General features: G+C 37.7%; 1 pseudogene; it reads right to left on the reverse strand.

Moving 5' to 3' along the window:
- Positions 1-8,983: 8,983 nt before the first annotated feature.
- On the reverse strand, positions 8,984-108,580 carry LOC121970277 (annotated as a pseudogene).
- Between the last annotated feature and the right edge of the window lie 35,599 nt (positions 108,581-144,179).

Here is a 144,179-nt window from a genome sequence, read left to right on the forward strand (position 1 = left end):
AGTTTAAGTTTTGTATAAAATTCTAAGTAATCAAATTCCAAAAAAAAAAATCATAAGTAAAATTTTCTAAGGCAAATTGCAATAATTTTTAAGTTTTAAACCTAATTTTCAATTTAAGTTTCAAACATAATTCAAAATTTTCTTTAAAAGGAAAAAAAAATTTAAAGCAATTAATTTTTTTTTAAATTTGCAACCGAAACTTTTTCTAAGTTAAACAAAATTTTCAAAACAAATGTTTAAAATTTTTTAAGCATTATTGAATTCTAACTTTAATATTTTTTCCAGAAAGTTAATTAAACATTTGATTTCAATATTTTGGCTTCCAAGTAGTGGCGAGGCACTAGACCTTCTTGGTTATTGGAGCAACAACCACTTCCTTAGACAAAGCCTCATAATGAAACTATCTGTTTAATTTTCTCACTGAAAATGTTACGTTTAATTTTAAATTCAAGTTAAACATGTTTTCGGAACCCAATAGAGGTTCCTTCCTATAGGGTTAATCAAGAATTTTCTAGGTACATAGGCTTTTGATATTTTTCTGATTTGACTATAGTGAAACCTATAGTACCAGTTTAATCTCCTATAATTTTTAAAAGCATAAATTTTTGAACAGTTAGACTTTTTCAAATTCTCTATTTCTTCATTTAATTATTATTTTCTAGTTTTATTTTTTCAAAGTCTTCTATTAAACATGATTTTGCTAAAGTTCTTTTTATTTCTAAAATTTTATTTTTTTAATTTGTTATTTTTATTTTCTAATTTAAACATAGACTTTGTCATATCCTTAATGCCAAAGTAAAGCTGATCAGGAGGTAAGAGACATACCTCATTTACTATATCGGACTTGAAGCCTGAATCTCCCCCTGCTTCGCTGCATTCATCTGAGGTCTCTCCCCCTTCATCGATGCTGGGTTCTGATGTACTTTGCCCTTCATAGCTTGCCCTCAGTGCTATCCCGACATATTCTTGAATCTCGAACTCAGATGATGAAGTGTCGTCCCAAGTGGCTTTTAGAGTCTTGTGCTTCTTGGCCATCTTGACTTTGCCCTTCTTGAGTTATGGGCAATCCTCCTTTAAGTGTCATTCCTTTTGACACTCGTAGCAACGGACCTTTCTTCTATTTCTTGGATTCTTCTTATTTTGCAGCTCTTTAAATTTATTAGATCTAAAAAACTTTCTAAAATTTCTTACCATATATGCTTCTTGGTCTTCTTCTGAGTCTGACTCGGATTCATCCTTTTTGGTTGCGTTCAGTGCCATAATCTGGCTTGATTCCTTTGTTGTCCCTGCACATCTAGTTTCATGTAATTCAAGAGTAGAAAACAATTATTCTAGAGTACTTACCTCCAGGTCCTTTGAAATATAGTAGGCGTCGATGATTGACGTCCAGTTTGGAGTTCTGGGAAACGCGTTGAGTGCGTAGCGTATAATGTCCCGATTTGTTACCGTTTCACCGAGGTTCTCGAGACTGATAATTAATTCCTTTTCCTTCGCGTGTAGATCGGCTACCTTCTCACCTTTTTCAAGATGAATGTTCGTCAGTTTGTTCCGGAGGATATCTTTTCTTGCTAGTTTTGCTTCGGATGTCCCTTCGTGGAGTTCCAGGAACTTCTCCCAGAGTTCTTTGGCAGACGAGTAGCTTCCGATACGGTTGACTTCCTGAGGCGACAGCACGCTCAGCAGGAGATATTCCGCTCGGTTGTTCGCTACGGAATCATTCTACTCCTTTGTCTACTGGCTATCTTCTTTTTCTTCTCCATTGTGATTCGTCGGAGTTACAAAGTCATACTTTATAATTAACTGAATTTCGAAATCAGTCTTCAGGAATACCTCCATACGACGCTTCCAGTGTGCAAAGTCCCCCTCGAATTTTGGTGGAACAATGCTTGGTCTGGCCATCTCGTTGCTTCGATCGGCGGTTAGTCCTCCTGAAGCGCCTTGCTCTGATACTACTTGCTGGTCCCTTTGGAGGTCGGCAAGAGGGGAGGGTGTAATTGCCCTACAAAAATAAATTACACCTTTCTCGGATTTTCAACTTAATAATAAAACTAATAACTTTAAATAAAAGAGACTAATTAAATAAAATCAGACACGGAGGGTTACTTGGTTTGCAATCAGAGGATTGCTAATCCAACGAAAAGACGGCACACTATGTAACGCCCGCCCTTCCAGGTAGCACTAAGGCCACCCCAGAGGGACGGACGTCACTAAAACATAGACATCAATTATACTAATGCATATGGATTCATGGCAGCGGAAGACATATATAATTAATTGTTTTTTTTTCATATCATAACATATACCATATGCATCTAGTTCTCATAACATGGCATGTGAAGTCAAACGTACCAACATAACATGAGTAGGATATCATACTAGCTGAACATTATCATAAGCATAGGTCCAACATTGTTCACATGCATAACTTAGATAATTCAAAAACTTAAATAGATCTATCCACCAGCACTTCCACACACATCCTTATTGCCTTTCCTACTCTGCTCCCCTTAAACAATCCATTCCTTGTCTTTATCTGCAGTACAAGGAAAACGTGTAGCTATAAGCCAAAGGCTTAGTGAGATCCTTGCCTACCCATAAATTCGAAAAACACATAACATAACATAACATGTAGAAACCATAGCATAGCATAACATAGCATGGAGAATCATAACATAGAACATATCTTATCATGTAAAAACCATAACATCTCATAACATAACATGAGGGAAAACAGAACATAATATATCATATCACATAAGGAGCATAACATATCAGAGTATAGCATGTGAGTGTATATCATGATTCATATCATATTCTGTAAGCACATATCATGAAGCCTATCATATCATGTAAACATGTATCATAACTCATACCTGTTCATAAGGGTGCATAAACATAATTTCATAAATATGTGCATGTAGATGTAATATGTATATTTTTAAAACATGTATCATGGAATGCACATATGCATCATGCTTCTTTCAAAACATATAGTATACATACTTGAATATCATATCATCATCATGAGAAGGGCCCCGGCTTGTACCATATGTAAACATAAATGCGCGTAATCCCTAGGACAGGGTAGCTAGCCCCGAACCTACTAGGGATCTAGGTCCGTTCATAGTCCGTCGACCTAGGGGCGTACTGAGGAGCCCATCCCTTAACGAGGTCCGTTCATAGTCCGTCGACCCCGGGGCGCTTATGGAGCCCACCCTTGGTACAAGCCATACAAAGTAAAATATCATGCATATCATATCTCATCATATCATACATGTCATAATTCTTGTCATATCATGAAGAGAGCTCTTGATCCCCAACTTAAGGGAAGCATCTCTTTACCATAGCATGAAGAGTGCTCTTGATCCCAACTTAAGGGAAGCAACTCTTTTTCATAACATGAAGAGTGCTCTTGGTCCCAACTTAAGGGAAGCAACTCTTTTTCATAACATGAAGAATGCTCTTGGTCCCAACTTAAGGGAAGCAACTCTTTAGGCTTTTCTTCTTACATAAGCCATTCACATATGCATTATATAACATGTTCTTATCATAACATAAAGTATAACATGTTATTTTCTTATCATCAAACTTGGCATATCATTTCATGAACTTAGCATAACATATCATGAACATGGCATATCATATCATGAGTCTAGCATATCATATCATGACCATAGCCTATCATGTCATAAGTCTATCATATCATATCATAAACATGGCACATCTTATTGTAAGACATAGAAATGCAACATATCGTAAAGCATATTTTCATCACATCATAAAGCATGAAAGCTTAATCTACTTATATATCAAAGGCTACATATCATGAAAATGCATAAGCATGTTTGGTTAGGTTTAAACTCTTTCCTAACCCAATTAATCCATCTTGGCCGAACCATATCAATAGGTTTCAACCTCATTTCATTCCATATGAAGCATAGAACTTATCCACATAACATGTAAACTTGATCTAAGCACATACAAGGCATTATACTTCATGAATAAGCATGTTTGAGTTCAAAACTCTAACCTTAACCCATTTATCTCAATTTGGCCGAAACATATCAGTAGGGTTCTTACATCATTTGGTTCCATATGAAGCATAGAACTTATCCACATAACATGTAAACTTGATCTAAGCACATACAAGGCATTATACTTCATGAATAAGCATGTTTGAGTTCAAAACTCTAACCCTAATCCATTTATTTCAATTTGGCCGAAACATATCAGTAGGGTTCTTATATCATTTGGTTCCATATGAAGCATAGAACTTATCCACATAACATGTAAACTTGATCTAAGCACATACAAGGCATTATACTTCATGAATAAGCATGTTTGAGTTCAAAACTCTAACCCTAACCCATTTATTTCAATTTGGCTGAAACATATCAGTAGGGTTTCATATCATTTTATTCCATAAGAAGCATAAGACTTAAACATGTAACATGCACATTTAGTCTAAGTACCTATAGAGCATTGTACAAGTACCTACAAGGCACTATACTTCATGAATAAGCCTATTTGAGTTCAAAACTCTAACCCTAACCCATTTATTTTCATTTGGCCGAAACATATCAGTAGGGTTTCATGTCTTTTTATTCCATAAGAAGCATAAGACTTAAACATGTAACATGCACATTTAATCTAAGTACCTATAGAGCATTGTACAAGTACCTACAAGGCACTATATTTCATGAATAAGCCTATTTGAGTTCAAAACTCTAACCCTAACCCATTTATTTCCATTTGGCCGAAACATATCAGTAGGGTTTCATATCATTTTATTCCATAAGGAGCATAAAACTTAAACATATAACAAGCCCATTTAATCTAAGTGCATACAAGGTATTGTACTTCATGATCTAAGCATATTTGAGTTCAAAACTTTAACCCTAACCCATTTATTTCAATTTGGCCAAACATATCAGTAGGGTTTCATACCATTTTATTCCATAAGAAGCATAAAAACCTTGGTTATAAATATGTAAAAATTCATACATCACAAAGAGGTACAACTAGTATGGTTTCTATCTAAAATTCTTGACCTAAGGCCTTATAATCAATTTTGGCCGAACCATATAGATAGGTATCTCTTTTTTTTTCACAACATGAAGAATGAAGACTTAACTAACAACATGTGAAATTCATATATCATAGAGTAGAAAAATTAAGCATGTGATCAAAGAAAACTTGTTCTAGGTCCTCTCTTCCATCCTTGGCCGAAACATGCAATAAGGCTCTAAATTTCTCTTTTTCTTTTTCTATAACATGAAGCATCTCTTATCACTTGTTAACCCTAAGTGACTACCTATTCTTTATCTTGACCACATTCTTGCAAGAAAAATTTTAGAGTTTCAAAAAACATTTTAAACCGAAGCTACTTGTACTGCAGTGAGGGGATACTCACATCCTTGCGCTTGTTTTCCTTAGAGATTTAACCTTTGTTGTGGATCCTTCCTAGAGAGGGGAAGCTTCCTTGCTCCTTGGTCTCGGCAAGAAGAGGAAATGGTGAAGAAGAGGTCACGGTGGAGGAGGAGGGAGTAGGAAGGTGAATGAGGAAAAATGCCAACTCATTTTAATTTCCTCCTTTTATTCATCATGAGAGGAGGAAGGAAAAATATATTTTTCTTCCTCCTTTCTTTTACTCTCTTCATAATTAAGAGAAAAGTCTAGATACATCCCTTCTTGGTGAGTAAGAAAAGAATATTCTAGAGCATCTCTTCATTAGAGAGGAAGAAGACAACTCTCACTTCTCCTTCTAAGAGAAGAGTCTTTTCTTCTTATATTTAATTATGGTTTCCCTATCTTTTCTAACAATAATTTCTCTTGGTCTAGTGGTTATCTTATTCAGGCATCTAATGAGAGATCTAGAGTTCAAGTCCTAGACCTTATATATTTTTATTTCTATTTTATTTGTTTAAGTGTTCGGCTAGGAGCAAAATTTAACTAAAGCATATATATTTTTTTTTCTTTATTCATGATAAAATATTCTAGAATTTTGCTAAGGACCCTATGGGTGTTACACACTATTTGATGATCTCCTCTCGGCGGAGTAGCCTATTACAGTGTTGAGAACACAAAAGAATAGTAAAGCACAGAGAAAATGGATTACAAGTTGATTAATGAATCTATGCAAATCAGTGCTATATTTATAGCACTGTTCGGGGCGACCTGAAGGGTCCGGGCGCCCTGGGGGGGGGGGGGATAAAATTGTATCCCCCAATGTTCAGATCGAGTCAAAACTCGATCTGGTCAAAATCTTCGGTCCGGGCGCCCAGAGCCCTAAAGTTAACAGAAGTTGACTTTCTTCGTCCTGAACCGCTGCTCCGGTTCAGCTCGTCTCGTTTCGGATCTTTCGCTCCGGCTCCGCTAGCTTGGGTGATCTCGGTCATCCGGAATAGGACTCACCCGAACCCAAGTTCCGGCGTTCTCCTCGAGCAGCCTTCCTTCCCGGTTTCTCGTCCCTCGAACGTCACGTACGTTCTTCTCGTCCATCGGTGCATTCGGCTAGGAGCAAAATTTAACTAAAGCATATATATTTTTTTTCTTTATTTATGATAAAATATTCTAGAATTTTGCTAAGGACCCTATGGGTGTTACACACTATTTGATGATCTCCTCTCGGCGGAGTAGCCTATTACAGTGTTGAGAACACAAAAGAATAGTAAAGCACAGAGAAAATGGATTACAAGTTGATTAATGAATCTATGCAAATCAGTGCTATATTTATAGCACTGTTCGGGGCGACCTGAGGGGGATAAAATTGTATCCCCCAATGTTCAGATCGAGTCAAAACTCGATCTGGTCAAAATCTTCGGTCCGGGCACCCGGAGCCCTAAAGTCAACAGAAGTTGACTTTCTTCGTCCTGAACCGCTGCTCCGGTTCAGCTCGTCTCATTTCGGATCTTTCGCTCCGGCTCCACTAGCTTGGGTGATCTCGGTCATCCGGAATAGGACTCACCCGAACCCAAGTTCCGGCGTTCTCCTCGAGCAGCCTTCCTTCCCGGTTTCTCGTCCCTCGAACGTCACGTACGTTCTTCTCGTCCATCGGTGCACTCTTCCGCGGTCACCTCGTCCCTCGGACGCACCGAGCTCATCAGCTCTCTCCCCGTACCGTCCTTCTCGCTAGCCGCGTCTTCCGCTTGACTTCCTATGTTCCTAAGCTCCTACTCACTTAGACACAAGGGTTAGACAAAACAGGACCTAGCTTAACATGTTTGATCACATCAAAACGCCCTGAGTTTCTAACAATCTCCCCCTTTTTGATGTGAGCAACCCAAATTAAGGTAGAGTAAACAAATGCAATGAAAATAATTGATTTTGCAAATAAGTCCGAAAAGATTTTTAGTTTCATTTCATACCACCTCCCTCTAGACTTATCATACTTCTTCCCCTTTGATCACATAAAATAATAGGATTCTTTTTAATAAGTCTAAGGTAAATTCTAATTTAAAAAAATAAAATTTGAGAATTTTTCAAAATTTCAAGTTTTGTAAAAAATTCTAAGTAATCAAATTCCAAAAAAAAATCATAAGTAAAATTTTCTAAAGGCAAATTGCAATAATTTTTAAGTTTTAAACCTAATTTTCAATTTAAGTTTCAAACATAATTCAAAATTTTCTTTAAAAGGAAAATTTTTTTAAAGCAATTAATTTTTTTTTAATTTGCAACAAAAACATTTTCTAAGTTAAATAAAATTTTCTAAACAAATATTTAAAAATTTTTAAGCATTATTTAATTCTAACTTTAATGTTTTTTCTAGAAAGTTAATTAAACATTTGATTTCAATATTTTGACTTATAGGTAGTTACGAGATGCTAGACATTCTTGGTTATTGGAGTAACAACCACTTTCTTAGACAAAATCTCATATTGAAACTATCTGTTTAAATTTCTCGTTGAAAATGCTACGTTTAATTTTAAATTCAAGTTAAAGATGTTTTCGGAACCCAATAGAGGTTCCTTCCTACAGGATTAATAAAGAATTTTCTAGTAGTGTCAAATTAAATAGCCATTACCAACCATGATCCCAAAAGGTAAACTAATAGAACTATAGATTTTGATCCAAGAGGTAAATAAGTAGGCCTTAAGAATTTTGAAACATCAATATTATTACTGCACTCAATTTGATATATTTTAATTATGCTAATTGCAAATTGAATATAAAATGTACTAATAGAGAATGCTAATTTATTATATCTTCCCTAGTTAGTTAGAATAAGCAAAAATAATATTGTTTTACATTATCATCTACTGAGGTAAAATATATAATCATGGATGAAAAATATATAATCATGGATGAATGTGACAATTATTTCAGATGATATTGATTATAGATTTAACTACAAAAATGTCCTAATTTTATGTAACAATGTGAACAGCGTTAATGTGATTAAAAAATAAATTGATACATCACACTGTAAGAATTTTTTTTAAAAAAAAAATGAAGCATCTCTACATCAAGAACTGTGATTAATGTGATAAAAGATGACAACTATGTAAAACTAATCCTTTTCCTAAAACTGAATTTAATACACTTCAAAAAGTTATAGATTAGAATAATCATTCTACACTTGCATGATTACTTAGGTAGACCTATACCTATATACTTGATATATTAGATCATTCATATTTATTAAATGAATATGTTCATCCTAGCTATGAAATGGATTTAGCAGCCAACCTTACATAGAAACCAGAACCAGTGAGATAGGAGCATAAATTTTGTTACACAGCTTGGCAAGCAATGGGAAGATGACTATCATGAGTTATAAAAAGTTCTACAAGGCCATTCCTTTGCGCAGGAGCCAGCAAAAAATATACAAGCAAAATGATATTGATTTCTTTCATTTCAGAGAATGATGCAAAAGCAGCAACTGTTGTTCGCATGGGAAGAAAACTGCTGCCGTCGAGAAGACTGAATGCATCTCTCAAACCTTGGTATCTGGGATTTGAATATTTTAATCTTATGTGTTGACATAGATTTAAATGGTGGAAGCAGCAGGATGCAAGCAAGGATGACATGAAAGAATCAGTGGACAATCAATCGACCATGGAGTTGTCGTTGTGAGAGGGCCTGGAGTAGTCTGAGCCTCTGGAGTCTTCAGTTCTTGATTTAGAACCTCTGTGTCTCAAGGCATTTCTACAGAACCTGCCACATATCATCAAGAACTTGCAAACTTAGCAGATGAACTATGTGGAAACTTGTGAGATTTGTAATTTTAAAAGAACAAAAATGGAAACAGATTAAAAGAGCAGTGGTACATGTCCAAGGCTTCCCTCATCTTCAAAATTTCATGCGACCATAATACTGGATCTGTGTTCTTAGGTAAGGAATCCTGTTGTTGAGACATCTCCTGCAGCTACTGCTCAGCTTTAATACATTCGTTCATGACCTGAACAAAAGATTGTTGTTAATATCTGGGTGCAGTGCGAACGTGGAGCTATATAAGGCCTAAAACATGAAAAGTTTGAAACTTACAGCATCTCGTTCAGAGGTTGATGACGAAGATACAGCCATTCTATAGTCAACAATGCACTTCAAAAGTTCTCTTGTAGCTTGAGCTCTAGCTTCATTATCCTTGTATCTGTTTTCAATGGGGTCTACCAGCTATCGGGTACCAGGAAACAATATAGCAAATGCAAGAGTGAAACTCTTGAAATAGGAGATTCTCATATTAAATGTTCATACAAAGACATATCAGTTCAACATCACAATGTGGAGAAAATATGATTACAAGCACCACATGATAAAAAAAATTCAGTATACAGTAGGCACCAGCACATCCTAGAGATCGGGATTTACCTAGTTATATTTGATATCTGCACAAATGGCCACATGCAATTAGGGGTGTAAATGAGCCAAGCCGCTCGTGAGCTATTCGAAGCTCGATTCAATAAAAGCTCGTTTGAGCTCGTTTAATGAGGCTCGTTAAGATAAACAAACCAAGCTCAAGCTTCACAATATTCGACTCGTTAGCTCGTGAACATGTTCGTTAAGTTTATAAATCAACTTTTAAATAAAAAAATAATAGTTTTGATATTGAATTTATAGATTTTACACTCTACTTATGAAAAACATAGACAAATATATTAAATTTATTTATTAAAATAAAATTATAAATTTTAACAAAATATTATAATTTTTTAAAAATATATAATTTAGTTTTTAATGAATATTTAAATTTATAATTTATAATTTATATTTATTAAGCTCGTTTAGGCTCGATAAAAGCTCGAATAAGCTCGTGAGCCATGAATATATTCGTTAAATAAAGTTTGAGCTCGGCTCAATTATAAACGAGTCAAACTCAAACATCCAAGAGTTCGGCTCGGCTCGATTACACCTCTACATGCAATAATGGAAAATGACTACCAAGGTGCACCTTCCTTTTCGAAAGCCCAAACTTAAGAACTGCAAAGTTAAGCGTGCTTGGCTTGGAGAAATCTGAGGATGGGTGACTTCCTGGGAAGTTTTCCATGGTGCATGCGAATGAGGACAAAGCACGTTGAAAGGACCTCCGGTGGTCTGTGGAGCTAGTCGTCAACCTAATGGGCAATTCTGGTGGCGTTCCCAGTTCGGTCCGGGTGGGGCCCGCCCGAGTCGGGGCGTTACAGATGATATCAGAGCAACCTTGCGACCGTGAGTGCGCCTGTGGCAGGAGCACCCAGGGCACCACCTAGCGAAGGAGATTCTAGGATTTGTCTGTGGTGCGACTCGTGGTTACACAACGAGGATGTTATGTCTTTAAGTGAGGGTGATTGTAATACCCCGGTTCTGAGATTCTGGTTAAGTATGGGCTTAAAAGGTTAGATGGTACTATCCATATCACCAAGGTGCACTTTCCTTTTCGGAAGCCCAAACTTAAGAACTCCAAAGTTAAGCGTGCTTGGCTTGGAGTAATCTGAAGATAGGTAACCTCCTGGAAAGTTTTTCAGGGTGCGTGCGAGTGAGGACAAAGCACGTTGAAAGAACCTTCGATGGTTTGTGGAGCTAGTCGTCAATGGCCGTTGGGCCTGCCTTTTCAGTAGTGTGTGGGGCTCGCCAGATAATCACTCAATTTGTCTGCACTCACTTGCATCACTCCCGACAGTCCAATCAGTCACTCCATTTACTTGACTATGAGCTTGACTTCTCTTCTTGCTTCTCTTTCTCCCCACCTAGCTGCCAGCACTCCTCTCTGCTCAGCTAGAGTTAAGTGAGAAAAGCAGTCTTCTTTCTAAGTGATACAAGTTGTAATGAGCGGGCCAGAAGATGATGTGACAATCAAAGTCAAGACAACGTGATAGTCAAAGTCAAGACAACGTGGCGGTCAAAGTCAAGTGATGTGAGAAGGCCGACCGACCCTTACGCCGGTGGGTTTAGTGCTTCACTCTTAAACTGAAAAGACAACGTGCTCGATCGGATTTAAAGAGGGCTGGCCTTATGGGCCGGCTCGAATGTATGACCCACCTTGCAATACATCAGTCGTGGGTCTAATCAAAATAATGGTCAGTCTTCCCAATTCTCACAAATCTCTCCATGCATGCCCGGTCAAATAAATGCTAGTCGAGCTTAAGGCACTTAGCCTCATAAATATCTCTATGCATGCCCAGCCAAAATAAGGGCCGCACGGACTTAAGGCACACAGCTTCATATTGATTCCCTAAATGGATTTTTGGCATGAACAGTTCATCTTGTGGCTCCTTGAATGGACTTTTAGCACGCTCAATGCATCATATTATTTTCCGAACGGGTCGCTAATATTATGCAGAACGTAATTGAATAGCTTAATGCAAGGATAGATATAAAGGTGGCCGACCATATAGGCCGACCGAGATATACCCAACAACATAAGCAGAGAATCCTAACAACCTGTCAGAATAGCAACCACCTATCAAAGAATATTTTACTGGAACCTTCTTCAAGGATTATCGTGTATCTCATCAACAGACCACTATAACAGTATATTCCTTCAGTGACCTCAACGACATAAACTATAAACGATAAAAGAGGTATTCATATAAGTAAATGGAAGATTCCTTGAACAATTATTGCACATTGGCTAGGTTGTACTTTCTCCATTACCCCAATAAACTCTACCAGACACCTCATGATTACGGAGGTTATAAAAGGTAGTATATAAAGGGAGTCCTCTCCGTGAGCAAGGTACGTTTTTTGAACATCTACACATACTCTCACGCACGTTCTTTACTGTTCTTCATTCACCCGTCTGGACTTGTATTGACTTCAACATCGGAGGGCCTTCGCCAGGGACTCCTCCCTAGTTTCTAGACGCTGACATTTTGTTGGCTCATCTCAATGTGTGCAGGACCGAAAGGAAGCTTCTCCGTGGAGCCAAAAGTCTTCTCTCAGTCAACCACCGATCCACCGTGCCCACCGCATCATCTCTGCTATTTTTAGACAGGATCACTACCCATCTTCTCTCTATCTACAAACTCTGGTACGCAAGCGAGTAGTAGGTCTGCGATCCATCTCTCCGACCCAAGAGCTCAAAGATTGACAGTGTATATAGATAATTGTTTTAACATCATGCCACTGGAAAAAGCCACTTGGATATCAAATTGCGAAAGGTGAAATGGTCTACCTTAGCCCTAGGAGATGGGAACGTTGAAATTACAAAGTACAATCAAGAAGGAAGTTCATCTAATCTTGAGATATCAATACTGATGCAGGGTGACTCTACCACCGTGACTGAGAGCCAATTAGGGGCTAGACACATATCCCACCATGCAATCTTGATAGTGGCTCAACATTCTTGAGGGAACAAACCAATCACCCCAGCATGTCATTATTTGCAGCCTCAATGTGACTTCATGATTGGTACAAGCAACTTAGAGCTGGTGTTATAACCTGGACACATGGCAACATCCGTGGACACAAATCTCAATGCCCATAAGTAGCTCCTGGGAGCAGAAAAGAGGCCTTTCCAATAGAGCAAGAGAGAGACAACTTTCCCAGTAGAGCTATAAACCTAACTTGGGAGGTTAGGAGTCTAACTTGGAACCATTAAGACGCATCAACATGACCCATGAAACCAATATTAGCTTGGCCCTAAACCACTTCAAGATAATTTCGGGTATGGTAGTGACCTTCCTTGGCCTAGTCCTCGGTTGATGTCTCATTGACCAGACTTTAACAGATTGGTGCACCAGATAGGCGCTAAGCAGGGCATGGAATCTCAAAGGACAACAAGCATATGAGATTGAGGTCACCTGGGTTTCTGACCTGAAGGACCCAGTGGACAACACTGAGATTTAATGGGGGATTGAATTCAGCCTCTCTGATCTTGTAGAGAAAGTTATTTGACCATTGGAGTTGCTCACAAGTGGTTTGCGTGAATGCCTGCCTGTGGGACAGATCATTAGCTTCAAGGTGTTGATTCATAGTTTTGAGGCATACTTCACCATCATCTACCAAATAGCCCAGAGTGCTAGTGTTAATAACTTAATGTCTCTAAAGGAGACATTGATGAAATTTTGACAAGGTCTGTAAGAAGATTCATTATGCGACCTGACAAATAGACAATTCAAATTTTGAGTTGTTGATAACAGCCTTCAAGTTTACCTTACAACCATCTCAGCTCTTGCACTCACTTTATGAGAGGCCTCTGGGAGACAACACTGGAATGTTCGAAAGCAAAGCTTCAGCTCAAGAGCAAGCCGATACAACATGGTGGATGACGTCCTAAAGCTACGACAATAGAAGTGAGGTATCTCAAACAGAGAGAAGAGCCAAAGAAATAGGAGGTAGTTTGGAAGTGTGCAAAAAGGGATTGATTTGATTATTAGGGGCATGACAACAAGTGGGTTGAGAAGCAAGAAAGCCAAGGCTTATGCATAGAAAACACCAACCTGTTTTTCCTTGCATGTGACTGACACCCGAATAAAGAAACTCACTTTCTTGGAAGAGAACACAGTGTCAAACAACATATCACCATGATGCCTGTGTTGGTACTCCAGATAGTTTTGATGTGATCAAACAAATTAAGTTAGTTTCTATTATGTTTAATCCTATGTCTAAGTGTGCAGGAACTTAGGAGCACAGGAAGTCGAGCAAAAAACACAGCTAGCGAGAATGACGGCACGGGAGAGAGCCGACGGGCTTGGTGCGTCTGAGAAATAAGGTGCTGCGGAAGAGTACACGGGCGGACGAGAAGGAGGCGCATGACATTTCCGAGAGACGAGAAGCCGAAGCGGAAGCTTGCTGAGAAGGCCGGAAGTTGGGTTCCGGTGAGCTCTATTCCGGATGGCCGAAATCACCCAAGCGAGCGGAGCCGAAGCGGAAGATCCTGACCAATGCGAGCGGAACCGAAGCCGGAGGTCGGGATCGAAAAAATCAGCAAGGGGCTGATTTTTCTGGCCGGGGCGCCAGGACCTGGTCGGGGCGCACGGACTCCGGGCGCCCGGAACCCAAATTTCATCCATATCAACGTGGCATTTGAACGTTGCGCTGGGGATAGATTTCTATCCCATTCCAGGCGTCTGGAACGCTTCCAGGCTCCCCGAACAGGGCTATATAAGTAGCTCTGCTCCCAGAAGCTAAGAACAACGAGAAATTGTGAAACAACTCTTATACGCTTTTTCTATTTAACTTTCTGATTCTGTGTGTTCATTGTTGTAAGAGGCTTCTCCGTCCAGAGGAAATTTTAGTGCGCTTTTTCATCTGTCTTGGATTAACAACCTCCCCAGTTGTAACCAAGTAAATCTGCTAAGCCTCGTCGTTTTAATTTATTATTATTTCTATGTTTATGCAAGTGTTTTAATTAAGTTATAAGTCTGAGAAAGATTCTTTTTGTTTTATTTTTGTGCAGGGGCTATTCATCCCCCCTCTAGTCAACCGCCAAGGATCCTAACAAGTGGTATAAGAGCCAGTACATTTCAGGAGGACTAACCGCCAAACAAAGCACACGAGATGGCCGGACCAAGCATCTATCTACCAAAGTTCGAGGGGGAGTTCACAAGCTAGAAAAAGAGAATGGAGGTATTTTTTAAAATAAACTTCAATTTATTATTAATAATGGAATTTAGTTTTGAAACACCCGAGGGCAAGGAAAAGTATCAATGGATGAAGAAAGAACAAGTCGACTTCATGGCAAATGGCAAAATAGAATTTCATCTGCTGAGCGTCCTACCGCCACAAGAAGTCAATCGGATCGGAGCTTACGAGTCCGCCAAGGAACTCTAGGAAAAATTCCTGGAACTTCACGAAGGAACCTCGGAGACGAAACTTGCGAGACGGGACTTACTTCGCAACCAGATCAACAACGTCCGATTAGAAGAAGACGAAACTATAGCACATCTTCACTCGAGGATCAAGGAGCTCATCACCAGACTTTCGAATCTCGGAGAAAAAGTAAGCAACCGAGATTCGCTAAGGTACGCTGCATTCCCTACAAATACAAAATGGGCATCGTTAGTAGATGCCTACTATATCTCTAAGGACTTGGAATCTGTTACCTTAGAAGAGTTATTTTCAACTTTTGAAATCCATAAAACAAGATGTGCATATTCGAAGGAGCCGAAGCACAACGTTGCCTTTAAGGTAAGGGTAGATGAACAAAATTCAGAATCCTCTCTCGATGACAACGAAACAGCGTTGATGGTAAAACAATTTAAAAAATTATTTAAAACTAGAAAATCTAACCATCTGCAGGGTAGAAAGAAACGAACAATCAGATGTTACCACTATACCGAAGAAGGGCATGTTAAAGACAACTGCCCTAAGTTAAAGATCAAGGACAAGGACAAAGGAAAGCACCAAAAGTCTGTCCAATCTAACAAGTATAAGACGTTAAAGGCAACATAGGACGAATCATCGTCCGAATCAGAGATTGAGACTTTCTCCGGACTTATGTTAATGGCAAGCCATCAAGAAAATGAACACAAAGCAAGCTCGTCCGAAATGAGCATCGAGAGCATCGATGGAGGGGAAGCTACATCGGAAGAAAGCAGCAGTTCAGGTGGAGCTACGGATAATGGGATCGACAAGGTAAGCCAGGTACGATCTCTGCCTCACGATAAATTATTCAAGTTTGTTAAATTATTGTCAAAGGATTGTTGTCAGATAGAAAAAGAAAACCAAGGGTTAAAATTAATTCTAGCCAAATCTTGTCCATTAGAAGAATTTGACAAAAATAAAATTGAAAAATGATATTTTGCAAAAAGAAATAAAGAACTTGAAAAATCATACATGCTCATATAATACAAGTATTAGAAAATTTAATGGTCTAAATTGATACATTAATTACCACAAGTAACAAATTAGGAATATTTCTCAGAAATATATTCTTAAAAGATTTTTAATCAACCCAGTTGGAAGGAACCTACATTGGGTTCCAAAATCATTCTTGGATTAAAACTTTAAAGTTAGGGCTTTCAGAGAGTAGATTAAATGTTTGATTTCCTTAAAAGGATTTGTTTAGAAGGTGGTTATTGCTCTAATAACCAAGAAGGCTTACTACCTTGTCACAACCTGAAAATCAATTAATGAAATAAAATATTTAATTACTAACTGATAAAACATTTAATTGTAATTAATGTTTTAAATAGTTACTCAAATATTTTTTTTACTTAGAAATTTTTTTTATAAAACTTAATGTTTCTTATTTACAGAAAAGGGAAGATTAAATCTAGAGGTAGGTAGTTTAAACTTTTTTAAAAATTTTGCACTTTATTGCAAAATTTATTTCTTTTACTTTATGTTGGTTTACCCTAACTTAACTTGGGTTGCTCACATCAAAAAGGGGGAGATTGTTGATACCCCAAGGTAGTTTTGATGTGATCAAACAAATTAAGTCCTGTTGTGTTTAACCCTATGTCTAAGTGTGCAGGAACTTAGGAGTACAGGAAGTCGAGCAAAAGATGCAGCTAGCGAGAAGGGCGACACGGGAGAGAGCCGACGGGCTCGGTGCGTCTGAGGGACAAGATGCTGCGGAAGAGTACACGGGCGGACGAGAAGGAGGCGCGTCACGTTTATGAGGGACGAGAAGCCGGAGCGGAATCTTGCTCGAGAAGGTCGATAGTTGGGTTCGGGTGAGCCCTATTCCGGATGGCCGAAATCACCCAAGCGAGCGGAGCCGGAACCGGAGCGGAAGATCCTGACCAATGCGAGCGGAACCGAAGCAGGAGGTCGGGACCGAAAAAATCAACAAGGGGCTGATTTTTCTGGGCCTGGTCGGGGCGCCCGGACTCCGGGCGCCCGGAACCCAAATTTCATCCATATCAACGTGGCATTTGAACGTTGCGTTGGCCATCGATTTCTATCCCATTCCAGGCGCCTTGAACGGTTCCAAGCGCCCCAAGCAAGGCTATATAAGCAGCCCTGCTCCCAGAAGCTAAGAATAACGAGAAATTGTGTTTCTGTTTAGCTTTTTGATTTTGTGTGTTCATTGCTATATGAGGTTTCTCCGTCCAGAGGAGACTTTTAGTGCATTTTTTCATCTATCTTGGATTAATAACCTCCCCGATTGTAACCAAGTAAATTTGCTGAGCCTCGTCGTTTTAGTTTATTATTATTTCTATGTTTATGCAAATGTTTTAATTAAGTTATAAGTCCGAGAAAGGTTCTTTTGTTTTGTTTTTGTGCAGAGACTATTCACCCCCTTCTAGCCGGCCACCAAGGGTCCTAACAACCTGATCAGACAACTAATTGCTTAGGGAAGAGATTGCTCATTGACACAAGCATCTTGGACAATATGCTTTAATATAACACCTTCATGAAGATAGGACACACTAAAATAGACCTCCATGGGTAGAGCAAGATCATCACTAGTTTTGCAAAGAATGTCATACAAGCCTAGCAACAATTACCTTGTCAGATGGGGACAATTACCTTGTCATAAAATTCTTAGTAGTCTATTTTCCTTCAACTTATAAAGTGATCATGACCAGATCATCCTTTAACGAACTCAAGACAGTCGTATCTATCTACTGTTAAGTGATCACTGCAGTGAGCAGTACTTTAGCGCAACCAAATTATCTTTTTGAATTTTTAATGTGCTTTCCTGCAATGTTATGGACTGAAGAGGGAAGGTTAGGTGGGTGGGTGGGTGGGGTGGGGGAATGAGGGGGAATGACCTTTTCTTAATCTCAGACAGATATTAGTTCACAACAAGAACAAAGTATAAGCAAGATAACAGTAAACAAACAAAACAAAACAATACAGCTGTTAAAGAATTAAAAAAATATAGCAATGCAAACTCCCAGACAACTGCACAGCTAATGCCTTTTCATCAGGTCACTCCTTGAATGGTGCTAATTTTCTCCTTCTTGGAATCTTTCAGGTGGAGAAATTTCTTGCAAAGCTTGGTTTACAAGAAGCTAAATATAAAGAAAGTACAATGAGAGAAAAGAACTTGATTTTGGAAGCATAACAATGTTGTCAATTGATTTATAGCTTCTTAGCCTACCCTACATATTCTAGATAGGCTAGCCCCAGGAAGAGATCCAGCTCTGATCTAGCGTGTCAAAGACGTGGAAATGCAGCGGAAAAATTACTAGATCCTCTTATCCAACAAATCCATACGAAGGGAAGAAATAATTTCTTAAAACTATACTAAGTTATATGATAGGTTTATACCTTTGTTGTGTGCCCTTCGCAATCCCGACAGCAACCTTTTCTTTGGATCCAGATCTCAGCGCGTTCAAGCGTCCGCGCCTCTATGGTATCCACACGAACATATCCTTCGTTCGTCGCACGAACGAAGCCTTCGGAGAAGAACCATCTTCTTGTGCTAGCAAGAAGTATGGTTCGGCCAAGCTTGAAGATTCGGCCAAGGAGGAAGGAGGAGGAAGAAGAGAGAAGCTCAAGAGACATCTTTTCTCATCTCATGAAAAATAAAATCCAAAAATCTATTTATATTCATCTAATGAATACCAAGGGTTTTTGCTCTTTGTATTCCTCTTAATGGGTTGAGCTTATTATATTGGATTAATCATTAATCCAATAAGTCTAACCCATTGAGTTTAACCCATTAATCCAATGTGTCTAATTCGGATTGGACTCAATCCAATGAGTGAGTTCATTTGAGTCTAACTCAATTAGTAACCAACAGGCCTAATCATCTCATAATTGGCTCTTAGGGCTAATTACTAACAATCTCCCACTAGCACTAGTGTCAATCACCACTAAGATGACACCAACACTTTGGATTTACCCATTATTCTTAATATCCTTAGTATTTTAATCAAACTAAAATACTCATCTCCAAACCAATATGTTCTTTTGTGTGTGACCCTATAGGCTCTCGTAACGTTGGCAATGTATCCAAATCAACATTTGCGATACATAAACAATGAGTGGCATCTAGCAATGCATCATTGCTACCCAAGTGACGAGAAAGTCGAGATCCGACCTAACCTGTCCGTGGCTATTATCTTGTATGACTCAGTCCCTCTATCCTTGATATCTAGATTGATCAATGAGGCATAGACTGTGTCATCCTCTTTCAATCTTTGTGTTTCTTGATCTCCAAGTAGACACACTTATCAAATAAGCTCAATATCTCATATTGACTCATTTACGCATGACCATGCTTTCTTGTGTCCTACTAATCAAGGGGCCCACAGATATCGCTTCCGTCATATGGAAGGGATAAATCTCATCTACATCACTCACATCGCTCCGCATAATTCATTGCATATCCAGTGATCGACTTTATAGTCCATCCTGTTACGGGTGACGTTTGACGATACCAAAGTATACAACTCCTTATGTAGGGAACCGTAGTGACTTCAAGTCTAAGGACTATTCATACTAATAGTCACATGAGAATGTCTAGACACTCATACGACGATCCATGAAACATTCTCATAGCGGGTCATTCAGTATATATTCTCTAATATATACACCCATGTGTCAACCTGATATCTCATATCCATGACTTATGAGATCAAGTCATCCGTTGACCTACATACTAGTCTCAACGCATTAATATTGTCCTTGTATATTAATGCTCGACTAGGAATAGTTAAAAGTAGTGTTCTCTACAATATCTCACTATCAATTCAACCTACTACCCAAGGACATTAAATTTATTCATTCGGCACTGAACTGAAGTAAATATAATAATCATAACCTTTGCCTTCTAATGAAATAATGAAATATGATACAAAATGTCCTAAGTCAATCAACTCTTGATTGCCTCTTAGGGCTTACACTAACAATCTCCTTATGTCACTAGTGTCAATCACTAAGATATCTAATATCCATTGACCTAGTGTGACCTTCATGCTTTCTTAGTGCCAAAACCTTGGTCAAAGAATTTGTAATGTTAGCATTGTTTAGTTCTCTGCATATCCTCATATCTCATATATCGATGATCTCTCGAATGAGATGGAATCGTTGTAGTATCCAATACCTAAGACCACCATTTAAGTACAATACATGCCCTAACTATGATCTAGAATCGTCCTTGTCAATTTGGAAGCTTGCACCACTGTAACCCTTTACAGCAACAGTTGTAACCCTTTACAGCAACAGCTGTAACCCGTTACAACAAGCTCTTCATTGCCTCCAAATATTAAGAAATAATCTTGAGTCCTTCTCAAGTACTTAAGAATATTCTTGACTGCTATCCAGTGACTTTCACCTGGATCTGACTGGTATCTGCTCATCATGCTTAACGCATACGAGACATCTGGGCGAGTACAAATCATGGCGTACATGATCGACCCTATAGCAGATGCATAAGGGATCTGATCCATGCGGTCCCTTTCTACCTTAGAAGAAGGACATTGAGTCTTCGAAAGACTCAATGCATGTGACATGCAGGAATCCCTTCTTGGAATTCTCCATGGCAAAACGTTTAAGCACCTTGTCAATGTACGTACTTTGGCTTAGGCCAAGCAATCTATTAGATCTATCTCTATAGATCTTAAGTCCTAAAATATAGGCTGTTTCACCTAAGTCTTTCATTGAAAATAATTCCCAAGTCAAGTCTTCACTAACTAAAGAGTAGGGATATCATTTCTAATGAGAAGTATGTCATCTACATACAATATAAGAAAGATGACTATACTCCACTAACCTTCTTGTAGACACAAGGTTCATCTTCATTCTTAATGAAACCAAAATCGAATCGAAGATTCCAGCTTCTAGAAGCTTGTTTCAATCCATAAATGGATCTTTGCAACTTACAAACCTTTCCAGCATGCTCTGGATCTACAAAACCCTCAAGTTGTGTCATGTACACATCCTCGAGTAGATTTCCATTAAGAAATGTGGTTTTGACATCCATCTGCCAGATCTCATAATCATAGTAAGCAACAACAGCAAACATGATCCAAATGGACTTGAGCATCGCAACTGGCAAAAAGGTTTCATCATAGTCTATACCATGAATCTGCTTGAATCCTTTAGCCACCAATCTACCTTTATAGGTATGCATATTTCTATCCATGTCAGTCTTTACCTTGAAGACCCACTTACACCCAATGGGTTTGATCCCTTCAGGTGGATCAACCAAAGTCCATACTTGGTTAGTGTACATGGATTCCATCTCGGATCTCATGACCTCTAGTCATTTCTCAGAATCTGGGCCCTGTACAGCTTCCTGATAAGATGTAGGCTCATTGAGACCAATAAACTCTACATCACCGTGGTCAGACAAGAGAAATGAATATCTCTCACGTTGACGACGAATCCTATCAGATCTGCGTAGAGCATGTGCTACTTGAACAGGTTGTGGAACGTTGTTGTTCCACAACATCTTGTGGTGTAACAAGATCCCGATCCACAACATCTTGTGGTACCTATTCAATTTCTATCACGGTGTCAGTGCTAGTATCTTGAACTTCTTCAAGATCGATTTCACTCCCACTAGTTTTTCTAGAAATCAATTCCCTTTCTAGAAATATACCAGTTCTGGCAACAAACACCTTGCCATGTGTGGGATTATAGAAGTAATATCCCTTTATTTCCTTGGGATATCCAACAAAGTAGCACTTATTCGATTTGGGTCCTAGTTTATCTGAGACTTGTCGTCGAACGTAAGCCTCACAACTCCAAATATTCATAAAAGACATATTGGAGCTCTTCCCTGTCCATATCGTATATGGTGTCTTTATGATGGCCTTGGATGGAACTCGGTTAAGTGAGAAAGCGGTTGTCTCTAGAGCATGTCCCCAGAAGGAAGTAGAAAGATTTGTATGACTCATCATCGATCGTACCATATCTAATAAGGTACGGTTCCTCCTTTCTGATACACCATTCCATTGTGGTGTTCCAGGTGGAGTGAGTTGAGATATTATCCCACACTCAACGAGATGGTCATGAAACTCTTGGCTAAGGTATTCCCCACCTCGATCTGATCGAAGCATCTTAATACTCTTACCAAGTTGGTTTTATACTTCATTCTTGAATTGTTTGAACTTTTCAAAGGATTCTGACTTATGTCTCATCAGATACACATAGTCGTATCTACTGAAATCATCAGTGAAGGTAATGAAGTAATTATAGCCTCCTCTAGCTGTTATTCTGAAAAGCCACATACATCAGTATGTATAAGTTCTAACAGATCATTAGCCCTTTTGTCATGTCCACTAAATGGAGTCTTTGTCATCTTGCCTCGAAGACAAGATTCACATACCTCATATGATTCAAAATCAAATGAGTCCAAAAGTCCATCCTTATGGAGTTAGGATATGCGACTCTCATTTATGTGACCTAAGCGACAATGCCAGAGATATGTTTGATTCAGATCATTAGATTTGAACCGCTTGATATTTATGTTATAGATTGGGTTTTCAAAGTCTAGAACATAGAGTCCATTTATCAGAGGTGCACTACAATAAAACATGTCATTTTAATAAATAGAACAACATTTGTCCTTTATTATAAATGAGAACTCTTTCTTGTCTAAACAAGAAACAGAGATTATGTTTTTGGTTAAAGCAGGCACATAACAACACTCTTCAAGTTCTAAAACAAGCCCAGTAGGCAAAGATAAGGAATAGGTCCCTACAGCGACGACAGCAACTCTTGCACCATTGCCTACTCGTAGGCCCACTTCGCCCTTTGTCAATAATCTACTATTTCTCAGCGCCTGCACATTAGTACAAATGTGAGATGCACATCCGATATCTAATACCCATGAAGAAGAAATAGATAGATTGACTTCTATAACATATATACCTGAGGCAGAAGTCTCACTTCTCTTCCTTTTCAATTCCTCTAGATACACCCTGAAGTTCCTCTTCCAGTGGTCGGTCTCACCGCATTGGAAGCAAGTTCCTTCCTTAGCAACCCCACCTCTGGGTTTCAGTGCATGAGCTTTGCCCTTGCCTTTGGCTTGAGTCCTACCCTTATCTTTAGGCTTCCACTTGCCTTTGCCCTTAGACACCATCAAAATGGAACCAGGCTTTGCCTTCTTAAGGTTAAGTTCAGCAATTATCAACATGCTCAACATCTCAGGCAGTGGTTTGTCAATTTCATTCATGTTGTAGTTCACGACAAATTGACTATAACTATCAAGCAATGACTGCAAGATAAGATCAGTGACCAATTCTTGGCCAAGTGGAAATCCCAACCTTTGTAGATTCTCCACATTCCCGATCATTTTGAGCACATAAGGCCTAACGGGACTTCCTTCTTGCATTCTGCTTTGAAACAGTGCTTTGGAGATCTCAAATCTCTCATGCCTTGTTTGTCCTTGATACAGTTGTCTGAGATGTTCAACCATATCATAAGCATCCATGTTCTCATATTGCTTCTGAAGCTCAGGGTTCATGGTGGCGAGCATTAGGCATGACACATCTAATGCATCATCTTGATGCTTCTTATAAGCATCCCTATCAGCTCTAGTGGCAGTAGCAAGGGGTGCTTCAGGAATAGGCTGCTCTAGGACGTACAGTTTCCGTTCTTGTTTGAGGACTATTCTCAAGTTCCTATACCAGTCCAAGAAATTAGCTCCATTGAGCTTGTCCTTATCAAGGACAGATCGTAGAAATAGTGTCTTCTACTTACTAGACGACATGGTGGTCTACAACAATAAAATGCAGAGAAGTATCATACTCAGATCATTTAATTAGGCCTTTAATTAAATGATTCTCCCACTGAATTCTAAAGCTTGTTAGAAGCAAGTCACTACTAGCTCTAAGCTCAAAAGCAAAGATATTCTAGTGAGACAAGATCCACATTATACCTCATCTTGAGTTAGCTTTGGCTTGTCCCCAGGGCGTAGCACAGATGGGGAGTGCATGGTTCTGTGGCTGAAAGGTCCAGGGGTCGATCCCCGAGGTGTCACTGCCTGGGGTTAACGTCTCCGCTATGTACTTTCCACCTGTGTACCTGCATTTACCTCCCTCCATATCCGTGGGACCGGCTCTAGGGGGGCCGCTGATGTGGCGGTTCCACATTTTTTGAGTTAGCTTTGGCTAATCGCCCAAGACTTATATAAATTATGTAGGCAATGTGTACCAATTGGACAAGATCCATATTATACCTTATCTTGAGTTAGTTTTGGCTAATCGTCAAGACTTAGTATAACTTAGGTAGACAACGTTTACCAATTATATCCTATGCAACTCTTGTATCCTTAGGTGAACAACACTGTTTGTTCGTTTTCCCATCTTGTGAAATTCATATTATAATTCATCTTGAGTTAGCTTTGGCTAATCGCCCAAGATTAGTATAATATGATTTACATCTTATGAGATATACCTTTAAGTTCTCAATCCAATTGAGGTAACTTAATTAAGTCATACCCAAAGGTCAATAGTCGGGCACCACAATTGTCCTGTCGCACTCTACCAAGATAAAACGAGTCACTTTGCTTTGGCAAATCTGACTACAGATGATCGAGGTAGTAGTGAGTACTAAGCTTTGGTAGACATATGTAAATGACCTAATTACGATAGCTACACATGCATCACATACATCATGGTATATCATGGCATATATCGACATATACACAAGTTTAAACGTGACATGGTTATAGCCCCCATAAACTACGATCTTCTCAAGCCAATGAGAAGAGCGATAAGTCAACCTAGGTCTAAGCCGCTTCTCCAAGCACTTCCTTGGTTGTCGTGTGTTGTTGTCCTTCCTTTTCACCCGTCTTCCAGAAGACTAACTCTTTCTAATTTTGTACATTACAAAATCTAAAGAAACTCGAGTTTCATTCGAGTGTAATCTAATTACAACAAGAATAAAAAGGATGAAGGCACGACACGCAAGCCCTACTATCCACAATACCAACTATATTTCATTCTAAACAAAACATCTCTAGCCGAGACCTTATTGGTCACACACCAACTTCGTTTTGTTCCAAACAAAATAACTCTAGCCGAGACCTTGTTGGTCACACACCAACTTTCGGTCAAGAGTCAAGATTTGGCCGAGTTGGTCACACACCAACTTTCGGTCATGACTCAAGATTTGGCCGAAACTCAGAATCTACCCAAGACTCATAGTCTGGCCGAGACCCATAATCTGGCCGAGAGTCTTGTGTGGCCGAAACTCATAATTTTCCAATCATAGAAAACCCTATCATGCAATTTCTATATCATATATAAAAATTCTAATAACTTAGCATAGCCCTGATACCACTGTTGGGATTTAGCGCGCCAAAGACGCGAAAACACAGCGGAAAAATTACTAAATCCTCTTATCCAGCAGATCCATGCGAAGGGAAGAAACAATTTCTGAAAACTATACTAAGCTACATGATAGGTTTATACCTTTGTTGTGTGCCCTTCGCAATCCCGACAGCAACCTTTTCTTTGGATCCAGATCTCAGCGCGTTCAAGCGTTCGCGCCTCTATGGTAGCCACACGAACATATCCTTCGTTCGTCGCACGAACAAAGCCTTCAGAGAAGAACCATCTTTTTGTGCTAGCAAGAAGTATGGTTCGGCCAAGCTTGAAGATTCGGCCAAGAAGGAAGGAGGAAAAAGAGAGAAGCTCAAGAGACACCTTTTCTCATCTCATGAAAAATAAAATCCAAAAACCTATTTATATTCATCTAATGAATACCAAGGGTTTTTGTCTCTTTGTATTCTTCTTAATGGGTTGAGTTTATTATATTGGATTAACCATTAATCCAATAACCCAATAAGTCTAACCCATTAATCCAATGTGTCTAATTCGGATTGGACTCAATCCAATGAGTGGGTTCATTTGAGTCTAACTCAATTAGTAACCAACAGGCCTAATCATCTCATGATTGGCTCTTAGGGCTAATTACTAACACTATTTTGGTTCAACTACTTAGCATCAATCGACTAATCGCCCGCGCGCAACCACTTTACCCATTACTTGAGTCAATTTTTCTCCACTACAGCTTCTAGAAATAATCATTATAACAACTAATTGTTCCATATTAACCATTCAACTATTTCAATAGTTGACTTATGAGACAATGAGTCACCTGCTCAGCAGATTAATCGTTTTTGTTATGATAACAATAAATCTAGGCAACGCAAGAACCACCAATTGACTATTTAATAGAGACAATCAAAAATAACCTTTTGTTTCTTTAGTTGAGTTGACTCCTCACTCGACTCAATAATCAGTCAACTTGACAATGTTCAGTCGATTGACACAATATTGTCAACTGCGCTGACACATAAGTAAAACCAAACCTTTCTATTCCTGTGTCATTTGCTCAATTGAATCAATTATATCGATCAATTATGATGTTTTAAAACCATTTAAAGATTCTTATTATGATCCTGCTTTTGTTGTATAAACTATAGAGTACTAGAATCAATTTATATGATATTTACAAAGATTAAAGTTTAAATATGGATCAGACAGTAATAATGTAATTGAAATAAAAAGTACTAGTACATAAACAACTTTTATTATGAGAACAAATTAAACGTGGATTATAGTTTCAATGAAACAACAAATAGCAAGCCAATTTTAATGATTTATGATGGTGGTCATAGAAGATCTAAAATTATCTTTTCATCTCTATCATAGCAAAGAAGATCCTAACTTATCCGATGTCATCCATTGTTGTTAAACAAATATTTAGATCCAAAGGCGATATATTAGATAAAAGATGATCTACTTTGGCTCCTAACTCTTTGGAAGCTCAAGCGCTCCTTGATGAAAGGACAACAGACGCAAATAGAATACACAAAATGCAATTTTTAGAGAACGGGGCAGAAAATTTTGCTGAAGAAATTACCACTACAGGAACAAAAACTAAAAGTGAGTGAACAACACTACCAAAAGTAATAAGGGTAAACAAGTAAACAAACTAGTAGGCTTTGATTCCCCTCTACTCTAAGGAAAATGTTGGTGCTGGGAGCACAACATTTAATCCAGGAACTAGTGTGACTAAGTTTAAAATTAGGTGTGTTATGATATAACAAATTGTATTAAGTGTGCAGAGCAGGTTACTTGACAAATGGTGAAATCTAAGTCCTAGTGGAGCTAGTGATTGGGAATCAGGCATGAGCTATATCTTGGTTAGGAACCAAATAAGAAAAGTACTAACTGGGAGATAGGTGAACAAAGTCCAAGTGGAGCCAGCTGTGAGCTGAAGGCTTGGCAGACAAGACCAAGTAGAGTAAGTTGGGGGCTAAAGCTTGGCAGACCAATCCAAGTGAAGTAAGCTAGGAGCTAAACAAACAAATCTAAGTAGAATCAGTTCGGAGTTGTAGCTTGGCACCTTAGTCTAGATGAGTCAGCTAGGGGCTGAATGTCTAGACCCAAAGTAAGTGTTGATAAATTTATATTTTCTATCATACTCATTACGTGTAACCACTATAGGGAAGCAAGGTTCGACGGTTCCAAACGAACGAAGGGAGTCTAGGCGACTGGCTAGTGATAACTTTTGAAGAGGGAAATCAAAGATTCCAAGCGACCATATCAGGTCAGGGCGATTTAAGCAGCTTCCAGGCAATTGGAAGATGATGTTATCTAGCAATTGAGTCAAGTCAATCAGATTCGACCCCTCTCCTAGCGAACTAACATGGGTGAATTTGTGTTTTGAGACGAAACAAATCAATTAACACAATCCAAACCTAGCTCGAACACAATCCAAACCCTAACTACAACCATACCAAATTCATATCCTATCTCATACCTTAATACAACTTGAACAAATTCGTGTGATATATTATTGTGGTAATAACCCAAAGTTTGCAAGAATCATGGAAAAATGTCTCTACATGAAGATTCCAACTTAGCCCATCCTCCTCTCTTCAATGGCAAAAATTTTGCAAAATGGAGGAGACGGATGGAAGAGATGCTAAAAACTAACTTAGAATGCTAGAAAAGTATCCAAAATGAACCAACTTTCCAAGAGACAAAAGGTGATCTGTGTCAACTGAACTCATGGACAAGTAGTATGAAGCAAGCAACTCAGTCAAATACAAAAGAAACAACCAAATTCTTTGTGATTTGACTCGATCTCAAGTTGAGAAAGCCGGATCATTTAAAGATGTGAAAGAGCTCTAGGAAAAACTAATTGCAAAAAATGAAGAACCTAAGTCAAAGCAAATATGTTGCACCACACTCAACGCCAAGTCAGACTTAGAAAACTTGGCAAGTCAAATCCAGCACAAATGGATGTTGGAGAGCAGGTGCTCTAGACACATGATCAGAAACTAGAAAATGTTTACCTCACTCAAGCTAAGGAAATGGGAACAGTGTGCTTTGGAAACAACGAAAAGCTAAAGGTACTCGAGTCCGATAACATAGTATTAAATTCAAAGTAATTCATTAAGAAAGGTTTATTTGTAGAAAACCTAAGTTTCACTTTACTTAGCATAAGCCAGCTTTGTGACACGGAATATAAAGTAGAATTTTTATCTAACAAATGTATTGTTAAATCTACTGAAGAACCTAAATTGATTTTGTTAGTAACAAGGAAATATAATATTTATACTATAAGTTTACCTTCTTCCTCACATACATGCTTTATTTCACAATAAGAAATAGGAGACTAGCTCACACTCATGCAAGACACTTGTTAAAAATAAGCAGAAATGAATTAGTTAAAGGTTTACCAACCTTAACCAAATCAAATGACTTAAATTATGATGCATGTAAAACGGGTAAACAAACAAGATCAACTCATAAATCAACCAACTCAATTCAAACAACAACCATCTTAGAAAGGATTTATATGGATTTATTTGAGAGTAACAAAATTAAATTATTAAATGGAAGTCAATATTGTTTAGTGATTATTGATGAATTTTCAAAATTTACTTGAACCTATTTTCTAAAACACAAAGAGGAAACCATAAATAAATTAATTCAATTTATTAAACAAACAGAAAATGAAATGAATATTAAAATTAAAAAAATTAGGAGTGATTATGGAGGGGAATTTGATAATCAACTGTTTAAAAAATTTTATTTAGAAAATGGTTACAAACATGAATTCTCGTGTCCAGGACCCCAAAATAAAATGGTTTATTTGAAAGGAAGAACCGAACTCTAATAGATGCAGCTAGGATAATGTTAAATGAGTTTAATTTACCGAGTTATTTATGGGCAAAAGTAATAAAACATCCTCAATTAAATACTTTAAAAATTTTGAATGCAAAACGTATATCTTAAACACTAAAGATATCCTACCAAAATTTACATGTAAAATTGATGAAGAAATCTTTGTAGGGTATGCAACAAATAGTAGAGGATATAGAATTTATAATAAGAAAACCCTTGAAATTGAAGAAACCTCAAATGTAACCTTTAATGAAGAAAACTCAACCCAAACAGACCAATCTATGCAATTAGAAATTGATAAAGCAGTTAACAATAACTTAGAGAAATTAGACATGAATCAGACAAAGATTAACCTCGAACTCAAGTTGAAGATCAAACTATAAGGACATCTAGAACCAAGACTAATCATTCAGTTGAATAAATTATAGGAGATCCAAACTTAGGAGTCCGAACTAAGTGTACCTATCGAAATTTAAGTCATATAGCATTAATATCCAAAATAGAACCAAAGAACATAGATGAAGCCTACGTGACCCAGATTGGATCATAGCAATGCAAGAAGAGTTGGCCCAGTTTGATCGAAACTAAGTTTGGGACTTAGTACAGAAACCAAGTGATAAAATTGTTATAGGAACACGATGGGTATTTAGAAACAAACTAAATGAGAAAAGAGAAATTACCAGGAATAAAGTTCGGCTTGTAGCCCAAGGGTTTAGTCAAGTAGAAGAATTAGGCTACGACGAAACGTATACTCTAGTAGCCAGATTTGAGTCAATTAGAATGTTATTAGCCTTTGCCACTCATAAAGGTTTTAAACTATTTCAAATAGATGTAAATCAGCATTCTTAAATGGTTTTATTAAAAAAGAAGTTTACATAGCTCAACCACCAAAATTTGAAAACCTAGATAACCCTAATCATGTACCAAAACTTAAAAATACACTTTATGAACTGAAACTAACTCCTAGGGTCTAATATGAAAGATTGTCTACTTAATTTATAAGGGATTTAGGCAAAGTAAAGTTCATACAACTTTGTTTATCAAAACTCATGCTAAGGACATTTTTATTACTCAAGTTTATGTTGATGATATTATTTTGGGTCAACTAACAATTCATTTATAAAAGATTTTAAGTCCACTATGAAAGGTGAATTTCAAATGAACCCAGTAGGTGAACTCAATTATTTTCTAGGGTTACAAGTCAAATAAACCAAGCAAGGTATTTATGTTTATCATACTAAGTATGCTACCAAACTAATTAAAAGATTTGGAATGAAAAATTCTAAAGACTTAGGAACCCTAATGCCCTAAATGTCAAATTAGATAATGACCTAAGTGGAAAAAGTGTAGATGTCAAATAATACAAACATACTATAGGTGAACTTTTGTACCTCACTACTAGTTGACCATATATACTTTTTTTCAGTAGATATGTGTGCAAAATTTCAATGTTGTGCTAAAGAGTCACATATAACAGCAATTAAAAGAATTTTAAGGTATCTAAAAGAAACTCATAATGTAGGACTATGATATTCATGAACAAGTAACTTTGATTTAGTAGGATTTACTTATTCGAGTGAAAGTTGTCAATTGCTAGGACAATCGCTAATTAGTTGTAGTAGAAAACAACATAGTGTGGCCTTATCCACCACTGAAGCTAAGTATGTGGCTATGGATGAATGTGTAGCTCAATGGTTATCGATGATGAACACACTTAGAGATTATGAACTTAATTATAAAAAGGTTTAAGTTATGATTGATAACATCTACTCCATTAATCTAACTAAAAATCCAATATATCATTCTAAAACCAAACATATAGAAGTTCAACATCATTTTTTCACTAAATTATATGGCTTGGTTTATTTTTATTATCTCTTCTTTACAAATTAACTCATTTTTATGTATGAAAAAGAGGGAGAGAGATAAAAACAACGGTTAATATCAAGAAAATTTTATAAAATTTTTCAATGTCTTTTAACTTCCCAATTTAAACAAATATTATATGATTAAGGGGAGCAAAAATTAATGGAGAGTTATTTCTTAAATAAATATCATATATTGAATATAAATTCCAAACTTATTTTTAATGAGGAGATTGTTAGTACTGGAGCACACCATTTAATCCAGAATTTTGATATATGACTAAGATTCAAGTTAGGTGTGTTATTATTTAACAAATTGTATAAAGTGTGGTTACTTGACAAATGGTGGAGTCCTAGTTATGAACCAGGCAGTAACTAAATCCTAGTGGAGCTAAGCATCTAAAGACTTGATTGGGAGTCATGCATGAGCTAAGTCTTAGTTGGGAACCAAGCAAGAGCTAGGTGAACCAAGTCTCAGTGGAGCTAAATGGGAGTTGAAGGCTTAGCAGACAAGATCAAGTGAAGTAAGCTGGGAGCTGAAGCTTGGCAAACAAATCCAAATGGAATCAGTTGGGAGTTGTAGCTTGGCTAGATGAGTTGGGGGTTGAACATATAGACCTAAAATAAGTGCTAGCAACTTTACATTTTCTATCATACTCATTTCGTATAACCACTGCACGACAACAAGGTTCAACGATCGAGGCGAACTGAGGGAGTCCAAGCGACCTAGCTGGTGATGACTCTCGATGAGGAAAATCGAAGAGTCTAGGCGACCGCATGGGCAACTAGAGCATACAGGCAACTGTATCAGGGCGATCAGAGTAGCTCCCAGATGACCGAGAGATGGTGTTATCCAACAATCCGAGTGAATCAGGTCAACATCAGTTTTGACTCCTCTCTAGGCAACCAAAGGGCTTCCAATCGACCGGAGAGCTCCATGTTATCTATCGGATAGCCATTGTAGCTATGTCAGCACCTTACAGGCAACCGGGGAGGCTACAGTTGACCGGAGAAGGGCTATTCAAAGGCCTCAAGGCAGAGCTATCAAATCACTGATTAACTCATTCACTCGTAGAATTCATTCTTGTGCTCGTGTTGTAGAGTTCAAGTCTTCTGTGTGTGACGATGACACGCTGCAATTCGCGCTTCATTTTGTATATGCAACACCTAGAGTAACATTTTATTATTTTTGTATTGTCATATTTATTGTATTTGTGCTTAAATTTTTAGATTCTTTTTCTGTAAGATTTTCCCACCTCTAGAGACTTTTCAAAAGAGGAAATTAGAAATAAGAATCATATTTTTATAATTCTTGCGCGTGTCCTTTGCATGCTCACATTGTTAAGTCCTTTGCATGCTTACATTGTTTTACTATACTTGATTGAATTAGTCTAAGTAATTTTTACTTCCACCATGCTACTCAATTGATTCAATTGTTTCAGTTATTATTTTCTCATAAAATTCTCAACGTTATACACTCTTTCTCTAGCATCGAGTCCGATCCTACAGAAAATACATAGACAACTTAAATAAGTTTAATCTTTTTTTTTTAATTTATAAATTTATAAATTACTTTTTATAAAACTTAAAATATAAATAATAACCACAAACTGCCAATGAACCGTGACCCGAACCATGAATCGCAAGGAGCTTTGAACGTTAAGGTTATGGGTTTTGAACAATCGAATCAGCAGTTCTAGACTATCAATCAGTGGATTTCGAACTGTGGATTCCAAACCCTTGGTTGGGTCTGCAATGCAATATAAGAAATGGTGTTTGGTGGCTGAGCAAATAAAAATTTACCTTCTTTAATTCCTCCATTTTGCTAGTGTAAACCTTTTCAGTTTCATCATTTCCATCCTCATAAAGCCAATCTTCAGTCTGCTGTAGACTAGCAGAAATCCCCTCCCTTTCAAAATCACTAGCAAAACTTCGATATCTCTCAAAAAGCTGTTAATAAGTAAGATTACACCGATAAAGAAGGAAGTCGATAAATATTCTGACCACAACACGGATAAAGAGATATTACAATTGAATTTGACATTACCTTGTTCCGAACTTCATACACATAAGCTTCCAGTGCATTCTTTTTGTCTTTTGTTTGCTCCATTTGTTTGTCCTGATAACCAAGCAACTTTTCTTGTTCTTGGGCTTCTAGCAGCCATTCTTTTGTGGTTCCATTATATACTGTCTCTATGATTAGCAATTCATGCCTTCTAGGCAGTCTTTCCACTTTTGATGTATCAACCTGATTAGAGTATTTGTTAGCTGAATGAAAACAATATCTAGGTTCAAAATGGAAAAAATAATAGCACGATGATCCAGGAAATGGCGATATGCCAATCAGTATCATTTGGATAGCTCACATTCACTCATCCAAAATCAAATGTGCAGTTTAATCAAATGACAAATCAAATAATGATGTGTGCAGTGCATACTCAAAAAAGTTTCATAAGGTGTAGAACATGTTTTTCGAGGAGAAAGCCTCAATTCTTATATACTTGGCTGTGTCCTTGTCAGTTTAATGTTATTTAACTTGTGAAGTTTAGACTCCTAGTGAAACTTAAAAGACACTGTCTACCAAGGAGTTTTAGTAACAAGAAACTCCAAAAGAAAAGAAGAAAAAAGGTCATTTGTGGAAGAGAATTAGCAGATTACAGATATATGCAGAACAGCTACAGAAGGTAACATTTTAATGTCACATTGTTTCTGAGGACTAGTAAAATCAAAATAATGAAATCATATATTCACTAGTTCTCTAAAAAGAACTGGCATTTTAATAATAGTATTATTTTAAAATTTTGCATCACAAACCACCATTCAAGTATGAAGCCAAGATGTTTGTGTATCTACATGACATATCTCAGATAGAAGCAAAAGATCCCCAACCATACAACTTAAGGTCAAATTCAATCGATATGTGATCATAATTGGGCAAAAATAAAAAAGGTGCCTTAATTATTAGAATCATTAAAAGATCACTCCTTTTTCAAAAAAAAATCAATAGGGTACCCTACCATATTTTTCGTACCAAAGGTAGCCTTATTCCAGTATTATTATAGCAATCATTGAGTAGCAAATACAAACATGTAGTAGCTACACCGTAGCCACTAAATGTTATATTATATTTATATATAAAAAAACTCATTATAAATTTGGCTAATTTTGCTTAAACTTATTAAAATCGCTTTAAATATTCAAAATCAATGTAAAATTATTGTAGCAACCATTAATAGTTGCTACAGTCATGTAGCAGCCATTTAATGGCTGCTACAATAATTTTACAATAACTTTGAACATTTTAAAGCGATTTTTGTCAAATTTAAGCAATTTTGACCAATTTGGGAGAGATTTTTATATAAAAGTGTTTCATATATAGTATTTTTGACCAAATTGAATAGATTTTATTTTAACACGTTATAGTAACTTCTTCATAGCTACTACAACAACGATGGAATAAGAGTATTTTCAAAATGAGAAATATACTGGGGTGCTATTTTAATTTTTAATTTTTTTTAATATTCTTTTGACTATTCTGATCATTAGGGATGCCCTTTTGCTTTTTACCCATTATAATTTCCTAGTCACCGCCTAATTACCATGAGTAGGGAATACTTAACGGTGGATTAAGAACTTGTGCATAGGTAACCAACAACTCCAACCATACTAAAACCTGAAATATGCAGAGGAGAAATGGCCCACCAAAGCATGAGTTGTATGAAAAAAGGGCATGGAGGGATGAAAGGACATTCAATAACATCTAGACACCCAGGAAATAGAGTCAAGCCTGCTGTCCATGGAACAAATCAATCACTACAAAACTCATACAGAAAGCACACATACATGTTTTAACCATGCTAGATACTATATATACCATACAGGGACCAGAATGTTATACATGCTTATGTTTGAAGACTCCATGTAAGTATCATGGGTCAGTACAGAAAAGAATTTTGGACCACTAACAACATGAAGTTTGTTGTTTATTTTTTTTTTGGTGTATCTTAACCGAAGGATGACAATGAAGAATCTGTTTGAACATCCCTTGCCAATATTGATCATTAGAAAGGATTCCTAATCGAGCGCATAGGAAATGGGAATTTCAGATATCCGATACCACTATTTACTTCTATTGGAAGTCATGTCTATCAATATATTCTTCTTTCCTTTTGTTATAGATATATATCCCTTGATTACCTCTAAGATTTCCATTACTATTGTATATATCCCTCGTAATTATTGTTGTATTTCTTCCTATATTACACCCTAGGATTAAGGGATTTGATAAGCTGCTATTACTCTTCCTATGTTAGACCCTAGGATTAAGGAATTTGATAATTCTTGACATCTATATATTGTAATCCTCTTACTGAAATGAGATAGAAACATTTTCAGAAATTCTCATTTATTTCTTTGTCAAATGATCATAGCCAAAACTCCAAGATCATATCATTTTGTGTTCGGTTCCTTGTCTATCTCCAAGATCTTAGTGTTTTGTTCTTTCTCATATTCTTCTAGCCTGTTTTCTTAGAGCTGATCTCTAAGTACTTGTTTATGGTTGAATCATGTCTTTGAAACGATCTAAACATTTTCTTGTTCGATTTAATGGCAAAAACTATTCTGCCTGAGCATTCCAAAAGGAATTATGGGATCATATTGATGGGACGAATCATGCACCTAACAGTGAGAAGCAGAAGGAGAAATATGTGAAATGAGAGGTGAAGGATGCTCAAATAATATCTTAAGGTTTCAATTGGAATTCAAGTTGGGTTAGCTCAGTCAAGAGAGTATGTCAATCCAAAGAGTTTTATTCTTCCTTTGGAAATCTTTGAGCTGAGTACACAGATATTGTGTATGCAAGTGTACCTCCTGAAGGACTCATTGCTATCCAAAGTGTGCATGAGACTAGTAAACGTGACTAGTTTTTAATGAAGTTAAAGGGGAGTTTGAAGCAATCGGTAGAGAACTAGTTCCTTTATTGGATATTAGTGTAGGATAGCTTCTCAGGGAAGAACAATGGCTCATTACACAGCCAGTTTTGGAGCAAAAAACTCAACATTCTACTCCAATTCCTATTGAATACGTTGCTCAAGGGAGGTTTAAACGAGGCAGAGATATAACTAATGTCCAATGCTATAGTTGCAAAGGATTCGGGCACATTATCAAAGATTGTTCTACTCAACCTCCAAAGAAATATGAAACTACCTACAATGTCTTGGTTGTTTCCTCAAATGCCCCTAGTCATAGTCAGTCTTCTATTACTCCCAAAATGGTCCAACAAATGATAGTTTCAACCCTTTCTTCTTTAGGCCTTTCAGATAATAAAAATTTTAATCTTAAGCCTCGGTATTTCGATTATGGTGCTTCCAATTACATGACCAATATTGCCTTACCTTTAAATAATATTAAAAAAATATAAAGGAGATCTTCAGATTCATACTGTCAATGGTAATTCCTTACCTATCATAGTTATTGGTGATATTTCAGCCTTTTTAAATACTGTTTTTTTTGTGTCTTCTAAGTTGTCCACTAATTTTATATTTGTTGGTCAATTAGTTAACAATTGTAATGTTCAATTTTCAAATTCTGATTGTCTTGAGCAGGATCAAGTGCCCGAGAAGATGATCGCAAAGGGACCTAAAGTGGGACGCCTCTTTCCTTTGTTTCTATCTCCCTCTTCGGTGTCAAACTATGTTGCTTGTAATGTTGTTCAATGTGATAATCAGATGTGGTGTTTAGGACACCCTAATTCTCATGTACTTCGAGTTTTGGTTAAATCTAATTTACTTGAAAATAAAAATTTGACTTCTTTTAATAATGATTTTGTTGATTTTGCATCTTGCAAACTTGGTAAAAGCAAAACACTTCCTTTTTCATTGCATAAAAACTGCACCACCAAACCTTTTGAACTCATACATATTGATGTAGGGCCCCTGTAATCTCTTATGAACATTACAAATAGTTTATTACATTTATCGATGATTTCACTCACTTTACTTGGGTATACTTTCTTCGATCTAAAAGTGAGACTTTGTCTGTGTTTAAAGTCTTTCATTCTTTAGTCGAAACACAATTTTATGTCAAAATCAAACCCTCACAATCAAATTTAGGTGATGAATATATGTCGAATGAATTTCAATTTTTTTCTTCGATCATGGGATCATATCACAAAGTTCTTGTCCTTTCACTTCACAACAAAATGGTGGTTGAAAGAAAGAATCATCATCTTCTTGATGTTGTTCGCACTCTTCTAATTGAGTCTTGTGTTCCTTCTCATTTTTAGAGTGAAGCTTTGTTTACTGTTGTTTATTTGTTTAATAGATTACCATCTCCCAACTTGAACAATGATTCTCCTTACTTTCGTTTGCTTGGACATGCACCAAATTATTCCAATCTTTATATTTTTGGATGTGTTTATTTTGTCCACCTTGTGCATATTTTTGGATGTGTTTATTTTGTTCACCTTCTTGCACATGAAAGAAATAAACTTAGGATATGTTGGAACCCAAAAAGGATTTCTCTGTTATGATCCTCATGTCTGTTGAACTCATGTCTCAAGGAATGTTATTTTTTTTTAAAAAAATGGCCCTTCTTTAGCACACAACAGACCTCAAAATTCCTTTTTCTATCTACTTAACCGCATTTTCCCAAGTCACCAACACTTGTTCCAAGGTTTAAACCTAGTTATGTTTATCATAGATGCACTCCTGCATCTAATCATCCTACAAGTCTCACTGAGGTTCCTCCAAATCTTCCTGTGCCATCTGATCTGGTTTCCAATGATCCACCTCCTCTTCAAAGAAGCTCTAGACCTCACAAACCTCCTAAAAGGTACCATTCCCACTTGTTATAAACAAGCTATGGAACCTGAGTATTGGCAACAAGCAATGGAAACAAAACTTCAAGCACTTGAGGAAAACCATACTTGGACATTGTTTCTTGTCCTCCAAATGTTAAGCCCATTAGTAGTAAGTGGGTTTGTGAAACTCAAGTCTAATGGGTCTTTAGATAGATACAAAGCTCAATTGGTTGCTCTTGGCAATAAACAAAAATATGTCCTCGACTAAGAAGAAAAGATGACCAGAGAATCATTCTTGCTATTGCATCCTCTAAATCTTGGCCTTAACATTAGATGGATATAAAAAATACCTTCTTGGATGGGGATCTTAAGGAAGAGGTTTCGTGAAACTTCCACATGGTATATCAATGACAGCTTCTCATGAAATTTGCAAGCTAAGACGCTCTTTGTATGGCTTGAAGCAAGCACTAGAGCCTAGTCTGAGAAGTTTCACAGCACTCTTCTTACCTTCTCTTTTACACAAAGTCAATATGATTCATCACCTTTTTTTTCACAAGACAACCACTTGTATGGTCTTTTTCTCAATCTATGTTGATGACATTATCAACACTAGTAATGATAATGGGTTGATCACTAAGCTTCAAAATATATTGCATAGTACATTTTAAAGAAAGATCTTAGGCATCTCAAGTATTTTAAGTTGAAGTTTAGCTTATTCTTGATCAACTTTAATATATAATCAACTTATTGGTTAAGTCTTATTGTCTAACAATACAAGGTTGATATGTGATATGTTGTCCAAATATTTATGCAAATTTATGCAATCACCTCGACATCTTCATCTTGTTACAGTTCGTCGCATTATTCGATACTTAATTGGGTAATCTACTCGTGGGTTGTTTTTTCCTACCAAATCTGCTCTTTATTTGATTGTGTATAGTGATGTAGATTGGGTTGGTTGGCCAGATATTAGGAAGTCTACAATAGGCTAGTGCATTTTTCTTGAAGATACATTGATTTCTTAGAAGTGTAAGAACCTGTATTGGCTTTAAATCTTCTACGGAAGCTGAGTATAGAGCTATATATACAGCTTGTTTTGAAATTGTATGGTTAGAGCATCCACATCAGCTTCTCTAAACACAAAATTTATCTTAAATTTTACATTTTATATAAAAAATTATTTGCATCAGATACTCTATCCATTCCTTAAATTTAGATTTCATAAATAGTACTTATTTAAATTAAGGAATGAAATCCATTCCCTAAACATTAAAATATCATTTAATTTGGGAGAGAGAAAAAATAAAGAGAATTGATTGGATAATGAAAAGTAGATTACATAGGAAAAGAGAAAAATAATAAAAAAAAATTGGAAGAGAGAGAAGAAAATAATAAAAAAATGAACATAATGAAAATTTTAGGATAGCGTAGTGTGTAGTGAAAAGTGATTGTCTAAATTTAATAAAGTAGATAGTTTACCCCAAATTTTAGAGATATTATAGAGAAATTTGTGTGGATGTTCTTACGTGGTCTTTCCAAACTTGGATTCCCTCCACCTAAGCCTACTCCACTTCATGTTGTGTCATTCAAATAGCTGCAAATCCAGTATATCATAAATGCACAAAGTACATAGAGGTGGACTATCATTACATTAGGGAGGACTTTATTCGAGGTGTTATCACTCTTCCTCATCTTACTATTGATCTTCAAATAACTAATGTCTTTACGAAAGCTTTGAAAAAGTGACGACACAAGTTTCTCAGTAGCATATTGATACTGATAGACTTACCCGCGTCAATTTGAGAGGAGGGTGGGTGTCAATATATTCTTCTTTCCTTTTGTTATGGTTGTATATCCCTTGATTACCTCTCTAAGATTTCCAGTATTGTTGTATATATCACTTGTAATTAGTGTTGTATTTCTTCCTATATTTCCTAGGATTAAGGAATTTGATAAGTCAGGATTAAGAGATTTGATAAGCTATAATTATGGTTGTATCTCTTCCTATATTAGACCCTAGAATTAAGGGATTTGAGAATTCTTGATGTTTATATATTGTAATCCTCTTACTGAAATGAGAGAAAACATTTTCAGAAATTCTCATTTATTGCTTTTAGGACATTAACATTTGTATAATTGGAACGTGTAATCAAGGATGCTAAGATAGTTGTCATGTCATCGTCAGTAAACATTCTTCCATGCAAATTCACAGTTATCTAGCGGAATGTTAATAGAAAAATCCTACACCTTTTTAATTCTAATTAGCTCACAACTTTGCATGGGAGACCAAATCAACGTTTAACAGACCCAATGTTGATCCATTGAAAGTTATAGTGAATACTGATTGTACCAACCCATTTGATGGTGTGGAAAAACTTGAGGTTGCAGGGAACATTTATGGACAATAGGAAAATGCCAAATAAGAAATGAAAGATACATAGTGCAAGCACCTCTCCACCATAAAAATAGGGGGTATACAAACAGCTTGTTAAAATCGGTGGGTAGACAATGGAACGCAAAAGTCCATGGTCCAAAGATCTACAGACCACAGAAAAAAAAGGCTGCATTGATCACTTTGTATAGGGAGATCACATAATGCAGATGACTAACTCTTTTGTGAAGTTCATTATGTTGGCTGGCTGGTATAATGAAAAAAGAGATTCGCGAAGATGTGGAGCATAATGATGAAGCCATATTGTTCGCAATAGAATAGTACCTATAAACCCTATTTTAGATGGTCTATGAATTATTAGAATTGTCAGTAGAGCTATAATTATACATTGGATATTTAATGACAGGGTATGTTTAAGTCTTATATATGATGTTATAGTTCTTTATAAAAAATATACAATAATTCATTTATCCAAGTTGGTACTAGAGTGGGATCCCCTAAGTTAAGTTTTTCTTCTGCATTCCCCTAAGGGAAGCCATAAGTTTGACATGACAATATGGCAACCCTACCTCCATCATCTTAAAACTCTAATTTTGTTTCTCCTATAGACCTTTCCTCATATGATTAGAAACAAATAATACCTAATATTCTCCATCACCGTAACCTCATTTTCTACTTTTCACACATGACTCTAATTCTTTTACAACCCTAAAAATCTTTCCCATGCCTCCATTGCTCTTGTTTTCGGTTCCCTTTCCTTGTGGCGATGTAAGATATTGAAACAAACGACAGAATTACTCATTCTTCCACCACCTAGCTGACACCTCTCTTCATCTTTGCTAATGATTGTCTCATCACCCTTGACATATATAACCATCACATTCTCCACAGGCCATTAAATCTCCTTGTCATCCACAAAGTTGAACTCATCCTCTTCCATTCTTCTAGCCCTCTGCCCAATGTAGCAACTGAGATTCTGGTTCCATTCTTCCAACTCTGCCCAATATGCAAAAGTGGACCTTCCTCCCAACCTCCCAATGCATTTTGGTAGGGTATTCCTTACCAATTATTGTTTGTTGTTTTGCCAAAGGTATTAAGATTGTCCCTCCTATTGATCCCAAACTCACACGCCATCCATAGTTTGTCCTTTTTCTACATCTATAAAAACCTGTCATGCCCTCGATAACCCATGTTGCCAACTTTTCCTTTAGATAGATTGCGAGCCCTTTTCTAATATCCCTCTTGTTAGATGAGTTCCTCCTTGTACAGCATAAGGACGAGAATATCGAGGAATCAAAGACCATCATCTTGTAAAGCTTCTCCCATGCAGTAGGAATAAGGGTAGACAGCATCTTAAGCGAACTCAACTTTAGATGTGGTCAAAGTCATGGAAACCGACTAGTGTCGAGATCCAATTGACTAGTGATTGAGAAAACCATGCCCCAAGTGCTTCAGGAATTTTGTATCAGTCAGTTGGTGCCAGAAAAAGTCAATACCCCTGCTGGTGCAATTGACTATTAGCTTGACTAGTTTAGAATTGGATTTTAATATCTAATTAATATGTTTGATGGTTAAGTAATGTGTCAAGTAGGTAAGGTTGACTGATACTTTATAGTGGAAAAGTTCAATTGTGTCAAGGTTGACTAGGTTTAATAAAAAGTCCAAAAATAGATGAGTTAAGGTTGACTACCTTGACTAGACACTTGGTAGTTGAAAACTAACGTGTTGATAATGGAAGTTGGAAGTTCTAATAAGTTGTAGAGGACTCAATGTTATACATATCATGGGAAGTCCTAACCGCTCATAAAGAATTGGATGTGGGGCAGTTGATGGGAAGCCATGGAGACTAGATGTTAAACAAATGATGGGAAGTCCAAGCAGATTAGAGTAACTAGGTGCTTGGTAGTGACAGAAGTCCAAGAAACTTATGGAGGACTAGATGCAGGGTAAGGAATGAAATCCACACAGTCAGGGGTGACCATTGCTTAACAGTGATGGAAGTTTAAGGACTTCATAGAGGATTAGATACTTGACAAGAGATGAAGTCTTGGCAAGTCATGGGTGCTAGGATGCTAGACAATATTAGAAATAGTAGAGGAGTGGATTTTAAATGGTGAAATTCCTAGCAAGTCAAGAGTGATTGAATATTAGATAAGGTTAGAAGTCTTAAAGGAGTGAATTCTAAATATTGGAAGTCATAACAAGTCAAGGGTGACCTAAAGCTTGGCAATAAATGAAGTCCTAAAGATGAAGAGTCTCTAGGCAAGGAAAGCGGCAAGATTAAGGGTGCAAATGAGCCAAGCCGCTCGTGAACCACTTGCGAGCGGCTCGATCAAAACTTAACTCAAGCTCGAAGTTGACCGAGCTCGAGCTCGAGCCGAGCTTGAGTCAGCTTGATTAGAAATCAAGCCGAGCTCAAGCTTAATTATTACTGGCTCGGTAGCTCGTCGAGCTAAACAAGCAAGTAATAATATATATTTTTATAATATATAATATATAATAAATTAATTTATTTATTAAAAATAATAATAAAATAAAAAAAAATTCGAGCTCGAGCTCAAGCTCCACTCTACAAGCTCGAGCGAGCTCTAGCCAAGCTTGAGCCAGTATAAATCAAGTTGAGCCAAGCTCGAGCCTAGGCTAGCTCAAGCTCGACTCGGCTCGACTCATTTACAACCCTAGGCTAGATATTGGGCAATGGATGAAATTCTAGAGACGAAGAGCCTTTAGGCAAGGAAAGTCCAAGTTGGTTGAGGGAATTAGGCTTAGAAAAAGTCTTGGTAAGTTGGGGCTACTTGTACTAGGTAGATGATTAAGTCCCAAAGATGTATAGTCTCTTAGCACGGCTTGTATCTAGCCTTGGTGTGGCTAGAACCAGAGTATCAGTCGACTGATAAAATTGAATCCACGAAGATATTGTTTGGGCAAGTTTGAGGTAGAGAAGTTGATTGCAGTCAATTGATAGGTTATTGGTAGTTGATTGTTGAATTTGAAATCATAAAGTTGTGGTTTAAAGGGAATTATGAGTAGTTGTTGATATAAATTGACGAATAGTTTAGTTGACTAGGCAATCAACTTTGGCCGATATGAAAATGATTAGAAGGAGCATTTAGATTGACTGTGGTAGTCGACTAGTGAATAGAAAATCTGGTGCAATTAAGAAGAGATGTTAAAATATGTATCTACCAAGAAGACGGTATTCAAGTGCAACTTCAAATTCTTGTATCTACAATGAAACAATTGATAGGAAAACATTAGTTGACTGATGAACAAGTATTCAGCTAGAGAAGAGCAAATAGTCAATTGATGAGCAATTATAAATAGACTTATGAACAAAAAGTTGAGATGAGGGGAAAAACTATTTCAATAGCACAGTAATGGCGGAGAGGAAATTCTATGAAGGGAACTAGTTATTGTTTCTTTTGTGTGAATGAGAAGGCAACAAACTTGATGAAGTCATGGGTTATCTCCAAGAATGATGAACTCGCATATGCGATCAAAGAGATATTGTGAGAGGAAATTGTGGAAGTCGATCTCTATTAGTAGAGAAGTGCACAACTCGTGGGTGGTGAATGAACGATAGTGAGCTGACAAAGCTGATCCAAGTGTTGTTGTGTTCACTTTAGAAACAAGGTAGGCAACAAGATCTGTCACCTTCTTCCTCATAGGGGCAGAGCATTCGCCAGAGCAGAGGAGAAGATGGTCTTGATTCAATAAAGAAAAGGTAGAGTTGGCATGAATAGAAGATTTAAGGGAGGTGATAAAGGCAATGTGGACCACAAGTGACCGATATTCGCACCGAGGCAATGCACACACTTCTGTTACTAGAAGGAATGGGGAGGTGGTAAATGGGCAACCCAAGAGGCAAACAAAATCAACCATAAGGTGGTAGAGCAATGATGAAGAAAGAGAGAGCAAGAGTTCCATGTAAGTGGATGAGGCGATCAACGGGTTCAAGACTATTATGCTGTAGAAGGATTAGGAATGGACAGAGTGAAATCACACCAAACATCTCCAAAAAGATAGAAATGTCTCTAAGAAACATGAAGATGTGACGCAAACTGTAAAAAGAGAATCAAGCATTTGACTTTGATACCACTTGATACAGCACATGAACTAATCGTGCCAACCAAAAATGAACTCTTAGTGAAATAGGAGGGGAAAAAAGGCATTCTAGCCCCTTCTATAGATTTTGCCAATAAGAGCAATATTTTGTAAAACAATGATGTTGTTTATCCCTAATATATTGATAACAATTTCTTTAAAGAATCAAACAACTTTAGCATCTAAAACAACTCTTAAAATTAAATAAAACTAAAAGATTCTAACCTCAAAATTTTTAAAAAGCACTAATTTATCCAATTTCGACTACATCAGAATTATACAGAAATTACACGACATTTTCTTTCCCTTTGACATGTCTAGATATCTCTGGGCTAATGGTTCATGCCATAACACTACTACCAAATGAGGAAAAAGAACTAAGTAGTCCAATTCAAGGTAAAGAAAACTCAATCTAACTTATTTCAAAGCAATATAACCAAAATATATCCAGTAGTATTCTGCAGCTGTGAGACACTTAACCCTAACAAAATCAGGTCAAAATTCTCTTAGCTAACAGAAAGAAAATTTCATATTGGAATGGCACAAAAAAAATCAAGAAAGAAGGTCCATTCAAAGGGATACAATTTATTTTTCTAACTAAAACTCAATAAATGAGATAAGTAGAAATTTTAAAAACCTTTAAGAAGTTATCAACATTACCATGGCCTGGTGATTAGTAATGGTGAGGTTTTGTATTGATTTAATGGGCGGTATTCTTCTGTCATTTTTTTCTCTTAATCTTCTTGTCTCATTATTACATATGTATAATGGTGTATGCTTGTTTTCAGGCTGATTGTGTATATCACCTTTGTTGGTTACCAAAGAACCTAGACCTGATCAGATTTAAAATTTGTATATTCAAAGTGAAAGTCAAGAAAAATAAGGGTTTATGAGACACCAGATCCTTACCGAGAAAACTGATGCAAATTCATTATTTTCCACTATTCCATCGTTGTGCACATAAGATTTCCCTTCGAAAGCAGACTCGTTTTCCATGTTATCCATTTGCCTTGCATCCCTTGGAACTGGATCATTGTCTTCATCTTCAATCAACTGAAGCAGTTTTATTATTTAATCGCAAAGTTAAGAAAAATGAATATTGCTGTTACAGCACTTCAAGAACAGCATAAATCAACAAACATTAGTACTTACTGAGACAGAATCTAGATAAACAATTCCATGAAGGTTCAACCTAACTTTTGCTTTAACTTTATGCATTTTTCCTTCATTAACTGGAAAAGGGCCAACCTGCAGGGACAGCAATTAGAATATTATCTTATATAGTTTTAATATTAATCTATCAAATCGTGTGAAGTATGATGAACTAGTTCAGCTATATAATAGAAAATGAATAATCTTTTTTAAAAAAAAAGATGGAAGATTGTTAATTCAATAGAATTCTCGGAGTTGTGATACTTGGAAGAACTGCCGCTTTCTGAAATAAATGATGCTTTCATCACTTAGCAACATTCTCTTGACAGTTTTCTCCCTTTTCCAGAGCTTGTTAAGGTTTTAATAATCCAGCCATGTTTTTTTAAAGAAACAAGACAGTCATTATATTCCCAATCTATAAAGAGGAAAGGGTCCCTTTTATTGATTTATATTTAGTAATATTTTTCTGCTGTTCATCACAAGTTGAATTGTTTGGTGGCACGATCCTAGTTTGGATGCTTGTTCTTTCTTCCTAGTGTTTTGTCCTCGAGTAACCTGAAGGTCGAAGCCATCCCTTCCATGCACAAACCTACTTACTGTCATGAGCATCCTATGTCAAACTTCATCCTTCTACGTTCATTCTCAAAGGGAGTTCCTTCCCGTCCCCATAGTCTCTGATCAGAGAAGGCAAGGATTCCACCCTTTCCTTGGTAGATTCTTCCTAGCATCAGCCACTACGACTCCCATGTGGGTTGTCCTTGCAGTGTCTCGACTGCACACATCTAGCATGAGGCTCATGCCATTTAACTGCCCAGAGACTCCAATGCCTTATCCCTGACATCCATATGCTACACTCAACATCAATTCCGATAGAGCAAGCCCCTGAAGCATCAACTTAAGCCTTTTTTCTCACTCTGCGATCTCAGTGTCACATAATGAGACAAACAACATTCTACGCCAAAATAGCATCACCTACTTTGTCTAGAAACATCGTTAGCTCCAATAACACCTATCATCTTCACTAAAAAAGCAGACTACACTGCTGTTTGAGACCGGTCGGGATCTTCTGGTCCGCAAATTGCGGACCAGGAGATGGTCCACTGATCTGGACCTTTGATTTGGATGGACCCCATCTTTAAATAGGTGGGGTTTATTCAAATCAAAGGTCCACATATAGTGGACCATCCCATGGTCCGCAATTTGCGGACCAGAGGATCTGCTCTCATTTGAGACACAAGATCAAGAGAACTCAACACCATCCTAGTCGTTGTCTCCACCCTCTCCTTGGTGTCAAATCTCGCCTCTCCACCATTAGTGCCAAACCTTGTTTTCACAAAAACCTCTCCCATAAGAAAGAAAACAAAGACAATGAATGTTGGATCAAAAACTAATCATTATAATTGGAATTTTAGAGACCTTTACAAATTAGTCCAACTAATTTATAAAATCTTATAGTAAATGTCAATTGAAAGGGAAAACTACAACATCAAGATTTAAGTGCGTTAAAGACGACATCATCACTGAGATATAGCAAAAGAAAAGACTCGTATTACAGCAGTAAATTACTTCTATTTAATTTGGATGCTCATCAATTTACTTAATTCTCTAACAAATCCTAGTTTGTTTATACTTTATTTTCTTGTCATTCCTCCTCAAGTTTTGAAATTTTAAGTCATACTGAAGTTTTAATTTATGACCGAAATGATACGATTTTGATACAATATCGTGTCATGTCAGTATAGTTTCGATATTTATTCAATTGAATTATTATTACTATGGTTAATTTTAATTTGTTTAAGTTGTATCTTTTATTTAGCTTTACTGAAATTAGTTGTTTATTTAATAATCAATTACATAGTTAATACATGTTTGTTTTTCTTTAGTTTTGTTGATTAATTTGTTCGTCTCAGGTTTAAGTTAAAAAGTCTTACGGATAATTAAATTTAAATTTTTTTTAAAAAAAAAAAATAATCACTTGAAAATTATATAGCTCTTTTGCTTTACACTATAATGTAGGTTCCTCGGAAAGAAAATCACTTGAACAATCAATGGGAAAGTGAGAACTTTTAAACTTTTCCATAAATTACAATTTCAAATTTGAAGCCATAAAAAGTTTTCATTCTTAAGGATGTAGTATTTTAATGGTTTACGTAATTGTGTTTAGAATTTGTTCATGAGCATTTATAATAAATTTAAACATTAAATATCTTGTTGCTTGTATTTTATTTGATAAAATATAAAGAATTCTTAAATGTAGTGAAATAATTCAAAATGTTATCATCTTCGTTTAATTTATTTTTATTTCTAGCTATAATCACTAATATGAAAGAAAAATGAAGAGATATAAGGATTTTCTCAAATTTTAGGATGTAAAATATTATATTTTAGGCTTAAATTAGATTTTTAATTTTATAATTAAATATAAATACAAAAAAATTGTTAAAATTAAAAATATAAAATTTAATTCAAATTTCATGCAATCAAATTTGAAAATTTTAGATTTAAGGATTTTGATAAAATTAAATTGTTAACTTAAGGTAAGAGAAAATACAAATGAGTAAAAGTTTGATCTCTTATCTCACTTGATCCTAATTTTCTCATTATTTGCTCCCACAATGTTCCAACATAAGCGCAAAAAAAAATATTTATCAATGTTAGATAACAAATTTTACATTATTTAATTTTTTATGTTTTATATTAATTTTGTAAATATTAATTAAGTTAAATTTAACTAATATTTTAAATTTTAAGGGGTAAAAAATGGGTTAGATACAGTCCATCGAATATAGTGATTAGGTAGGATCTAGTGGATTCAAATTAGGCTATGATAACCCACTTCATTTTGATTTAATTTAGTAGTATTTTTAATAAATTAGGATTATTACATATTCTCGTTCCTTTTTAATTTCTCTCCAACCTCTTTTCTCTCCGAAGTCCTCACCCTCTCTCTTGTGGCCCACTCACCGCCACTACTCGTAGTCATTGTCACTACTCAGTATCACCGTCTATCATCACGCGCATGCCCCTCCACGCCCACTCCCCCCGACAGCATAACACATACACTCTAGTCGACTTCTTATCGCTGCCCACTCTCTCCTATGCCAAATCTAATGATATGGCAGCCCGTAGGCAATCAGTAAATTTTGCCCGTGATGACTTGCAAACCATGACACAACATTTTAAACCATGTTCCTTCTATTTAATTTTGTTGGATGTCAATTTACTTCATTCTCAAAGAAACCTAGTTTGTTTGTACTTCAATTCTTGTCATTCCTTCCTAGTTTAATTCATCACCAAAAACCCTTTAATGCTTATCATACATTCCCAAGTAATTTATCATCGTCATAACCTCTTATTTGCACTCTTAATTTATCAATGTTACAAAACAAAAATTATGAATTCCATTATTTGACTCTTTTCTAAATATGTCGAACCTCACCATGAAAAATGTAGATAATGGTTGTTAGTTATTTAAGACTGAATATAAAAACCTTGTAAATGAGCAACACATTGAACTTCACGAGTTTCACCTAGACAAAGCATGCATCATGGTCATCGTTAATATAATAGATCACATATGAAGAAGAGGATCATTTTATTAAAACCCATAATCAACCTAACCTAGGCAAGAGTGGGCCCCACCCGACTCCTAATTTCAATGGTCAATGAGACCCAAATGCTTTTCTTAATTAGGTAACTAAAATGGATGCCTACTTAGATTGGTACAACATGACCCAACCTAATTGAGTACGTGTTACAAATGTCAAACTCATAGGTTTTACAAAAAATATTGGCAAACGTGTTTAAAGTCACCTCATCACAATAGGAGCCGAACCCATAACGTGTTTAAAAAGATATCCCAACACACTTTTAAAAACAACATGGCACATGGATAAATTTAAATTAGTTAACCATAAGCATGATTGAATATCAAAGTAACTTTGAGAGTCTATAAATGCAATATAATTCCAAATTAGACTCTAGGGAAATATAGACATTAAATTGTTTGTCTAAAACTCAATAAGACAGCCTTATTGTTGGTGCAATCGACTTCCAAAGTTTTAATGTCTGACAAATATGTTTAATGGAGCTTGATCAAGGGAAATCCTAGTCGTGGCCAGGCAAGGGTAAGAAGTCTACCGAGTGACTAGTCCTAACTGCAGTCGGGCGAGGAAAGTCCTAGTTGTAGCTAGGGAAATCTCGACAAATCGTAGAAGCTAAGTAGAAGGATTCGGTAGGTCTATCAGGCTGCTCTAGGACGTACAGTTTCCTTTCTTGTTGGAGGACCATTCTCAAGTTCCTATACCAGTCCAAGAAATTAGTCTACTGAGCTGTCCTTACCGATGACAGATCGTAGAAATAGTGTCTTCTACTACTAGACGACATGGTGGTCTACAACAATAAAATGCAGAGAAGTATCATACTCAGATCATTTAATTAGGCCTTTAATTAAATGATTCTCCCACTGAATTCTAAAGCTTGTTAGAAGCAAGTCACTACTAGCTCTAAGCTCAAAAGCAAAGATATTCTAGTGAGACAAGATCCACATTATACCTCATCTTGAGTTAGCTTTGGCTTGTCCCCAGGGCGTAGCACAGATGGGGAGTGCATGGTTCTGTGGCTGAAAGGTCCAGGGGTCGATCCCCGAGGTGTCACTGCCTGGGGTTAACGTCTCCGCTATGTACTTTCCACCTGTGTACCTGCATTTACCTCCCTCCATATCCGTGGGACCGGCTCTAGGGGGGCCGCTGATGTGGCGGTTCCACATTTTTTGAGTTAGCTTTGGCTAATCGCCCAAGACTTATATAAATTATGTAGGCAATGTGTACCAATTGGACAAGATCCATATTATACCTTATCTTGAGTTAGTTTTGGCTAATCGTCAAGACTTAGTATAACTTAGGTAGACAACGTTTACCAATTATATCCTATGCAACTCTTGTATCCTTAGGTGAACAACACTGTTTGTTCGTTTTCCCATCTTGTGAAATTCATATTATAATTCATCTTGAGTTAGCTTTGGCTAATCGCCCAAGATTAGTATAATATGATTTACATCTTATGAGATATACCTTTAAGTTCTCAATCCAATTGAGGTAACTTAATTAAGTCATACCCAAAGGTCAATAGTCGGACATCACAATTGTCCTGTCGCACTCTACCAAGATAAAACGAGTCACTTGTTTTGAACTGCACTCGAGGAGGAGGCCTGCTCACAGGCACCAAGGAGCTACATACACAGTTTCAGTATATCAGCCCCATATCACTCACCTCGCCTCTTAACTGAAGAACTTTGCATAATTGTTTATGAGTTGTTGCCTTATCTGAGACCCTACTATCCACAATACCAACTATATTTCATTCCAACAAAACATCTCTGGCCGAGACCTTATGGTCACACACCAACTTCGCTTGTTCCAAACAAATAACTCTAGCCGAGACCTCATTGGTCACACACCAACTTTCGGTCAAGAGTCAAGATTTGACCAGCATTTGGCCGAACTGAATCTACCTAAGACTCATAGTCCGCCGACCATAATCGCCGAGAGTCTCAGTGTCAAAACTCATAATTTTCCAATCATAGAAAACCCTATCATGCAATTTCTATATCATATATAAAAATTCTAATAACTTAGCATATACCTTAGCGCACAAAGGCGCCGAAACACACTGAAAATTACTAAATCCTCTTATCCACAGATCCATGCTAAGGAAGAAACAATTTCTGAAAACTATACTACTACATGATAGGTTTATACCTTTGTTGTGTGCCCTTCGCAATCCCGCCAAAGCAACCTTTTCTTTGGATCCGTGATCTCGGTGACGTTCAAGCGTTTCTCGCCTCTATGGTAGCCAATTTAACATATCTCTGCTCGTCGCGACGAATAAAACCTTGTGAGAAGAACCATCTTTTGTGCTAGCAAGAAGTATGGTTCGCCAAGCCAAGATTCGCCAAGAAGGAAGGAGGAAAAGAGAGTAGCTCAAGAGACACCTTTTCTCATCTCATGAAAAATAAAATCCAAAAACCTATTTATATTCATCTAATGAATACCAAGGGTTTTTGTCTCTTTGTATTCTTCTTAATGGGTTGAGTTTATTATATTGGATTAACCATTAATCCAATAACCCAATAAGTCTAACCCATTAATCCAATGTGTCTAATTCGGATTGACTCAATCCAATGAGTGGGTTCATTTGAGTCTAACTCAATTAGTAACCAACAGGCCTAATCATCTCATGATTGGCTCTTAGGGCTAATTACTAACACTATTTTGGTTCAACTACTTAGCATCAATCGACTAATCGCCCGCGCGCAACCACTTTACCCATTACTTGAGTCAATTTTTCTCCACTACAGCTTCTAGAAATAATCATTATAACAACTAATTGTTCCATATTAACCATTCAACTATTTCAATAGTTGACTTATGAGACAATGAGTCACCTGCTCAGCAGATTAATCGTTTTTGTTATGATAACAATAAATCTAGGCAACGCAAGAACCACCAATTGACTATTTAATAGAGACAATCAAAAATAACCTTTTGTTTCTTTAGTTGAGTTGACTCCTCACTCGACTCAATAATCAGTCAACTTGACAATGTTCAGTCGATTGACACAATATTGTCAACTGCGCTGACACATAAGTAAAACCAAACCTTTCTATTCCTGTGTCATTTGCTCAATTGAATCAATTATATCGATCAATTATGATGTTTTAAAACCATTTAAAGATTCTTATTATGATCCTGCTTTTGTTGTATAAACTATAGAGTACTAGAATCAATTTATATGATATTTACAAAGATTAAAGTTTAAATATGGATCAGACAGTAATAATGTAATTGAAATAAAAAGTACTAGTACATAAACAACTTTTATTATGAGAACAAATTAAACGTGGATTATAGTTTCAATGAAACAACAAATAGCAAGCCAATTTTAATGATTTATGATGGTGGTCATAGAAGATCTAAAATTATCTTTTCATCTCTATCATAGCAAAGAAGATCCTAACTTATCCGATGTCATCCATTGTTGTTAAACAAATATTTAGATCCAAAGGCGATATATTAGATAAAAGATGATCTACTTTGGCTCCTAACTCTTTGGAAGCTCAAGCGCTCCTTGATGAAAGGACAACAGACGCAAATAGAATACACAAAATGCAATTTTTAGAGAACGGGGCAGAAAATTTTGCTGAAGAAATTACCACTACAGGAACAAAAACTAAAAGTGAGTGAACAACACTACCAAAAGTAATAAGGGTAAACAAGTAAACAAACTAGTAGGCTTTGATTCCCCTCTACTCTAAGGAAAATGTTGGTGCTGGGAGCACAACATTTAATCCAGGAACTAGTGTGACTAAGTTTAAAATTAGGTGTGTTATGATATAACAAATTGTATTAAGTGTGCAGAGCAGGTTACTTGACAAATGGTGAAATCTAAGTCCTAGTGGAGCTAGTGATTGGGAATCAGGCATGAGCTATATCTTGCTAGGAACCAAATAAGAAAAGTACTAACTGGGAGATAGGTGAACAAAGTCCAAGTGGAGCCAGCTGTGAGCTGAAGGCTTGGCAGACAAGACCAAGTAGAGTAAGTTGGGGGCTAAAGCTTGGCAGACCAATCCAAGTGAAGTAAGCTAGGAGCTAAACAAACAAATCTAAGTAGAATCAGTTCGGAGTTGTAGCTTGGCACCTTAGTCTAGATGAGTCAGCTAGGGGCTGAATGTCTAGACCCAAAGTAAGTGTTGATAAATTTATATTTTCTATCATACTCATTACGTGTAACCACTATAGGGAAGCAAGGTTCGACGGTTCCAAACGAACGAAGGGAGTCTAGGCGACTGGCTAGTGATAACTTTTGAAGAGGGAAATCAAAGATTCCAAGCGACCATATCAGGTCAGGGCGATTTAAGCAGCTTCCAGGCAATTGGAAGATGATGTTATCTAGCAATTGAGTCAAGTCAATCAGATTCGACCCCTCTCCTAGCGAACTAACATGGGTGAATTTGTGTTTTGAGACGAAACAAATCAATTAACACAATCCAAACCTAGCTCGAACACAATCCAAACCCTAACTACAACCATACCAAATTCATATCCTATCTCATACCTTAATACAACTTGAACAAATTCGTGTGATATATTATTGTGGTAATAACCCAAAGTTTGCAAGAATCATGGAAAAATGTCTCTACATGAAGATTCCAACTTAGCCCATCCTCCTCTCTTCAATGGCAAAAATTTTGCAAAATGGAGGAGACGGATGGAAGAGATGCTAAAAACTAACTTAGAATGCTAGAAAAGTATCCAAAATGAACCAACTTTCCAAGAGACAAAAGGTGATCTGTGTCAACTGAACTCATGGACAAGTAGTATGAAGCAAGCAACTCAGTCAAATACAAAAGAAACAACCAAATTCTTTGTGATTTGACTCGATCTCAAGTTGAGAAAGCCGGATCATTTAAAGATGTGAAAGAGCTCTAGGAAAAACTAATTGCAAAAAATGAAGAACCTAAGTCAAAGCAAATATGTTGCACCACACTCAACGCCAAGTCAGACTTAGAAAACTTGGCAAGTCAAATCCAGCACAAATGGATGTTGGAGAGCAGGTGCTCTAGACACATGATCAGAAACTAGAAAATGTTTACCTCACTCAAGCTAAGGAAATGGGAACAGTGTGCTTTGGAAACAACGAAAAGCTAAAGGTACTCGAGTCCGATAACATAGTATTAAATTCAAAGTAATTCATTAAGAAAGGTTTATTTGTAGAAAACCTAAGTTTCACTTTACTTAGCATAAGCCAGCTTTGTGACACGGAATATAAAGTAGAATTTTTATCTAACAAATGTATTGTTAAATCTACTGAAGAACCTAAATTGATTTTGTTAGTAACAAGGAAATATAATATTTATACTATAAGTTTACCTTCTTCCTCACATACATGCTTTATTTCACAATAAGAAATAGGAGACTAGCTCACACTCATGCAAGACACTTGTTAAAAATAAGCAGAAATGAATTAGTTAAAGGTTTACCAACCTTAACCAAATCAAATGACTTAAATTATGATGCATGTAAAACGGGTAAACAAACAAGATCAACTCATAAATCAACCAACTCAATTCAAACAACAACCATCTTAGAAAGGATTTATATGGATTTATTTGAGAGTAACAAAATTAAATTATTAAATGGAAGTCAATATTGTTTAGTGATTATTGATGAATTTTCAAAATTTACTTGAACCTATTTTCTAAAACACAAAGAGGAAACCATAAATAAATTAATTCAATTTATTAAACAAACAGAAAATGAAATGAATATTAAAATTAAAAAAATTAGGAGTGATTATGGAGGGGAATTTGATAATCAACTGTTTAAAAAATTTTATTTAGAAAATGGTTACAAACATGAATTCTCGTGTCCAGGACCCCAAAATAAAATGGTTTATTTGAAAGGAAGAACCGAACTCTAATAGATGCAGCTAGGATAATGTTAAATGAGTTTAATTTACCTAGTTATTTATGGGCAAAAGTAATAAAACACCCTCAATTAAATAGTTTAAAATCTTTGGATGCAAACCTTATATCTCAAACACTAATGATAACGTACTAAAATTCACAAGTAAAATTGATCAATGAATATTTGTAGGATATGCAACAAACAATAGAGGCTATAAAATTTATAATAAGAAAAACTTTATAAATTAAGAAACCACAAATGTATTATTTAATGAAGAAAACTCAACCAAAACAAACCAATCTATTCAATAAGAAATTGATAATGTGGTTAACAATAACTTAAGTGAAGTTAGACATGAGTTGAACAAAGATTAACCTCGAACTCAGTTGAAGATCAAACTATAAGGACATCTAGAACCAAGACTAATCATTCAGTTGAATAAATTATAGGAGATCCAAACTTAGGAGTCCGAACTAAGTGTACCTATCGAAATTTAAGTCATATAGCATTAATATCCAAAATAGAACCAAAGAACATAGATGAAGCCTACGTGACCCAGATTGGATCATAGCAATGCAAGAAGAGTTGGCCCAGTTTGATCGAAACTAAGTTTGGGACTTAGTACAGAAACCAAGTGATAAAATTGTTATAGGAACACGATGGGTATTTAGAAACAAACTAAATGAGAAAAGAGAAATTACCAGGAATAAAGTTCGGCTTGTAGCCCAAGGGTTTAGTCAAGTAGAAGAATTAGGCTACGACGAAACGTATACTCTAGTAGCCAGATTTGAGTCAATTAGAATGTTATTAGCCTTTGCCACTCATAAAGGTTTTAAACTATTTCAAATAGATGTAAATCAGCATTCTTAAATGGTTTTATTAAAAAAGAAGTTTACATAGCTCAACCACCAAAATTTGAAAACCTAGATAACCCTAATCATGTACCAAAACTTAAAAATACACTTTATGAACTGAAACTAACTCCTAGGGTCTAATATGAAAGATTGTCTACTTAATTTATAAGGGATTTAGGCAAAGTAAAGTTCATACAACTTTGTTTATCAAAACTCATGCTAAGGACATTTTTATTACTCAAGTTTATGTTGATGATATTATTTTGGGTCAACTAACAATTCATTTATAAAAGATTTTAAGTCCACTATGAAAGGTGAATTTCAAATGAACCCAGTAGGTGAACTCAATTATTTTCTAGGGTTACAAGTCAAATAAACCAAGCAAGGTATTTATGTTTATCATACTAAGTATGCTACCAAACTAATTAAAAGATTTGGAATGAAAAATTCTAAAGACTTAGGAACCCTAATGCCCTAAATGTCAAATTAGATAATGACCTAAGTGGAAAAAGTGTAGATGTCAAATAATACAAACATACTATAGGTGAACTTTTGTACCTCACTACTAGTCGACCATATATACTTTTTTTCAGTAGATATGTGTGCAAAATTTCAATGTTGTGCTAAAGAGTCACATATAACAGCAATTAAAAGAATTTTAAGGTATCTAAAAGAAACTCATAATGTAGGACTATGATATTCATGAACAAGTAACTTTGATTTAGTAGGATTTACTTATTCGAGTGAAAGTTGTCAATTGCTAGGACAATCGCTAATTAGTTGTAGTAGAAAACAACATAGTGTGGCCTTATCCACCACTGAAGCTAAGTATGTGGCTATGGATGAATGTGTAGCTCAATGGTTATCGATGATGAACACACTTAGAGATTATGAACTTAATTATAAAAAGGTTTAAGTTATGATTGATAACATCTACTCCATTAATCTAACTAAAAATCCAATATATCATTCTAAAACCAAACATATAGAAGTTCAACATCATTTTTTCACTAAATTATATGGCTTGGTTTATTTTTATTATCTCTTCTTTACAAATTAACTCATTTTTATGTATGAAAAAGAGGGAGAGAGATAAAAACAACGGTTAATATCAAGAAAATTTTATAAAATTTTTCAATGTCTTTTAACTTCCCAATTTAAACAAATATTATATGATTAAGGGGAGCAAAAATTAATGGGGAGTTATTTCTTAAATAAATATCATATATTGAATATAAATTCCAAACTTATTTTTAATGAGGAGATTGTTAGTACTAGAGCACACCATTTAATCCAGAATTTTGATATATGACTAAGATTCAAGTTAGGTGTGTTATTATTTAACAAATTGTATAAAGTGTGGTTACTTGACAAATGGTGGAGTCCTAGTTATGAACCATGCAGTAACTAAATCCTAGTGGAGCTAAGCATCTGAAGACTTGATTGGGAGTCATGCATGAGCTAAGTCTTAGTTGAGAACCAAGCAAGAGCTAGGTGAACCAAGTCTCAGTGGAGCTAAATGGGAGTTGAAGGCTTGGCAGACAAGATCAAGTGAAGTAAGCTGGGAGCTGAAGCTTGGCAAACAAATCCAAATGGAATCAGTTGGGAGTTGTAGCTTGGCTAGATGAGTTGGGGGTTGAACATATAGACCTAAAATAAGTGCTAGCAACTTTACATTTTCTATCATACTCATTTCGTGTAACCACTGCACGACAACAAGGTTCAACGATCCAAGCGAACTGAGGGAGTCCGAGCGACCTAGCTGGTGATGACTCTCGATGAGGAAAATCGAAGAGTCTAGGCGATCGCATGGGCAACTAGAGCATACGAGCAACTGTATCAGGGCGATCAAAGTAGCTCCCAGATGACCGAGAGATGGTGTTATCCAACAATCCGAGTGAATCAGGTCAACATCAGTTTTGACTCCTCTCTAGGCAACCAAAGGGCTTCCAATCGACCGGAGAGCTCCATGTTATCTATCGGATAGCCATTGTAGCTATGTCAGCACCTTACAGCCAACCGGGGAGGCTACAGTTGACCGGAGAAGGGCTATTAAAAGGCCTCAAGGCAGAGCTATCAAATTACTGATTAACTCATTCACTCGTAGAATTCATTCTTGTGCTCGTGTTGTAGAGTTCAAGTCTTCTGTGTGTGACGATGACACGCTGCAATTCGCGCTTCATTTTGTATATGCAACACCTAGAGTAACATTTTATTATTTTTGTATTGTCATATTTATTGTATTTGTGCTTAAATTTTTAGATTATTTTTCTGTAAGATTTTCCCACCTCTAGAGACTTTTCGAAAGAGGAAATTAGAAATAAGAATCATATTTTTATAATTCTTGTGCGTGTCCTTTGCATGCTCACATTGTTAAGTCCTTTGCATGCTTACATTGTTTTACTATACTTGATTGAATTAGTCTAAGTAATTTTTACTTCCACCATGCTACTCAATTGATTCAATTGTTTCAGTTATTATTTTCTCATAAAATTCTCAACGTTATACACTCTTTCTCTAGCATCGAGTCCGATCCTACAGAAAATACATAGACAACTTAAATAAGTTTAATCTTTTTTTTTTAATTTATAAATTTATAAATTACTTTTTATAAAACTTAAAATATAAATAATAACCACAAACTGCCAATGAACCGTGACCCGAACCATGAATCGCAAGGAGCTTTGAACGTTAAGGTTATGGGTTTTGAACAATCGAATCAGCAGTTCTAGACTATCAATCAGTGGATTTCGAACTGTGGATTCCAAACCCTTGGTTGGGTCTGCAATGCAATATAAGAAATGGTGTTTGGTGGCTGAGCAAATAAAAATTTACCTTCTTTAATTCCTCCATTTTGCTAGTGTAAACCTTTTCAGTTTCATCATTTCCATCCTCATAAAGCCAATCTTCAGTCTGCTGTAGACTAGCAGAAATCCCCTCCCTTTCAAAATCACTAGCAAAACTTCGATATCTCTCAAAAAGCTGTTAATAAGTAAGATTACACCGATAAAGAAGGAAGTCGTATAAATATTCTGACCACAACACAGATAAAGAGATATTACAACTGAATTTGACATTACCTTGTTCCGAACTTCATACACATAAGCTTCCAGTGCATTCTTTTTGTCTTTTGTTTGCTCCATTTGTTTGTCCTGATAACCAAGCAACTTTTCTTGTTCTTGGGCTTCTAGCAGCCATTCTTTTGTGGTTCCATTATATACTGTCTCTATGATTAGCAATTCATGCCTTCTAGGCAGTCTTTCCACTTTTGATGTATCAACCTGATTAGAGTATTTGTTAGCTGAATGAAAACAATATCTAGGTTCAAAATGGAAAAAATAATAGCACGATGATCCAGGAAATGGCGATATGCCAATCAGTATCATTTGGATAGCTCACATTCACTCATCCAAAATCAAATGTGCAGTTTAATCAAATGACAAATCAAATAATGATGTGTGCAGTGCATACTCAAAAAAGTTTCATAAGGTGTAGAACATGTTTTTCGAGGAGAAAGCCTCAATTCTTATATACTTGGCTGTGTCCTTGTCAGTTTAATGTTATTTAACTTGTGAAGTTTAGACTCCTAGTGAAACTTAAAAGACACTGTCTACCAAGGAGTTTTAGTAACAAGAAACTCCAAAAGAAAAGAAGAAAAAAGGTCATTTGTGGAAGAGAATTAGCAGATTACAGATATATGCAGAACAGCTACAGAAGGTAACATTTTAATGTCACATTGTTTCTGAGGACTAGTAAAATCAAAATAATGAAATCATATATTCACTAGTTCTCTAAAAAGAACTGGCATTTTAATAATAGTATTATTTTAAAATTTTGCATCACAAACCACCATTCAAGTATGAAGCCAAGATGTTTGTGTATCTACATGACATATCTCAGATAGAAGCAAAAGATCCCCAACCATACAACTTAAGGTCAAATTCAATCGATATGTGATCATAATTGGGCAAAAATAAAAAGGTGCCTTAATTATTAGAATCATTAAAAGATCACTCCTTTTTCAAAAAAAATCAATAGGGTACCCTACCATATTTTTCGTACCAAAGGTAGCCTTATTCCAGTATTATTATAGCAATCATTGAGTAGCAAATACAAACATGTAGTAGCTACACCGTAGCCACTAAATGTTATATTATATTTATATATAAAAAAACTCATTATAAATTTGGCTAATTTTGCTTAAACTTATTAAAATCGCTTTAAATATTCAAAATCAATGTAAAATTATTGTAGCAACCATTAATAGTTGCTACAGTCATGTAGCAGCCATTTAATGGCTGCTACAATAATTTTACAATAACTTTGAACATTTTAAAGCGATTTTTGTCAAATTTAAGCAATTTTGACCAATTTGGGAGAGATTTTTATATAAAAGTGTTTCATATATAGTATTTTTGACCAAATTGAATAGATTTTATTTTAACACGTTATAGTAACTTCTTCATAGCTACTACAACAACGATGGAATAAGAGTATTTTCAAAATGAGAAATATACTGGGGTGCTATTTTAATTTTTTTTAATATTCTTTTGACTATTCTGATCATTAGGGATGCCCTTTTGCTTTTTACCCATTATAATTTCCTAGTCACTGCCTAATTACCATGAGTAGGGAATACTTAACGGTGGATTAAGAACTTGTGCATAGGTAACCAACAACTCCAACCATACTAAAACCTGAAATATGCAGAGGAGAAATGGCCCACCAAAGCATGAGTTGTATGAAAAAAGGGCATGGAGGGATGAAAGGACATTCAATAACATCTAGACACCCAGGAAATAGAGTCAAGCCTGCTGTCCATGGAACAAATCAATCACTACAAAACTCATACAGAAAGCACACATACATGTTTTAACCATGCTAGATACTATATATACCATACAGGGACCAGAATGTTATACATGCTTATGTTTGAAGACTCCATGTAAGTATCATGGGTCAGTACAGAAAAGAATTTTGGACCACTAACAACATGAAGTTTGTTGTTTATTTTTTTTTTGGTGTATCTTAACCGAAGGATGACAATGAAGAATCTGTTTGAACATCCCTTGCCAATATTGATCATTAGAAAGGATTCCTAATCGAGCGCATAGGAAATGGGAATTTCAGATATCCGATACCACTATTTACTTCTATTGGAAGTCATGTCTATCAATATATTCTTCTTTCCTTTTGTTATAGATATATATCCCTTGATTACCTCTAAGATTTCCATTACTATTGTATATATCCCTCGTAATTATTGTATCTCTTCCTATGTTAGACCCTAGGATTAAGGAATTTGATAATTCTTGACATCTATATATTGTAATCCTCTTACTGAAATGAGATAGAAACATTTTCAGAAATTCTCATTTATTTCTTTGTCAAATGATCATAGCCAAAACTCCAAGATCATATCATTTTGTGTTCGGTTCCTTGTCTATCTCCAAGATCTTAGTGTTTTGTTCTTTCTCATATTCTTCTAGCCTGTTTTCTTAGAGCTGATCTCTAAGTACTTGTTTATGGTTGAATCATGTCTTTGAAACGATCTAAACATTTTCTTGTTCGATTTAATGGCAAAAACTATTCTGCCTGAGCATTCCAAAAGGAATTATGGGATCATATTGATGGGACGAATCATGCACCTAACAGTGAGAAGCAGAAGGAGAAATATGTGAAATGAGAGGTGAAGGATGCTCAAATAATATCTTAAGGTTTCAATTGGAATTCAAGTTGGGTTAGCTCAGTCAAGAGAGTATGTCAATCCAAAGAGTTTTATTCTTCCTTTGGAAATCTTTGAGCTGAGTACACAGATATTGTGTATGCAAGTGTACCTCCTGAAGGACTCATTGCTATCCAAAGTGTGCATGAGACTAGTAAACGTGACTAGTTTTTAATGAAGTTAAAGGGGAGTTTGAAGCAATCAGTAGAGAACTAGTTCCTTTATTGGATATTAGTGTAGGATAGCTTCTCAGGGAAGAACAATGGCTCATTACACAGCCAGTTTTGGAGCAAAAAACTCAACATTCTACTCCAATTCCTATTGAATACGTTGCTCAAGGGAGGTTTAAACGAGGCAGAGATATAACTAATGTCCAATGCTATAGTTGCAAAGGATTCGGGCACATTATCAAAGATTGTTCTACTCAGCCTCCAAAGAAATATGAAACTACCTACAATGTCTTGGTTGTTTCCTCAAATGCCCCTAGTCATAGTCAGTCTTCTATTACTCCCAAAATGGTCCAACAAATGATAGTTTCAACCCTTTCTTCTTTAGGCCTTTCAGATAATAAAAATTTTAATCTTAAGCCTCGGTATTTCGATTATGGTGCTTCCAATTACATGACCAATATTGCCTTACCTTTAAATAATATTAAAAAAATATAAAGGAGATCTTCAGATTCATACTGTCAATGGTAATTCCTTACCTATCATAGTTATTGGTGATATTTCAGCCTTTTTAAATACTGTTTTTTTTTGTGTCTTCTAAGTTGTCCACTAATTTTATATTTGTTGGTCAATTAGTTAACAATTGTAATGTTCAATTTTCAAATTCTGATTGTCTTGAGCAGGATCAAGTGCCCGAGAAGATGATCGCAAAGGGACCTAAAGTGGGACGCCTCTTTCCTTTGTTTCTATCTCCCTCTTCGGTGTCAAACTATGTTGCTTGTAATGTTGTTCAATGTGATAATCAGATGTGGTGTTTAGGACACCCTAATTCTCATGTACTTCGAGTTTTGGTTAAATCTAATTTACTTGAAAATAAAAATTTGACTTCTTTTAATAATGATTTTGTTGATTTTGCATCTTGCAAACTTGGTAAAAGCAAAACACTTCCTTTTTCATTGCATAAAAACTGCACCACCAAACCTTTTGAACTCATACATATTGATGTAGGGCCCCTGTAATCTCTTATGAACATTACAAATAGTTTATTACATTTATCGATGATTTCACTCACTTTACTTGGGTATACTTTCTTCGATCTAAAAGTGAGACTTTGTCTGTGTTTAAAGTCTTTCATTCTTTAGTCGAAACACAATTTTATGTCAAAATCAAACCCTCACAATCAAATTTAGGTGATGAATATATGTCGAATGAATTTCAATTTTTTTCTTCGATCATGGGATCATATCACAAAGTTCTTGTCCTTTCACTTCACAACAAAATGGTGGTTGAAAGAAAGAATCATCATCTTCTTGATGTTGTTCGCACTCTTCTAATTGAGTCTTGTGTTCCTTCTCATTTTTAGAGTGAAGCTTTGTTTACCGTTGTTTATTTGTTTAATAGATTACCATCTCCCAACTTGAACAATGATTCTCCTTACTTTCGTTTGCTTGGACATGCACCAAATTATTCCAATCTTTATATTTTTGGATGTGTTTATTTTGTCCACCTTGTGCATATTTTTGGATGTGTTTATTTTGTTCACCTTCTTGCACATGAAAGAAATAAACTTAGGATATGTTGGAACCCAAAAAGGATTTCTCTGTTATGATCCTCATGTCTGTTGAACTCATGTCTCAAGGAATGTTATTTTTTTTTAAAAAAATGGCCCTTCTTTAGCACACAACAGACCTCAAAATTCCTTTTTCTATCTACTTAACCGCATTTTCCCAAGTCACCAACACTTGTTCCAAGGTTTAAACCTAGTTATGTTTATCATAGATGCACTCCTGCATCTAATCATCCTCAAGTCTCACCGAGGTTCCTCCAAATCTTCCTGTGCCATCTGATCTGGTTTCCAATGATCCACCTCCTCTTCAAAGAAGCTCTAGACCTCACAAACCTCCTAAAAGGTACCATTCCCACTTGTTATAAACAAGCTATGGAACCTGAGTATTGGCAACAAGCAATGGAAACAAAACTTCAAGCACTTGAGGAAAACCATACTTGGACATTGTTTCTTGTCCTCCAAATGTTAAGCCCATTAGTAGTAAGTGGGTTTGTGAAACTCAAGTCTAATGGGTCTTTAGATAGATACAAAGCTCAATTGGTTGCTCTTGGCAATAAACAAAAATATGTCCTCGACTAAGAAGAAAAGATGACCAGAGAATCATTCTTGCTATTGCATCCTCTAAATCTTGGCCTTAACATTAGATGGATATAAAAAATACCTTCTTGGATGGGGATCTTAAGGAAGAGGTTTCCGTGAAACTTCCACATGGTATATCAATGACAGCTTCTCATGAAATTTGCAAGCTAAGACGCTCTTTGTATGGCTTGAAGCAAGCACTAGAGCCTAGTCTGAGAAGTTTCACAGCACTCTTCTTACCTTCTCTTTTACACAAAGTCAATATGATTCATCACCTTTTTTTTCACAAGACAACCACTTGTATGGTCTTTTTCTCAATCTATGTTGATGACATTATCAACACTAGTAATGATAATGGGTTGATCACTAAGCTTCAAAATATATTGCATAGTACATTTTAAAGAAAGATCTTAGGCATCTCAAGTATTTTTTGGCTGAAAGTTCACTTTCAAGATTATGGTTTATTCTTGAATCAACATAAATATATCCAAAATCTCATTGAGTTAATTGGTTTAAAGGATGCTACTGTTGTTAATACACTGATAGAGGTGAATGTGAAATACCTCGACAAATTTATGCAAATTTATGCAATCACCTCGACATCTTCATCTTGTTACAGTTCGTCGCATTATTCGATACTTAATTGGGTAATCTACTCGTGGGTTGTTTTTTCCCAAAATCAGCTTTTCTTTTGATTTAGTGATGTAGAATTTGATTGTATATTAGGAAGTCTACAATAGGCTAGTGCATTTTTCTTGAAGATACATTGATTTCTTAGAAGTGTAAGAACCAGTATTGGCTTTAAATCTTCTCAGAAGCTGAATATAGAGCCATATCTTGTTTTGAAATTGTATGGTTAGAGCATCCACATCAGCTTCTCTAAACACAAAATTTATCTTAAATTTTACATTTTATATAAAAAATTATTTGCATCAGATACTCTATCCATTCCTTAAATTTAGATTTCATAAATAGTACTTATTTAAATTAAGGAATGAAATCCATTCCCTAAACATTAAAATATCATTTAATTTGGGAGAGAGAAAAAATAAAGAGAATTGATTGGATAATGAAAAGTAGATTACATAGGAAAAGAGAAAAATAATAAAAAAAATTGGAAGAGAGAGAAGAAAATAATAAAAAAATGAACATAATGAAAATTTTAGGGTAGCGTAGTGTGTAGTGAAAAATGATTATCTAAATTTAATAAAGTAGATAGTTTACCCCAAATTTTAGAGATATTATAGAGAAATTTGTGTGGATGTTCTTACGTGGTCTTTCCAAACTTGGATTCCCTCCACCTAATCCTACTCCACTTCATGTTGTGTCATTCAAATAGCTGCAAATCTAGTATATCATAAATGCACAAAGTACACAGACGTGGACTATCATTACATTAGGGAGGACTTTATTCGAGGTGTTATCACTCTTCCTCATCTTACTATTGATCTTCAAATAACTAATGTCTTTACGAAAGCTTTGAAAAAGTGACGACACAAGTTTCTCAGTAGCATATTGATACTGATAGACTTACCCGCGTCAATTTGAGAGGAGGGTGGGGGTGGGGGTGGGTGGGTGTCAATATATTCTTCTTTCCTTTTGTTATGGTTGTATATCCCTTGATTACCTCTCTAAGATTTCCATTATTGCTGTATATATCACTTGTAATTAGTGTTGTATTTCTTCCTATATTTCCTAGGATTAAGGAATTTGATAAGTCAGGATTAAGAGATTTGATAAGCTATAATTATGGTTGTATCTCTTCCTATATTAGACCCTAGAATTAAGGGATTTGAGAATTCTTGATGTTTATATATTGTAATCCTCTTACTGAAATGAGAGAAAACATTTTCAGAAATTCTCATTTATTTCTTTTAGGACATTAACATTTGTATAATTGGAACGTGTAATCAAGGATGCTAAGATAGTTGTCATGTCATCGTCAGTAAACATTCTTCCATGCAAATTCACAGTTATCTAGCGGAATGTTAATAGAAAAATCCTACACCTTTTTAATTCTAATTAGCTCACAACTTTGCATGGGAGACCAAATCAACGTTTAACAGACCCAATGTTGATCCATTGAAAGTTATAGTGAATACTGATTGTACCAACCCATTTGATGGTGTGGAAAAACTTGAGGTTGCAGGGAACATTTATGGACAATAGGAAAATGCCAAATAAGAAATGAAAGATACATAGTGCAAGCACCTCTCCACCATAAAAATAGGGGGTATACAAACAGCTTGTTAAAATCGGTGGGTAGACAATGGAACGCAAAAGTCCATGGTCCAAAGATCTACAGACCACAGAAAAAAAAGGCTGCATTGATCACTTTGTATAGGGAGATCACATAATGCAGATGACTAACTCTTTTGTGAAGTTCATTATGTTGGCTGGCTGGTATAATGAAAAAAGAGATTCGCGAAGATGTGGAGCATAATGATGAAGCCATATTGTTCGCAATAGAATAGTACCTATAAACCCTATTTTAGATGGTCTATGAATTATTAGAATTGTCAGTAGAGCTATAATTATACATTGGATATTTAATGACAGGGTATGTTTAAGTCTTATATATGATGTTATAGTTCTTTATAAAAAATATACAATAATTCATTTATCCAAGTTGGTACTAGAGTGGGATCCCCTAAGTTAAGTTTTTCTTCTGCATTCCCCTAAGGGAAGCCATAAGTTTGACATGACAATATGGCAACCCTACCTCCATCATCTTAAAACTCTAATTTTGTTTCTCCTATAGACCTTTCCTCATATGATTAGAAACAAATAATACCTAATATTCTCCATCACCGTAACCTCATTTTCTACTTTTCACACATGACTCTAATTCTTTTACAACCCTAAAAATCTTTCCCATGCCTCCATTGCTCTTGTTTTCGGTTCCCTTTCCTTGTGGCGATGTAAGATATTGAAACAAACGACAGAATTACTCATTCTTCCACCACCTAGCTGACACCTCTCTTCATCTTTGCTAATGATTGTCTCATCACCCTTGACATATATAACCATCACATTCTCCACAGGCCATTAAATCTCCTTGTCATCCACAAAGTTGAACTCATCCTCTTCCATTCTTCTAGCCCTCTGCCCAATGTAGCAACTGAGATTCTGGTTCCATTCTTCCAACTCTGCCCAATATGCAAAAGTGGACCTTCCTCCCAACCTCCCAATGCATTTTGGTAGGGTATTCCTTACCAATTATTGTTTGTTGTTTTGCCAAAGGTATTAAGATTGTCCCTCCTATTGATCCCAAACTCACACGCCATCCATAGTTTGTCCTTTTTCTACATCTATAAAAACCTGTCATGCCCTCGATAACCCATGTTGCCAACTTTTCCTTTAGATAGATTGCGAGCCCTTTTCTAATATCCCTCTTGTTAGATGAGTTCCTCCTTGTACAGCATAAGGACGAGAATATCGAGGAATCAAAGACCATCATCTTGTAAAGCTTCTCCCATGCAGTAGGAATAAGGGTAGACAGCATCTTAAGCGAACTCAACTTTAGATGTGGTCAAAGTCATGGAAACCGACTAGTGTCGAGATCCAATTGACTAGTGATTGAGAAAACCATGCCCCAAGTGCTTCAGGAATTTTGTATCAGTCAGTTGGTGCCAGAAAAAGTCAATACCCCTGCTGGTGCAATTGACTATTAGCTTGACTAGTTTAGAATTGGATTTTAATATCTAATTAATATGTTTGATGGTTAAGTAATGTGTCAAGTAGGTAAGGTTGACTGATACTTTATAGTGGAAAAGTTCAATTGTGTCAAGGTTGACTAGGTTTAATAAAAAGTCCAAAAATAGATGAGTTAAGGTTGACTACCTTGACTAGACACTTGGTAGTTGAAAACTAACGTGTTGATAATGGAAGTTGGAAGTTCTAATAAGTTGTAGAGGACTCAATGTTATACATATCATGGGAAGTCCTAACCGCTCATAAAGAATTGGATGTGGGGCAGTTGATGGGAAGCCATGGAGACTAGATGTTAAACAAATGATGGGAAGTCCAAGCAGATTAGAGTAACTAGGTGCTTGGTAGTGACAGAAGTCCAAGAAACTTATGGAGGACTAGATGCAGGGTAAGGAATGAAATTCACACAGTCAGGGGTGGCCATTGCTTAACAGTGATGGAAGTTCAAGGACTTCATAGAGGATTAGATACTTGACAAGAGATGAAGTCTTGGCAAGTCATGGGTGCTAGGATGCTAGACAATATTAGAAATAGTAGAGGAGTGGATTTTAAATGGTGAAATTCCTAGCAAGTCAAGAGTGATTGAATATTAGATAAGGTTAGAAGTCTTAAAGGAGTGAATTCTAAATATTGGAAGTCATAGCAAGTCAAGGGTGACCTAAAGCTAGGCAATAAATGAAGTCCTAAAGATGAAGAGTCTCTAGGCAAGGAAAGCGGCAAGATTAAGGGTGCAAATGAGCCAAGCCGCTCGTGAACCACTCACGAGCGGCTCGATCAAAACTTGACTCAAGCTCGAAGTTGACCGAGCTCGAGCTCGAGCCGAGCTTGAGTCAGCTTGATTAGAAATCAAGCCGAGCTCAAGCTTAATTATTACTGGCTCGGTGGCTCGTCAAGCTAAACAAGCAAGTAATAATATATATTTTTATAATATATAATATATAATATATTAATTTATTTATTAAAAATAATAATAAAATAAAAAAAATTCGAGCTCGAGCTCAAGCTCCACTCTACAAGCTCGAGCGAGCTCTAGCCAAGCTTGAGCCAGTATAAATCAAGTTGAGCCAAGCTCGAGCCTAGGCTAGCTCGAGCTCGACTCGGCTCGGCTCATTTACAACCCTAGGCTAGATATTGGGCAATGGATGAAATTCTAGAGACGAAGAGCCTTTAGGCAAGGAAAGTCCAAGTTGGTTGAGGAAATTAGGCTTAGAAAAAGTCTTGGTAAGTTGGGGCTACTTGTACTAGGTAGATGATTAAGTCCCAAAGATGTATAGTCTCTTAGCACGGCTTGTATCCAGCCTTGGTGTGGCTAGAACCAGAGTATCAGTCGACTGATAAAATTGAATCCACGAAGATATTGTTTGGGCAAGTTTGAGGTAGAGAAGTTGATTGCAGTCAATTGATAGGTTATTGGTAGTTGATTGTTGAATTTGAAATCATAAAGTTGTGGTTTGGAGGAAATTATGAGTAGTTGTTGATATAAATTGACGGATAGTTTAGTTGACTAGGCAATCAACTTTGGCCGATATGAAAATGATTAGAAGGGGCATTTAGATTGACTGTGGTAGTCGACTAGTGAATAGAAAATCTGGTGCAATTAAGAAGAGATGTTAAAATATGTATCTACCAAGAAGATGGTATTCAAATGCAACTTCAAATTCTTGTATCTACAATGAAACAATTGATAGGAAAACATTAGTTGACTGATGAACAAGTATTCAGCTAGAGAAGAGCAAATAGTCAATTGATGAGCAATTATAAATAGACTTATGAACAAAAAGTTGAGATGAGGGGAAAAACTATTTCAATATCACAGTAATGGCGGAGAGGAAATTCTATGAAGGGAACTAGTTATTGTTTCTTTTGTGTGAATGAGAAGGCAACAAACTTGATGAAGTCATGGGTTATCTCCAAGAATGATGAACTCGCATATGCGATCAAAGAGATATTGTGAGAGGAAATTGTGGAAGTCGATCTCTATTAGTAGAGAAGTGCACAACTCGTGGGTGGTGAATGAACGATAGTGAGCTGACAAAGCTGATCCAAGTGTTGTTGTGTTCACTTTAGAAACAAGGTAGGCAACAAGATCTGTCACCTTCTTCCTCATAGGGGCAGAGCATTCGCCAGAGCAGAGGAGAAGATGGTCTTGATTCAATAAAGAAAAGGTAGAGTTGGCATGAATAGAGGGAGGTGATAAAGGCAATGTGGGCCACAAGTGACCGATATTCGCACTGAGGCAATGCACACACTTCTGTTGCTAGAAGGAATGGGGAGGTGGTAAATGGGCAACCCAAGAGGCAAACAAAATCAACCATAAGGTGGTAGAGCAATGATGAAGAAAGAGAGAGCAAGAGTTCCATGTAAGTGGATGAGGCAATCAACGGGTTCAAGACTATTATGCTGTAGAAGGATTAGGAATGGACAGAGTGAAATCACACCAAACATCTCCAAAAAGATAGAAATGTCTCTAAGAAACATGAAGATGTGACACAAACTGTAAAAAGAGAATCAAGCATTTGACTTTGATACCACTTGATACAGCACATGAACTAATCGTGCCAACCAAAAATAAACTCTTAGTGAAATACGAGGGGAAAAAAGGCATTCTAGCCCCTTTTATAGATTTTGCCAATAAGAGCAATTTTTTGTAAAACAATGATGTTGTTTATCCCTAATATATTGATAACAATTTCTTTAAAGAATCAAACAACTTTAGAATCTAAAACAACTCTTAAAATTAAATAAAACTAAAAGATTCTAACCTCAAAATTTTTAAAAAGCACTAATTTATCCAATTTCGACTACATCAGAATTATACAGAAATTACACGACATTTTCTTTCCCTTTGACATGTCTAGATATCTCTGGGCTAATGGTTCATGCCATAACACTACTACCAAATGAGGAAAAAGAACTAAGTAGTCCAATTCAAGGTAAAGAAAACTCAATCTAACTTATTTCAAAGCAATATAACCAAAATATATCCAGTAGTATTCTGCAGCTGTGAGACACTTAACCCTAACAAAATCAGGTCAAAATTCTCTTAGCTAACAGAAAGAAAATTTCATATTGGAATGGCACAAAAAAAATCAAGAAAGAAGGTCCATTCAAAGGGATACAATTTATTTTTCTAACTAAAACTCAATAAATGAGATAAGTAGAAATTTTAAAAACCTTTAAGAAGCTATCAACATTACCATGGCCTGGTGATTAGTAATGGTGAGGTTTTGTATTGATTTAATGGGCGGTATTCTTCTGTCATTTTTTTCTCTTAATCTTCTTGTCTCATTATTACATATGTATAATGGTGTATGCTTGTTTTCAGGCTGATTGTGTATATCACCTTTGTTGGTTACCAAAGAACCTAGACCTGATCAGATTTAAAATTTGTATATTCAAAGTGAAAGTCAAGAAAATAAGGATTTATGAGACACCAGCTCCTTACCGAGAAAACTGATGCAAATTCATTATTTTCCACTATTCCATCGTTGTGCATGTAAGATTTCCCTTCGAAAGCGGACTCGTTTTCCATGTTATCCATTTGCCTTGCATCCCTTGGAACTGGATCATTGTCTTCATCTTCAATCAACTGAAGCAGTTTTATTATTTAATCGCAAAGTTAAGAGAAATGAATATTGCTGTTACAGCACTTCAAGAACAGCATAAATCAACAAACATTAGTACTTACTGAGACAGAATCCAGATAAACAATTCCATGAAGGTTCAACCTAACTTTTGCTTTAACTTTATGCCTTTTTCCTTCATTAACTGGAAAAGGGCCAACCTGCAGGGACAGCAATTAGAATATTATCTTATATAGTTTTAATATTAATCTATCAAATCGTGTGAAGTATGATGAACTAGTTCAGCTATATAATAGAAAATGAATAATCTTTTAAAAAAAAAAAGATGGAAGATTGTTAATTCAATAGAATTCTCGGAGTTGTGATACTTGGAAGAACTGCCGCTTTCTGAAATAAATGATGCTTTCATCACTTAGCAACATTCTCTTGACAGTTTTCTCCCTTTTCCAGAGCTTGTTAAGGTTTTAATAATCCAGCCATGTTTTTTTTTAAAAACAAGACAGTCATTATATTCCCAATCTATAAAGAGGAAAGGGTCCCTTTTATTGATTTATATTTAGTAATATTTTTCTGCTGTTCATCACAAGTTGAATTTTTTGGTGGCACGATCCTAGTTTGGATGCTTGTTCTTTCTTCCTAGTGTTTTGTCCTCGAGTAACCTGAAGGTCGAAGCCATCCCTTCCATGCACAAACCTACTTACTGTCATGAGCATCCTATGTCAAACTTCATCCTTCTACGTTCATTCTCAAAGGGAGTTCCTTCCCGTCCCCATAGTCTCTGATCAGAGAAGGCAAGGATTCCACCCTTTCCTTGGTAGATTCTTCCTAGCATCAGCCACTACGACTCCCATGTGGGTTGTCCTTGCAGTGTCTCGACTGCACACATCTAGCATGAGGCTCATGCCATTTAACTGCCCAGAGACTCCAATGCCTTATCCCTGACATCCATATGCTACACTCAACATCAATTCCGATAGAGCAAGCCCCTGAAGCATCAACTTAAGCCTTTTTTCTCACTCTGCGATCTCAGTGTCACATAATGAGACAAACAACATTCTACGCCAAAATAGCATCACCTACTTTGTCTAGAAACATCGTTAGCTCCAATAACACCTATCATCTTCACTAAAAAAGCAGACTACACTGCTGTTTGAGACACAAGATCAAGAGAACTCAACACCATCCTAGTCGTTGTCTCCACCCTCTCCTTGGTGTCAAATCTCACCTCTCCACCATTAGTGCCAAACCTTGTTTTCACAAAAACCTCTCCCATAAGAAAGAAAACAAAGACAATGAATGTTGGATCAAAAACTAATCATTATAATTGGAATTTTAGAGACCTTTACAAATTAGTCCAACTAATTTATAAAATCTTATAGTAAATGTCAATTGAAAGGGAAAACTACAACATCAAGATTTAAGTGCGTTAAAGACGACATCATCACCGAGATATAGCAAAAGAAAAGGACTCGTATTACTGCAGTAAATTACTTCTATTTAATTTGGATGCTCAACAATTTACTTAATTCTCTAACAAATCCTAGTTTGTTTATACTTTATTTTCTTGTCATTCCTCCTCAAGTTTTGAAATTTTAAGTCATGCTGAAGTTTTAATTTATGACCGAAATGATACGATTTTGATACAATATCGTGTCATGTCAGTATAGTTTCGATATTTATTCAATTGAATTATTATTACTATGGTTAATTTTAATTTGTTTAAGTTGTATCTTTTAATTAGCTTTACTGAAATTAGTTGTTTATTTAATAATCAATTACATAGTTAATACATGTTTGTTTTTCTTTAGTTTTGTTGATTAATTTGTTCGTCTCAGGTTTAAGTTAAAAAGTCTTAAGGATAATTAAATTTAAATTTTTTTTAAAAAAAAAATAATCACTTGAAAATTATATAGCTCTTTTGCTTTACACTATAATGTAGGTTCCTCGGAAAGAAAATCACTTGAACAATCAATGGGAAAGTGAGAACTTTTAAACTTTTCCATAAATTACAATTTCAAATTTGAAGCCATAAAAAGTTTTCATTCTTAAGGATGTAGTATTTTTATGGTTTACGTAATTGTGTTTAGAATTTGTTCATGAGCATTTATAATAAATTTAAACATTAGATATCTTGTTGCTTGTATTTTATTTGATAAAATATAAAGAATTCTTAAATGTAGTGAAATAATTCAAAATATTATCATCTTCGTTTAATTTATTTTTATTTCTAGCAATAATCACTAATATGAAAGAAAAATGAAGAGATATAAGGATTTTCTCAAATTTTAGGATGTAAAATATTATATTTTAGGCTTAAATTAGATTTTTAATTTTATAATTAAATATAAATACAAAAAAATTGTTAAAATTAAAAATATAAAATTTAATTCAAATTTCATGCAATCAAATTTGAAAATTTTAGATTTAAGGATTTTGATAAAATTAAATTGTTAACTTAAGGTAAGAGAAAATACAAATGAGTAAAAGTTTGATCTCTTATCTCACTTGATCCTAATTTTCTCATTATTTGCTCCCACAATGTTCCAACATAAGCGCAAAAAAAAATATTTATCAATGTTAGATAACAAATTTTACATTATTTAATTTTTTATGTTTTATATTAATTTTGTAAATATTAATTAAGTTAAATTTAACTAATATTTTAAATTTTAAGGGGTAAAAAATGGGTTAGATACAGTCCATCGAATATAGTGATTAGGTAGGATCTAGTGGATTCAAATTAGGCTATGATAACCCACTTCATTTTGATTTAATTAAGTTAGTAGTATTTTTAATAAATTAGGATTATTACATATTCTCGTTCCTTTTTAATTTCTCTCCAACCTCTTTTCTCTCCGAAGTCCTCACCCTCTCTCTTGTGGCCCACTCACCGCCACTACTCGTAGTCATTGTCACTACTCAGTAGCACCGTCTATCATCACGCACATGCCCCTCCACGCCCACTCCCCCCGGCAGCATAGCACATACACTCTAGTCGACTTCTTATCGTTGCCCACTCTCTCCTATGCCAAATCTAATGATATGGCAGCCCGTAGGCAATCAGTAAATTTTGCCCGTGATGACCTGCAGACCATGACACAACATTTTAAACCATGTTCCTTCTATTTAATTTTGTTGGATGTCAATTTACTTAATTCTCAAAGAAACCTAGTTTGTTTGTACTTCAATTCTTGTCATTCCTTCCTAGTTTAATTCATCACCAAAAACCCTTTAATGCCTATCATACATTCCCAAGTAATTTATCATCGTCATAACCTCTTATTTGCACTCTTAATTTATCAATGTTACAAAACAAAAATTATGAATTCCATTATTTGACTCTTTTCTAAATATGTCGAACCTCACCATGAAAAATGTAGATAATGGTTGTTAGTTATTTAAGACTGAATATAAAAACCTTGTAAATGAGCAACACATTGAACTTCACGAGTTTCACCTAGAGAAAGCATGCATCATGGTCATGATTAATATAATAGATCACATATGAAGAAGAGGATCATTTTATTAAAACCCATAATCAACCTAACCTAGGCAAGAGTGGGCCCCACCCGACTCCTAATTTCAATGGTCAATGAGACCCAAATGCTTTTCTTAATTAGGTAATTAAAATGGATGCCTACTTAGATTGGTACAACATGACCCAACCTAATTGAGTACGTGTTACAAATGTCAAACTCATAGGTTTTACAAAAAATATTGGCAAACGTGTTTAAAGTCACCTCATCACAATAGGAGCCGAACCCATAACGTGTTTAAAAAGATATCCCAACACACTTTTAAAAACAACATGCCACATGGATAAATTTAAATTAGTTAACCATAAGCATGATTGAATATCAAAGTAACTTTGAGAGTCTATAAATGCGATATAATTCCAAATTAGACTCTAGGGAAATATAGAGACATTAAATTGTTTGTCTAAAACTCAATAAGACAGCCTTATTGTTGGTGCAATCGACCTCCAAAGTTTTAATGTCCGACAAATATGTTTAATGGAGCTTGATCAAGGGAAATCCTAATTGTAGCTAGGCAAGGGTAAGAAGTCTACCGAGTGACTAGTCCTAACTGCAGTCAGGCAAGGGAAGTCCTAGTTGTAGCTAGGGAAATCTCGACAAATCGTAGAAGCTAAGTAGAAGGATTCGGTAGGTCTAGAGGACCCGATATCAAATCCCTGGTGGATCGATCCGATGTTGAGTCTTGGTGAGTAAAGTCAGGTAGAAAAAATCCTAGCAAAAGGTAACTCTAGATTTTGGTGAGTGAAGTCAGGTGGAGAAAATCTCAAAGGGAGACAACTCTAGGTTCTGGTAAGTGAAGTCAAATGGAGAAAATCCTAGGGAAAGGTAATCTTAGGTAACGAGAAGTCTTGGAAGAGTGAATTCCAAGCAAAGTTGATCTGCGGTTGATCGGACTAGCAGATCTTGGTAAATCTAAGTTTAGTTTTACTATAGTATTCTGTATTACTATTATTGCTACTAGCCAATATAATATTGCAGGAAAAGTCTTAGTGGATCAGGGATCAGACACTGAGCAGAAAAAGTCCAAACAGGTCTAGAGGACCAATGTTTGGCAGGTAGATTGCGGTAAGCAACTAGAGAGGAGCGATGGTAAGGTTGTGTTCCGAAAAGGAACAACCTTAGGTCGTTGATCCAACTGAAGAAACCGAGAAGGTTTCTAAGTTGAGATCAAGACAGTTTACTGTCAATTACTACTCATATATATTACTACTCATGCATCATATATTACTGTGCTAACTTTATTTTATAGGAGTATTTGTTTAACTCTATTTTACAAGAACTGATCTGATCGATCGACTGAACCCATGGATCTGTTGACCAAACTTTAGATGATGTGGCAGAGATGACATCACGTAGAAGAAAACATGGAAGCCAGGCTAATCGGTTGACCGAACCCAGGGATCGATCAACCGAACAATTAATACACTTAATGGAGAATTAATGGCGAATCTCCACGAACAGGGAAACTGCACAGATTGGTCGACAAGGGAATCAGTCGACCGAACAATAAGTGCTATTAACGAGGTCGTGATCGGATCTAGACGAAGAAGGAAAGCAGGTGGATCAACAACAGATAGGGAGATCAATCAACCGAAAGGATCTGTCAACTGAACGAAGTTTATAAAAAGACATCGAGATCCAAACCGATGACAATACAATCCTCTGCTCATGCCTCTGTTGTTCTGTGCCTCAAACTACACATGCAAGTAGCTACACCAAGAAGTGCCGACGAGCTTCATCTTTTACTCTTTCTCGGTATAATTTTATTAGCTTGCATTATTTACAAGAAGAAAATAGTGTGTTACTATCTTCCATTTCATTTGTACGAATTGCTTCTTTCCGAAGGTTTCGGAAAGAAGAGTTATAAAAATTACACATCGGTACGATCAAGATCGCGGGTCTTGGAGTAGGAGTCGACATAGGCTCCGAACCAAGTAACTAAACGAGTCTTATTATTTTCCGCTACACTCTTATTGTTTTTACGATACAAAAGAAAAAGTTTTAACGAGCGATATTCACCTCCCTCTATCGCTTCTTTTCAATGCATCACACGCCATATGGATAAATTTAAATTAGTTAACCATAAGCATGATTGAATATCAAAGTAACTTTAAGAGTCTATAAATGTGATATAATTCCAAATTAGACTCTAGGGAAATATAGAGACATTAAATTGTTTGTCTAAAACTCAATAAGAGAGCCTTGCTATAAGACTCTAGAAATTAAACAATTACTAAAGGCTTCCTTATTAAGTAACTAGAGCATCAACCTCATTAAGGAAGACTACGAATTTAACCCGCTCTAAACCTGTCATCCAATGCGTAAAAGTCAACCCTTACACCTGAACCCTGAACACAAACTAACATACTTCTCAACTACAAGGAGTAATCTAAGAGGTTGAACCCAATGACAAGACCCGAGAGACTGAAGAAGATTATGAAGATACAATAGAGCTTCACGTAGTAAGCCTCATTTTGTTCACTTCAAGCACTGATGGCATGGGAAAACACACTGCCAATTTCCATACTTACAAGAAGTGTGACAATAAAATATGCAAATTATTATAAAAAGTAGAAGTTGCATGAATAAAATCTCCACATAAACTCATTCTAAGATCACTCATGTTGAAACATTACCTAAACCACTATAATGTAGCATGGGAAGACCAAATTTTCATCCCAATAACACAAGATGTTTAGTCCCTATTAAAATGATATGCCCTTAGACAAATTTTAGAATGACATCCTACCCATAAACGTTGCTCATATCATCTTATAGATAGGCCTTAGCTTTACAAACTATCTGTAATTCATTATGAGTGAAAACACTTGCATCTTTAACCAACTTTGAGCACATAGACCTTACTCTTGAACGACAACTATTGAACCTTCCACATAACCATATGAATTCCCGATAACATATTAAAAATTAAAGCACCCCTAGTGAGAAGTCTTTATTAGAGAAAACATAAGTGTAATAGTGACTCTTAAAAACATAACTTTCAGAGAATGTGTGTTGGCAATGATTCCATCAATAAAATTATTGTGCTTCCCATACCTAGACTTACAGCATACTCAAATATGATAGCAAAAACCAAATGATTCAGCAAGATTGGCCTAAAAAGTGTGTACCATTTGATTCAAATTAGGATAGGAGATGAGTGGAAGACCATTTTTAAAATATAGGATGGACTATATTGTTGGGACGGTGAGGTATGCTCGAGGGGGAGTAAATAGCAATCCTAGACCTACAAATGTGATTCCACCTACTCTTACAATTGATAGCAAGGTCATAAGTAAAACATTAGCAGCAGAAATAAAGAAGTCATGCAATCACACTTACTATAATCATTAACACATTTATTTAAAGTGGTTCAGCACTCCTTTGAACTTTTACTCGGCCTAAGATCTATCGGTGGAACACTTTTACAACTCTTTCGGCCATAAACCATTATCGCACGATAATAGCTTCTTTTTGCTTTCCACATCAACAATTAATCTACTAGTAACTTACCATTAGTTAGACTGCTTGTCATCAATCACCTATCCAGTTGACTCAATCATGAATAACCATTATGTTCACAGGCTCCTCGGCCTAAGTCAACTGATCAATCAACTCAACCATCAGTTAACTCGGTTCCACATTAATCGATTGACCCAAATCCCCAACTTACCATACATTGGTTTATCAGTCAATTGTCTATTTCATCAATCGACATATCAAACCCAAACCCTGAAACACTTTGGGGTAATGGATTTCTCAACCACCAGCACACTCGATTGATCTCCAATACTATCGACTATTCTCCAATACGAGTGACTAGTAAGCCTGACTACGACCACATCTAAGGTTGAATGCGCCTATTTCTACCCTCATCTTCATGGTACAAATCAATCAACACTCACATCCTAGTACAAATCAGTCAACACTTCATCCTGGATCATCTTATGCACAGTTACTCAATCCCTCAGATGCACACGAGCCTTCAACTCCTCCACATGTCATCCTTTACTCCTTTACCAATGTATTCCTCCTCCATTGGCTATGGTCCTCACCGCCTAAATGCTCCTCATCCTAAGTCTCTCAATTTGGCTCATGTAACCTTCTTTAATTGTACGAACCTCAAGCCATCGAGCTATCACCCTACTCAGGCTAGGCCATTGCTCCAAAGCTGCACCAGCACGAACTCAATACTCCTCGTCCTATGGCCCCTCGAATATCTTATACCATCCTTCAAAAATCTCATCTCCAAACCACTAAGCATGACCTCGTCGAGTCATGAGCTTTTTAAGCTCCATGTGTGTTCCTACAATCCCTACACACTCAAACACACATATCAAATAAATAGGCAAGGTTTAACATAAACACTTTACTCAAACATCAAAATCCAAGGTCACACCAGACCACTTGGGGCACAGTTACACCGATATATACAAATAGTTAGTTATGCCCATTGGACTTTCAGATGCCACTAGCTCATTTATAAGTGTAATTAATCAAATATGAAAACACTTCATAGGGAAATAGTCTTATTTTTTATGATATCTTTATGTATAGCAAAGAACCATTATCTAGAACACATGAGCTTGATCCTCAAGGCCCTTCAAAATTAAAAACTATTTGTCAACTTGAAAATTATTTATACAACACTAAGTTCTTTTCCTAGGTTGCATCATTCCCATAAAAGATATCTCGGCAATCCTGTGCAGAATTATGGTAGTCAAAGATTGGCTTAAACCCCACACCATACAAGAGGTTCAAGCTTCCATGACTTTGTGACCTTCTATAGACGCTTCAACAGGAACTTTAGTATAATTGTAACTTCCATCACAAATTGCCATACCAGAGTTTCTTTGGACTAAGTTTGCCTCTTTAACATTTCGAGAAATCAAAGAAAGGATGGCTAACCTTGCCCTAAAACATCATAATTTTTCTAAACCATTTAAAATAGCTTGTGATTATAAGACTCGATCACACTACATGCATGCTAAACAATTTTGCAATATCGTTTAAGCTCTAAAGCATTAGTGTTACAAATTATTGTCAAATGAATTCATATTAACCATTTGGCACTTAGCTACATTCACTGACTAACAAAATTGACCACCAACAACACAAGGTGTGTTGAATTCCTCCAAGAAGTTTACTTTTTGTTTTAAAGAACCAACTAGGTGTTGGAACGTGTGTGATCTATAACAAACGTGGTAAAGGGAGATGAATAACACTTTGTTTACATGTTAGTGTTCTACAAATATAATATGTAGCAGAGAGAAACAAGGTTTAAAATTTCGAGCCGTATTAGAGTTTTGGTCCAATACCAAATCGATACCATATCATGTAGTCCGATACGATTTCAATACTTTTTAAACAATTTTAAATGTGTATATTAACTAAAAAAATCATCTTCTTTAATATTTATTTGCTATATATGCTCAATATTTATTTTATATTTTAGATGATGACTATTGAGTTTATATTTCAATATTTTCTCATAAGATATTTAATGCCTACTAAATTTTTATAGCAGCACTATAAAATGGTATGAATTTAAAAATCATATTGAGTATAATAAAATAATCCATCACTTGAAGTTTTATTGCAAAGATATTGAGTTCGTGAACTTGCATGTCATGAAAATTTGTCTTTGGGTTCAAATGATCATAAATCTTTCAAATTGTAGCAAATATTTTTTTGATGATTATGAATATTATGTTATATTGATATAAATGTATAGTGAATTCAAATTGTCTTCACGTTAAGTTATTTTCTAATTAAATGTAATATTAATATTTTGAGAATATTTAAGTGTCAATTTGGCTTAAGAATATAGATAACACTAAATATTATATAGTAAATATACGACATTAAGGTTGTTTTGACTTATTGATATAATGTGTACATTATTTATAAATACAAAAATACTTAAATGAATGTGTTTATTCAATATTTTATATTTTAAAAATAATTTCTTGAGTATATTTGATTTTATATTGGTTTTATTTAAGTCAAACATTTTATATAAGTTTTCAACTTAAGATTGTTCTATAAAAGCAAATTCATATATCCCTTTTGAAAAAAGTTGATACATCATTTACTCGAATCAAGTAATTAGGATAAGTTTAAGTAATTTTCAACTTAGAAAGTACACTATATGTCACCTTGCGAATACTTAAAAGAATGTCGTGAATCAAATGGAAACATTAGTTCATGAACTATCCTTGTAAGAGTAACTCCATAGTTCTCCAACACCCAAATTAAATAATTATCCCAAAAGACATGTTGCATTGATATTTATTTCTCCATGTCCATTAGTATATCTCAATTCACCATTGAGAGTTGGACTTGAAATGGCACAACTGGAACCCGTATATTCACAGAATAAGAATAAACATATATCCTTAAACTTTGATATGATGGATCATCTATCAAAGCTATAATAAAAAATTTCTGATGAATTTTGATCAAAATCAATCTTAGGTAAACTCTTTCACATATCTCAACAATCATGAGTTTCCTTTTGTCTGCTACCCTTATATCGACGTAGACATTGACTCTTAATATTTTTTGCACCATAATGATCATCTTGGATTCCATGTGTGTAACCTTGCTCACATGTCCAAGGTTCTAATGTTGGAGTGGTTTCATAACCACGAGATGTATTGTCACTGTCATCACCTCCATCAATATTTGCACGGTTGTTAATATTACTATCATCTTTTCCAACTACTCATCGAACTATGTTTCGTCACTGCGTTGAGTAGAATTTTACCAATTCTCAATTGGTTCTTTCCCTTGATTAAAGGAGCATTTTTTTTCCTTTCTCTTTCGTAGAAATTACATGAGCTTTGCTTTTACATTTAAGTGTGGATTGTGGTTGTATTTGGGGTTGGAATGTCTAAGAACATCCAAGATTGAGATCAGAATCCACGGTCAAAAAAACATCATCATCATTTTCTTTGCTTCCTTATTGTTGTTCCTTTCAAGTAACTTTTCAACTCCATGATTATTTATAATCGATTTCCCAATTATTCCCATGTTTTCTTTGTTCCCGTGTTCAACAAAAGGAATTGAGTGTCTCCCTCATGCAACCACGAGGACATGAGAAAATCTATGACTAACCACGAGAGTCTCAAAGGTGGCAGTGTGCCAATAGTGTTCCAATTTCGATCCCGTGTCAAAAAAGTCCAAACCGCTCTTATCGAGTAGAATGGATCGGCATCAAAATCACTAGCAAAAAGTAAGAAAAAAAGAAGACTAAACAAGGTATAGGTAACATGGTTTGGCAGCCTCCCAAGACTCTTAGCCCATAGTCTATTGATCCTTCGGTAAATCACTCTCAAACGTCTCCTACGTTTTTCCTTCTCAGTAATACCAGAGGTGGAGAAATCTCTTATAACTCTTTTGATTATTTTATAAGAAACTTACAATATGAAAATAAAGATTTACAATAAAGGCACAGCAATTTGATAGAGATTTGGCATGAGTAGCTTAGATGTCTAGTTCACAGCCTTTTCAATCAATATCCATGCTTTTCACCTTATCAGTAACATTAGCGATAGAGAAGCCCCTTACAACTCTTTTGATGATTTTACAATATGAAAATAAAGGTTTACAATAAAGGCGAAGCCATTACATTATGCTAGCGTTAATCGATAAGTCGATTGACCTTGACAATACACCTGTTGAATTATTTATTATACCATTAATTGACTGGGAATAACAATAGTTAATTGATCAATGCATGGTTTAAAATCTTGTCATATCGGGCAGCATGGGAGAAATATCTCGTTCCTCCCTTGGCACGGCAACGTCACACACATGCCCTATGGCCGCGTGAGGCCCCGTTACAACACAAACTCCTCCCTTGGCATGGCAACATCATCGACATGCCCTGTGGCCGCGTGAGGCCCCGCTACAACGCAAACGTCGGGTGAGCGGTAGCCAGACAAGATTGCATTTTTTTAATTTAAATTTTTTCACTAACTGTTAATTTTTTTAGGTATTTTTTCAATTTTAATTTTTTTAACTTTATTTTTTTATTTTTTAATGATTAATTCTTTCCTCTCTTAATTCTTTTTCTTCCTTCCCCATATTTTAATTTTTTTTATTTCATTCTCCTTAAATATATGAAAACAAATTCTTATTTCTTTTCTATTTAAATACATAGGAAAAAAATTGTTAATTAAACTAATTAAAATAAATTAAATTTAATTTAAATCTATTTGATCCTAATTATTATGTCTAGACTTTAATTAATCTTAAATTAATTTACTCAATCCTAATTTTTAAAATATTAATTTAATCTAATAATAAGAATTTATAATAATCAAATATTATAATAATATATTTTATATTTTAAAAAGTACTAAAACCGTATCGACACGGCATGATACGATACCGAAATCGTATCATTCCAATTGTAAACTAAAACTCTGATACGACTCAAAATTTTAAACAATGGATCCATGTTACTAAATCCATGATAAGTTAACTAGGCTCACGAAAATATAATTGTTTTTGTTGTCTAACTAGCCTAAGTTGACTCCCTAGTGGACTTAGCGATTATAAACTGAATTGAATGTGAGATACTTGATCCAAACCACAAACTCCAAACAAACAATTTTAAATTTGAGGTCGAGCAATCAACTAAATTTCCTATTAGTCGACTCATACCTAATAACAAGATTCTTATTTCAATCAACTCGACTATGTTACAAATTATGATAATCCTAAAGCCAAATCCACCAAAGTTGATATCTACACCAACCCATAAGTATAAGTACCTCAACTCCCACGAAAGTGTTACTATGCTTTAAGGTCTTCACCACTGATCCGATGGTAAGGTAGGGCCAGTCCGGCAGGTGGTCAAAGTGGTCAACGTTAGGCGGGCGTCCGATCGGGCGAATTGCCTTCCCGGTCAGCTGATAGAGTAGCCGGTTCAACACTTCGACAACTCGGTTAGATACCGAGCTTCCGACGCTCATAAAGCTTAACCAGGGAGACACGAAGGTCGAGCGGTCATCCCGCTCGGCAAATAGTGGATGCAGCCTTGACTCGACAGGCAGGACTCCTTCGCCCGACGAGGTGTAGCCAGCAGTAGCTCATCGGTCGCGCGGACGCTCGGCCCGACCATTGCATCATCCGGACGACCTACCGGGCGAGCGGCTCTCCCGCTCGGCCCAATAACAGACAAAGAGAGCAGTTGGTAATATCTTCATAGGGATCAGTGCCATTGATAGACGACGTGGTCGGTGGCATGGGCAGACAGAGAATAGTACGATGGAAGCTTTCACTATCGCGTTAGGAATATGCCCGGGTTGTTGAGGTATAGCGTTAGGCACGCTTTTCTGACACATCCTTTCCAGGTATGCTTGAAGAAGCGTTCACGCCTCAGGAAACGTGCACGCGCCTCTCAGAAGCCCTATATAAGGACCCCCAGACTTTGTCGGAGGTATGTTGGGGATTACTGTAGCTACAGTTACACTGCTCCTTTCTACTTTATTCTTCGTTCGCTTGCCGGTGACTGACTTGAGCGTCGGAGGGCCATCGCCGGGGAACCCCTCCCTGACTCGGCACTAACGACTTTGTGGTTGCAGGCTTAGCTCGTCGGAGGTCCGCATCGCCTTCAGTCGACATCTAGTCAACGTGAGCGTCATCTTCCCAGCGTCCGTCTACCCGCACTCGGATAGGATCAAATTTGGCGCTCTATGTGGGAACGCACCTGAATCCGAGCGGAAAAGATGAAGGAAGCTGGACGTCTTCACACCGTGACGCTCACTCCAGAAGAGCTCGATGCGCTCATTTAAGTACGAGCGGAGAAATTAGTCGAGCAGAAACAACAAAAGGCGATGGCCGATCGGCTAGCCCAGCAAGCAACATCGGCCTCGGGAGGCCGAGCGACGCATGAAGATCGGCCGGAGCAACTCTCCATATGGGGACAAAACAAGATGCCGACCAGCACTCCTGGAGAAGTTCCGCCAGCGCTCATTCCATTTCACCGGGCGTTATTTCAGACGCCCTCAGAGATCGCTCAGGCTAACCAAGATAGGGGTTCCTCAGATGAGGCCCTCGCTCGGGACGAAAGAAAAGGCAAAGCGCCCCGAACTGATTCATCACCCGAGCGGATCAACCGACAATTCTCAGAGGTCATTTTGCAGGATCCGCTGTCGAAACACTACGCACCCCTGGCGATCGGAGAGTATAACAGGTCGACCGACCCGGATGACCATCTGGGTAAGTTCGATAACGACACTACCTTTCATCAGTACACAGATGGAGTCAAGTGCCGAGTCTTCCTCACTGCGCTCTCCGGCTCGGCCCAACGGTGGTTTAGAAGGCTGTCGGACGGGTCTATCCGAAGCTTCAAAGACTTCTTAACGGCTTTCCTTCACCACTTCGCGAGCAGCAGGCGCTATCAGAAAATAAGCGTCAGCCTGTTTTCCATGAAGCAAGGCCAAAGGGAAACTCTATGAGCCTACATCCAGCGCTTCAACCAGGTGGCGATGGATATCCTCTCGGTCTTGTCCGAGACCATGATGAACGCGTTCACGCAAGGGCTCATGGATGGGGACTTCTTCCCATCGCTCGTCAGAAAGCCACCTCGCGACTACGACCACATGCTGAAGAAGGCCAACGAGTTCATAAACGTGGAAGAAGCCCAGGCGGCCCGAAGGAAGGAGGCTCCATCCGAACCATCGGCGCTGACTGAACGACGGTATCAACCTCCATGAGGGCCCCGAGCCTAGGGAGTACGCCCATACTAGGAAGCAAGGTCACATGTCGTCTAGCATGTTGCCGCAGAACGACTGAAGCCCAAGGGGAAGGTATGGACCACTTTGTTCTGCTCATTCCATAAGTCTGCATCTCACAACACCCGCGACTATCGCGGGTTCAATTCGGTCGCCCAACCGGCGCCTAAGAGTTATCGGCGTCGATCCCTTTCTCCTGACCGGCGACACGAGCATCATCGGGTCGATCGACGAGAAGAAGCAAGGCAATCACCAAGGCGGCCTCATCGGAGAAGCGCGGAGCCGACAAGAGTCGGGCGCGAGCGAAGCGGGTCGCCCACTCGGGAGGAGGAAAACCGGAGCAATGCCGCTCGAGGTGAGATCAACATCATAGCTAGCGGGCCGACCGACGGGAATTCCAACCGGGCTCGGAAGTCACACGCCCGGCGGTTAAAAATCCATGCGGTGGGCTGTTGTCGGGAGCAGGCCAGCGGACCCGAGATCAACTTCGGTCCCCGTGATCTCGAGGGAGTTGAAGTGTCGCACGACGACGCACTCATTATTCGAGCGGTAATCGCCAATTACACTATTCATCGTATATTCGTTGACACAGGCAGCTCAATCACATCATTTTCAAGAAGGCATTCGACCAGCTCCAAATTGACAGAGGCGAACTGTTACCAATGACGACCCCTCTATACGGGTTCACCGACAATGAAGTCTTGCCGATCGGCCAGATCAAGATGGCTATCTAGCTCGGGGAGGAACCACTCCGAAGGACAAGGGCCACCAACTTCATCGTAGTAGATGCCCCCTCAGCCTACAATGTCATTTTGGGCCATCCGATCCTCAATGAATTCCGAGCAGTCGTTTCAACCTTCTGCTAGAAGAATAAGTTCCTGGTAAAAGATCGAGTTGGAGAAGTAAAAGGGGATCAACTGACTGCTCGGAGATGCTATGTCGAGATGGTCAAGACCGAGGCTAAGAGAAAGTCTTCCGACGGTACGTACTGCTACAACGTAATGTTGTTTGGCTTGAAGAATGCGAGAGCCACCTACCAGCGGCTGATGAACAAAGTCTTCCGACGACAAATCGATCGCAACATGGAGGTATATGTCGACGACATATTAATTAAATCCCTCCGAGCCGGCGATCTCTATACAGACATCAAGGAGACCTGCCGGACCCTTCGGACGTACGGAATAAAGTTAAATCCTCAGAAGTGTCTGTTCGACGCTAAAAGCGGGCGCTTCTTGGGGTATATCGTCACCGAGTGGGGCATTGAGACAAACCCCAGCAAGGTAAAAGCACTCCAAGATATGCCACCACCAAGAAACTTGAAGGAAGCACAACACTTTACCGGGCGGATAACAGCATTATCACGATTCATCTCCAAGTCGTCCGACCGAAGTCTTCCCTTCTTCAAAATTCTGCGCTGAGCCACCAAGTTTCAGTGGGACGAGAAGTGTGACCGGGCCTTCGAGGAACTCAAAGTTATCTGAACTCACTACCTATACTAGCTAAGCGAACCACTTAGGATTTATCTGTCTTTGACCGAGCACGCTGTCGGCTCGCCGCTGGTTCGGCAGAACGATGAAGAACAGCTAGTGTACTTCTTGAGTCATATATTAAAGGATGTTGAATCTCGCTACACCGGTCTTGAGAAGCTCACATTTGCCTTGATACTCGCCGCTCGGAGGCTTCGCCCTTATTTCCTCGCTCACACTATCGTGGTGATGACCAACAACCCTCTGAGAAGAGTCCTGCTTAACCCAGAAGCATCTGGCCAGCTGATCAAATGGACAACGGAACTCAGTGAATTTGATATCCAATATCATCCCTGAACGGCCATCAAAGCGCAGGCCTTAGCCGACTTTGTCACGGAGGTGCAAAACCCTGAGCTCGACTCAGCATGGAAAATATATATGGATGGGTCGTCCACCCGGCAAGGTAGTGGGATCGGCATACTACTTATCTCCCCACAAGAAGAGCAGGTGCAGTTGAATGTTCGGCTAGAGTATCAGGCAACTAACAATGAAGTTGAGTACGAGGCTCTTATAGCCGGCTTACAGACCGCTCGGCACGTCGGCGCAGGCAGAGTTCTTATCCACTCTAATTCTCAATTAGCTGCTCAGCAACTGGTTGGAGCATTCGAGATCAGTAACACGCGGCTCAAGTTGTACGTCGAAGCCTTCGAAAAGCTAAAAGCAAGTTTTCAGGAGGTAATCATCTAGAAGATCCCCGAGCGGAGAACCAAGCAGCGGACGAGCTGGCCAAATTGGCAAGCTCACTCTCGTCAATCGTCATTACTCAACCGATCGAGCGAGTATCCTTGGTGACGCATGTCGATCGGATGGAGGGGCTCACTTTCCCCAGCGATTGGAGAACGGCCATAATAGAGTTTTTATGATCGAGAGCTACGCCTTCCGATCGGGAGGAAGCTTGCTTATTGAGAAAAAGGGTCGGCCGCTTCACCTTAGTCGGGGACTAGCTCTACAAGAAGGCCTTCTCCAGGCCATTGCTTAAATGCGTCGGATCAGAGGATGCCGACTATATACTGCAAGAAGTGCACCAAGGCTCCTATGGAGGGCATTCGGGCAGTCTGTCGCTAGCAAGGAAGATTCTGCTGGCAGGGTATTTCTGGCCGACTCTAAAGGAAGATGCCGCTCGGATAGTAGCCAACTATCTATCCTGCCAGAAGTATCACCACCTTTCCCACCGGCCGACCGAAGAGGTGAAGGTCTCCACTATGTCGTACACGTTCGACCAATAGGGCATGGATATTGTAGGACCCTTCCCCGTAGCGACCGGGCAACGAAAGTTCTTATTCGTCGCGGTTGACTATTTCTCCAAGTGGATCAAAGCCGAGCCACTGGCCAAAATAACCGAGCAGATGATCCAAAAGTTCATCTGGCAGCATATCATCTGTCGGTTCGGCATTCCACGTCGACTCGTCTCAGACAATGGTAGACAGTTCGCCGGACGAAAACTCAGAGAGTGGTGTGAGGAGTATGGCATCCAACAAGCCTTCACCTCTGTAGCGTACCCTCAGAGCAATGGGCAAGCTAAAGTCGCCAATTGGGAGATCTTGCAAATTTTGCGAGTTCGGCTCGACCACATCGGAGGGAGCTGGGTGGACGAGCTCCTCGACGTGTTATGGGCAATCCGAACGACCCCTAAGGAAGGCACGAGTGTAACCCCGTTCCACCTCGTATACGACGAGGAGGCGGTCGTCCCAGTCGAGGTGGGAGTCGAGTCCCATCGAATACAGCACTATGGTGAAGACAACGCCGAGCGGAGGCTTCTGGAGCTGGACTTCGTGGATGAGACGTGTGACAAAGCAACCGTTCGGCTGATGGCTTATAGGCAGAGGATGAGGCAGAACTACAATCGACGAGTGGTCCCGAGATCATTCCAGGTCGGCGACCTCGTGTGGAAGAAGGTGAAGCCGGTCGGCGATGTAACTAAACTAGAAGCTCAGTAGGCCGGACCATTCAAAGTCGTGGAGAAGCTTCGCTCGGGCGCCTACTATCTAGAAGATGAAGACGGATGGCAACTAAAACGTCATTGGAGCGCGAACCACCTCCAGTCGTACCGAGCTGGATGAAAGGTGCGCCAATGTAATTGAAGTGCACCTTCCGTTTTTCCTGTGTCCTTTGATTGCAGGATTGAAATGAAAAATGAAAGATTACCCAAATACTCGTCGAGCGGCGACGTTAAACCCATGTCTCCACCGACGGTCGAGCGGCGACCCTAAACCCCGGTCTTCACCAAATCGTCGAGCAGCGACGTTAAACCCATGTCTCCATCGACGGTCGAGCAGCGACCTTAAACCCCGATCTTCACCAAATCGTCGAGCGGCGATGTTAAACCCATGTCTCCATCGACGATCAAGCGGCGACCTTAAATCCCGGTCTTCACCAAATCGTCGAGCGGCGAAGTTAAATCCATGTCTCCACCAACGGTCGAGCGACGACCTTAAACCCCGATTTTCACCAAACCGTCGAGCGACGACGTTAAACTCATGTCTCCATCGACAGTCGAACAGCGACCTTAAACCCCGATCTTCACCAAATCGTCGAGCGATGACATTAAACTTATGTCTCCATCGACGGTCGAGCGGCGACCTTAAACCCCGATTTTCACCAAATCATCGAGCGGCAACGTTAAACCTATACCTCCATCGACGGTTGAGCGGCAACCTTAAACCCCGGTCTTCAACAAATCGTCATGCAGCGACGTTAAACCCATGTCTCCATCGACGGTCAAGCGGCGACCTTAAACTCCTGCCTTAGAAGATCGTCTAGCGGAGACGTTAAAACCCAAAGTCGAGCGGCGACTATAAACACCGGAGGTACAAGCCTAGCGAATATTTCAATAATGAAAGTACGGTCATAATAGTCAATCGGAACTATATAGCCAAATACTTTAGCAAACAGATGGCATATGAAGAAAGAGCCCCAAAAGGATTTCATTGATAATTGGTTACTGCTGAACGACAGGAGTACATTCAATATAACATTCTCTACCGACCCCTCGCTCACTCGATATATTTGAAGGCCTAGTCGGGAATGGGCTCAAGGAGCGGTTCACGTCTTTATCAGACAAAGCCTCGGAGACATGACCGTTCGCCTTCAATTGGCTGAGCATCGCATCGATCGCCAACTCAAACGATCGGGCTATCCGATCGGTCGTCTTCTCCAGAAATAGGTCCGAGCGAAGGTATTGTTGCTTCAGGACCGGGAAGCGACCCGGCTCAGCCTCCTGATAGGTAGTCAGAGCAGCACGGGAGGCCGCCAGCTCATCCTCGAGGCTCTTCACTTGGTCTTTGAGGTCAGCCTCTTTAGCCGAGCGGCTCTCTCGCTCGCCAGTCAGCAGGCCCTCCGCATTCTTCAGCTTCTCGGCCAGCTGCCAAGCATCTTGGTTTTTCTGCTCCAAGTCGGCGATAGCTCGTTGTTTCCTTTTGGAAGCCAGCTCGAGTTTATGATCGTAGGTCTTCAATTGCACCTCGATCTGGCCCATCTTACTGGCGTGTTCGGCCGACTTCTACTGCTCCTCTGCGATGAGCTGTTGGGTCTTCTTCAGTTCGGCCTGCAGACGGGCGGGCATTGGCACCTAGGAGGAGGCTTCTCCAGAAATTTTGAGCTTCTTCAGCTCATCCTCCACTTGTTCCAGCCGCTGGCACATGGCAATATTTTCCACCCAATACTGCAAGCAAATATTAGTGTCGAGCGGAGGTAACTTATAAATTGATTATTGAAAATACTAACCCCGGTGGACATCTCCAGATGGCTATCAGCAAGCGCGTCCGGGGGGGTTCATGGTCGTTCGTGCCCTCGCTTCCTCCCAGATGCGAGCGAGCCGACCACATAAATAGACTTGATGCTGGGAGAGCTGGGTTGGTCGCTTGGCGTAAGAAAGTCCTCCGTCGACAAGCGAAGAGTGGCGGTGACGGATCGTCGCCCGCTCGGCGCCGAGTGAGAAGAAGCGCTCGGTCCTGAAGTATGGGCAGGGGAGACTGGAAGGACAGCGGATCGTGTTATCTTCCGCCTAGATGGTGGCAAGGAAGTGATTGGTTGCACGTGAGCAGCTCTGGTAACTCAGCCACAGACGGAGTCTGATCGGAAGAGGTAGCCTCTATTGTTGCAGGAGCAGCTGGAGACGGGGTGCCCCCACCTGCAGAGGCTTAGAAGGCCGAGGTGGCGGAACGGGAAGGCGCGTCCGTTCGACGTCTCTTGCGGGAGAGCGGTACTTCATCGCCCGAGGACCCCGAACCCTCAGCAGGGATGACGGGTGGTGCTTCTCGGACCGATCCTGGGTCGGTCGCCCCTCCTGCACTGGCCGTCTACTCGGCGGTTCCATCGCCCGCAGTTGTTGTTTCCCAGCTGTGCCCTCCTGTGAGCCAACAGGGGTCAGGCCGAGCCATTCCATCTCCTTGGCCGCGGCTGCTTCAATCTCGGCCTGCTTGGCCTTCATAATGTCGGCTGCTCGAGCGCGCATCATGATGTCGGCTGCAAAAGAAAAACAGAATCAGTTAAACTCAAAGGAAGAAGGTTGAGAAATTTCGTACCTAGGCTGCTCGGGAGCTTCGTTCGGATCGGACTTAGCCCGAACGTGTACATCACACCCTCTGGCAACAGCTTGTGAATGTCGAACTTCAGGCCGACCAGTATATTAGCAATGTGGAGGTAATCCGGTCGGATCTTGTATCTCTTCAGATCAGGTTGAGTAGGGAGCTCGACCTGCCACTTGGTCCGGAAGCAGGGCCGCTCGAGGAGTCTCAGGAAGAAGAAGTACTCCTTCCAGTGCTTGTTGGAGGTAGGCATTTTGTCGAAGAAGACTAGACCGATCCGAGATTGGAAAAGGTACGTGCCTAGCTCGGACTGTTTGGGGTAATAAAAGTAATGGAAGACCTGAGGGGTCAGTGGAATGTTGTGCACTCGGAACAACACTACCACGCCGCACAGCAGACGGAAGGAGTTAGGGACGAGCTGGGCGAGCGGGGCGCGAAAGTAGTTGCAGACCTCGGTTATGAAGGGGTGGATGAGAAACCGAAGGCTGGCCACGAACTGATCTCGAAAGAAACAAACTGTGCCGATCGACGGGTCATTGGGTCGATCGAACGGGGAGGCTAAAATTATTTCGTGGTCAGAGGGGATGTCGTAGACGTTTATGAGACTCGCGGCGTCGCCCGCGTCGAACCGAGTCTCCATGGTAGTGTACTAGAGACTGGGAGCGGGGTCGGACGGCTGCGAGAAGCTCGCCATTGTCGGGAAATGAAAAGGCAGAAGGTTCGACGGAGAAGATGATCGAGGAAAACTAGGCGGAAACGGGAACAAGAAAGCTATGGAAACTACGCACAAACGGAGATTGGGAAAGGTCGAAAGGCTTCCAAAGAGAAAGGCCGCTGAAGGAGGAAGTCGAGAGTCGTCGGAACGCTGGAAGCAAGCAAAATCGTCGAAGCAAACTGTCGAAGAGCAGAAAGAGAACGCAGAGGAAGAAATGGTGACACTAAGGCTTTATAAAGATGGGCGCGGCCAACCAGAGTCGTCCGATCTAGGGCACGGGACTTGGAGCGCACATCCGATCGTTGAATTCGAACAGCCAAATATCACATCAGCAGCTGTCACCTAGGACGTACGGCGCCTGTGCCGGCGACACATGGCACCCTCCCACAGGGCAACATTTAATGGGCGGGGGCACGTGCTCGGCCTTAATAGAGATGATTTGCGCGTATTCCGAGGAGATTTGGGCAACGTCAGTATTGACCGACCGGCTCGCGCCCCTCCGGGGGCGATAAGGAAAAATCCAAGCGCAAAGGCTTAAAGCGCCGATCGGCCGAGAAAGACCAGTCCTACACGGGTTGATCGGGATCCAACCGGCTCATTGGCTGATTAGCCAATTGGTCACCAGACTGCTTGTCCAGTCAGTCGGACTTGCAGCCTCCTTCGACTAGACTTAAGGGGGAGGCACGTGATCAGGTGATAAGGTAGGGTCAGTCCAACAGGTGGTCAAAGTGGGCAACGTTAGGCGAGCGTCCGATCGGGCGAACTACCTTCCCGATCAGCAGATAGAGTAGCCGGTCCAACACTTCGACAGCTCGGTCAGACACCGAGCTTCCGACGCTCATAAAGCTCAACCAGGGAGACACGAAGGCCGAGCGGCCATCCCGCTCGGCAAACAGTGGATGCAGCCTTGACTCGACAGGCAGGACTCCTTCGCCCGACGAGGTATAGCCGGCAGCAGCTCATCGACCGAATGGACGCTTGTCCCGGCCGTTGCATCGTCCGGACGGCCGACTGGCCGAGCGGCTCTCCCGCTCGGCCCAATAACAGACAAAGGGAGCAGTTGGTAATATCTTCCTGGGATCAGTGCCATTGACAGGCGACGTGGTCGGCGGCGTAGGCAGACAAAGAATCGTACGATGGAAGTTTTCACTATCGCGTTAGGCACGCTTTTCTGACGCATCCTTTCCAGGTATGCTTGGAGAAGCGTTCACGCCTCAGGAAGCGTGCACGCGCCTCTCAAGAGCCCTATATAAGAACCCCCAGACTTTGTCGGAGGTATGTTGGGAATTACTGTAGCTACAGTTACGCTGCTCCTTTCTACTTCATTCTTCGTTCGCTTGTCGGTGACTGACTTGAGCGTCGGAGGGCCATCGCCGGGGAACCCCTCCCTGGCTCGGCACTAACGACTCTGTGGTTGCAGGCTTAGCTCGTCGGAGGTCCGCATCGCCTTCAGTCGACATCCCGTCAACGTGAGCGTCATCTTCCCAGCGTTCGTCTACTCGCACTCGGACAGGATCAACCACCTATCAAGTTACTCATCCCTCGAATATACCAAGCCCTCAACTCACTTTTCATACCATCCTTTAATGTCTTCACTTACGAAGTCCACCTCCTTCACTCAAGAGCGCTTCAAGCCACCATGTGTACAAATCAAGTCCTACACAACTCCATACACGTGTTAGATACAATAATGAGCGTAACTTAAACTCTTTACCCAAACCATCAAATCAAATCAACCCTAACCTCAAAAAGGTCTGTTGAACCAATAATATTCCCATTTTTATGGTTAGCCCCATTGTTTATGATTGGCAATATGTTTAAATTAGGTAAGCATCAACAAAAAAAATATATGAAAATTTAGAATTTAAATAGACTCCCCCTATACTTAAACTTCCATTATTAAGTTATGAATTTACTAGAAAGAACACCTTCTAACTTAACCCTTCACTCTTTTCCTCGATTGTCATTCATATAAAAGATTACACCCAAATCAATCTAAAATCAATAACTTTAACAATAAAATGTATTCTATATCCCAAGTATGCAAACATATCAGAGACCTAAAGCAATTGGATTCCAGACCTAGGTGGTAGTTGGCAGAGCCGAAGCGATTAGAGGAAATAATCAACTATTCCTCCACCTCTGGTAGTTCACCATAAAGGGAAAAATCTGACCATCCTCTACATCTACTTCCAACAAACCCCATTATGACATCATGCAAACACCTCTTGCGAGCATTGTAAAGGCATGGTTGGCATCCTCTCCCCGAACTGTTGGTCAATGAGGTGGGCATCTTGTTTATAAAGGAAGTAAAGCACAACTTATTTTCGAGATCTCGTAGCAACCTCTCCTTTTGGTTGTCACCTCTTCTAACAAAGGTTAATATAGAAGCTACAAGCATCTCTACTAACCCTCCATTGCTCACCCCACTACTCATCCTCTGTAATCATTCCTGCATTCCTGTAGAAGACTAATTCCTTTCCCCTCCATAAGATAGAAGGTCAATCTCTCTCTTAATTGTTCACTATAGCAAAAAAATAAAAATGAGAAAGTATTCAAGTTGTGACCACACTTTAATTAGATTTTGCCCAAGCTAAACAACAATTGTTGCAAAGTTATTAGGATATGCTCTATTGATTGTTGTAAACTGACATTTACAAAACTACTATTATTTTGCTCCAACACATCTGATTGCAAACTACAATGGAAATCAAGGCTAATGCATCATGATAACCCAATATTGAAATTGGTTTATATAACTAGTAAATTGTAACCTCCATTGAAATTTCTTTGATAAAAAAAAAAGATAGCTCAGTGCACAAAGCTCCCGCCATACGGGGTCCTATGGAAAAATTCATTGTACGTAGTCCTACCCTGCTTTTTGCAAGAGGTTGTTTCCATGATTCGAACCCACGACCTTTTGATCACATGAAAACAACTTTACCATTGTGCCAAGGCTCCCCTTCGATTGAAATTTCTTTGATGTAGTTGATTAATTTAAACTTTTTGCATTGAATTAATTTTTATTAAAAAAATTGCATATCATCATATATCATTGAAAACCTTCAAAATATATATATATATATATATATATATATATATATATATATATATATATATATATACACCACAAAAAAAAAAGAAAAAAAAAACACTATCATAAAAAAGATAAAATCTATTATAAAAAAGAAAGCATACAAGTAGTACTATTCTACAAATAATGTTATTCAGTTTAGTTACCACATCAATTAAAAAAACACTATCATTTCTCCTTTGCCATAATGTATTATTTTATTTTATAAGCATCATTAATACCAATAATCTTAGATTGGTATACTCAAAGAAACCGCCGCCACCACTATTTAAGAGATACAAGATATAGATGTCAGTTGTAAAGGCCAATAATAAATTTGCAAGAAGAGCTTAGATTACGTAAATCAAGAGAGGCCATTTGGATCTAAATGATTTTAGGTACAGAACCTTCTCACACATAGCTCCATTAATTATAAAAGACTTCACACACCATCACATCATCCTATATATTGTGGAAACTCATATTTTTTAAAATAACAATTGTCATAAGCCTAAACATATTATGACAAAGGCCTAGACATATTAAGGCAAACCGAGACATATTAAGACAAGCACCTATTTTTTTAACGAAAGAATGGATCCTAATACATTTATTGATTGGTTAACCAAAATGTTAAAGACGAAAACTACATTAACTATATTACATGATCTTTACTAAATGAGTATAGTTTGGTAAAACACACTTAATGGATCCGTTAGAAAATATTGGTTATCTATCTAAGACATTAGCAATCACTACAAATGGAAACAAGATATCAATCAATTGTATAACAAATTTAAAAGGCTAAAATAATCAAAGTAGAATTATAATCACAATTTTAAAATTTATGACAGTGTAATAATATTAGCCAAGGATTTAGGTTGAGCCTTCAATTTATTAATTTATTAATGCACATAGATTAGAAATTCAATGAGAATGTAATTTAATTTCATTTACTAATCTATTAATATAATCTTGAGAGTAAGAAAATTTTATAGTTTAATTATCATTTCTACATCTATTACATTATTGACCAAAACTACAAACCTCAAGTTAAAAGTAAAGTAGATTATCAAAAGGTAAACACTCAAACCTCCCACTTTACCATGAACCTGTAGTAGAACTACAAAAATTGAGTTTAGAAAAAAAAATCCTCTAATGACTTAACCATGGATGATCCTCATTTGACTTTAAAAGTTTGAGAGTTGGACCATAGAATATTCCTTTGATGTCTCCAATGACACCAAATTGTAAATCTCTAATCTCTCTATCGTAGAAAATTCCCTTGAGAACTTGACTTTAAATTATAATCTATAAAAAAATGTTTTAAAGAAAATCTAATCTGACCCCTTTAAAAATAAGACCTTCAATTGAATCTCAACCCTCAATTGAAAATAGACTCAAGAGACCATTAATATGCTATCAAAACTCTATCACAATGAGTGACCCTATCCAAAGATTTGATAACCCTTTTCTTGAGTCTTCATAGGAGACCCCTAACAATACATTACTCGAGCTGCCTAAAGGACCCTTGATAATCTTTTACTCAAATTTCTCAAGAACCTTCTGACAAATTTTTATTTAAGCCTTCCAAAGAGGCCCCTAACAATCCATTGCATGAGCTTTCTAAAAGTTTCCTAACGATGCTTTACCCAAATCTTTTAAAAAGTCTTTTATAATCCTTCACTAGAACTTCTAAAAAGCCTTGCTGACTCCTTTACTTTAGCCTCCTAAAAAACCCTCACCATCCTTTTTGAGTTTTTGTAGTGCCTTATGCAACTCACCACATTTAATTAAAAAACCTTCCACATGTTATTGACTATGATTCAAGTCTATGATTGTCGTACTACCTTAGGGATTCAAAATAACTAAATAAAAAGAATAAAAGGGCAAAACATGAAGGAAAGTTAAAATCACTAATAATAATTCTAGACAATTATAGTGTGTCCATTTTGACTTTAAAGCTCATTGGCATATTACTTTAGCTTTTTTGCCTACTTTTATAAGTCAAACTAAAAGTTCTATTACATGTATATATAACAGAGATACATGTCACTACTAGGACAATGTACTAGGAGAAAGATTTTTATAAGAAATAAACTGATGCACCTCATAGACTTAAAAGATAGTGATTTATAAGGTACCTATGCATTAATTAGCCCTACAAATTAGATAAGGAGACCTACTAAAGAATTTACTATTCTTATCATATGAAAAACTGAATATAGCGTATGTTTATTCAATTTACCAATATATATAAATATTAGTTCAATTTTCAAATTAAAGACTATGTTAAAGTTCTAAGAGACATGTGAGCCTATATCTTTATACATTGAGTTTATCTCACAGGCGAGTAACATAGAGTATTTCTAGATCAGAGAGACAGTATCTAGAGACTGTTTTCAGACTCATTAAACGAGTAAAAAGGAAGAGAAATAGAGCAAATATGAATATCTATTTGTTACACGAGGGACCATCCAAGAATGGATAAGAAAGAATTATGCTTCATGAGGCAATAACTACTTGTATTTGAACAATCAAAGAAAGCGCAAGCAACTCGCTTGAAGTTGAGTTCTCCTACTTTGGAGAGAAAGATACAATATTTGAGAATAAATTTAAGGTTTCTTTCAAAATTTTTAGTTTTAAACTTCTACAATTTGTCAAATATTAATAGTTGTTTAGTTTATTAGAGTTTTTTGGGATAAGATAGGTCTTTATTTTTTAAAGAACTCATCTTATAATAAATATACTAAAGGGTTAGAATCATAATTGATCATCTTTCAATTTTGTAACATATTCTCCTCTTTAGTGAGCTATGAGAGTTTTGGCGGTACATTTTTTTTATAATGCATCACTTGATCTTCATAGTTTAGCCTACAAAATAGGTTTAGATCCCATGTAATGGATATTCTTTGATTGAATGAAACTTTCCATCTTTGTGAGATTCTGTGTGAGATCATTATCGGTGCTGTATCAAGCAGTATCAAAGATGAATTTTCAATTCCACATTGTGTTCTCATTCTTCCTCTCCCACAAATAACTCTTGTTTCCCATCTCAAAAACCTCCAAGTGCACATGTTTCTAACATACTATATAACATATATTGAAAAAAAAACCTTCAAAACTAGAATGATGCGCAGAAATTTCTAAAAACAAACAATAAAGCATCTAAGCAATCAGTATAGTGTATGCATGCACACAGCAACTTAATAGTTTACCTGGTAGCAGCTGATTTTTAGTGGGGCACCAGGTGGAAGTTCACTTTGGATGGCATAAAATGCTTCCATTTTAAATGAATTAGTTTGATAGAAAGAAAGCACTTTAACACTTGGAATCAGTTGTCCCTTACGTACTAAAACATTACTTGACACAGTTGTAATAGGACCTTCATCCATTGCAAAGTTAACTGAGAAAGGAAAAGAGTCTAACACCTGTAATCACCAATGAACATGCTTAGGTATATAAACTAGGAAGACTATGTACAGCAAATGGTCGAAACTGAAAACAAAAAATGGAAGCTTCATCTAACGAAAAGATTACCACTATACATGTTTCACTATTTCTGTTTCAACTTTTTCTAAAAGTAGAAGCACCTAATGGAAAGTTGTTAGCAAAACACTTAGGCCCTATCTGGAAGAAGAATATTCTCATGGAGATATTGAACTGCAAACGGACAAAAATCTGAACCAAACTACAAAGAAAATTATTTTCATGGAGGCACAATCCATAATGGCATGCATATATAAATCCGTCACAAACCCAAACCCAGTATTATCAAGAGACTCATGCAAGAAGTTACCCTATATATAAACCAAAAATGTTTTCAAGGAATCTAACCTAGGCAGCAATGTTGCTACTGCTATAGAAAATGATCCAGTTCATTTGTGTCACTTGCATTGGCAAACCAATGCACAGCAGCAGAATTGCAAAATAAGATGTACCTATGAAGTGGCCATGTAATATGTATAAATAAGATACAACACAAGGAACCCTTAGTATTTTGCCATGCACAATAATAGAGAAAATATTGGCAATAAGACAGGAATGTTTAACAGTTGAAGACAGCATAGAGAAATATGCTAATCCATGAGAGTAACCAGAGAATATGCGGCTAAGCATGCAGTCTCAATTTAATGCTAATGTGAATCCATAAACAATATATCTGTGAAAATGATCACATAGTACAATATGTGACATAATGAAGTGGATAAAATAAATAACATAACCAACAAAATCCTCATACAACTTTACCTTGAAACTTCAAAAGAGAATTCCCAGGTTATGAATTACATTTTGAGCTACTCTCCTAATGGTGCATAAATAATAAATAATTCACTTTGACCAAAATAAATTAAATCTAAAATCAAATTGCTTTAGCTGCACAAAATGGTCGACAAACTAATTTGGAAATCAGTTCATGACAACATTTTCACTTGGAATTTTGTGCTAGTTCATTTGCATCTAAAGAATTGCATCTAGGGGATATATATCATAATGATGCTTAAACAGCTCACATTCATCAAAACAAGCCCATTTCAAAATTAGCTAGCAAGATGATTACATGGCCAACAAGCTAATTTCAAAATTGGCTTATATAAGCAGTTTCCTTGAAAATCCTATGTGTGGGACCATTTCTACTTTAAAAGCATTTCAGTACTACATTTTCGGCTAAAATTATCAAATTTTTAATTTAATTTCACTTATATTTTGGAAAAAAAAAAATTCTCTTAAATTACAAAATTGTATCACTTTGATGTATCTATTTTTTAAAAAAATCATTTAGTATTTCTTTTCATAATGTTTTAAATTTATAACTTTTCTAAAAACTAAATTTTTTTATGATTGTTTAAATTTTAACTCATTTAGAAGTTTTTAAGAATTTACATTACTTAACCCTGTATTGCTTTATTTTAAAATTTTATATTATTTTATTTTGGTGTTTTTATATATATTTTTTTAATTTATATCTTATGTAGCAAGATAAATGTGTTAAACAGATTGAGCGGCCTCATGAGTGGATGTGGCTGATTTTTCTATTTGCGGGTGAGGATGTAGTAGTTAGTTTGAGTGCAATTATGACCAAAAAAATTATAGGTGGGGCATCCAATTGATGTTTAAGAAAAAATGGTGCTTTTGACGTTTCTGTTATGGACCGAGCTCATACAACAAAAGAGAATCTGGAGCCCATCAAATATAAGAGATACATGCACGGCAGATTTAGAAAGGATGGTGCAAATCAAGAGAATTGATTCATCTATAGTAATTTATAGTAATTGATTTTATTTGAGTCAAGTATCTTTTATTTTAAGTAGAATTGAGTCTAGTATCTTTAACCTTTCTTATTCAGGGGTTGTCTTCTTTCTTCGTCGGAAAGGAGCGTCCTAGTTGTATTTAAATGGTTGAAATAATGCAATAAAGATTATCATAGAATTTACAAAAAGAAATTAAATCCATGGACCGAGAGGTTCTCTAATTTCCTCGAGTCTTTAATCCCCCTACCACCATAGGTCGTCCAGGTCGTAAAACTAAGAAGATGAAGGTTGATCCTGTCAACCAACCGATAAACCGTCCCATTACGGGATCCATAGCCAAGGGTCTCAACAAATTGGTATCAAAGCCCGTCGTAAGGGTGACTCACAAGCACTTCAACAACGTTTTGATGCGTTTCTCAAAATCAACCAAGAGGACAAAGCTTCCAATGAAAAACGGCAGCAGCTCATCCATGCTCAACTAGAGGAATTGTCGAAAAACTTTTCTAATCTACACTCGCACAACAGCCATCGAGGTGAAGAGAGCAGCAATCATCCCGATCCACAAGGGCACTACTCGAAAGGGTATCGTGGCCATGAGGAGGGATCCTCATATATACTACGATATTCGAAACTAGATTTCCCACGTTATGATGGTGAGTTTGATCCTTTGGGATGGCTCAATCGATGCGACCATTTTTTTCGCCATCAACGCACTTTGAAGGAAGAAAAGGTGGGTCTAGCCTCGTTCAATCTTGAGGGAGATGGCCAACTATGGTTCATCAAACTCGAATGTGATCGACCTCATATTCAATGGGAGGAATTCAAAGATCAGTGTAATTTGAGGTTTGGGCCACCTCTTCGCAATAATAAATTGGGCGAGCTTGCAAAACTTCAACAATCAGGATCCGTGGAAGACTACCGGCGAAAGTTCGAACAATTGGCGGCACGAGCGAGTTCCTTAACCTCAGAACAAGAAGTGCAAATATTCATTAGCGGCCTCCAAGATCACATTGCAGTGGAAGTCGAGCTTCAACACCCAGAAGATCTCACTTCGGCTATGAGTTTTTGTCGTCTTTATGAACGCCGCTCTAAACGATCTGAATCGACGATCACACCGCGGCGCACCCCCGTCCTGCCACCGAAGCAACGATTTATCAAACGATTAAATCGGACGGAAATGGAAGAACGGCGTGCCAAGGCCTTTTGTTTTAATTGCGACGAACTTTACATTCCCAATCACCATTGCAAACATCTTTTTTGACTTGAGGGATTAGAAGATTATGATGATAAGAACAAACGTCGAGGATGTTGAAATTTCCCTCAATGCGATCACCGGCACCCGTGCTCCTCAAACCATGCGGATTCAAGGACAAATTAACCACACCCCCTTGCTGGTCCTCATCGACTCAGGAAGTACTCATTACTTTTTAAATTCAGCACTTGCATCCATCTTGGGCTTATCTATTGACAAACGTCTTGCGCTCTGCGTGGCAGTAGCTAATGGGTGACGACTACAATGCCTTGGGGTCTGCCGCAATGTATTAATCCATTTGGGTGATCACAAATTTAATGTAGAATTCTTCATTCTACCATTGGGGGGCATTGGAGTAGTGTTGGGAATCAACTGGCTTCGCACCCTTGGCCTCATCCTTTGGAATTTCTCCTAGATGTGCATGAGCTTTCAACATACCGACAACACCATTTATTTACAAGGATCGGGTGCTACTCTAACAACAGAAGTGGCCTCTCTCACAACAGCTACCCTTCCAAAAGTTCATGAAAAATAACTACGACATATTCTGGAAAAGTATGCTGCAATTTTTGAGGAACCCATCGGCCTTCCACCTTTTCGCAAGTACTGTCACAAAATTTTACTTGAACAAGGTACCAACCCTATCGTGGTGCGTCCTTATAGATACCCCCATGCACAAAGAGATGAAATCGAGCATCAATGTAATGACATGATTGCCAAGGGCTTGATTAGACAAAGCGCATCTCCTTTCTCTTCGCCAGTTTTATCGGTAAAAAAAGCAGACAACACATGGCGCTTTTGTGTGGATTATAGGGCTCTCAATGAAAAGACAATTAAAGACAAGTTTCCTATCCCTGTGATCGATGAATTACATGGATCCTTTTATTTTACTAAGTTGGACCTCAGATCCCATATCACCAAATCTAAATGGAACCGGACAGCATTTCCATGACAGCTTTTCGCACTCACCATGGCCATTTTGAGTTCGTAGTAATGTCATTCGGGCTCACCAACGCCCCCTCAACTTTTCAAGCTCTTATGAATAATATCTTTGGCGATTTTCTGAGAAAATTTGTACTAGTTTTCTTTGATGATATACTTGTTTACAGTGCTTCTTGGGAGAAATATCTCCACCATTTGCAGATCATTTTTGGGATATTACAGCAGCTACACCTCTTCCTAAAAGATTCTAAGTGTTTATTTGCTCGGACAGAAATCGTCTCTTGGTCACATCATTTCTCGTTCAAGGGTAGTCGTCGATAATGGCAAAATTGAAGTAGTTCTCCATTGGCCACAACTCACTACTCTTCGTGCCCTTCGTGATTTTCTGGGGCTCACGGGGTACTATCGTAAATTTGTCCAAGGATACGGAATGTTGGCGTCCCCTCTAACTAGCCTCTTGCGAAGGAACTCTTTTGAATGGAATGAGGTGGCGGAATTGGCATTCCAAAAACTAAAGAACGCCCTTACTTCCACACCGGTACTTGCCTTGCCCGATTTCTCAAAGTCATTTGTGGTGGATTTTGATGCCTCAGATATGGGGATCAGTGCAATTCTACAGCAAGAAGGACGCCCCATTACTTTTTTTAGTCGTCCCTTGTCCCAACGACACAAGAAGTTCCCTGCTTATGAGAAAGAACTCATCGAATTGGCCAAAGCTATACGTTATTGGCATGCTTATCTTTAGGGACACAAGTTCCCGGTTCGAACTGAACACTACCGTCTAAAATTTTTATTGAAACAACGGATTACCACCTCGCCTCAACAACACTGGATTAGTAAGCTGTTGGATTTTGATTTTCTCATCGAATATCGAGCAAGCCGAAACAATGTGGCAGCAGATGCACTTTCACGTCGTGATAACAATAATGGATAGTTGACCTCTATCTCCATGCCTAAATTAAATTTAACAGAGGACATCCAATCTGAATACTCTACTTCCCCGGAAATTTAACACCTTATTTAGGTGTCACAGCGAGGTGAAGGTCGCATGGAGTACAAGGAAGGGATTTTATTCTTCAAAGGTAGAATCTATCTCCTTGCTACATCTCTCACTTCTAAAATAATAACCATGATACATAATGAGTTTCACGAAGGATATCAGAAGACATTATATAGAATTACACGAGATTTCTATTAGCCCGGGATGAAACAGCAGGTTCACATGTTTGTGCGTGAATGTCCAATCTGCCAACACAATAAAGTGGAGCATTTGAAGCCTGCGGGATTACTACAACCCTTGCCTATTTCTCACCAAGTGTGGTCGAACATGTCCATGGATTTTATTGACGGGTTGCCTCTATCTCGGGATAAAACTGTATTGTTTGTTGTTATGGATCGCTTCTCTAAGTATGCCCATTTCATCCCTTTATCACACCCATACACAGCTGTGAAAGTGGCTCGAGTTTTCTTTGATAAAATTTTTAAGCTTCACGATCTTCCAGAAACCATCATCAGTGACCGTGATACAACCTTCACTAGTTCTTTCTGGAAGGAGCCATTTCGCTTTAGTGGGACACAACTTTGTTTCTCGTCCGCTTACCATCCCCAATCGGATGGCCAGATCGAAGTCGTGAACAGGGTTATTGAGATGTATTTGCGTTACTTTACGGGAGAATTTTCAAAGAAATGGGTATATTGGATCTCTTGGTGATAATTTTGTTACAATACTGGTTATCACACGTCCCTCAAGGCCACCCTATTCGAGATCCTGTATGGGTGATCGCCTCCACGCCTATTATCATATTTGGCTAGTACTTCTCATATTGAATCAATAGATCAGGAGCTACAAACTCGAGAACAACTTCTAAAGAATCTACGAGAAAACCTTCTTGCTGCCCAAAATCGCATGAAACTTCAATATGATGCATCCCATCGGGAGGTACAGTTTGAGATAGGAGATATGGTGTTGTTAAAGCTTCAGCCTTATCATCATGTAAGTTTATCGTCCAAGAACCATTCAAAATTGTCTCCTCGCTTTTATGGGCCTTTTAAAATCATTGACCGTGTGGGTCATGTCGCTTACAAACTCTAATTGCCAGACCACGTCAAGCTCCACCCAGTTTTTCATGTGTCCTCTTTAAAAAAATATCACGACAGCATCCCTAGCGTCCCCACTCTTCCACCCATACATCAGGAAGATTACATTCCTTCTCCGCTAGCAGTTCTCGACTATCGCTCAAATCATGGATGCTCCCAAATTCTAGTTCATTGGGAGTGCTTATCCCCTGCTGAGGCTTCATGGGAAGATGCAGTGGCTATCATGGAACGTTACCCATCATTCGTGTTTACAAACAAACCGGTTTCTCAGGGAGGGAGTAATGTTATGGGTCAAGCTCATACAACAAAAGAGAATCTGGAGCCCATCAAATATAAGAGATACACGCACGATAGATTTGGTGCAAATCAAGAGAATTGATTCAGCTATAGAAATTTATAGTAATTGATTTTATTTGAGTTAAGTATCTTTTATTTCAAGTAGAATTGAGTCTAGTATCTTTTTATTTTTGGTAAGAATAAACATTTCTTATTCAAGAGTTGTCTTCTTCCTTCGTCGGGAAGGAACATCCTAGTTGTATTTAAATGGTTGAAATAATGCAATCAAGATTATCATTGAGTTTACAAAAAGAAATTAAATCCATAGATCGAGAGGTTCTCTAATTTCCTCGAGCCCTAAATCCCCCTACCACCATAGGCCGTCAAGGTTGTAAAACCAAGAAGACAAAGGTTGATCCTACCAACCAGCCGGAAAATCGTCCCATTACGCGATCCATAACCAAGGGTCTCAACAGTTTCTTAATAAGAAAAGGAGCACTTTTTAATTTTTTTTACCCATTTTTAGAATCTACTTACTACCAATTTGGTGCAAAGAAATTTAAATTGAAAAGTATAATAGAAAAAGCAAATAGAGAAGAGTGTCTTTTAGTAAAAAATGAAAACAATGGCATATTTCAGTTGAGGATTATAAATATAGGCATTCTTGATAGCATCCTCTTCTTTGTTTGTACTATTGAAGTCCAATATGGAACCGTGGACGAGTCAAATGTCTATTTCAAATGTTCTAGGCCTCTTCCTATCGATCGAATTCCTATGAAGGCTTTCACCCTTCTTTTCCAAAGGGCTAGTATTAACTATAGAGAATAATGACTAGAAAAAGAGCCCCAATGCACATAATAGAGAAGATGATTGCTTGCCTAACTTTTATCCGTGTTGAGGATTGTCAACTTGTCTAGTTCTCTTTCAAGCATAGCCCCTTCAAAATATTAACTACGTGTTTTAATAAATTTCCCTTCAATATAATTTTTATTTAATCAAGTAAACACAAAATATATAAATATATGGAATTTAAGTTTAGTAATATTAGACATAGCAATGCAATTGTTACACTAAAAGATAATGAATTACTTGTAAGAGTTTAAACTATCTAGGGTTGTTTTTTCTAAAAGATAGAGATGTTTTATATAGGATACAAGTAGGGTAGTTAAAATGGAGGGTGTCAGATTTTCATTGTGATCATAAGGTACCTCTAAAGTTAAAAGAGAAATTTTGCAAAATGACAGTTAGCCTACTATATTATATGGAGCTAAATGTTGGGGCTATGGAGCCAGCATATGACCAAAAGATAAGAATCGTATAGATGAAGATGTTAAGATAGATATACAGATATACGAGGATGGATAAAATAAAAAATGAGAACATTAAAGAAAAAGTCAAAGTTACACCTATTAAGGAAAAACTCTGAGAGACACGTTTAAAATGATATGAACACATACTTAAGCATCTAATAAATATCTCAGTTAGGCAATACGAGAGCATGATAAATACGCATATTAATAAAGGAAGAGGGAGGACCAAATAAGACTTGGTTACAACAATAACATAGGATATGAGGATATAATAAGGGATCAAGCTCAATGACATATGAGGATCTATATACTCAACTCCATTCAATGGGATAAAAGCTTGATTGTTGTTGTAATATAGTATAAGATGTTGTCAAGTTTTTTCTAATCAAGTAATAATGTTCAATAGCTAAGTAGTCATCCTGCTATAACTTAACTTTACAAAGGAAAGAACTTTCTTCCAAGGCTTATGTTAAAATATTTGATTGGGTAACACTTCTCTTAAATGCTTAGGTAATTAGGATAGTTCCAATTTACTGATTCTTGGTTTGATATGCTCTCTACATTAACCTCAACTATGTTAAACCTTACCAAACATCATGTGATTAGCCAAAGTCCAATGCATTTGGCATAGGCAGACTAATGATGAGTCATGGGCATAGAAATGATGTCATTAAACAAGACTATATGGAAAATAAATTAAGATTTGGAAATCAAGTTATGTGGAACTAGACAACCACAATAGTGGAGCATTATAAAAGTAGAAATTCTCACCTCATAATCCTTAACCTTGAATGTGGGATTGAGCATAGCACAATGAAGGGCACAACCCCTAGCAACACATTCACTAGCATTGAGAGTCCGGCTTGGTTCTTTCCTAAAGAAATCTGTCAAAATCCTTGTTATTGCAGGGATTCGGGACCCAGAGCCAACAAGCTCAATGGTGTTGATTTTATCATGTTTCAGTCCCGAATGTTCTAAAGCTAGTCTGCATGGTTCCAAGAGCCTGTCAAACAAACTTGTGCAGAGTCTCTCAAATTCTTCCCTCTTGATGTACCCCTTCACATCTTTCTCATCCATCAAACACTCTATATTCAGGGGCGCCTCTGGGTTTGCACTTAGAACCCTCTTTAGTTTCTCACAATCAGCCCTCAACCTGATGCTGGCTCGTACATTAGAATGTACATCAATCTTGTACTGCTCCTTGAATTGCTCGGAAAAGTGGTTGAACAGTACCTCATCGAAATCCCTCCCACCCAAATTTGCATCGAAAGCATGTGATAGAACATTCATTTTGTCAGACCCGAAGTTCACAACGGAAACCTGGGTGTCGCAATGACCAATATCGATAAAAACTACACAGGATGAAGAGCCCCGGGGATGATGGTCGGTCTTATAGATTCCATACCCTAATGCCGTCGCTGCACAGTCGTGCATCAATCGCAGCGGCTTCAGGCCAGCAATTGCAGCAGCATCGAGATAGGCCCTCCGTTGGATATCGGAGAAGTAGGAGGGAATCCCAATGACGCAATCGGTGACCACGGTCTCCAGGTTCTTCTCCGAGATCTGCTTGAGGTGGGCAAGGAGCATGGCGAGGATCTGGACGGGGGTGAAAGAGCGCTGTTCGTTCAGGAAGTTGACGCAGAGCAAGATCCCTCCGTCAGGGGCCTCAGAGGCATTGAATGGGAGGCGGCGAAGGTCATCCTGAATAACGGGATCGCGGAAAGGGCGGCCAATGAGGCGCTTGACTTGGGAGACGGTGTCTTTGGGGAAGCGGGAGGCGGTGGCAGCGCCGGCAGTCCCGAGAAAACGCTGTTTGTCGCCGAAGCAGACCACAGCCGGAGTCTCACGGTTGGACTCGTCGTTGAGGAGGACGTCGATGCCGCGCTGCCGCACGGTGCCGATGACGCAGCTGTCATTGCCAACGTCGAAGCCAACTACGCTCATCTCGGAGTTTGCACTCAATTACGAAGAGCGAAGGAGAAATTCGAGGTCGGGATCAGGAATGAGAAGAACCCTAGAGAGAGAGAGAGGAGCGAGGGTGTGGAGGAGAGGGATTGAAGGAGAGCAAAACATGGAGACTGCATCCTTCAGCGCAAAAAGGCACATGAGAAACGAATTCTAGAAACCGCGGGAAACGCGAATCCTGCTCCCTGAGTAACCCTGGCATAACTTCGACACTGTGCGTCTCTAAGACATCAACCCCGTCTAGCTTTCCAAATGGTAAACAGCCATGATTTTGTGTGTATTCTTTAATTTGGTCTTTAAATAAAGGGGCTGAGTTTAGAGTTTGCATGGTTTGAGTTTTTGTAGTCATTTGAAATTATCTTGTTCTTCTTGCTTGAGAATCTGATAGGGATCTTTAAAAACTAAAAGTTTTCCTAACTTTTCTTTGGATTTTTCGATTTGTCATATGGAGAGATTTTGAAGTTTTTCAATAACATCTTTAGGTAAAGGTGCAAGACTGGATCTGAAGCTAGGTGTTATTTTGTTTGGTAATACAAGTAAGGGTGCTTGAGGAACTTTGGTAATCACTAGGTTGAGCAAAACCTATTGCTGGTGGTTCAATTGGTTCTATGACTTGTATGGAATTCCTAAATATTTGAGTGTTCTTGATTATGATGAAAGAGTTCATATAATGACTTGTTACTAGCTTTTACTCACACAAGTGTTTTCTTGGGCTTACGGAGACCTCTCGCATATTTGCTAAGGTAAGACTTGTTATTTTGTTAAAGCTAGTAAATCTTGCTCTGATACCAATAAATCAACGAGGAAGAGAAGTGATAAAGAGAATTGATTCGTGCAGAGTGGGGGAAAAGGTGTTGGATCAAGACACAAGTTAGAAATAACTGAGAGAAGAACTTACTTGATGTTGCAGACTCAGCTTACTTCAAACTTACAGATTTATTTCCTGAAGAGAAGTTTTTACAACTATTACCAAAGTAGGGTTCAAGTATTGCTTGATGCTATGCAATGGCTTACATATCCTCCTTATATAGGATTAGAAAGAGGAATCTCGGGTGCTCCTTGGGCATCATCGACAGGTTCTACTTTTTATCCTGATAAGAGGGAATCTTATGCACTGTACAACACGACACACAAAAATTATTCGGTGCTCTTACTATTACACCTTTACAGCTAGAGCATTATTAGATGTTCATATTATTGCACCACCTTTACAGCTTGGTTGTTAGGTGTTGATACTACTAGGGGTTGTATGTAACACCCATGAAATATTTAAACTACACATATGGGTATTCTCTTTGAGAATAAAAGAAAAAAAAAAGAAATAGAACCAAAAAGAAATAAAAAGAGAGAGGAGTTAAGTTTTGAACCTTGAACCTCTCACAATAGATAAAGCTAAATTGGTGTATGATAACCACTAGAGACATGAATGATATATGATTAGCAAGGAATGGAAATTTTAGTTAAAGGTAAGAGTATGATTAAGTAAGGAAGCAAGAAAATATCAAGTAGCTTTCCTCCTCTTCCTCTTGATTAAGAGAAGAAGCAAGCAAAATGACAAATTATCTTTTTCTTCTTCCTCTTACCATTTTCGTAGGAATGAAGAGGGTGAGCCAATAGAGGAGTCAAGGGGATGAATTGAGACATTTTTCTTTTTTTTTTCTTCCTCATTAAGGATAAATAGGAATAAGAGAAGAGAAGGGAAAGAAATATTGGTTACTTCTTCCTCCTTCTTCTTCCTCCTCCTTCTTTCTCCTTATTCCTCCACCGAGACCTAGAGCTCCTCCCTCTCCCATTTTCGAATCCAAGTTAAGTATTCTCCCTAAGAAAACTAATTCACAAGAAGGAGTCCTCAAGATCTACCCCTTACAAGCAAGAGAAGAAAAAGGGAGAACTAGGAAGAGAAGCTTCTTCTTCCTCTTCACAAGAGTACTTTCTTTTAAGAAAAACTAAGCAAGAAGTTGTGAGTATCCCCTCACCTATGGTACAAGTTGTTCATATGTCTTCCATGAGTTTAGATTGTGTAAAAAAAAAACTTAAGGTCTCTTCTTTAAACTTTCGGCCACTAAAGCATGAAGGAAAGAAAACTTAAGAAAAACTTGAAATCAAATCTAGTATGCTCATGGTTTTTCTTTATGATATGATATGAAGTTCTTATGCTTACATGTTGTTAAAACCTAGATGCCTCCACTTAGGGTTTCGGCCATGATACGATTAAAGGCTTAGGAAAGCTTAAAACCAAATCTAATATGCTCATGGTTTTCTTTATGATATGATATGAAGTTTTTATGCTTACATGTTGTTAAAACCTAGATGCCTCCACTTAGGGTTTCGGCCATGATAAGATTAAAGGCTTGGGAAAGCTTAAAACCAAATCTAATATGCTCATGGTTTTCTTTATGATATGATATGAAGTTCTTATGCTTACATGTTGTTAAAACCTAGATGCCTCCACTTAGGGTTTCGGCTATGATAAGATTAAAGGCTTGGGAAAGCTTAAAACCAAATCTAATATGCTCATGGTTTTCTTTATGATATGATATGAAGTTCTTATGCTTACATGTTGTTAAAACCTAGATACCTCCACTTAGGGTTTCGGCCATGGTAAGATTAAAGACTTAGGAAAGCTTAAAACCAAATCTAATATACTCATGGTTTCCTTTATGATATGATATGAAGTTCTTATGCTTACATGTTGTTAAAACCTAGATGCCTCCACTTAGGGTTTCGGCCATGGTAAGATTAAAGGCTTAGGAAAGTTTAAAACCAAATCTAATATGCTCATGATTTTCTTTATGATATGATATGAAGTTAGCTTGATGGTCTTATGCTTGCATGTTGCTTGAAACCTAGATGCCCTCCACTTAGGGATTCGGCCATGATAGAATTTAAGGGCCTAAGAAAGCTTGAAACCAAATCTAACATGCTCATGATTTTCCTTATGATATGATATAAAGTTAGCTTGATGTTTTTATGCTTGTAGGTTGCTTAGACTTAGTTTCATGCTCCTTAAAGTTTCGGCCACAACCAATTAAAGGACCTAGGAAGCTTAGAACCTAAACTAAATATGCTCATGATGTTCCTTATGGTATATGATATGAAATTGGTTTAGGGTTTACATGCTTTTATGTTGCTTGTAACCTAGATACATGCTTAACAAGTTTCGGCCACAACAAGTTAAAAGACCTAGGAAGCTTAGAACCTAAACTAAATATGCTCATGATGTTCCCTATGGTATATGATATGAAATTGGTTTAGGGTTTATATGCTTTTATGTTGCTTGTAACCTAGAGACATGCTTAACAAGTTTCAGCCACAACAAGTTAAAGGACCTAGGAAGCTTAGAACCTAAACTAAACATGCTCATGATGTTCCCTATGGTATATGATATGAAATTGGTTTAGGGTTTACATGCTTTTATGTTGTTTGTAACCTAGATCCATGCTTGGCAAGTTTCGGCCATGATAGGATTAAAAGACCTAGGAAGCTTAGAACCTAAACTAAACATGCTTATGATGTTCTTATGATAAGTGTTATGAAGTTGGTTTAGGGTTATATGCTTTTATGTTGCTTGTAACCTAGGGAAATCCCTTGCATGTTTCGGCCACTCTATGGAATTAGGGTTAGAGACCCAATCATGATTCACTATGTGTTTCACATGCTATGATATGAATTAAGAGATGCTAGTTAATGTTTTCCATGCATGATTATGTTTCCCTATGATATGTTTTATGCTTACTTATATATGCTTATGAATCATGTATGATAATGACTTTTATGATGTGCTATATGCTCAAGTATGCATGCTTTATGATATGACAAGTAAAGGCCTAAGAGATGCTTCCCTTTTTTTTGTTGGGACTAAGAGCACTCTTTATGATATGACAAGTAAAGGCCTAAAAGATGCTTCCCTTTTTGTTGGGACTAAGAGCACTCTTCATGATATGATAAGTAAAGACCTAAGAGTTGCTTCCCTATTAATTGGGACTAAGAGCACTCTTCATGATATGATAAGTAACTATGACATGCTATTTTACTTTGTATGGCTTGTACCAAGGGTTGACTCCATAAGCGCCCCTAGGCCGACGATCTATGAACGGGTCTAGTAAAAGGGATGAGCTCCTAAGTGCCCCTAGGTCGATGGTCTATGAAACGGGCCTAGTTCCTAGTAGGTTCAAGATTTGCTACCTTGGATCTATTTAGGATGCGCACATTTATGTATGTATGTGGTACAAGTCAGGCCCTCATGTTGAGATTATGTTTAAGTATTATATGATATGTTTTCTTTAAAAGACATCTTGCACATGACATGACACATGTTTTTGAAAGACATCTTGCATATACTTATACGATATGATAAGTTATGATATGATGATATGATATGTTATGAGATGATATAGCATGATGCTTCTTTATGACATGATATTATATGATGCTCTTTTATTTTATGAGATGATATAGCATGATGCTTTTTTATGACATGATATGATATGATGCTCTTTTATTTTATGAGTTGATATAGCATGATGTTTCTTTATGACATGATATGATATGATGCTCTTTTATTTTATGAGATGATATAGCATGATGTTTCTTTATGATATGATATGACATGATGCTCTTTTACTTTATGATATGATATGTTATGATGCTCTTTTACATGATATGATGTTTAGATGATTATGTCTCCATGCTATATGCTTATGTGATTATGCTATGATATATGGTTTTTGTGAGTAGGAAAGGATCTTACTAAGCCTATGTGCTTATAGTTTACTTTCCTTGTACCGCAGATAAAGGCAAAGGATGGGTGAACTAAGGGAGCAGCAGGAGAGGCAAGAGATGTGCGTGATAGTGGTTCGGCTAAAGAAAAGACCTGCTTATATTAATTTATGCATGATATGAACTCTGTCTATCTTAAGTTATGTTTTGCACGATTACTTGACACTTGTTCATGTTTATGATAGAAATTGATTTCATGACCTCATTCACTTAGATGTATACAAGAATATATAAATAAGTACTTCCGCTGCTTTAGAAAAGAAATTTTAATATGCATGTATGTTCCCCACACAGTAACCCCGCCCTATTAGCAGGAAGGGCGAGCGTTACATTGTAGTGGTAAGGGTCCACCATGTTCACACTTTGAAGTTGTCCATCCTTCTGACAACATCATTAAGCAAGTTTACTACCAACTTAAGTTGGTGGTCCACTTGCAAGGTGGTTGGGGTCCAGTCGGACCACCAATTATCCTTGGTGCTTAGACTTTTACATTCTTGTAATTTGAGTGAATGGATGATTCGTAAGTATTGAAGGGCATTTGTGGTTTGAACAACTGCTTGTCTTTGTAGTTGGTGGAGTTGTTCCCTGATGGCTTGATCATCCTCGAGGGTGATTAGGCATTGTTATCCTTGGTGCTTAGACTTTTACATTCTCGTAATTTGAGTGAATGGATGATTCGTAACTATTGAAGGACATTTGTGGTTTGAACAACTACTTGTCTTTGTAGTTGGTGGAGTTGTTCCCTGATGGCTTGATCATCCTCGAGGGTGATTGGGTATTGTCTCTATAGAAGCCTCTGATATTGTTCAGCCAGGTAGAGAGGTTGTCGAGTATCTTGATCATCTCTTGCTGGGCCTCCTTGCTGGGATTTTGCTGAACTTCCTCCAATGCTTGGGGTACTAGTTTCAGTCCCTCGAGGATCTGGGCTAGCCATTCTAAAATTAAGAGACAATTTATTAGTCTTAAAAGTGAATCTGCTAATTGATTATCTTGGCCTTCTATGTGTTCAAACTGAAACTCTTCTCGCAATCGTCTATCCATTCGTACTTCTTATTCTTCTGGGTGAGAGCTGTCATAGGGGCTAGCAGGCTATTACCGGAAGTTCGTAGAGGGTTTCTCCAGAATTGTAGCCCCTATAACAGCTCTCACCCGGAAGAATAAGAAGTACGAATGGACAGACGATTGCGAGAAGAGTTTCACAGAATTGAAAAGGAGACTGATCAGTGCTCCAATTCTCACTCTTCCGGAAGGTAACGAAGGGTTCGATATGTACAGCGACACTTCCATATTAGGACTCGGAGCTGTACTCATGCAGAACGACAAGGTCATTGCCTATGCCTCTAGGCAACTCAAAGAACATGAAAGAAATTACCCTACTCATGATTTAGAGCTAGCAGCCGTGGTCTTTGCTCTTAAAATATGGAGGCATTATCTATATGGAACACAGTGTAAGATTTATACAGATCACCAGAGTCTAAAATATTTCTTCAAACAGAAGGGCATAAACATGAGACAACGTAGATGGCTTGAGCTAGTCAAGGACTATGACTGCGAGATCTTCTACCATCCGGGAAAGGCGAACAAAGTGGCGGACGCACTCAGTAGGAAGTCCTAGGCCACCCTAGTTACCCGGAGCTATTTTAAGTTCGAGGATGAACTTTTATGAGGTATAGGGGACTGTAACACCCATAGGATCCCTAGAAATTTTACATGAATTTATGCATGATTAAATAGGTTTCATGTGGATTCTTCTTTTAAAAAAAATAAAAAAAAAAACCAAAAAGAGGCATGACCAAGGATTGAACCTTGGACCTCTTGGTAAGTGGCTCCATGTTATAACCAGTAGCCCCAGAAGGGGTGTGCTGATATGAAAAGAGGAAAATTATGGTTAAAGGTAAGGAAAGTGAAGACTTTCTTCACTAAGAAGGAGAAGTCCAAGTTTCCTTCTTCTTCTTACAATGAAAAGAGAGTTTTGCTTTCTCCCTTCATTTAGGATGAGTAAAAGAAAAGGGAAGGAAAAATTCATTTTTCTTTCTTCCTTGAATAAAAGGAGAACTGTAACACCCATAGGATTCCTAGAAATTTTACATGAATTTATGCATGATTAAATAGGTTTCATGTGGATTCTTATTTAAAAAAATAAAATAAAAAGAACCAAAAAGAGGCATGACCAAGGATTGAATCTTGGACCTCTTGGTAAGTGGTTTCATGTTATAACCAGTAGCCCCAGCAGGGGTGTGCTGATATGAAAAGAGGGAAATTATGGTTAAAGGTAAGGAAAGTGAAGGCTCTCTTCACTAAGAAGGAGAAGTCCAAGTTTCCTTCTTCTTCTTATAATGAAAAGAGAGTTTGGCTTTCTCCCTTCATTTAGGATGAGTAAAAGAAAAGGGAAGGAAAAATTCATTTTTCCTTCTTCCTTTCATTTGGAATAAAAGGAGAAAAGGAAAGAGAAATTTTCATTTTCTTCTCTTCCTCCTCCCTCCTCCTCTCCACCGAAACCAAGCTCCCTCTTCTCACCATTGCCGAGACCAAGCCAAAAGGATTCTTCTCTAGGAAAGCTTCACGAGCAAGGTTACTTCTCTTAGAGAATCAAGCGAGAGGAAGTAAGTATTCCCCCTCACCTGCAGTACAAGTAGCCTCCTACGTTTGCTATGCTTAAAATGTTTTGAAAAGAAACTTAGGGTTCGGCCATGATAAGTTTTTAAAATGAAAACATGCTTGTTTATGCTCCTTCATGATACATGATCTATTACATGTTGTTAGTTAAGCTTTCATGCTACATGTTGTATAAACAAAACCTAGAATCTTACCTTAGGTTTTGGCCAAGGATGAACATAAGGTTTAGAGCAAGATTTTGAAATCTAATCATGCTTGTTTATGCTCCTTCATGATGTACGATCTATTACATGTTGTTAGTTAAGTTTTCATGCTACATGTTGTATAAACAAAACCTAGAATCTTACCTTAGGTTTCGGCCAAGGATGAACATAAGGTTTAGAGCAAGGTTTTGAAATCTAATCACGTTTGTTTATTCTCCTTCATGATGTATGATCTATTATATGTTGTTAGTTAAGAGTTTTATGCTTTATGTGATATTAAAAGTTTAGAAACCCTACCTTGAAGTTTCGGCCAAGTTGAGATACAAGGTCTAGGGCAAAGTTTTGAAATGAAAACATGTTTGTTTACGCTCCTTCATGATACATGATCTCTTATATGTTGTTAGTTAAGAGTTTTATGCTTCAAGTGGTATTAAAAGTTTAGAAACCCTACCTTGAATTTTCGGCCAAGTTGAGATACAAGGTCTAGGGCAAAGTTTTGAAATGAAAACACGCTTGTTTATACTCCTTCATGATACATGATCTCTTATATGTTGTTAGTTAAGAGTTTTATGCTTCGTGTGGTATTAAAAGTTTAGAAACCCTACCTTGAAGTTTCGGCCAAGTTGAGATACAAGGTCTAGGGCAAAGTTTTGAAATGAAAACATGCTTATTTATGCTCCTTCATGATACATGATCTCTTATATGTTGTTAGTTAAGAGTTTTATGCTTCATGTGGTATTAAAAGTTTAGAAACCCTACCTTGAAGTTTCGGCCAAGTTGAGATACAAGGTCTAGGGCAAGGTTTTGAAATTTAATCATGCTTGTGTATGCTTCCTTATGATGCATGATCTTTAATATATGGTTGGTTTAAGTTTCACGCTTCATGTTGTATTTAAAAGTTTAAAACCTTACCTTTAGGTTTCGGCCAAAAATGGATGAAAGACTTAGGGAAAAGTTTTGAAACCTAACTATGCTTGTATATGCTTCCTTATGATGTATGATCTTTAATATATGGTTGGTTTAAGTTTCATGCTTCATGTTGTATTTAAAAGTTTAAAACCTTACCTTTAGGTTTCGGCCAAGAATGGATGAAAGGCTTAGGGAAAAGTTTTGAAACCTAACTATGCTTGTATATGCTTCCTTATGATGTATGATCTTTAATATATGGTTGGTTTAAGTTTCATGCTTCATGTTGTATTTAAAAGTTTAAAACCTTACCTTTAGGTTTCGGCCAAGAATGGATGAAAGGCTTAGGGAAAAGTTTTGAAACCTAACTATGCTTGTATATGCTTCCTTATAATGTATGATCTTTAATATATGGTTGGTTTAAGTTTCATGCTTCATATTGTATTTAAAAGTTTAAAACCTTACCTTTAGGTTTCGGCCAAGAATGGATGAAAGGCTTAGGGAAAAGTTTTGAAACCTAACTATGCTTGTATATGCTTCCTTATGATGTATGATCTTTAATATATGGTTGGTTTAAGTTTCATGCTTCATGTTGTATTTAAAAGTTTAAAACCTCACCTTTAGGTTTCGGCCAAGGTTGAATTTGAGACTTAGAGCAAAGTTTTGAAATCTAACCATGCTTGTTTATGCTTCTTCATGATGTATGATCTCTTACATGTTGTTAGTTTAAGTTTCCATGCTACATGTTGTATTGAAAAGTTGGAACCTCACCTTTAGGTTTCGGCCAAGAATGAGTTAGGGTTTGTAGGAAGATCAAAACCCCAACCATGCATGATAATGATTCCTTATGATATGCTTATGTTATGTGCGCTTATGCCATCATGTTATGATTCCTTATGATATGCTTATGTTATGTGCACTTATGCCATCATGTTATGATTCCTTATGATATGCTTATGTTATGTGCACCTCATGCTATCATGATATGTTTATGAAAGGCTTATGTAAGATGAAAAGCCTAAGAGATGCTTCCCTTAAGTTGGGATCAAGAGCACTCTTTATGATATGACAAAGAGATGCTTCCCTTAAGTTGGGATTAAGAGCTCTCTTCATGATATGACAAAAATATGATACGCCATGATATGACAAAAAATATGATATGCTATGATATGATAAGAAACATGATATGCTATTTTACTTTTGTATGGCTTGTACCAAGGGTGGGCTCCACAAATGCCCCTAGGTCGATGGTCTATGAAACGGGCCTAGTAAAAAGGGATGGGCTCCTAAGTTGCCCCTAGGTAGATGGTCTATGAAACGGGCCTAGTTCCTAGTAGATTCAAGATTTACTACCTTGGATCTATTTAGGATACGCGCATTTATGTATGTATGTGGTACAAGCCGGGCCCTCATGTTGAGATTATGTTTAAGTATGTATATGATATATGTTTTCAAAAAGGACATCTTGCATATACTCATTTCATGATACATGTTTTCAAAAGAACATCTTGCATCTACAAGTTCATGTTATATGGTTTCCTTTATGCTTACTTAAGATGCTCTTGAAAATATGACTATGATGCTTATATGATCATGTTACCACTTTAAGTTTATGCTCTTACATTTTATGATATGATCTTATGCTCTCACATGATATGATATGACTTTATGTTTATGCTCTCACATGCTATGATATAATCTTATGCTCTCACATGATATGATGTTATATTATGATTTACCAAATGAACATGTTACCACTTTATGTTCATGCATGATTCATGATTTTTGTGAGTAGGAAAGGGACTTACTAAACCTATGGGCTTATAGTTTTTATGTTTCCTTGTACTGCAGAAAAAGGAAAGGAATGACTAAACTAAGAGGAGCAGCAGGAAGGGCAAGAGTGTGTGTGGCAGTGGCACGGTGGAAGAAAACTGCTTTATGCTTTTATGTTCTAAGTTTGCATATGAACCATGTGTTGTCTTTATGCTTTGATAGTACTTAAATTAGTATGGATAGTTATGCACTTATGTTCTCCATGTTTCATGCTAGTATGCTTATAATATCATGAATCATGTTTCAAGTAGTTGATATTAATTAAGTTGTATGCATGAATACTAGTATGTCTACATGTTCAATATGATAAGCATGATGATTAGTGTAGAAAAAAAACAAATAAATAACTGTTTCCGCTGCCATGATTTTATATGTATGTATGCACGTATGACTGTAAGTAACCCCATCCCTCCTGAGCAGTGGGAGGGCGAGCGTTACATTCTATGTGTTCAAATTGGATGGTAATGCCAGTTCTAGTAATATAGTCTGTGAAGGCGAGCCACCGAACCCTAGAGGGTTTATTTGTAGCAGTCTTCCCGAAAAATCTTATGATCGTCTAGTAGTTAGTTCTAATAATCATCTCCTTCTTATCTAAATAATATATTTTAATAGCTTCGAGGGAGTTCATAACGGCATATATCTTTGCATCAATGGTAGATTTAATAGAAGAGTATTTGCCACTCGCATATGCGCACACCTTCTCTGAGGTTTTAGGGTCATATTTACACCTTTTCCATTTGCATAGGCCTCCCCATCTTTCAAGGCATCCGTCTACTTCAAATATTATAAAATAATCTTCAGGAGGCACTTCTAAATCTGGCAGTTGTTTGACGGTCTCTTTAACTTTCTTTACTAAAGAACAATCCTGAAAATTCATCCTTTTGTCACCAGTAGGGTTGGTTTTTGCGTAGAGAGGACTTAATAGTTTGCCAAGGTTAGGGATGTAGTTTCTGACATAATTAAGAATACCTAACCAGGAACGCATCCCTTTCTTTATCATTAAATCTTCTTCCTTGAAATTTGTGTTTTTTGTAATAATGTGTGACTGTAGCTTAATCTTTCGATTTCCTAGGACCGCACCTAGAAATTCTATTTCGAGAACAACAATTTTCATCTTAGTTGGGCTTAAAATAAGCCCATGCTGTTGGCATATGTTGAGCATAATTCTGAGATGCTTCGGGTGCTTCTTCATTCCTGGAGAAGACTAAGATATCATCAATATAAACATCAATGAAATTACTTGTCCCCTTGAAACAATTATACATCTTCCTCTAGAATATTGCGGGTGCATTTTTCACCCGAATGGCATAACAAGCCATTTATATAACCCATCAGGTACCCAGAAGGTGGCCCACTCAATGGATTCTGGGTGCATTGCCACTTGGTGAAACCCGCTTTTTAAGTTAAATTTAGAGTAAATGGAACTACGGCTTACCTTTTGAAGTGTAGTATTTATACCTGGTAAGTTGTATTGATCTTTGTTTGTAAGATCATTTAGCCTCTTATAATTGAATATCATTCGTTCTTTTCCTTTTGTTTCCTTTCTTGTCTCAGGATCTACTGTTGTTCCTGAATTGACTATGATGGCAATGGTCCGATGCCTGCTTGTACTTGGCTGGATTACTCCAAGCTTTAATAGTGACTATATTGTTAGAGTATATACTAAAATCCTAGCTTTTTGTAAACATTTATAATTGAAATAAAGAATCACATTTGTCAAATGTCTACATTTATATGCTGAGTATAGTTGTTCAATTAATTTATATTATAGATAACATGGTGTGTGGTGTCACACACAAAAGATCATGTTATCAGTTCCTTATAAATTATAAACAGTAGCTCACGACTAAGATAGATAGGAATAAACCATTGGAATAGTTATAGTGTAATTTGATATTAGTTTATCTTGACTATAAAATTACACTAGTACACTCTGAGTGTATTGAGCAGGACCATTTAAGGTAAGTTCTTTTTATAATGATTGCATAAAAGAACAAGACATTTGTTATTATGAAAGTGTGTGTTGTTAATCATGATATAATAACAAACACATATACTCAATATTCATTTCTTTAATTTATTAAAGGGTGCGATTTAGTTCGATAAATCAATAGGTCCGATAAGTTGGGAAATTGTATTATTTATATGGTGTGTTGTTGATTATAGAATGAAACTGTATCCTAGTAATCTAGGTTGATGATGTCCCCAAGAGGAGTTCATAAGGATTATCATGTAAACCCTGCAGGTAGACTTAGTCCGATATGACGATGAGGTTGAGTGGTACTACTCTTGGAGTAAGTGAGTTGTCAGTAACTCATTTATTTAGTGGACATTCTATATCTTAAACACAGGGAGATTAACACACTCATGATAAGAAGGAGCCCATATAGTAATATGGGATTGGTGCGGTAGTTCAATAATAACTCTTTAGTGGAATAAGATATTATTGATAAACTCGAGTTGGGTGTTCGGGGCGAACACGGGAAGCTCAAGTTCATCGGGAGACCAAAACCAATTCCTTCTCTCGGTCCCTGTCGTAGCCTCTTATTTATAAAGTCTTATACCCACCCATACCCACCTTCTTACCCACCTTAAGGTGGTCGGCCAAGCCTAGCTTGGAGCCCAAGCTAGGGTCGGCTAAACCAAGGTGAGTTGGTGGTCGACCCTAGCTTGAACCCAAGCTTAGGTGGCCAGCCAAAATAAATTAAAAGGATTTTATTTTTAAAATACTTTCTTATGTGGAAGCCATGGTTTTAAAAGAGAGTTTAAATTTTAAATCTTTCCTTTTATAGTTTTTCTACAAAAGATTAAGAGAAATGTTTGATATTTTTCCTTATTTGTAGTTAAAAGGAAGATTTTAATTTTTGATAAAACTTTCCTTTTTTGACCATCCTCATGATTTTAAAAGAGAGTTTTAAAATTTAAATCTTTCCTTTTATAGTTTTTACAAAAGATTAAGAAAAGATTTGATATCTTGCCTTATTTGTAGATTGAAAGGAAGATTTTAATTTTAGAGAAAACTTTCCTTTTTGTAAATCATCCACATGTTTTAATAGAGAGATTTTAATTTATAAAAGTTTCCATTTATGACCAACCATGAAGGGAATTTTTAAAAAAGAAATTTTTATTTAAAAATTTCTGAAAACAAATTAGGAATTTTAATTTTGTGTTTAAAACTTTCCTTCCTAGGAGGATTAGATATGGCCAGTCACATTAATAGAGAAAAGAATTTTAATTAGTTAAATTTTCCTTTTTAATGGCAAGGAAAATAAGGAAGTTTTTATTAAAACTTTCCTTATTTGCCAAAACCAAGGAATATAAAAGAGAGGGTAGAGGTGCCTCACCTCACAAGAATATACATCTAGTATTCCTCTCTTCTCTTCCTTGTGGTGGTCGACCCTCATCTTCTTCCTCTCCTCCTTTTCTTCTTCATTGGTGGCCGGCGGCATCAACTCTCAAGGAGCTTGTTGGTTGCCAGATTTTGCTTGGAGAAGAAGTAGAGAAAGGAGGCTTTGTTTCTTTGCATCCCTTGGAGCTTAGTTGGTGGCCGAAGTTCTTCAACTCAAGGAGTTTGTTATTGGACGAAACTTGCTTGAAGAAGAAGGAGGCTTGGGTGGATTCTCATCTCGGTAGATCGTCGTCCACACGATGTCCGAGATAAGAAGAGGAATACGACAGAAGGTCGTGAGGTCTATAAGCTATAAAAGGTATAACTAGTTATTAGTTTTCGCATCATAGCTAGTTCATCCTTTTATTTAGATCTTGAAATACCAAACACAAGAGGCTAATGAATCTAGGTAATCGAATTTATATTTTCGATTTTATGTTTCTTTTATTTTTCAAACTTGTGGTTCGATTGTTTTTTTTTTGCTAAACCTAGGATTACTATAAGGAAATTAAATATTAAATTTCATTGAAAGGCTTAGTCTAGGAAGTGGTGGATGCTCCCATACCCAAGAAGGTCTAGTGTCTCGTCATGTTTAACCTGGAAGCTAATCTCTGAAATTAATATTTAATTGAATCTATAACATGGGTGGATTTGAGTCAATAATGTTAAGCATCGTTTATGATCCAAGTCTAAACCACTATGAACAGATAAATTGAATTTGGAATCAATAATATTAAGTTCCGTTTGTGATTCTAAATTTAATTTCTAAAGAACACAATAGATTGCTAGGAATGGTTCTGGACTTGTACAAAATTTTTGTACAGGGGAACCGGTACGATATTCCCAGTAGCAACCAACAATTGGTATCAGAGCTAGGGTTTGCCTCTGTGTGTTTGATTTTCAGTTTAATTATACACATGTCATACATATTTTAGGCAAGATAATAGTAGGATATGTTAACTCTATGGTTGCAGGTCCAACTATTATGGATTAAATGTGATTATGTGTGATTAGACCCTTGGAAATGTCAAGAGCATTTTATTTGTGTGCATGATTGTATGTATTAAATGCAGTAGGAGCTGTATTAGTTTTAGGATTTTATATTTTTGTTTCGATTTAGATTACATGTACATTCCTTTGTGGAATATAGGATCGATATATGTAAAATTTTATTTTTGTCACGGATCGTATCCTTGCAAGGCGTGGTACTATTTGTGGACCAGAGGCGCAGCAGAAAAAGAAGCAAGATAGATGCGACGACTAGACCCGATTGCGGTGGCTAAAGATGGCAGCAGCTAGGGTTGGCAACACACGAAGGATAGTGATGGAAAAGACCATAATAGTTGTAAAATTGTTTTTCCATATTTATTGCTTTATTTGCTGTGATGTGTGTGTGCATGTTAAAATTCCTCACCTTAAATAACTAAGTGAGAGAGGGATTAGTAAATAAATTCCACAGTCTCCATTACTGGTTTGTAAGTGATGTAACAAACTTGTGTGTTGGCTTTGAGTGTCTCCCTCCACAACGGATGAGTTTGTTTACATATCACTAGATCAAACTTCCTTTATGAATGGTTATAGGAAATTATTTAGGAGCGTGTGATCTTCTCCAACTGAAGGGGCACAATCCTATTTAATGGACTAAGTATCAAGTAATGGTATACACTTAGGCACATTTAATAATATCCTCCCCAATGGAGTCACTGCTATTATTTGTGTAACCAAAGGAATACCAACTATTAATTTTATTTGTCATAAAGTTAGGATGACAAGATAATAAAATTAATAGGAAAGACCCTCCTCTTACAAATATTTGATTTTGTATACGTCCACACTAACGTGTCATGCAAAATTCACGGTGTTTTGAGGTGTTGGTAAATTTAAATAATATTATTTGAGGAATCAATATTATTCTAAATTTAGAGTCTTGACCAAATTTTTTTTTGTGATTCTTAGGATGACTTTCAACCCACTGGCTATTATACTGAAAGAGAACAAACTTACTGGTCCCAACTACATAGATTGGAAAAGAAACCTGGGCATTGTCTTAACTGCTGAAGACTATAAGTTTGTACTGTTAGAGGTCTGCCCTAATGTGCCTAATAGTGATTCTAGTGAAGAGGAGATTGAGTATCATAAGAAATGGGTCAAGGCAGATGAGATGGTGTCACACCCCAGAGGAGTCCCTGTCCGAAGAAATTTCGGCAACATCTCCCCTGTACGGGTGACAATCTGAAACATTTCTACATACAAAATATACATCAGCCACATTCAGCTGGAATATATACACAACCACGCAGTTTATATCATCAACCCACTCAGCTGGAACAAAATAAACACAACCACGCAGTTTAATAAGCCTACACAGCTGAAAGTAAACACACAACAACGTAAACACAGCGGAAAACACAAAACAATATGAACATGAGACCAACAACGACACTAACAAAATACCTGCCACCACCAGACTAAACTCCAAAAAAATCCACAGTGACTTGTTCAAAAGTAAAATACGTAAAATTAACATGTCACCCAACAGTAACAAAATCCAAAGAGAAAACTATCCTCGTGTGTGACGTGGGACTGGCAGCCGGGACTCTCCAAGCATCCATGACTCATCTACCTGTTACCTGGCGAAAGAAAACCAATTTGCGAGGTGGTGAGTATTGGAACTCAGCGGGTAAAGAAAGATATAGTGCATGAACATAACATATAAGTAGAGAGTGTCAACAGTATATAGTCTCATAAGAGGAATAACAGATACTACAATAGAACCAAAATAAATGTTCATACCTGAAACCATATCCTAGGCTAGGTATAATAGGTCAGAACTGGTACTAATCTGCTACAGTACCGCTCATAACTACAGAGATAATAAGCAAGGTATATACAAATTTCCAATAACAAAACATCTACAATGAGAATATATCTCAACATAAATAAACATATCAGCATATGTGAACAACAGCAGTAAGTAAGCAATAACAGCATATATAAACAGCAGCAGTCAAAGCAAATATAATAACAGCGTATACACGGATGGTCACTCCCGCCCACCTCTCTTCACTATGACCCCTGTATGGTCGAGAGGCCGGGTCAGTGACAGACTGTACACCACTCCAGCTACCACTCTCACGAGTGGCCGAGGGGACAGTTGCATAGTAGCTAACTAGCTACATCTGCGACGGGGGTCCCTGCTGCTCGTAACTCCAGCTACCACTCTCCATGAGTGGTCGAGTGCGGCACAACAGGACAAGCGACATCAACTCCAGCTACAACTCTCTCGAGTGGCCGAGGATGCGGCCCTGGTCAACGACTCTCTCGACCGCAAGAGAGAATTGGTCGTTGACATGCATGCCATGATATGATGTGCCAAATGCAACAATCATCATACAAATATAAACAAAAATTAGGTATGCTACTTGAAGCTAGCATGCTCAAAATAGTACATAAATAAACAACAGTCAAAGCATACAAACATGGTATCTAATATCTGCTACTTATCATGGACAACAACAAGAGACTGTATAGATATAGAAATGAATTTCTCAAAGATCATGTAGAAGTATCAAGCGCAGGAAAAATAAGAGTGGAGTCAAGGTAAAATAGTCCTTATCCAAAAATAGCTCATGCACCAAGTTCAAAGAACTAAAGAGACAAAGTAAGAAATACCCACCTCAAAAGAAGATGGTATCAACCAATCCAACGTTTAGATGCTCGTCATAACTCAAAGTCCTGTAATCACATAATGTATTTAGCTAATTACATATATAGCAATTGGCTAAATAAAATTCCTAATCTAATTAGGGTGACTGTAATCGACCACGATGTTTGAGTATCCCCCAACTAACCCTAATCCTAGGTTTATTCATGAATCATCAATTAATTAACTCCATCATCTACTAAGCACATTCAAGCATCCATAAAGATTCACAACCCCTCAAATCAGCACCTAAATTCAGCAACCTTACCTCCAATCCAAATGCCCCAAATGAAGATACGCTGTTGGGAAAGTTGCTGCCGGAAAGAGATAACCCGGTGGAGCTTCAAGGGTTGATCCAACAACTTGATTTTTTCGGAGACTCACCATTGATGCCTCGTATTAGATCCAAGAAGGAGATCTAGCAGAACTCCACAAATAAAGTAATGACCGGAGCAGAAAGTCTGATGGCTGCGGCTATTGGTGTTAGGTCAAGATGGTGGCAGTTAGGGCATGAGACGGATCAACAACAATCGATTGTAGAGGTGGCAATCGACCGAAGGAAGAAGAACTACGCACCTTTACCCGCGGCCGAAGAGGGCCAACAACAGCTCCCACCACCACTGGAAGCAAGCATCAACAGCGGCGTCGGTGGCATCGGCCAATAGGTGTCACACGACAAGGCTGACGGAAATCAGGTGGCGCCGTGAGATCGAGAGAGAGAATCAATAGGAGGCGGTGGTGCAATATCGATGACAAGGAAGATGGGGTGCTCAGCCGCCGGCTACCAGCTCCCTCGTGGCATTGGCGTCGGGGAAGAAAAGGGCTGCTCAAAGGGGATAGCGATGGACCAGCCGGCTAGGCTCCTGCTCGAGGCCGACGTTGAGGAAGGAGAGGGAGGAGAAAGTCGGCCTGGCTGGCGGTCGGGTGCGAATCAGGGTAGTGCGGTGCGCCGTTGCGAGAGGGAGAGATGAGAAGACAACGCGAGGGAAAGGGATCGGGAGAGGTTGTGCGGCGATGAGGAAAATCAGGAAGAGGAGGACTTTTATAAAAGAAAACTAAGGTTTAGTGCAATTAAACCCTAAGTTGATTCCTTAATCAACTCCTACTTTCGGGTATTCCTAACAAGCCTTTATCGGGCCCATTAGTGCATCCCCTCTAAATACGTCATACGAGCTCCGATTAATTCCAAAAAACTTTCAAAAAATTCCTAAAAATTTCGTTAAGGCTATTAGCCTATTAAAACTTATTATTTAATTATTAATTGGATGTCATATTTTACAGATGGCGCAGAGTTACATTTGGCTTTTATATCAAATGTGCTGCAACATCAGCATCAGACCATGCCTACTGGCCATGACATGATGTACAATCTCAAAGAACTCTTCGGGCACTAGAATCGAGCTAACAAGTAAGACTGTATGATCTCTAGGTACTGGACTAAAAGCATGAATGAAGAAGTCGAAAGACAAGTGCTTTATTTGCAAGCAGTCTGGACATTTGTAGGCGGACTGTCCTCGCAGGAAGAGAACAATATAGGTATAGTAGTTGGAACATGTTTAGTGGTGTTATCTACCGGTACCTGGCGTGTAGATATGATAACCACTAATCATGTCTGCAAATCATTGCGGGGTTCCAGGAAATCTGACAACTACACGAAAGAGAAATCACTGTTTACATGGGCAATGCTACAGAAGTAGCAGCTGTTGCAGTGAGGGATGTTTATAGGAATAAAATATTGGTTTTAAGAAATTATCTTTACGTACCAAGTTTTAGAAAGAACTTGATTTCAATTTCTAATCAATACAAGGATGGATATTCTGTCTATTTATGATAGCAAAGGTGTTATCAAGATAAATAGGGAAGTTATCTGTTCTGGTACGTTCGTTGGCAATTTGTATACTCTAAATCCAATAACTCCCATGATACAACAAATGGAAATTAATAGCACATCTTCTAATTCTAATAATAGAAAGGAACCTTCGAAAATAAACCAAACATATCTTTGGCATCTAAGGCTTGGTCATATTAACTTGAGTAGGATTCAAAGGACTCTTGGGTTCATTAGTGTTGGAAAACTTTTCAACTTGCGAATCTTGCTTGGAAGGAAAAATGACCAAGAGACCTTTAAGGCCATGGGATATAGAGCCAAAGATGTGTTAGAACTGGTTCATTCTGATTTGTGTGGTCCTATGTCTATCAAGGCAAGAGGTGGTTTCGAATATTTTATCTCTTTTATAGATGACTATTCGAGATATGAGTACATTTACTTGATGCGCTGTAAGTCTGAATACTTTGATAAGTTCAAAGATTACAAGGCTAATGTAGAGAAACGTCATGGTAAAAGTATCAAGACACTACAGTCTGATCATGATGGCGAATACCTCTTTGGAGAGTTTAGGAATTACTTATCAGAGGTTGAGATTCAATCCCAATTATCTGCACCTGGTACACTCCAACAGAATGGTATAGCAGAACGAAGGAATATGACTCTTATGAAAATGGTTAGATCGATGATGAGTTATTCAGAATTACCAAATTCATTTTGGGGATATGCTCTGCAAACATCAGTATACATTCTGAATATGGTACCTTCTAAATCAGTACCCTTTACTCCCATGGAATTATGAAATGGGCGTAAACCTAGTCTGGGTCATATTCGGATATGGGGTAGTCCAACACATGTACTGAAGGGAGATACTGACAAGTTGGAATTACGTACAAAAGTTTGTCTATTTGTAGGATATCTAAGGGAATGAAAGGTGGTTTATTTTATAATCCTAAAAATCAAAAGATCATTGTTAGCACCAATGCTCGATTTTTAGAGGAAGATTATGTAATGAACCATAAGCCCATGAGTGAAATTGTTCTAGAAGAAATGCGAGAGGACACGCCTACTTTAGTACCAACAGTACAAAATAAAATATCACAAGAAACTACAACACGTATCACAACTGATACACAACAACAGACAGTGCCTCGTCATAGTGGGTGTGTTGTTAGGCAACCTAAAAGATTCATGTTTTTGGGAGAGTCGTCGGACTTGGTCCTAGGTAAACATAAACCTGATTCCCGGACATATGACGAAGCACTCCAAGATATAGATGCAACATCTTGACAAAGAGCGATGAATTCTGAAATAGAATCTATGTATTCTAATAAGGTCTGAGAGCTTGTAGAACCACCAAATGGTGTAAAAGCCGTTGGATGTAAGTGGATCTATAAAAGGAAAAGAGGGACAAATTGGAAGGTGGAAACCTTCAAAGCAAGGCTTGTTGCGAAGGGGTATACTCAGAAAGAGGGAATCAATTATGAGGAAACCTTTTCGCCAGTAGCTATGCTTAAGTCTATCTGGATACTCTTATCTATTGTTGCTCATATGAATTATGAGGTTTGGCAAATGGATGTCAAGACAGCTTTCCTTAACAGAAGTCTTGAAGAAAACATCCATATGAAGCAACCAGAGAGGTTCATTGAAAAAGGCAAAGAGCATCTAGTGTGTAAGCTAAATCGGTCTATTTATAGACTGAAGCAAGCTTCAAGATCTTGGAACATCCGATTTAATGAAGTAATCCAGTTGTATGGATTTATTCAATGTCTGGATGAGTCTTATGTATACAAGAAGTGTAATGGAAACGTAGTGGTATTTCTTGTACTATACGTAGATGACATTTTGTTAGTTGGAAATAATATCAAAGTGTTATCGGAAGTAAGGGTATGGTTGTCCAAACAATTCGATATGAAGGACTTAGGAGAATGCGTACATATTCTTGGGATCAAAGTAATAAGGGATTGCAAAAAAATGATGTTGTGCTTGTCCCAATCTTTATATATCGATACAATCCTTGCTCATTTTAGTATGCAAGACTCCAGGAAAGGTTTTCTACCTTTTAGGCATGAAGTAGCTTTATCTAAAGAGATGTCTCTGAAGAAATCAAAAGAGATAGAGGAAATGAAGACAGTTCCTTATGCTTCGGCTGTCGGAAGCCTAATGTATGTTATGCTGTGTACGAGACCAGATATCTATTTTGCCGTGGGCATGGTTAGCAGATATCAAAGTAACCCTGGACAAGGACATTGGACTACTGTAAAACATATATTAAAGTACCTGAGAAGGACTAGAGATTATATGTTAGTTTACCAAGCAGATGATTTACTCCCTGTGGGTTACACGGATTCTGACTTCCAATCAGATAGGGACAATAGTAAGTCTACATCAGGCTATGTGTTTACTTTAGGAGGTGGAGCCATTGCATGGAGGAGTGTTAAGCAGAAATGCGTTTCAGACTCAACCATGGAAGCTGAGTATGTGACAGCCTTTGAGGCAGCCAAAGAAGTTGTATGGCTTAGGAACTTTTTGATGGACTTAGATATGATTCCTGGTTTACCCAAAATCATCATAATTTTTTGTGATAATAGCGGTGCAGTAGCAAACTCGAAGGAACCATGAGCCCATAAGCCGAGTAAACACATTGAGCGCAAGTACCACCTGATACGAGACATCGTAAAGCGAGGAAAAGTTGTTATCGCCAAGATTGCATCAGTAGATAATCTGGCAGATTCTTTCACTAAGGCTCTTTCGGCGAAAACTTTTGATCGACATGTTAAGGGAATGAGAATCAGATGTATGACAGCGTTATGGCAGCATAGTCTTTTAGTATAAGTGGAAGATTATTAGAGTGTATACTAAAAGTTTAGCTTTTTGTATAAACATTTATATTTGAAATAAAGAATAACATTGGTCAAATGTCTATATTTATATGCTAAGTGTAGTTCTTCAATTAATTTATATTGTAGATAACATGGTGTGTGGTGTCACACACAGAAGATCATGTTATCAGTTCCTTATAAATTATAAATAGTAGCTCACGACTAAGATGGATAGGAATAAACCATTGGAATAGTCGTAGTGTAATTTGGTATTAGTTTATCTTGACTATAAAATTACACTAGTACACTGTGAGTATATTGAGCAGGGTCATTTAAGGTAAGTTCTTTTTGTTGGATTTTTCGGGCCGCGAAAACCGTTTTTTCGCGTCGCGAAAACCCCGAAACCCCCGCCACCGGATCCGTGCGAAGAAAAATAAACACAAAAAAATACGAGTACGAGTTTCTAAAGTCTAGATCTACACTAGATAAGAGCGTTACCCTCGATGCGATGCCCTACGCTATCCCGCTAGTCCAACGGTTTGCCGGATCTCAAGATTGTCAAAGTAGACAACCCTCTAGAAGTATCCACACGAACAAAATTAGGTGGAGGGGACCAAACAAAGGTGTGCTAGCACCTAGGGTGTTCGGCCAAGAAGAAGAGGGAGAGCAAGAAGAGAGAACTCTAGGAGGAAGAAGATGAGAGTTACTTCACAAAATGAAAACTCACAATGCAATTGATGTGGCCGACCACATTAAGAGGAGTTGTAACCTCCATGGAATGCCAATAGTCACAACTCTTGGTAACTCCCATGAGGTGGCATCCCACTTAAGCAACCATGATGATGTGGAGCATCATTATTGACCCACTCAATGCCAACTCACCAATGAGGTGGCATAAAGTCAAGTCAAACTTGACTCTTCATCTTCCTCTCAAGTCAAGTCAAACTTGACTTAATCTCTCTCATGATTGATCTAATCCAACCATTTAATTCAAGCCAATTTAATATAATGAAACTAATTCATTTAATTATATTGATTCAATGAGTCATAATCTAAATTAGACTCATTAAACATATGAATCAACTTGAGTCCAACTCAATTAGCCCAATTAGGATTACTCTTAATCCAATTTGATTCATCACATGAATCTAATCCTCTTGGTTCATCATATGAACCTAATCTCCATCTAATTATCCTCAGTGTGTGACCCTATAGGTTCTTGTAACATTGACAATGCCTCTAAACCCATTTAAGAGCATAAGTAATGAGCGATATCTAGCAACACATCATTACTACCCAAGTTACAAGAATGTTGAGATCCAACATCACCTTGTGACTACTAATTATGACTCCTCACAAAATATGACAAGTGTCCTTCTATCATAGACATCTAGATTGATCAATGTGAGACATAGACCGTGTCATCCTTTGATCAAACTAAATCTTGAACTCCAAGTAGACTCACTAAATCAAATGAGCTCAATATCTCATATTGACTCATTTGGGCATGGCCATGCACTTCGTGGTCTCACTCTATCAAGAATATCGATGTCGCTCCCGTCATATAGGAGGGATAGATCCCATCTACATCACTCACATCCCTCTACATAATTCGTTACATACCCAGTAATCGCCTTTATAGTCCACCCAGTTACGGGTGACGTTTGACGAAACCAAAGTACATAACTCCTTATGTAGGGATCCATGGTGACTTCAGGTCCAAGGACTAGTAGTCATACTAATAGCCACATGAGAAAGAATATGACACTCATATAACGATCCATGATACTTTCTCATGGCGGGTCATTCAGTATACATTCTCCAATGCATACCCATGTGTCAACTTGATATCTCTATATCCATGACTTGTGAGATCAAGTCATCGAGTTGACCTACATGCTAGTCTTATTGCATTAACATTATCCCTGAATGTTAATACTCGACTAGGAATGATTAAGAGTAGTGTTCCCTATATCATCTCACTATCGGTTCAACTAACCGATTGATATAGGTGAGAACCTTCTACTCAAGGACGCTATTATACTTAGTTTATTTGGCACCAATACAAGTAAGTATAATAAAAAAATTAAATGCCTTTATTTATATAAGAATATGATACAACAAGTTCATAATACAATCTTCAAATGATTGGCTCTAGGGCTCTAACTAACAATCTCCCACTAGCACTAGTGCCAATCAGTATAGGCTTTAAGCCCCAATGAACTAGTGTGACCATCATGCTTTCTCTGTGCCAAAGCCTTGGTCAAGGGATCTGCGATGTTAGCCTCTGTAGGTACTCTGCATATCTTCACATCTTCTCTCTCGATAATATCTCGAATGAGATGGAAGCGCCATAGTATGTGTTTGGTCCGCTGGTGTGAGCGAGGTTCCTTCGCTTGTGCTATAGCTCCATTGTTGTCACAATAGAGCTCAATAGGGTCAGCGATACTGGGAACCACCCCAAGTTCAGTGATGAACTTACGGATCCAAACTGCCTCCTTTGCTGCCTCTGATGCAGCAATGTACTCGCCCTCTGTCATAGAATCAGCTACTGTGTCCTGCTTCGAACTCTTCCAGCTTACAGCACCACCATTAATGCAAAACACGAACCCTGACTGCGATCGATAGTCATCCTTGTCGGTCTGGAAGCTGGCATCACTGTAACCCTTTATAGCTAGCTCATCATTACCTCCATATATCAAAAAATATTCTTTAGTCCTTCTTAAGTACTTAAGAATATTCTTGACCGATATCTAGTGACTTTCACCTGGATCTGACTGGTATCTGCTCGTCATGCTCAAAGCATACGAGACATCAGGACGAGTGCATAACAAGGCGTACATGATAGATCCTATGGCTGAGGCATAAGAGATCTGATCCATGCGGTCTCTCTCCTCTCTAGAAGAGGGACCTTGAGTCTTCGAAAGACTCACGCCATGTGACATCGGCAGAAATCCCTTCTTGGAGTTCTGCATGGCAAATCGAAGGAGTACCTTGTCAATATATGTACTCTGACTTAGGCCAAGCAATCTCTTAGATCTATCTCTATAGATCTGTATCCCTAGAATGCGGGATGCCTCACCTAAGTCCTTCATTAAGAAACATGTCCCTAGCCAAGTCTTGACAGACTGTAGCAAAGGGATGTCTTTCCCAATGAGTAGTATGTCATCCACACACAATATGAGGAAGACAACTATGTCCCCTACAACCTTTTTGTAGACACAAGGTTCATCTTCATTCTTGATGAAACCAAACTATTTGATCGCATCATCGAATCGAAGATTTCAGCTCCGAGAAGCTTGCTTTAGTCCATAAATGGACCTATGCAGCTTGCATACTCTGCTAGTATGCTGTGGAACTACAAAACCCTCAAGTTGTGTCATGTACACATCCTCGAGCAGGTTTCCATTCAGAAACGCGATTTTGACATCCATCTGCCATATCTCATAGTCATGGTATGCTGCAATAGCAAGCATGATCCGAATGGACTTAAACATCGCTATTGGAGAAAAGATTTCATCATAGTCAATACCATGAATCTGCTTGAAACCTTTAGCTACCAAGCAACCCTTATAGATAAGCCCATCCATGTCAGTCTTTCTCTTAAAGACCCACTTACACCCAATGAGTTTTACCCCTTCAGGTGGATCAACCAAAGTCCATACTTGGTTGGTGTACATGGATTCCATTTTGGATCTCATGGCCTCTAGCTATTTCTCAGAATCTGGTCTCATCACAGCTTCCTGATAGGTGGTAGGCTCATCCTCTATAAGCACAATGTCATCATGGTCAGACAAGAGAAATGAGTATCTCTCAGGCTGACGACGTACCCTATCAGACCTGCGAAGAGGTATGTCTACTTGAACTGGTTGTTGTTCCTCAACTCTTTGTAGAACAACATCATTCACAACACTTTGTGGTTCCAGTTCAACTTCCATTGAGGCCTCAGTGCTATGGTCCGCATCTTGAACTTCTTCAAGATCGAACGTACTCCCACTAGTCTTTCTAGAAACAAAGTCCCTTTCTAGAAAGACCCCAGTCTTTGCCACAACTACCTTGTGCTGACTGGGAATGTAGAAGTAATATCCCTTAGTTTCCTTGGGATATTGGTCCTTGGGATATCCAATAAAGTAGCACTTGTCGGATTTGGGTCCTAATTTGTCTGAGACTTGACGTCTAACGTAAGCCTCACAACCCCAAATTCTCATAAAAGACACCTGGGCATCTCTCCCAGTCCATATCCTATATGGTGTCTTTATCACGACCTTGGATGGAACTCAGTTGAGTATAAAAGTTGTCATGTCTAGAGCATAGCCCCAAAGGAATGTCGGAAGATCTGTGTGACTCATCATAGATCGTACCATATCTAATAGGGTACGATTCCTCCTTTCGGTTACACCATTCCACTGTGGTGTTCCAGGAGGAGTGAGTTGGGATAGAATCTCACACTCAGCTAGGTAGTCACGAAACTCATGGCTAAGGTATTCTCCACCTCGATCTGATCGAAGTATCTTAATACTCTTGCCAAGCTGGTTCTTTACTTTATTCTTGAATTCTTTAAACCTTTCAAAGGATTCAGACTTATGTGTCATCAAGTACACATAACCATATCTACTGAAGTCATCAGTAAATGTGATGAAGTACCTATAACCGCCTCTAGCAGCGACATTGAAAGGGCCACAAACATCACTATGTATAAGACCTAACAAGTCAGTCGCTCTCTCACTGTGCCCACTAAAGGGAGTCTTGGTCATCTTGCCTAGTAGGCATGACTCACACATCTCATAAGATTCAAAATCAAATGAGTCCAGCAAACCATCCTTATGGGGCTGGGATAAGCGCTTGCCATTTATATGACCTAAGCGATAGGGCTTGTCATTAAACACATGAATCAACTTGAGTCTAACTCAATTAGCCCAATTAGGATTACTCTTAATCCAATTTGATTACTCACATGAATCTAATCCTCTTGGTTCATCATATAAACCTAATCTCCATCTAATTGTCCTTAGTGTGTGACCCTATAGGTTCTTGTAACGTTGGCAATGCCCCTAAACCCATTTAGGAGCATAAGTAATGAGCGGTATCTAGCAACACATCATTACTACCCAAGTTACAAGAATGTTGAGATCCAACATCACCTTGTGACTACTAATTGTGACTCCTCACAAAATATGACAAGTGTCCTTCTATCCTAGACATCTAGATTGATCAATGTGAGACATAGACCGTGTCATCCTTTGATCAAACTAAATCTTGAACTTCAAGTAGACTCACTAAATCAAATGAGCTCAATATCTCATATTGACTCATTTGGGCATGGCCATGCACTTCGTGGTCTCACTCTATCAAGAATATCGATGTCGCTCCCGTCATATAGGTGGGATAGATCCCATCTACATCACTCACATCCCTCTACATAATTCGTTACATACCCAGTAATCGCCTTTATAGTCCACCCAGTTACGGGTGACGTTTGACGAAACCAAAGTACATAACTCCTTATGTAGGGATCCATGGTGACTTCAGGTCCAAGGACTAGTAGTCATACTAATAGCCACATGAGAAAGTATATGACACTCATATAACGATCCATGATACTTTCTCATGGCGGGTCATTCAGTATACATTCTCCAATGCATACCCATGTGTCAACTTGATATCTCTATATCCATGACTTGTGAGATCAAGTCATCGAGTTGACCTACATGCTAGTCTTATTGCATTAACATTGTCCCTGAATGTTAATACTTGACTAGGAATGATGAAGAGTAGTGTTCCCTATATCATCTCACTATCGGTTCAACTAACCGATTGATATAGGTGAGAACCTTCTACTCAAGGACGCTATTATACTTAGTTTATTTGGCACCAATACAAGTAAGTATAATAACAAAAAATAAATGCCTTTATTTATATAAGAATATGATACAACAAGTTCATAATACAATCTTCAAATGATTGGCTCTAGGGCTCTAACTAACACTTTTTATACTGATTGCATAAAAGAACAAGACCTTTGTTATTATGGAAGTGTGTGCTCTTAATCATGATATAATAACAAACACATATACTCAATATTCATTTCTTTAATTTATCAAAGGGTGTGATTTAGTTCAATAAATCAATATGCCCGATAAGTTGGGAAATGATATTATTTATATGGTGTGTTGTTGATTATAGAATGAAACTATGTCCTAGTAATCTAGGTTGATGATGTCCCCAAGAGGAGCTCATAAGGATTGTCATGTAAACCTTACAGGTGGACTTAGTCCGACATGACGATGAGGTTGAGTGGTACTACTCTTGGAGCTAGATATTAATTAAGTGAGTTGTCAGTAACTCATTTAATTAGTAGACATTCTATATCTTAAACACAGGGAGATTAACACACTCATGATAAAAAGGAGCCAATATAGTAATATGGGATTGGTGCTGTAGTTCAATAATAACTCTTTAGTGGAATGAGATATTATTGATGAACTCGAGTTAGGTGTTCGGGGCAAACATGGGAAGCTCAAGTTCGTTGGGAGACCAAAACCAATTCCTCCTCTCGGTCCCTGTCGTAGCCTCTTTTTTATAAAGTCTTATACCCACCCATACCCACTTTCTTACCCACCTTAAGGAGGCCGGCTAAGCCTAGCTTGGAGCCCAAGCTAGGGCCGGCCAAACCAAGGTGAGTTGGTGGCCGACCCTAGCTTGAACCCAAGCTTTGGTGGCCGGCCAAAATAAATTAATAGGATTTTCTTTTTAAAATCTTTTCTTATGTGGAAGCCATGGTTTTAAAAGAGAGTTTAAAATTTAAATCTTTCCTTTTATAATTTTCTACAAACGATTAAGAGAAATGTTTGATATCTTTCCTTATTTGTAGTTAAAAGGAAGATTTTAATTTTTGATAAAACTTTTCCTTTTTTAACCATCCTCATGATTTTAAAAGAGAGTTTTAAAATTTAAATATTTCCTTTTATAGTTTATACAAAAGATTAAGAAAAGATTTGATATCTTTCCTTATTTGTAGATTGAAAGGAAGATTTTAATTTTAGAGAAAACTTTTCTTTTTGTAAATCAACCACATATTTTAATGGAGAGATTTTAATTTATAAAAGTTTCCATTTATGACCAACCATGAAGGGAATTTTTAAAATAAAAATTTTTATTTAAAAATTTTCGAAAACAAATTAGGAAATTTTAATTTTGTGTTTAAAACTTTCCTTCCTTGGAGGATTAGATATGGCCGGCCACATTAATAGAGAAAAGAATTTTAATTAGTTAAATTTTCCTTTTCAATGGAAAGGAAAATAAGGAAGTTTTTATTAAAACTTTCCTTATTTGTCAAAACCAAGGAATATAAAAGAGAGGGTAGAGGTGCCTCACCTCACAAAGAATATACATCTAGTATTCCTCTCTTCTCTTCCTTGTGGTGGCCGACCCTCATCTTCTTCCTCTCCTCCTTTTCTTCTTCATTGGTGGCTGGTGGCATCAACTCTCAAGGAGCTTGTTGGTGGTCGGATTTTGCTTGGAGAAGAAGTAGAGAAAGGAGGCTTTGTTTCTTTGCATCCCTTGGAGCTTAGTTGGTTGCCGAAGTTCTTCAACTCAAGGAGTTTATTGTTGGCCGAAACTTGCTTGAAGAAGAAGGAGGCTTGGGTGGATTCTCGTCTCGGTAGATCGTCACCCACATGACGTCCAAGATAAGAAGAGGAATACAACAGAAGATCTTGAGGTCTATAAGCTATAAAAGGTATAACTAGTTATTAGTTTCCGCATCATAACTAGTTCATCCTTTTATTTAGATCTTGAAATACCAAACACAAGAGGCTAATGAATCTAGGTAATCAAATTTATGTTTTCGATTTTGTGTTTCTTTTATTTTTTGAACTTGTGATTCGATTGTTCTTTTTGGTTAAACCTAGGGTTACTATTAGGAAATTAAATATTAAATTTCGTTGAAAGGCTTTGTCTAGGAAGTGGTGGATGCTCCCATACCCAAGAAGACCTAGTACCTCACCATGTTTAACCTGGAAGCCAATCTCTGAAATTAATATTTAATTAAATTTATAACATGGGTGGATTTAGGTCAATAATGTTAAGCATCGTTTGCGATCCAAGTCTAAACCACTAAGAACAAATAAGTTGAATTTGGAATCAATAATGTTAAGTTCCGTTTGCGATTCCAAATTTAATTTCTAAAGAACATAATAGGTTGTTAGGAATGATTCATGACTTGTACAAAATTTTTGTACAGGTAACCGGTACGATATTCCTAGTAGCAACCAACATGTATATGCTTTGAAAATGCTTCCTTCTGCTTGGGTGTAAGATGCTTTAACGACCTATCTTCGATGATAAAGTCTAGATTCTTAATATCCAGATAACATAGGATTTTATTCTTGGACCAGTGCTGAAGGGGGATTTCCCCAATACAACCTTGGTCCTTTAATTCTTTGTGTATTGGCCTATACTGTTCTATAAAATTTTGAGAGGAGCTTCCAATCGAATAAGAAATAATTTCTTTGATTTGGATATACTCATCTTCTTTAAGGTCTAATTCTTCAATTGCTTCTATACGACTCCGTCGTTCATGGCTCGTATGAAATTACTATTGGAGCAATTTGGGTACCCTAAGTTTTGATGTTTGGGCAAAGGTTTAAGTTAGGATTATTGTTGTATTTGATATGCATTGTGAGTGTGCAGGATATAGGTACAACAAGGAAAGTCCAAGTGTGATCTTGGCAAAGGAGGAAAGTCCAAGGATGAGTCTTGGTGGTGTAAGTCCAAGCATATAGTCTTGGCAACGTAAGTCCAAGTGTGACTTGGCAATGGATGAAGTCCCGGAGGCGCGACCTCTTGGTAAAGGAAGACCCGACAACAATGACAAGGCCGATGGAAGCTCCAGAAGGCAAGACGTGAAGGATAGGGAGGCATCCGAGGGACGCAAGGCTGATGAAGGAGGCTAGAAGGCTAGGTCTAGGTTGGTCGTGCGAGAACGAGTGCTGAGTGAATGTACTCGGGGTAAAATTCTAGAATTAGGGTTTAGTGTAGCAGTACTGTAGCATTACCATAGCAGTACCGTAGCTTTACTGTAGCAGTCGACTGGTGATTTCATCAGTCGACTGGTGCAGTCAACTGGTGCAGTATACTGTGAGCGAACAGAGAGTTGGTATCGAGCTGTTGGGCTGCAACGGTCGAATTTCCACGAAGGGCAGTCAACTGCATGTTTTGGCAGTCGACTGGTAGGCGGGGTTTTCTAACTTGTGGCCTATATAACCAAGCATTGGAAGCTTGGTTAAGGTTGACGAAATAGATGTGGTTAACCCCTATTAGTAGTCTACCAGTGCCCTAGCCTCTCAAGAGTCCTTGTTGAGAGTTTGTGGCGAGGTTTCTCCACCCACAAGGAGCTACACGAGTTAGCCGGAGGTTTTTCGGGGAGTCATCCACCGACGAATCGGGATCATCCACCTTACGGACAGCCGTGGAGTAGGAGCTTCGTCTCCGAACCACGTTTAACAACGTGTCATTGGGTTTGCTTCTTGTTTATTGTTTTCTAGGGTTAGCTTTGCTTTTGTTTGTTAGTATTTTTATTTCCGTTGTGCACTAACAAGTGTAGGAAGCGACGATTTGGGTGAGACGCTATTCACCCCCCCTCTAGCGAACATCAAGGTCCCAACAATTACGACCTATAATCATTTGAATCTTGTTTCCTAATGTTATTGGAAAACTATATGTATAGGGGATCTTGAAATTATTATCCCCTATTGTCATTCGCCCTTGTTTCATCTTGAACTTTGCCGTTTGTTGGGAGTTTATACCACTAAAATGGACTATAAATATATTTTCTTCAAGAACCTTTTCTGGTACTGACCTCCTGTGTCGAATATAGCCCGTAATAGGAATTTTGGAATTCCCAGGATATCTATCTCTACTTGGAGATTGTAAAGCATATTTTTAACAAAGTGTGGGCCTTGTCCTTCTGCTGCTGATATTTTTTCAGTTCTTTCTGTGTATAGCATATTTGCTACTTCTTGTTCATCTTCAGAGCTTCTTTCTTTATTCAGGGTAATAAAGTCTTTTTCAATCTCTTTCTCCATTAGAAGCCCTTTATAGAATGTGATCTCGTCTTGAAGTCTTTTGATCTCTATCTCACACCAGAGAATATACTTTTGTTGTTCTTGTAGTAAATGGTTAAGAAAGAATGGAATTGAAGAAGTTGGTGCTATAGGTACCTTTTTGTTAAAATAATATGGCCCGCATAAGTTACACGAGGTAACAAGGCATATGGGCAATGAATTTTCGCCCGCTTAATAGTTTCTCTCATGCACCCTGTGCATTTCGTTGACTGTGGCGGGAAGATATCTTCATTAGATTGCCAGTTATGTTGGCATTGGAATTGTTCATATGTAACTTTTATCCTTTGCCGATAACCACCGTCAACCTGCCTTAACATATAGATATTTTCATTTATAATTAGAGTTTGGACAGACCTGATGAGATCACTATTATCTTCTTCCCCTTCAGAGATGCTGAACATAGCATCGCTTTGCTCTTCTCCTTCTTGGACAGACAAGATATCACAGTCATCAAGGATTTCGAGTTGCTCAAACATGGCTACTCTTTTTGAACTTCTTTTGTTGTTGGGGCATTCCCTGGCAAAATGACCCTCTTAGTGTTAGTTAGAGCCCTAGAGCCAATCATTTGATGATTGTATGGACTCATGTATATCATATTCATGTATATATATTAAGGCATTTGGTTTTTGGTTATTATGCTTATTTGTATTAGTGCCAGATAAAATAAGTATAGTAACGTCCTAGAGTAGAAAGGTTCTTACCTATATCAATCGATTGGTTGAATCGATAGTGAGATGATATAGGGAACACTACTCTAAATCATTCCTAGTCGAGTATTAACATTCAGGGACAATGTTAATACAATAAGACTAGCATGTAGGTCAGCTCGATGACTTGATCTCACAAGTCATGAATATAGAGATATCAAGCTGACACATGAGTATGCATTAGAGAATGTATACTGAATGACCGGCCATGAGAAAGTATCATGGATCGTTATATGAGTGTCATATACTTTCTCATGTGGCTATTAGTATGACTATTAGTCCTTAGACCTGAAGTCACCATGGATCCCTACATAAGGAGTTATGTACTTTGGTTTCGTCAAACGTCACCCGTAACAGGGTGGACTATAAAGGCGATTACTGGGTATGTAATAAATTATGCAGAGGGATGTGAGTGATGTAGATGGGATCTATCCCTCCCATATGACGGGAGCGACATCAATATTCTTGATAGAGTTAGACCACGAAGTGCATGGCCATGCCCAAATGAGTCAACATGAGATGTTGAGCTCATTTGATCGAGTGAGTCTACTTGGAGTTCAAGATTTAGATTGATTAGAGGATGACACGGTCTATGCCTCACATTGATCAATCTAGATGTCAAGGATAGAAGGACATTTGACATATTTTGTGAGGAGTCACAATTGGTAGTCACAAGGTGATGTCGGATCTCGACATTCTTGTAACTTGGGTAGTAATGATGTGTTGCTAGATACCGCTCATTACTTATGCTCCTAAATAGGTTTAGGGCATTGCCAACGTTACAAGTGTTGGGTTCGTCGGGCCGCGAAAACCACTTTTTCGTGTCGCGGAAACCCCGAGTCACCCAAAGCCATGGATCTCGTGCAAAGATCCGTAAACAAAATTTTTCGAAAAACCTTTTTCTTGTACGAGTTTATAAAAAATTTAGATCTACACTAAAGTTAAGATCATTACCCTTGATGCGCGCCCCACGCGAATCCCGCTCGTCCAAATGGTGCCGGATCTCAAGACCGTCAAGCGTACGGTCCTCTAGAAGTATCCACACAGACACGTAGGTGGAGAAAAACCTCACACAAAGGTGTGCTAGCACCTTGGTGAGATTCGGCCAAGCAAGGAGGAGAGGGAGAGGGAGAGCTTGAGAGGAAGAAGGAGGAAGATTCACCACACTTGAATGAAAAAAATGAAAATCAATCCAAATTCAAAAGTGGCCGGCCACTTCTCATCAAGTGTAACTCCCCATTAAATGCAATTAATGTGAAGTTAATAAGAAAATGACTTTGTAACTTCCCTGAGGTGGCACACCATGATGATGTGGAACATCATCATTGGTCCACCTAATGCCAACTCACCAATGAGGTGGCAAAAGGTCAAGTCAAAATTGACCTTTGGTCTTCCTTCTCTAGTCAAGTCCAACTTGACCCAATCTCTACCATGGTTGATCTAATCCAACCATTTGATTCGAGCCAACTTAATATAATGAATCTAATTCATTAAATTAAATTGATTTAATAAGTCATAATCTAAATTTGACTCATTAAATACATGAATCAACTTGAGTCGAACTCAAGTTAGCCCAATTAGGATTACTCTTAATCCAATTTGATTTATCAAATGAATCTAATCCTCTTGGTTCATCATATGAACCTAATCTCCATCTAATTGTCCTAAGTGTGTGACCCTATAGGTTCTTGTAACGTTGACAATGCCCTAAACCCATTTAGGAGCATAAGTAATGAGCGGTATCTAGCAACACATCATTACTACCCAAGTTACAAGAATGTCGAGATCCGACATCACCTTGTGACTACTAATTGTGACTCCTCACAATATGTGACATTGTCCTTCTATCGTAGACATCTAGATTGATCAATGTGAGGCATAGACCGTGTCATCCTCTAATCAATCTAAATCTTGAACTCCAAGTAGACTCACTCGATCAAATGAGCTCAACATCTAATGTTGACTCATTTGGGCATGGCCATGCACTTAGTGGTCTCACTCTATCAAGAATAGCGATGTCGCTCCTGTCATATGGGAGGGATAGATCCCATCTACATCACTCACATCCCTCTGCATAATTCGTTACATACCCAGTAATCGCCTTTATAGTCCACCCAGTTACGGGTGACGTTTGACGAAACTAAAGTACATAACTCCTTATGTAGGGATCCATGGTGACTTCAGGTCTAAGGACTAATAGTCATTCTAATAGCCACATGAGAAAGTATATGACACTCATATAACGATCCATGATACTTTCTCATGGCGGGTCATTAAGTATACATTCTCTAATGCATACCCATGTGTCAGCTTGATATCTCTATATCCATGACTTGTGAGATCAAGTCATCGAGCTGACCTACATGTTAGTCTTATTGTATTAACATTGTCCCTGAATGCTAATACTCGACTAGGAATGATTTAGAGTAGTGTTCCCTATATCATCTCACTATCGATTCAACTAATCGATTGATATAGGTATGAACCTTCTACTCAAGGACGCTATTATACTTAGTCTATTTGGCACTAATATAAATAAGTATAATAACCAAACAAATGCCTTTATTAATATACAAGAATATGATATACATGAGTCCATACAATCATCAAATGATTGGCTCTAGGGCTCTAACTAACAACAAGAACCTATAGGGTCACAGACTAAGGACAAT

Source organism: Zingiber officinale, chromosome 1B, assembly GCF_018446385.1.
Source record: "Zingiber officinale cultivar Zhangliang chromosome 1B, Zo_v1.1, whole genome shotgun sequence".
Lineage (NCBI taxonomy): Eukaryota > Viridiplantae > Streptophyta > Magnoliopsida > Zingiberales > Zingiberaceae > Zingiber > Zingiber officinale.